The 143,646-nt window shown below is 45.6% G+C and overlaps 3 protein-coding genes and 1 long non-coding RNA gene across 5 annotated transcripts; 3 read left to right on the forward strand and 1 right to left on the reverse strand.

The window, feature by feature from the left end:
* Window positions 1–13,343: 13,343 nt before the first annotated feature.
* Window positions 13,344–14,714, reverse strand: LOC129160764 (uncharacterized). The gene is made up of 2 exons (XR_008561253.1): window positions 14,564–14,714; window positions 13,344–14,121 (listed from the first exon to the last, which is right to left on the reverse strand). It is a non-coding gene; the product is annotated as an uncharacterized lncRNA (long non-coding RNA).
* Window positions 14,030–17,692, forward strand: uqcc3 (ubiquinol-cytochrome c reductase complex assembly factor 3). Its single transcript, XM_054737785.2, has 2 exons — window positions 14,030–14,164; window positions 17,266–17,692. The coding sequence occupies exons 1-2, from the start codon at window positions 14,048–14,050 to the stop codon at window positions 17,386–17,388; spliced, it is 240 nt and encodes a 79-aa protein (XP_054593760.1). The 5' UTR covers window positions 14,030–14,047; the 3' UTR covers window positions 17,389–17,692.
* A 2,642-nt stretch (window positions 17,693–20,334) lies between these two features.
* LOC129160761 (uncharacterized) lies at window positions 20,335–25,728 on the forward strand. The gene is made up of 4 exons (XM_054737777.2): window positions 20,335–23,113; window positions 23,494–24,327; window positions 24,414–24,620; window positions 24,733–25,728. The coding sequence occupies exons 1-3, from the start codon at window positions 23,006–23,008 to the stop codon at window positions 24,615–24,617; spliced, it is 1,146 nt and encodes a 381-aa protein (XP_054593752.1). The 5' UTR covers window positions 20,335–23,005; the 3' UTR covers window positions 24,618–24,620; window positions 24,733–25,728.
* A 6,268-nt stretch (window positions 25,729–31,996) lies between these two features.
* On the forward strand, window positions 31,997–71,730 carry LOC107374552 (SUB1 regulator of transcription). 2 transcript variants are annotated; one of them, XM_054737784.2, is made up of 5 exons: window positions 34,073–34,854; window positions 39,431–39,500; window positions 45,727–45,846; window positions 71,267–71,375; window positions 71,444–71,730. In XM_054737784.2, the coding sequence occupies exons 2-5, from the start codon at window positions 39,432–39,434 to the stop codon at window positions 71,521–71,523; spliced, it is 378 nt and encodes a 125-aa protein (XP_054593759.1). In that variant the 5' UTR covers window positions 34,073–34,854; window position 39,431; the 3' UTR covers window positions 71,524–71,730. The 2 variants fall into 2 exon arrangements, 1 of the variants encoding a protein (XP_054593759.1); XR_011517055.1 differs by lacking the exons at window positions 45,727–45,846; window positions 71,267–71,375; window positions 71,444–71,730 and having other exon boundaries at window positions 31,997–34,854; window positions 39,431–39,502.
* The last annotated feature ends 71,916 nt before the right edge of the window (window positions 71,731–143,646 follow it).

The raw sequence follows: 143,646 nt of genomic DNA on the forward strand, positions 1-143,646 counted from the left end.
AGCCTCAGACCAGGAGTTGCCATGTTCAGCTGTGTCACCGTACAGCTGCGCACCCGGCTCCCAGATTAAACCCGGTGTCAGTCACTCTGCGCTTGGGTTAAAAGCCACGCCACATCCAAACTCTCGCCCAGCTCGAGTCACCCCGTTACAGGATGACTGAGTCCACTGTTAACCCAGCGGAGTTTGATAACCTGCGAGCTCAGGTTAATCAGATGGAAGTCACGGTGGAACGCTTAGCTGCCAAGGTGGATTCCATCACCACTGTTGTTTTCCAACTTACTGCTGCGCAGCAGCAGCAGACCTCCAGAGACCGAGACCAGCCTGTTTTTAGCCTCCCTGAGAAATGGGACAGTACGCATGGCTCACCTGAAGGACTGTTAGCCACGTTAGCCATGACATTTGAATGCCAGCCACACCGCTATGCCACACCCCACTCCCGGGTGGCGATGCTGGTCTCCCTCCTCACCGGTCGAGCCCAGGAGTGGGCAGCAGCCATGTAAAACAAGAAGTCGGAAGTCTGCAACGATTATGATTTGTTCGTGAACGAACTCAGGAGGGTCTTCGTTCCCCCAGTGGCGAGACGTCCACGGAGACTCAACTCCTCCAGCTCCGGCAAGGAAACCAGACTGTAGCTCAGTACACGTTATGGTTCCGGACCAAAGCGGCCAAGCTGAGATGGAGAGACAACGCGCTAAAAGCAATCTACCTGGAGGGACTCTCCTCCCGCATCAGAGACGGGATGATCGGACGGGAGACCCCCGGGACCCTGGATGAGGCGGTCGACCTCGCTCTCCAAATGGACTTGCGCCTCTTTACGCGTCGACCCGCTGAGCCTGCATCAGCGGCAACCCACGATCGGCCCAGCTCAGCCAGCCCACTCACTGACGAGCCCATGCAGCTGGTACACCTAAACCCAGAAGAGAGGGAGAGGCGTTATAAGGAGGGGCTATGCACCTATTGCGGCACCGGGTCATCGGCTGGCGACCTCCACTCAGGTGCATTTGATCATCAGTGGATCCGTTTATTAGCCGTTGTTTGCTGTAAAAGCTGCTGGTCATGGTGTCAGTTTGGATCTGATGAGAAAGAAACATCGAGAAGAAATAGGAGATGTCCAGACTCAATCACCCGAGCAGCTGAACAGTTAATGGAGAAACTGTTCACATTTTAGATTACACGAATGATTTGAAGAAAAGTTATGAACAAATGTCACCAGGATTCATTTTTACGTAGCTGATAGAAGGCTGGTGACTGTGCAGGGGAGGCTCTAACAGTTTTGCCTGGGGGCAGGTTTAAGGCAGAGGGGGGAGACAGAAATACTTTTATTTCTTATTTTCATTTTAAATGTGTAGAACTTAAATCAGGGATGTCAAATTCATTTTCATTTTTGGCCACATAAAGATCATGAATGCTCTTAAAGGGCCGGTTACGCAGAAAGTATTGAAAAAAACTATTAATAGACTAGTAAAATAGTAATAAATATGTCTCTGCATTTTAGCAGTACTACTTAAAATGAAATCATTGTGAAAATCTTCTCCCAATGATGTGATTTACGACTATTCAAATAAACACTTATTTGATTTGACTATAAATTGGACATAAATAGAACGTTGGTTACGTATTGTAACCCCAGATTCTATGAGTCTAGTTTTAGCCCTTAAGCAAGCTGCTATTGGAAGGGTGATCTCAGCATCAGCCAATCATGAAGAGCTTAAATGTACGCCCGCCACGTTGGCACCCCTTGTGGGTTATATTAGTGGAACGACTCCACTGCTCGCCTCCGATGGCTCTTAGTCCTAACAGAACCAGTGGGGCCAGTGGCTTAAGGGCTGCGACTAGACTCATAGAATCTGGGGTTACAATACGTAACCAACGTTCTATTTCGTCTAGTCTTAGCCCTTAAGCTAGCTGCTATTGGAATAACACGCAGCTGGATGGGTTTACGCCACACTGGTTAGCTCAACCAATGGACACACCCAACAAGTCTCCTTTTAGTGAGGGACGCTCAGCCTCAGCCCAGGGCTTAAAAGGCTGAGGCAGCCAGAGATAAGAGTGAGGCCCCCACTAAAAAATATCATCCACAAGAGGATGAAATTCATTCAAGCAGGGCTGATGAGGTGCCATAATGCTTTCACTCAGCCTGCTGAGGTCCAAGCACTGAACGAGTGATGGAACCTGAAGACACATCTCGTAAATAATAACGAGTAAATGAACAGGGTGAAGCCCATGAAGCAGCCTGACAAATGACTTCCATTGACACACCACTGAGGAGCGCCATAGAAGAGGAAATCCCTCTGGCTGAGAGAGCTTCGAGTGTCTCAGGGGGATCCCGCCCTGATGATGTGTAAGCGAGTGAAATGGCGTCACGTAGCCAGAGTCAAAGGCGCTGGGCCAACAGCGCTTGCCCAAGGGAAGACTCCCTGTAGTGCACAAACAGGCTTTGTGAGCGGCGAATCCCTGAAGTGCGTGACACATATCATGCGAGCACGCGCACCGGGCAGAGAAGATGGGAAGTCGCCTCCTCATCAGAATTATGGGGAGGAGGAAAAAGTCCAGCCAATGAAATTGACCTGGATTTGAAGGAAGTATTAATGTTTTTGGGCACAAAGGCTGGGTTGGGGCATAAAACAGCAGACCCGCCATCTTCCCGGATCCTGAGGCATGCGGGAGCCACTGAGAGGGCGGTTAGGTCGCTCACTCTCTTGACTGATGCCAGTGCCAGCAGCAAGGCAGTTGTAAGTGACAGGAACTTGAGTGAGACCTGGTCCAAGGGTTCAAATGGGGCTTCAAATAAGCCGCGCAGAACCACCGTTAGATCCCACTGGTCTGTTTCTTCTGACACCTTTTAGAAAACGTTTTGTGAGGGGATGATTGAAAACAGACCTATCACCAAAAACCTGGTGACAGGATGAGATAGCTGCAGCATATGTTTTAATAGTGCTGAATGCGAGGCCCCTGTCCGTCCGTATCTGCAGAAATGATAGGACATCCGCCAGCTGGCAGGAGAGCGCTTGAACATTCCGCTCTGTGCACCATTTCTGGAAAGCAGCCCATTTAGCAGCATAAGAGTGATGGTAGAAGGCGCCCGCACACTCTGAAATGTGGTGACCACATCATGCGGCAGCCCAGAAACCCCTAAGTGTGACCGCTCAGCGGCCAGACCCACAGCCGATGGCCTATTTCTGGAGGATGTTTGATTATCCCATCCACCTGGGGAGGGGTGTCCTCCCTTCGTGGGAGCCTCCACGGGGAGCCGGACAGTAGCGCTTGCAACCATGAGGCGGACAGGCGTCTGGGAGCCACCAGAATTACCGAGAGCTGTTCTGACCGAATTTGGTCCAGGAGACGGGGAATCAGAGGGACTGGTGGAAACGCATAAAGGAGCGTTCGAGGCCAGGGCTGGTGTGAGAAGGCGTCCGCCCCGAGCGGGGGTTGGTCCCGGGGACTCAGGGAAAACCACAGGCGACACTGAGAATTTTCGCAAGCCATGAACAGATCCACAGACGGTTCCCCGAACCATATCCAGATCTGTGATATCAGTGCGGAATGCAGACACCAGTCGGAGTCGCGGGGACCCCTCTCGACAGGATGTCTGCCGCCACATTCAGGATCCCCGGAATGTAGGTGGCACAGCAGGTGGACATGTGCCCAACACAGTAAACCTGTGGCTACGCGCAATAGTGGGAGGGATCGAATTCCCCCTTGGCGATTTATGTAGGCTGCCGCCACCTGGCTGTCTGTGTGAAGTTCAACATGACGGCCATCGAGAAGGGCAGCGAAGTATCTGAACGCATTCCTCACTGTCATAAGCTCCAACACATTTATGTGCTCGTGCGTGTGGGAGGGCCAGCGATCTGCCGCCGTATGGGACAAGCACGTGCCCCCCCATCCCAACAGTGACACATCCGTAAACACAGATACATTTGACGTAGGACTTCCGATGGGGACCCCGTGTGAGAGGATGCAGGGATTCCCCCAGTGAGCGAGGTCGCCGCCCATTGAGGGGGGAACCCTCAACATACGTCTCTTCTGACGTATCGGGTGTACCCGGAGGCGGATGAACCAGCGTTGCAGGCGCCTCGAGTGCAACAACCCTAGCAGCACCGCCGAGTGGGCTGCAGCCATCATGCCCAGAAGTCTCATGACTAACAGGGCTCTCACGATCTTGCGGGGTTGCACGCGGGAGATCACTGTGGTGAGATCTGCCGCTCTCACCGGCGACAACCGTGCTCTCATTAGGGAGGCGTTCAGCTCCACCCCGAGAAACACAATCGACTGGGATGGAAGGATGGAGTTCTTCCCCCAGTTTATAGAAAACCTCAGGGTTGACAGATGCTCTGTTAATTTCCTGGTTTGCTCTGACGCCTCGTCCTCGGACCGGGCGCATCGGAGCAGATCGTCCCGGTAAAATAAAACCCTCGTTCCCGCCGTGCGCAGTGGCTAGAGCATGGTCTCCAGACATTTGGAGAAAGTGCACTGGGCTAGCGAGTAGCCGAAAGGGAGGCATTCGTGCGCGCATTCCGACAGCGGACGTGTGCTCGAGGTCACATGAAGATTGGGTTCGCGCCCTTACCGCCGTCGCTCATACCAGAGAACTGGGAGCGACCCATGGAAGCCCCGAAAATTCCCGCCAAGTCATCTGCCTCAGGCGGAGCCGGTTCAGTAACGGCTAGCCCCTTGCGGGCCGCAGCCGCGGAGATGATGGCGGGCAGCTCCTGGAGCAGTGCTCTAACTGCTGGCAGGAAGGAGCGAGAAGCCACTGGGGCAGAAGGACCCGCTGAGCGAGGCTCGTCGACCTCCGTGTTGTACAGGAAGGAAGAAGGGCTATGGCAGCCAGCCTCGTCGTGCTCCTCACGAGGCTCGTCGACCTCCGTGTTGTACAGGAGGGAAAAAGGGCTATGGCAGCCAGCCTTGTCGTGCTCCTCGCGAGGCTCGTCGACCTCCGTGTTGTACAGGAAGGAAGAAGGGCTATGGCAGCCAGCCTCGCGGTCGACCTCCGTGTTGTACAGGAGGGAAGAAGGGCTATGGCAGCCAGCCTTGTCGTGCTCCTCGCGAAGCTCGTCGACCTCCGTGTTGTACAGGAGGGAAGAAGGGCTATGGCAGCCAGCCTCGCGGTCGACCTCCGTGTTGTACAGGAGGGAAAAGGGCTATGGCAGCCAGCCTCGTCGTGCTCTTCGCGAGGCTCATCAACCTCCGTGTTGTACAGGAGGGAAGAAGGGCTATGGCAGCCAGCCTCGTCGTGCTCTTCGCGAGGCTCATCAACCTCCGTGCTGTACTGGAGGGAAAAAGGGCTATGGCAGCCAGCCTTGTGGTCGATCTCCGTGTTCTACAGGAGGGAAAAGGGCTATGGCAGCCAGCTTCGTCGTACTCCTCGCTGTTGATGACATCATCCAGTCGGTAGGAGTCAGCCGGCTCCTGGCCGACGTTGAAGAACTGTAACGCCTTGTCCAGCGAGTATGTGCCAGCCACCGGAATTTCCTCGTCGGTGGTGGGGGTGAAGTACTCGACCCGGCGGACCTTTTCAGCCACGGGCAGAGCGGTACAAAACGGGCACGAGGCCTGGGGGTCAAGGCCAGGTCAGCGTGGTGAGCCCCGAGACAGACCTTACACTTGGCGTGCAAGTCGCCGCTGGAGATGGAGCCCGTCTGGCAGGCCGGGCAGGTCCTGGCGTCGCTGGACATGGTCGGTGAGTAGATTTTTCTTGTATAATTGCTCTTAAAGGAAGCTCGTAAGCTTGGCGTGAAGAGAAAACGGAGGCGAACAGTGGGGTCGTTCCACTTATATAACCCACAAGGGGTGCCCACGTGGTGGGCGTACATTTAAGCTCTTCATGATTGGCTGATGCTGAGATCACCCTTCCAATAGCAGCTCGCTTAAAGGCTAGACTAGACGAAATAGAACTTCAAAGTTCTATTTATATTGTCCTCCATGAGATGCTGTTTGTAAAGTTACACAGTTAAAATGAACAATAATGTTTGTTATTTAGCCTGTCATATGAGAAATTAAAAGGGAATTAATATTTCAAAGTCATTGTTTATTCATTAAGAAATGTTTCAACTTCAAACTATTGGGAAAACATTTAACATTTATAAAAACATGTATACTTAGTTTGCAAGTGAAATATTTAGTTAAAAAGTGAAATATTTTGGTAAGAAGATACATATTTGGTTTGTAAACTAAATATTTAGTTAAATATTTCATTTGGATGCTAAATATATATTTAAGAAGGTAAATTTTTAGTTTGTAATCAAAGTATTTAGTTAAAAAGTTAAATATTTAGTTTGGATGTTAAATATTTAGTTAAGAAGGTAAGAATTTCATTTGTAAACAAAATATTTCATAATTAATTATTAATAATGAATTATTTTTCAGAACAAAATTTCAGAAATGTACAGTAGAATTAAATACAAATAATCATAAGTTAGTGTTTGTGGAGACTTTAATATAGATATTCTAAATGCACACAATCATACACAAAAAATTTATTAATTATGTGTTTTGTTAAAGATTCCATCCAACAATTACACACCCTAAAAGGATAGCTATAAATACTGCAACTCGTATTAACATATTAACAAATAGTTACAGAAGTAAATACTGTATATGATGTCAGCCTTTTCCCCACATTTTCTAGATACTGCATCAGTACGATCTCTAAAAAGACCTCAAAAGGTCAATTAAGTTATTTTATCTCACCTTTCTCTATCTCCTTTCTTTTTTAAACGTATTGTAAAAATATTTCCTAGTTGGTGTGGTAATAAAACAAATAATAAAAATTTCCATAAATGTCTTTTTTTAATATTAATATTCATTTTAGATTAATAGTTCTCTTTGTTTTAATGACAGGTCTCTACGAAGTGTTAGAGATTGTTGGGGTGTTACCTTCATCAAGTGGTCTTTTTTACTTTTTACCAAGTACTTTTTAGTAGAGCTGTGGCGACGCATTGATGACGTCCACGCCGGCTCGATTCTAAAAATTTGTTGACGTCAGATCCGGAAGTCGACGCACCGCGCCCACTTGTTGCATCCCCAGGAGTTTGTGAATAGAGGAGGAATCTGCCTGTTTTTCCTCTAGTTCACCCTCTTCTCCGCCTTCACTAACATCTCCACCAAATACCGAAGACCCGGAACAATGTCCGTCCGCTACGAGATTCCTTTCCTGTTTTGCCTGCCTTCGTCTCCCGGCAACGGACAACAACTTCCGTGGTCAGATGCGCTGCTTCGTCTCTACCGCAGATGTAGGACATCACCGGGAGCGTTTCTCCCTTCATAAAGGAGCTTCTTTCAGACATTAGGAGAGCTGTTTTGGTGGTAACAGTCTCTCCTCCGTGCTGGTCTGTTTGCTGCTGGGTGTTTTTGGTTTATTTAAACTTGGTAACCTGAACTTAACGTTGGTAAAGCTACTGTTAGCATTTTCGCTAACAGCTTCTTGCGTTGGGATAAGCTGTTACGTTTTGGTTTAGAGTTCATCTTTTTTGTGGTGCAGATCTCCCTTTTATTACATTTAGAGTGTTGTGGGTTTTTGGTTTAGTATAAAATATCACCTTGAGTTTGGTTTAACCACCCAGTTTAGAGTTTGGACCTTTGGAGATCCTTATTTTGGTCCAGAACCCAGTAATCTTTGCCCAGTGGGACATCCCTACTTATTTGTACTTTTGTTTTAATTCCCCACGGGCAGAATTAGTTTTATTATTCCCAACCTGTGGATGGAAAGATTTATGTTTTTTTGTAGTTGTAAATAAACCTGATCATCATTTTAACTTTTAAATCCCGTTATTGTCCCATCCTTTTTGCACACGAGCCAAACTCCCCAGGAAGAGTCGTAACACCACTCGCCTCACGCACATAAGTGACCAAAACAAAGCAGCATGGAGACACTCCGTCTCCAACCACCTCTCAGGCAGCAGCCTGCACTCCCAAGTTCTACACGTCACCAGAACATAACCAACCAACACAATAAAAGCAGTGTTATACAAAATGGAAGGCCTGTAGTGTTTATTCTCTTACAGTAACAACTTATCAATTTTTGGAGGAATTTATTTGAGATTTTTTGGTTTTTGTTAATTGTGCAATAGAAAAATAATCGCTAGATTAATCATCTAAATAGTCATTAGAATAGTCGACAATTCGATAAAATAATCGTCAGAATAATCGTTTAAAAAATAATCATTTACCCCCAGGCCTACGTTTTAGAATACCAGGATAGGAAGGATGGTGTAGGTTTACGTTTATTATATTGATACATAAATACTACCAATAAGAAAGTGTACGTTGGAGTGTGTCAGAAACAGCGTAAGGCTTAATGTCTTTTCAAAAAAAAAAAAACAGGTGATGGGCCGGTCTCCAGTCAAAATGCCCGGGCTGAATTTTTGTCCCAGTCCAGCCCTGATTATATGTATATTATATGATCCTTTTTTTCTATAAGTTTTGACACTAAGCTCTGGACAAGAGTCACAAATGTACCCACAGCAAACCCACTGTTTTTAAAAACACTAAAACGTGTCCTGTATCAGAGCTACATGTGTGACGTTTGCAGGGAAAAACTACACATCAAAACCGGGTCAGAATTCAAGGAGTTATGGTTGATTAACATGCTGACACTTCAATGCCTCTGACGCTCGATCGATCCGAAACGGCAGCGCGGGCTCTGTCTGCCACACAGTGTGGCAGCAGCGTTGACGTGCACTCTGGTGTGGTTATCTGAGTAGAGGTAAATATGTCTTTGTGAGAAAGCTAACATTAGCTTTTCAAAAGCCACGTTAGCTAAATGGAGAGTTATCCACCAACAATAGATTTACAATGAATAGGAAGGACATTCAAAGGGTGAAAAAACAATCTTAGGAGTCATATTCAAAGTCTCATAAATTATATTAAAGGTAAATAAGGAATGTAATGTTGGTGATTTTGATATTTTTATAAAAACGAGGCAGACAATGTTTTTTTTATTCAAATGTTTCTACTGATTCGCCTTTTTTGTTTATCTTATTTCCTTTTTGAATTAATTAAATTTTTAAAAATGTAATAGTGATGGTGGTGGGTGGCGCAGAAGTGGATATGTGCGTGTGCGTGTGCTTCTGAGAGACAGACAGAATGACAGAGATCATTTCCTTCATTTTATGGTAATTAATTAACAAGATTGGTGCATTAACATCAAGTGTATGTTAATTACAACTAGCAATAATTACTGTGCGTGTGTGTATGTGTGATTATGTGTTTATACAGCCATGAATGTTAGGTGTCGCTGGTGTCATGTTTGTGCTACGGAGAACTTGGAGAACATCATCCCAGATCATCTTGAGGTTAGGATTATGTCAGAGAGCACGGCTCCAGTATTAAATGGTTTTGGCTGAGGCATCGACGCAGGTACTCAACGGTCTTTGTTGTGCTGATAGGTTAAGCCTCTGCCAGTTACTTTGTTGTATTAAAGTTCAAATAAAGTGTACTGTAAGTTAGCCTTTAGAAAAACTGAGTGATATACTAACATTATGTTTAATTCATTAGAAAAGCGACTTCTGCCTGAGGGATACTGCCATTTCCTTTGCTCATACACACCACTGGAGAGGGGTTTGAGACTGTTTTAAAGCTGCAACTTGCCACCAGAGGAGGCAGAGACATGGTTGGTGGACTTCTAACAGTCCTCAAGAGTGACCTTAAGACTGGCAAAACATGAGAGAAGACTTTAAATCTGTCCTTCAGAAGTGAAATTGGACCTGTCAAACTTCTCATCACCATTCGAAAAGTACTGCACCGAATTGTAAAATTCAAAAAGGGTGGGCGGCAGAAGGCTTTGATGGTCATGTGTGGAGTATTGTGTGCCTAAAACAAATGTTCTAGAAGAAATGATGAGAACTTTTCAGCTGTCTTTTGGCCACAGGTGCTTCTTTTTAACGGGGTTTAAATAGATGAAAGCTGGCACAGTCCTCCTTCTGGGGATTGTAGCACAAAAAATGTAATACCAACAGCAAAACCGAAGACAGCACTTCGAAGCGGACAAAATTACCTAACGAATTTGAGAATATCCTTATTGTACTATAAAAGATGTGGTCGGTGGAAATTTTTGTTTCAATATTTCATATATCATGCATTTAACAGAACTCAGCTGCTCAGATGTCATTTCAGACCTCTGACACGTCTCATCGCCATTCAGAAACTGCTGCACCTATTGGAAAATTTCAAAAGCGTGAGCGGCAGAAGGCTTTGATGGTCATCTGTGTGAATTTTTATGTGCATACCATGAATTGTCTAGAACAGGGGTGTCCAATCCTCAGTGGCGGTTCTACATGGAATTACTCTCCGGGCGAGGCCCCCTTTGAGCCCCCCCCCCCCCACCACCACCACCACCACCACCACCACCACCACCCCACCTGCACGAACACATGCCTGTTTTCTACAAACAGGCATGTTTTATTAGAACGACTAGTCATCAATAATGTCATCATATGAAATCTGCTCCCCTACTGAGTGATTGATACTAATCAAAGCCAGGTGAGTGAGCCGCCCCTGAAACATAGGTGACCTCAGGTATGACTTGATCAAGTTTTGAAAAGCTCCTCTCAGCTTGAGCCACAGTGACTGGCAGAGCAGTCCAAAAGTTGGGGTAGATCTCCAATAGATCTTTATCATGATCCATAATATTTTAGAATTGCCCCTGAAATTGTAATTTAAACTGACATAAAAAACTGTAGACTACCAAAAATGCCAACTTTTACAGAACAAATCATGTAAAAAATAATCAGTGCAGCCATCTGCAATAAATAAACAGGATAGTTAGTGGTGACTGGGGAGTTTTCTTCTGCTTGTAGAGTTGTTTTATTTATTATTATGTGAACATGATCAACATGTGTTTGTTGTTGTTCAGGCAGGCCACAGGCTGCAGCGAGCATTTAACAAATCCTAGTTTGAATCAGTAAAAAACGATTCAAGGACTTTTTTTGAACCATTTGAATATTCGTTTCAATATTTCAGCCCCATTAGCTCTGTTAGCAATTAGCTGACCGAATGTAACCATTAAAATCCCAGTTAACTGGTTCAAAACATTGAAAACATGCATCATGAGAGCTACATACCTTTATCTTTCTCCTCTTTTTTTCTTTTTATTCCTGAATGGGGCACCTGGTGGTTTTAGCCTTTTTATGTTCATCTCTTCTGTTTGGCTCTTGACTCAATAAGTTTCCTTTAGTCAGGACTAAACAATTCGACCTTAATGGGGGGGGGGGGGGGGGTGACCACAAAATCGTTTTGTTTTTCCTTTTTTTATTTGGCCATTTCACACAATTCAGAAAAACCTGAAAGAGTGATAGGCCTGTGTTTATGATATTATGAATGAAATGTGCGTTAAATGGAAGAACATCAAGGTGTGATTGACTTTAGCCATGTTAATACAGTTGATTCAGCCCCTACCCGCTCATTTCATTTGGGAAAGACCCAGAGGTGAATTCCCCCGCCGCACCTCTCCCCTTCCTCTTCATCATACACACACGGTGCACCTGAACCCTCTCAGTCAGCAGGAGCGCCTGCAGCTGCAGGGGGCGCCAACTTGCTGTTTCCAATCCAGACACTGTCATATGACAGATAATAGAAAACCTCGTTGCGGCGCAGATTTCTTTCTTTTTTATTTTTTTACTCAGCGCTTCTGTGCCCCTTTTGTGTCATGAAAAAATGCCGCCCCGGGCAACTGCCCTGTCTGCCCATGCCTAAAACCGCTACTGCCAATCCTGGTCCTGGAGGGCCGGTATCCAGCAGGTTTTGTGGTTTTTCTACTCCAACAGACTTGATTCAGTGGTTGAAACACCTGTGCAGCAGCTCATCAGGCTCTGCAGAAGCCTGTTAAGTGGCTGCTGATTGAAATCAGGTGTGATGAAACAGAGTTCAAACTAAAACATGCAGGACACCAGCCCTCCAGGACCAGGATTGGACACCCCTGGTCCAGAAGCTATGACGAGAACATTTTAGCTGTCTGAAGCTGATCGGAGGAGAAAATCTCTGTTCCTTTAACATGGGTTTCAATGAGACAGAATCAGGGTCTCTCCTCTTTCTGAGGCTTGTAGAGAAAGAATCGTAACACTTAAGGACAAAATGAAACCCATTCTGAAAAGCTGACAAAAATTCCTACTTTTTGAGATATGATTTGTTTCGGTACTTCAAACGGTCTGGGTGTTGGAAAGAGTTGTTCACAGAAGATGTGATGGTCAAACAAAAGTTGCGGAATTTTCAGTTTAGAGTGGTGGGAAACATTTTTGTTATTTAAAGAGCAAGTCACCCCCAAATATACTTTTTTTTTGCTGATAAACTAAATAAACGAGTGTCTAATCGTGCTGCAGACACGTGTCGTCAATAATTTGGCACTTCAGTGCATCTTAGTTAAAATTTAAATATTCTGCCTAAAACTGGCAGTGTTGTGCCCTTGTCAGGAAAAAACTCTGCACTGTATTTTAATTTAAATCTGCCACCGCTATTGGCTAAGAGGTATGCTATGATGTAAACTGGTACATTATGATGTCACAATTCTGTCGTGAGCCTGTGTGTGTGTGTATTTGTTAGCAGCTCCGCCTTCTCGGTCTGCCAGGCAACAGCATGTGTTGCATTTTTCAAACATGAAGTGGGAGTGGAGTTAGACTCTGGTAGGGGTTGACTTGCTCTTTAAATATCCTCAAACAAACGAACCGTACGACCACATTTGGAGTACATTCATGATTTATAGCTTAAAACGAAGGTATATCCATTAGCTGCAAGTCAGCGTGCGTCTCATTTCAATCAGACCAATGGTTTTCTCAGGACAATGCCAGAAACGGAGCAAAAGAGGGTCATTGCTCCTATCTCTGCCCATTAAATTTTTTGTGATTTTTTCTGAAAACCTCAAGCCGTACCTCAACTTCTACCTGTGATTTTAGAAAAACTGTAATATATATGTAAAATATTTTTTAACCAGTAATAGCTGAAAGTCTTGTGAGTTTGTTGAAACTTGAATGAAGTCTCTCGGTTAAAGTTAACCTATAAGAGTAAGAGTTCAAAAAAGTGATAGAATTTAGCTGAAAATTGAGCAATCCCATTAATTTCAATGGGACCAAAAATTGCGGAAAAAGCTCAATATCTCAAAAAGTATAAAAAATTTTAATACCAAAAGTCATTGCCGGCATAAGCTGAACGAGCTGAACGTTTTGATACCAGAATTGTGTAAATAGTTGAAGAATTGTGGAAGTAGTTAAATGCCAGAAAAACGTGCGGAAGCAGAATAATAAACTATAAAGAGAAACAGCATTCAAACAATTCATCCAAAACTGATTATGATTTAGACCTATTTTTCAGCAGTTTTCATTATTCTATAAGAGACAGACCTGCTGCACACGGTAAAATAGGGCAGTTTTATTATATTTCATAAGTTTCTCCTATGTACTCTGCTGTAATAAGATAACCTCAATGCTTTAGAGCCATAGACATAAAGTAAGTCCCACAGTGTGATAAATGCAACAAGATTTATAAGTTCACTTCTTACATTTTTCAGTTTTTTCATCAAAGACAAAAAAAAACTTTAGCAAAACAGGAAAGAATGGCGCTAAGTTCTTATTTTCTTTTAAAAAAATAAATAAATAAATTCCTCAAACCAGCTGTTCTGTTGGTGGTAAGAGGACAGTGCACTTAGCAAGAGATGACGTTTACTGCTAAATGAAATAGCCAATCGTAGTAGAGCCCACCTAGCCAATCAGAGGCAAGAAAGGCGGGACCTTCCTTGAACATCTTACAATTCCAAAATACGCCCCCTGTTCGCTGCAATGACAATACAATAAAACTCCTGGCTTCCTATTCTTCATTTTCAGCACGGCAAACACATACTGACCACCTAACGTCATACTTACACGTGTTTAGGTTGTAAATAAACCCTCACATACGCAAAGCACACACAAAGGACTCCTTATGTCATCAGTTCCATAGGGACGCATTTAGGTGTAACACCGGAGCGGCGTTCTAAGCTATAAGAGCAAATTCGTTTGAGTTGTGTGTTGCTCCTCGGACCAGAACCGGAGACACCTCCAGGATCTCCTATTTGCTCGGGATGAGCGGGATGCGGACTGTCCTGACCTCCACCGCGGTGGTAACCTGTGTGGGCATCGGCTTCGGGATGTGGTCCTTGATGTCCCCCGGTGAAGAGAGGAAGAGAGAGCTGTTAAAGGTGATTCACCACAGACACGAACCTCTACTTGCAACTGGACTGTATGTAGTAACCAAACCCAGACTTTCTAAATCACTTCCGCATCGTGGGTGCCCGGAAAAACCAAAAATGAATGCAAGTCAGCGGGGCTAAAAACGCTATTTTCTAATCCGCTTTGCCTTAGACCCTGGATCACACACATGTTGTACTGCAACTTAAATGGAAACTAATGATGGGTGTTTCAGCCACGCCAGTCACGTACTTTGAGATTTATCAGCTTGTAAACATTCGTAATTAGCATGACTACAAACTAGAAATCGGCACGTCAAATATATGACGTCACCACATAATCTCCTCTCCCAAAGTTGTTTTTAATTGAGAAAAGGAAAACAACGGAATTTTAATAAAATTCAGAAGTACCGTTCACCGCGGTGAAGTTAGCTTGAAGTTGGACGTTGGATATTTTACAGATATTGGTTTACACGGTCAGCGATAAGTCCTCATGCTGTGCACTGCGGCACAGACAGCGGTAACCCGAGTTCTGGCGACTCGCTAATGGGAACGGTGGTTCGCTTAGGGACTATCAACTAATTTGTAGTCCTTTGTAAACGAGTACAAAAAAATTAAAAACTTCCAGAATAATTTCCTAAATGACTCAAAATTACTTCTGACTTGTGTTACTGAACTACATATACAAGACACAACAGTACTAACACATTTCACACAATCTGATCTTTTTTATTAGGATTTTATTCCAAAATTATGGGATTTTTTTTCAATAGCTCTTAGGTAAATTAGTCAAATATCCTAAATCATTTCACAATGTTGTTACTAAACTAGGTCAATGAGACACAGCAGTTTGAAACACCTTTCATACAATCCAATCTGTTTCGTTCAAATTTTTATCAAAAATTAAGTTTTTTTTGATGGAGCCATGGAATACACCTCATCAACACACATTAACACTATATTGGAGCAGGTGGAGGGAGACTAGGGGTCTTAGCCAGTGTTGGGAGTAACGCGGTACAAAAGTAATTAATTACTGTAACGCATTGCTTTTTGCCGTAATGTGGTAATGTAAGGCATTACAGGGAAAGAAAATGGTAATATTTACTCGGTACAACTGTCAGTAACGCGGTAATTAAACCGCATTTTTAAACCCAGAATCAAGATGTGGGTTTCCTAAAAATTCAAATTGCGGGAAGCCTGAAAAAAGATCCAGTATCCACATATATGACGTCATTTATGGACTCAGCTTAGCGGGCATTCTATGAGCAGAGAGGACGCAGCGGTAACGGCTCAAATACTCCAGCTGCGTCCTGCGCACGGCCGCTGTTATATTCACAAAATCGCTCCACCAAAACAAAGTCATTCGTTTGCGATCGTTTATATCCGCCCATATTCTCTGGTACTTCATGTACTTTTCAGCTGAGTTCATAATCTGTGCGCCGGTGATTTCAACTCATTGCTGCTGGAGCGCAGCGCGAAGCTTTTTTTTAAATTTTTTTGCATTCGGTAGATCCCTTTGGCTGATTAGTTAGAAAGTAGGAAATCTAGAAAACAGTTTTTCTGGAAGACGGAGAAAACATGCAGCATGCAGGAAGGTTAGAGAGAGAAAGGGCCGGAAATTATTCACATAAAATCAAGAAAACAAATCAAAGTGCTTGAAAAGAAAAAAGTAGGTAGATTTATCCCCAACACACATGTTTACCAGTGAAAAGCAATAACATATAAGCATTTAATATTTATACATGTGATAGAAACAGATCACCCCAGAAGTCAGTCCCACATCCAGGGCCGTATCAAGGCATTTGGGGACCAAGGATAATATAGGCTTGGAGCCCCCACCACCTCACTCCCTGCTCAGGTAATCTAAGATGGCAGCGTGCTGAGAGTACAGATTGTTGTTGCTTTTATTTAATAAACAATCATTTTAAAGCACTGTTATTATATCTGACTGTTTTTAACAGCAACCCTAGCTCAGACACCACATCACCTTCCACATATATGTCATGAGCTCACTGAGCGTCACATGACCAGATTCATACTGATGTTGTTCTGATGAAAGTTACTTCAAGTAATGCAAAAGTAGTGTAATGCCATACATTTTAAAATCAGTAATATTGTAATGTAAGTAATTACTTTAAATTGAGGGTAACAAGTAATAAATAATGCATTACAGTTTTGAAGTAACTTGCCCAGCACTGGTCTTAGCACACCTCTGTTGTTGCTTGGCTTCCTGGGGCTGCAGGCTAGGAGGGAGATCTGGCCGTCTGGTTGGGGTCTGGGGTGGTGGGTTGCTGTGCTCAGTGTTGGGCGGGGGAGCCTGCTCATCAGCACCCCAGTAGAAAGGGTCAAACTCTGGTAACCGGTGATGGTTGTACCCCATGTGCAGCAGTACCAGGACCAGAGTGAATAGGGTGTGTATGGGGAGCATGAGTGGGTGTCCGGCGTGCATTTTTGTAAATCTTGGGTTGTGTGTGCATGTGTGAGCATGAGGGAGGGAGTGTGTGACTGTGTTTGTGTATGACTGTATATGTCAGGTGGGGCCTTTGACTCCTCCCCTCTCCTGGAACTTCTCTTGATGATATAGATCTTCGTCCCCCCTCCTCCTGCCACACCTGGTGTGGAGTGTGGTGCCTTGGTCTGCCTGAGTGTTCGTGGGTCCCGGGTCGCTGGGTCCCGGGCTCGGCCGGCTAGGGGGTGGGAGTCTGCGGGCGGGCCTGTGGGCTTGCCGCTGATATCTCCCGGGACTCTGCCGGCTGCTGGTTGTGGCCCCCCGGGGCGATCCTCTGCGCCTCTCGAGGGGGGCAGGGGCCTTCCTGGTTGCAGTCTCCTTGGGGTTCCTGTGTTCTGGGGCAGCGCCTGCAACTATCTCCAGCAGCCATCAGGAGAGAGTTGGGGTATGCCCGGCAGAATAATCAATTACAGCAACACACTGGTACACATAACACTGGTTTTGTAGTGACACCACCACAGTGATTATTGAGTTTTAGACATGGTAACCGGAGCAGAGCCAACCCCTCTGTGTGTTTGTGCATTTTTGTTTCTAAACTAAACAAATATTTTATTGTTGAAATTAAAACGGTAACTAATAACTGGTCTGATTCACTGCCCATCAGAACCTTCCAGAATCAAACCCAATGAGGATGGAGGAGTCTATGAAGAAGACGGCCATGTTGATGCAAGTTCTCAAGGAAGCGGCTGAAACCAGTGAGAACCTGGCGAGAGGACCAGGAAAATAGAAGTGAACTGAGCCCACAGAATCTCTTGAGCGTGCACACACACACACACACACACACACACACACACACACACACACACACACACACACACACACACACACGCACACACACACACACAGACTCACACACACATACACACACACACACACACACACACACACACACACACACACACACACACACACACACACACACACACACACACACACACACACACACACACACACACACACACACACACACACCACCTGCCTACATGCAGCTCTAATTTAGAAATGTTGTTCAATTAAAGACCCTGAGTTTATTAGTGTGTTTACCAGTTTGTTTTTTTCCATCTACCTGTTCTCAAATGTAGGGCTGCAACAACGAATCGATAAATTCGATGAAAATCGATTACTAAAAGCATTGGCAACGAATTGCGTCATCGATTCGTTGTGTCGCACAACTCTTCCAAAAGCGCCCCCCCTTCCCGCCCGCCGTTGCGCGCAGACAGATCAGCGCGAGGCAGAGCCGGCAGTTGTTTGGAAGAGGAACATGGCAGAAGCAGCGAGAGTCAAAAAAGTAAAAGCTTTTTAAGTTTGGGAGCATTTTCAGTTAAATCAGGCGAAGACATGCGTTACCTGCAACGTTTAGGTCAGACTTAGCATGGCACGGGATGATGCAGCGTCTTAAACGCAAGCATGTCGGGATCATCAGCGAGGAAGGAGAGAACTCTGTGTCCGGGTAAATTAAAAACGTTTCAAAAGTGATTCATCCAAGTCCCGGATTATTACACAGGCTAGACATGCCCTGAGCTCGTAAAAAAAAAGAGTCTAAAGTCGTGAGCGCGACGCTTATTAGATGAGCGGGGGGGGGGACTCGCGCTGCTGCAAACCGGATCCGCCCAAGGCCGGATTAACTGGGCAATTGCCCAGGGCCCACGAACTCTAAAGGGCCCAGGGCACGAGCAAAATACTGTATCTATAATTTCCCGCTTTATGAGGACTAGGGTGACCGTACGTTCCGTTTTCCCCGGACGTGTCCACTTTTCACTCTCTGTCCGGGCGTCCGGACTGCGGGTTCTTGTATTGATGAAAATGTCCGGCTTTTCATCCAGGAGCAGGGATCGAATTATGGGGGAGCTGTATATCCTACACATCCAGGGGAGTCGGAAAAAAGTTTTCTATATTATATCATTTTTGGACTCTTGAGCAGAGAGCAGCACAGCACATTGCTGCGCAGCGATCCAGGCAGCTGCTTCCAGCGCACGGTCCATTCTCAAAGTGGCGCAACCAAAAAACTATAATTAGCACACGATCGTTCATGTCTGCACATGTGCTCTACTTTCTGTCTTATTTGTGCCTGAAGCGCTCTGCTACTGCCGAGCTCATCACCTGTGCTGCGGTGATTTCACCTCACGCAGCATCGAAAACGCGCTCTGCGCTTTGCGGTCAGGAGATCCCTTAGATCTGCTCAGAAGTAACTGATGAGGTGAAAAAGTAAGAATCCAGGCAACAGACTTTCTGGACAATTAAGAGGAGATGCAGGAAGATGAGAGACAGACAGGACAGGAAAATAGTTCAATAAAAACAAGAAAACAAAACAAAGTGTTGAAAAGTAAAATGTAGGTAGATTTATCTCCACTACACGTTTTTACCTATAAAACAATAAGTTACACACATGTAATATTTATACATCTGATACAATTCAGATCACCTTCAAAACTCTGTCACACAGCCAGGGCCGTTTCAAGACATTTTGGGGGCCAAGGCAAAATGCCCCACCCCCACCCCCCACCCAATAACTGGGCTCCCCAGAAGCCTCTGTGTAATTCATGCCCTCTCCAGTAGTGTTAGTTATACAGTGTTTATAAAAGCCCCTCAGACTTTACTGACATGTTCTAATATTATCAGATGAAAAACTAAATTATCAGACATGCTGTCTCATCTGCTGCTTTTCTAAACTTGCAGAAAGTAACAAAACCATTTGAAAGCCACTATTTGTGGATTCTCTGAAAGTTTCCATGGAGTGTGTGACAACTTATTTTTTCAGTCATTTTTGGAAATAGTGATCAATTTTGATTAATTCACAGCCTATGTTTAATTACATTTAAAAATTGGTTGTTTGACATCCCCAGTTATAATAAATGTCTACAGATGAGATCAAACAAAACAGATGAGAATTGCTCTTTAAGCTGTTTAACTTGGACGAAGCATTTTAGGTCACAGATAGATGTAGCTTAGGGTCTCTGTCTATACACCTTATAAGACAATTTAGGTGATGGCATGTTGTTTTTCTGCTATTGAACTGTTTTCTAATAATGTTGTGTTAAATAAAGTGAAGGAAGGAGAGAAATAACGTTTCCCTAGCAGTTTTTAAAAATTTCCCCATGTAATCCGATTAATCGATTAATCGTGTCGAGACCCCATCCGATTAATCGATTATCCAAATAATCGTTTGTTGCAGCCCTACTCAAATGTCACATGTCTAACGAGGAAAAGTTGTTCTTTTTGTCATGTTTCTCTAAGAGGCTGCAGAGACGTCATTATTTATGAAATATATGTTATATATGTGTTATATATGTTATTTTCCTGAGCCATTACTTCAGCCAAGATATATGACTGCATGGATTTGATGAAACCATGCAGTCCTATATGTGTAACACACACACACACACACACACACACACACACACACACACACACACACACCATGACTAATTTAACTACATTGAACTGCTTTTGTAATAATTTAATCTCTTTTTCTGGAGTAAAATAAAGAAACAAGCTAAATCATCACATATCTGCGGCATCAAGAAGCATCTTCTGAGTTCAAACACAGGGATGGAGCACAATGTTTACACCTGAACAGTATCAGGATTAACTGACAGAGGCCTGCAGGTCTTCTGTTTTATGAGCAGAGCGCTGAGAATCCGCTTGTTATGAGCGCTAAACGTTATTTTGCTGCTGTCGTGCGGAGCGGTAGGGAAACACATTTCAAACACGGAACCGAGTCCGGCTACCGAACCGAGCAGAATTCTGATGACGTCACACCGGTGCGCGAAGGTGCGGGTTCCAACCCACAAGAGAGGAGGGAGAGAGGAGGTAAACAGCGAGTTGAGGAACTGAACTGATGTCTTTGAGCAAAAATGTACCCCCCCACCCCCACCACGGTTTAGACGCGGCACTCATGCAGGTGTCTCTTTCCGTTCCGACGCTGCTTCACGTAATATTTGTAATTTATTAAGCCTATAATTTGTTTTTACTCAGTAACAGATATGATTTAAAATGTAGCGAATTACAATTCTTTTTAAAATACTTACTCAAGTAAAAGTAAAAGTACAGCTTTTAAAAACGACTTAAAAAGTATAAATATACAAAAAATCTACTCAATTACAGTTACGTAAGTAAATGTAATTTGTTACTTTCCACCTCTGGTAATGACTAAACATAATGTTGGTAAAATGCTTTATTAAAATGCTATTATACATGTTGTACAAGTTTGGTGTTCATTTTTCACAGTTAACACTTTTCATCTACTGTGATGAACCATACAGTTTAATTGAAGTTTTCTTTGTAATTAGTTGCTATAGAAGCCAGATAAACTGGGTTATAGATACATGTACTGTCTTCACATACAAATATAAAGTAATGATTGTAAAATGTATTCTACTGAACATAATAGATCATCATTCAAAGCATAAACAGCTGCATGTTTTCTTCAAGGTTAGCTGGAGCAGAATTCTGGCTTTCAATAAACACTTTAAAATGGATATTACAACTCGAGTTTAGGGTTCATGTAGGACTTAAAGTGATTAAATATGCTTATATTAGAGCAGTGTGTTGCATTACTACATCAGATTTACTGCTATAGTATATTATAGTAATGTATGTGGTCTAAATGTGTTCTACAGTGTGTTAGGACTGTCACCGGGGCGACGGTGGCACAGGAGTTAAGAGCTTGCCCCGTAATCGGAAGGTTGCAGGTTTGAGCCCCGCTCAGTCTGTCGCTGCCGTTGTGTCCTTGGACAAGACAGTTAACCCACATTGCCTGCTGGTGGTGGTCGGAGGGACCGGTGGCGCCAGTGCTCGGCAGCCTCGCCTCTGTCAGTGCGCCCCAGGGCAGCTGTGGCTAGATTGTAGCTCATCCCCTTCAGTGTGTGAATGTGTGTGTGACTGGGTGAATGACTGATTGTGTTGTAAAGTGCCTTGGGGGGTTCCAGGACTCTAGAAGGCGCTATATCAAATACAGGCCATTTAGCATTTATATATTCCTGTAATGTAGAACAGTCACGGGTGTTTGTCTTCCTACAACTGCTCGGGGAAAAAAATGGGTTACTATGTGAAGGAATTAGGACATAATATATAATATAATATATACTATTATTCAATAATTACCAAAAATCGCCAGGGGAAATGTAACGATATTCAGTTTTTGTGATTTGTCCCACCAAACGCCGTTCAAACTGACTTAAGGTGCTGGGATGTTTGGGACTGTTGGGACCTCCATGAACCACGGGACCGCGAGTCGGTGAGTTCAAAGCGTGTCGTAACTCTCTCTTTTTATAGCTCTGGGTTTGTTCAGGAGGTTTGTTTTCCTTTTTGCTCAAAGGCCTTTTGCTTTTATTTGAGATCAATTCAGTTTATTTACATAACACCAAATCACAAGAGTCGTCTCAAGGCACACAAAGGCTTCACAAAGTAAACATTCCAATAGAGTTCAGTTCATTAAAGCTTCTTTCCGGAGTATTTCTCTTATCCAATATCACCATCTAGTGGCAGAGAAGCGTATCACACACAACCGCTGTTGCTCTGTTTAAGGTGGCAACTTCACGTTTCTGTTTATAAATGCGCTTCTGTAGCCGACAAACAGCTAAAACACGCTGTTTTACAATTATTCTCATGTCATGTTGTTTTCATGTATTTATATTTTAGAGACTTTCTTGTCCGTGAAAAGTTTATCAACTGCATCAGCCGAGGTATTCCTTAAAGGAGACATAACATGAAAAACCCACTTTTTTATCCATTAACACAGCGTGTTTCACATTTTAAGTGTCTAAGTGAGCAAAAAGGCTTATATTATTCACTGGAGTTGCTATTTAGATATTTAATAATTAAGTTTTGGGCATATTTGTCCACCCGTTCAGTTTTTCAAATTATCAATTACATCAGTAATTTATTTCGTCAGGATAACTACCAAATATGGTAATGGCCCTCGGCTAAACACAGAGCCAATCCGCCATTTTTTCTTCTCGCTAAGATTTTTTGTAGTCCTATTGGAAAAATGCAGAATGTCTGGTTATTTTAGCCACACACAGCTCAAAACTGTTCCTCGTTTTAAGGAAGGGTGGTGTGGCAGTATTTAAACCCAGGAGCTGATGACACTACTGCTAAAAAAACACAGAAGAAAAAGTAGTGTGTGTGTGTGGTGGGCTGTGTCCGAATCCAGGGGTAGGATGCTTGTGAGTACGGATCCTCGCCGGTCTAGCAAGGCCGGGTCCTTGCTAGACCGCTAAAACCGGAAGTCAGCGGCTCTGAATTCGGACAGTACTAGCCTCGTTTTTATTCCTGCCCCCAGGTCCAGTTGCTTAGCTACCGTGACGGCGGCAAACAGGCTAACAAGCTAGTCAGAGGTGAAAATGGATCCACAGCAGTATTCCCTTTTATTTTTGGTTTTTGAGGAGCTGCGACTGCTTAGTAAACGTCACCGGCCTTTGTATTTAAGGCTGAGAAGCAGCCATATCCAGGTAAAATTATTTTTTGTTTAGTGAACCAGCTTTCAGGCATTACATGTTAACTTTAGTGCTAGTTTCATTTATATTTTAAGCAACAGAAAGACATGTGGCTGAATATACACATTAGTATAGAGTAGACTAACATGCATATAGTTAATTTAACCTATATTCATCTAAAATAATTAATGGAATGACATTTTAGAAGTTTGTATTTGATCATAATGTTTGGTTCTGTGCATAAATGTCATAGTAAAAGTAGCATTACAATGTGTTTAATGTGTATTGTCCTTTTCAACTTATGCCTAATAATGCCTAGCTCTCTTCTAAAAATCTCAAGCATTTATACAGTTTTTTTTTTATTGTTTTATTGTTCTCTACTTTTCTTTTAACAGAACAGACCCCTGTACTGTAGGATTAACATGAGTGTGCCAGTCCTGGACCGGTTTTTTAACCAGGAAGATCCCAGGCCAGATTTTCGTCTGAGCAGGGAGTCTTTTGTGGTGTTGCTAAATCTCCTGAACCAAGATCGGCGACATGGTTGGGGTGCCACAATCGAGACCCTGGTGTTTCTGTTCTGGTTGGCAAGTGGAACATCCTACAGGGTGGTCTCAAGAGTATTTGGGATGCCTCGCTCAACTGTCCACAACATCGTCCATCGAGTCACGGAGGATGTGGTCGCAGTCCTCCACCAGGTCATTCACCTCCCCAAAACCCCAGAGGAGATGGAGGTTGTGTCTCGTGGGTTTGCTGGGCTGGCTCGACACAGAGCTTTCATGAAAGCAGCAGGTGCGATCGACGGCTGTCACATTCGGATCAAGGCTCAGAGCGGTCCTGATGGTCAGTGCTACAGAAACAGGAAACTGTTCCCATCTATCATCCTGCAGGCAGTTTGTGACCATCAGGGCCGCTTTATCGACACCTATGTGGGCTGGCCTGGGTCGGTCCACGACTCCAGGGTCCTCCGGCACAGCCCACTGTACAGGCAGTCAGCCTATCCTCCTCCAGGGCACTTCATCCTCGCGGATGGAGGGTACCCATGCCTCCAACATCCACTCCCCCTCATCACCCCCTACAAACGGGTGGTTCAAGGTGTGGGAGCCCAGCGCTTCAACAGCCATCATTCCAGGGCACGCTGCATCATCGAGCGTGCTTTTGGAATGATGAAGACCAGGTTCAGGACCATCTTCCTGAAAGCGCTGGAGGTCCACCACACCTTTGTACCTCATGTAAGTTAACACAAAGTGGAAATAAACTTTGGGTGTAATCTTTGTTTGGGAATGAAATATAAATTAAATTTTGATCTCTATTACAGGTCATCACAGCATGCACCATCCTGCACAACATCTGCCTCAGTGCTGGTGACATTGTGGTGCAGGACGATGAACTGGAGGATGATGCTCCAGAAGATGAGGGGGAGGCTGGTTTGGAGGCAATCAGTGGTGCCCTCTGGCGGGACCAACTTTCTGCTGAGGTGTCTGCTCTGGAGGAAGTACCACCAGATCACAATTACTGTTAACAGGCAAGTAATTTACGTAGGAATCTCTAGTTTAAACATCATTTAGTCCTGTTATCTGCTAGAGTTACAAGTATTATACTCATGATCTCCTTTTTTGCATATATCTGAATGTTAGTGATGTGACAGCCGTCGATTGAGCCAGCCCAGCAAACCCTTTTGATGGACGATGCAGTGGTCAGTGAGATGATGCATCCAGAAGCACCCTCTGCAGACCACTCTGTCTGATGTTCCACTTGCCAACCAGAAACGTTCAGCCACGGATCCCGGTTCCTGCACTCCATCCACCTCGATGATCCATGTTCAGTAGATTTAGCAACACCACCAAAGACTCCCTGCTTTCCAAGTTTACTGTATATATTTTACTTTTATCTTTACCTTTATTCCTTACAGTGTTCCCCTAACATTTATTTACTATGTTGTTACTTGTTAAAAACTGAATAATAAAACTGTTAATGATCAAAAAAGAGTTATCAATTAATAGAAATTTTATTACATTTAAACAAATAACAAAAACATTCAAACACATATATAGAACCTGAACCAGAAGAAACTAAAAGAAAAAAACTCCATTTCTCTGCCATCCTTTCCATCAATGCTAAAAATCTGTCCATCCTTCTTCCTCTCCTCTCCTCCGCTTCCCTCTGTTGTCTCATGTCCTCCCTGATCAGGTCAAGGAGCTCATCAGCCCTTCTCCTTTCTCCCTGATGAGGAGTCCGGCTTCCTTCCACCACTCTCCCTGTCCTCTGTCTCACCCACTGCTGCACTTGGCCCTGGAGTGTCCTCGGGAATGGAAGCAATAAGGACAGGAGGCATAGTGGAAGGCCTCTGTCCCAACACCTCGTCCATGGGGACAAACCAGGGCCAGGATTCAGCAGTGGGCTTTCCGCTGACTCCCTCTCCTGACCCTGGATGCTTGCAGTCCTATAGACAAAGGGAATTAGAATTACAAGGCTTTATTGTCATTTAACAACAGAGAACACTGTGGGCATAATGAAATTACAGATGCTCCTTAAAGGTACTGGTTCTGGATGAGAATAGAGAGGAATAGAAGAACAAAGTCAGATTATAAATCATAGTTGATAAAACATGGAATAAACAATATTTTAATTTATCAACATGGGAGATGAAAATTGTGTTCTGTGTTTTTTTTCTGCCTAAAATGAAATTAAAAACATTATATCAGTAATGTGGTTTCTTAAAAATTAACTTAAATAAACATTAAACTTAGTTTTCGTTATTTTTGGCGTTCGTTACATGATTACATAAGATGCAAGCTCTTTTACGGTGAGTTTGTTCCTATTAGACATTCAAGCAAGTTTACGGTGGGGTGTTAACCTTAAAACAAATGATGAGAAGCTTTATTCGCTAAATAAACACACACACACGGGAATTATGACGGGACCACCATACAAGCTCGTTCTCGCTGATTTCTGCTTAAAATGTACTTATACAAACGACAAATGTCTATAAACAGAACCGCGTTCAGCTTAGTTTTCTACCGCTATTTTCTTTTAAAAAGCCTGCTGGGATCAAGCTAGTTTACGGTGGTTTTTTCCTATTAAACATTCAAGCTGGTTTTCGGTGGGGCATGTTTTAGCCTTAAATTACATTAAAAAAAAATTTGCGGTATTAGATCTTATATAAAAAACAAACCAAAAGTGCCCAAACACGTATTTTATTTTTTTTACCGCTATTTTTTTAACTAACTTACATTTTAAGCTGTACTGCTGTCCCGCTCCGTCCGCCGTTGTTGCGAGTGTCGAGTCCAGCGGCCGGCGCGCAAAGCATGCTGGGATACCCTTGCTCCTGTGAGGATCCATCAGACCCATCCTCGAAATGTGGGTGGAGCGAGGACGCGTTTGAGGACGCGAGAATGAGGATTCTTGGAATTCGGACAGTACTCGTCGCTGCGCTTTGACGTCATCGACCTCAAAATGCGCACTTACAAGCATCCTACCCCTGGATTCGGACACAGCCTTTGTGTGTGTGTGTGTGTGTGTGTGTGTGTGTGTGTGTGTGTGTGTGTGTGTGTGTGTGTGTGTGTGTGTGTGTGTGTGCGCGCGCGCGCGCGCGGTTCGTTCGTGTCTCCAGGCTAGTGGCTAAGTACTGAGGGCTTCATCTATCTAAAAGGAGTCATTTCCATCTGAATGTGGCAGCGACGAGTTAGCAGCCATGAAACCGCTTGATGAACTACTCTCCCCACATGTTTTAAAAATGCTAATATGCTATGCTAAATCTGCTATGCTAAATAATGATTTCTCTATAGAACTACAAAGTCCGGCTGGGGGAGGAGAGTAAAGGTCTGCACTATGGAGGGGGGCGGAGTTTACAGCTCCTCCTCCAGTTTAAAGAGACAGTACCTGAAAACGGCTCGTTCTCAAGACTCTCCTCAGCACAGGGGTAGATGAGGGTCTGTAGAGCAACAATAATGAGGAAATCAGACCAAAGAACTGCAGTTCCACTGTATTTAGACCCCAACTGAAGGATTTAGATGTAAAAAGGAATAACTTAAAAGCATGTTATGTCTCCTTTAAATGTGAAGCGTCTAAGTGGTAGTCTATCGCTATTGGTTAGTTCTGGTCGGCACTCAGTTTGCTATTGCACGGAGCTTTGCTGGGCAGGGGGTGTGGTTAGCAAATAAAAGACGTATTGCTTATATTATATCACAGTACATGATAAGATAATCACTTTTACAGATTTCTGACAAATCATACATAATTTCTGAAAGAGGAAAACTCCGGAAAGCAGCTTTAAGCCAATCCGTAAAAAGTTTTCTATATAAGGAACCCAGCAGGTTGCATCAAGTCACTGACTGGTGTTAGAGTACGCACAGCTTCACGCAATCTCCGCTTTATAAATCATGAACTACTTAGAAATGTGCTCGGGTGTTTCTAGATCACATCCTGCCCTGAACACGTCCACTTTCTGCCATAAATGTTCAATGCAAAATGCCTTGTGGATATCATGCATAAGCTGTACATAAGCCGACTCGTTGCAGCGCTCCACCGTTAACAATGGCGACTGCAGATCAAGGAAGCGCAATTTCACCGAAGCAGAAATTGAGGTACTTGTGGGTGAGGTGGAAAAATGAAAGGAAGTGCTTTTACAAAACAAATAAGAGAAAATGCCCGGAGCGGCACAGCGTTGCTGAAGCCGTCAATGCTGTGAGTTCTTCTGAGAGATCTGTGTTGGATATAAAAAAATGGTCCGATCTGAAGGTGGAGGCAAAAAAAGGATGGCTTGCCACCGCCAGAGTGTGTCTGCCATTGACGGAAGCCCTGGCACCTCTGATCCCCCACCGCTTGCCATTAGGATCTCAGCAGTACTCAGACCGGCAAGCGTGCGTGGCATCGTGCCGGAGAAGGAGGGAGACACTGACCATGCATAAGAGACTGGTAATGTTAAAGCCTTTTGTTAATTTAGATCAAATGTGTCTGTCAATAAAATATAAAACAAAACCAAATCTCGTTTCCCCCAGTGACTCTGGATGTAGCGTCCAACGAGGCATCCCATGTGGCGAACGAAGACGAGGCTGCAGGGTCGGCCTGTCTCACAGGGCGCATGGCGCACCTGGAAGTGGCCGGGTGCTAACTGACGCTGTCCTGTAGGCACACAGGGACATGATTAATGCGGTGAATGAAGCGCGAGAAGAACTGCACAGAATGTGTGATGTCCTGACTGAAATTTCAGGAACACTTAAAGAATTGGCAAGAAAATAAAAGATGAAAATCATGCCTTCTGTGTTGGTCCTATAGATGACGTGTGACAGGTTGGAGAGACAAGGGCCCGAGCGGATCCGATCCCCAAACTCCCAGCCAGTGTTGGGAGTAACGCCGATTAAGTATAACGGCGTTTCTAACGGCGTTCTTTTATAGGTAACGAAATAATCTAATTAATTACTTTTCCCGCCGTTGCAACGCCGTTACCGTTACAGGGAACGGAAGGTTGTGCGTTACTATGTGCTTGTCCAACGTTGAGCAGCAGCGTGAGGCTTTCTGACCGCCACACTTCAGCTGCAGCCGGGGAGAGAGAGGTGTCGGTAACGCACTTACAAACACGATGATGATTGGCCGGGTGGGCGGAGACCCTCACTGTCTCAGTCGCTGCATGCTGTAGACACAACGGGAATAACTCCATTTAAAATAACCACGTTAATAAAAAATATTTCTTTCTGTAACGAGCAAACTAATTAATTACGTCTTCTTTTATCAAAACGTCGTTCCTGTTACTAGGAAATGCGTGAGTTAAGCAGCGCGGTGTGTTGAAGCCGTCATCATCAGCTGATCAGGAGCTAAAGAGGCAGATGTTTAAGAGCATCACGGCCCGTGAAGAACGAGGAAGACGTGATGAATATCTACGGCTGCAGACCCCCCGCAGATTTGTTGCTGCAGCAGCGAATCTGCGAGTCTGCAGCCGTGCCCTTAGCGTGACAGCGGGACATCCCGAAGGTCCGCTCACCTGTTCACCGCTCAGACGTCCTGATCTTCTGCCTTCCTAGATCATCCAGCTGTAACCTGTTTCTGATCATGTCTTTAGTCCCGCTGTAACACTGATGCATCAGTCTCAGACGTCATGGAGCTCAGGTGTTATCAGAACTACCTGTGTGTGTTCACCACCCAGCTTCAGCTCTTCTGTGGTTGGGTCTGACCCACGTTAGTACATTTAAGTCCTCCATCAGGCTTGTGCCTCTTCTAGTGTCATTTTAAAGGATATTTATTTATTTATTTATTTAACCATTACTAGATTACCAGCAACAGAAATGCTAAAAACACACAATTATGTGAAGCTGGAAAAATTAGAATGCTGTGCAAAATTACATTTATTTCTGTAATTTAACTAGACCGAGAGACCATTTAAAGGCTCGGGAACCTTTACAGGTGTTTCTATTTGCAATTTTAAATTTTAGCTGATTGGGTTTTTGTTCGAACATGGTGTTCGTTATGGCCAAACTGCGGCTTGCACAGAAGTCCAATAACAAAACACCGCTCGAGTTCAGATTAGGTGGGCCGTTCCTCCCAATCACACCCCTCCAGGTCAAGCTGTCATTGCCCACGTGAGCATTGAAGTCCCCCAGCAGGACAATGGAGTCCCCTGATGGAGCACTATCTAGCACTCGTCCCAGGGACTCCAAAAAGGGTGGGTACTCTGAACTGATATTTGGCCCATAAGCACAAACAACAGTCAGGACCCGTTCCCCGACCCGAAGGCGCAAGGAAGCTACCCTCTTGTCCCCCGGGGTAAACCCCAACACACAGGCAGAGAGTCTCGGAGCTAACAAAAAGCCAACCCCAGCCCTCCGCCTCTCACCCGGAGCAACTCCAGCAAAGTAGAGTGTCCAACCCCTCTCCAGGTCTCGGGTTCCAGAGCCAATGCAATGTGTCGAGGTGAGTCCGACTATATCTAGCCGGTACCGCTCAACCTCTGCCACAAGCTCCGGCTCCTTCCCCGCCAGCGAGGTGACGTTCCATGTCCCAAAAACTAGTTTTCTTGTCCGGGGATTGGACCGCCAAGGCTCCCGCCTTGGTCTGCCACCCGATTCGCATTGCACCGGACCCTTCATGTTCCTCCTGCGGGTGGTGGGTCCACAGTTGGATGCCCACCGGTACACTTGGTACCAGGGCAGCCTAGGTCACAGGTCGATGATAGATTTTGTAGTCGTATCATCTGACCTGCGGCCGTATGTTTTGGACACCCGAGTGAAGAGAGGGGCGGAGCTGTCAACTGATCACCACCTGGTGGTGAGTTGGATCAGATGGCAAGGGAACATGCCGCGTAGACCTGGCAGACCCAAACGCATAGTGAGGGTCTGCTGGGAACGCCTGGCAGAAGAACCTGTCAAGACGGTCTTCAACTCCCACCTCCGGCAGAGCTTTGACCTTGTCCCGAGAGCAGTGGGGGACATTGAGTCCGAGTGGGCCTTGTTCCACTCTGCGATTGTCGAGGCGGCTGTTGCTAGCTGTGGCCGTAAGGTGGCCGGTGCCAGTCGTGGTGGCAACCCCCGTACCCGCTGGTGGACACCAGAGGTTCGGGGAGCCGTCAGGCTGAAGAAGGAGGCCTACAGGGCGTGGCTGGTCTGTGGGTCTCCGGAGGCAGCAGACAGGTACCGGATAGCCAAGCGGGGTGCAGCAGTGGCAGTTGCCAAGGCAAAATCTCGGGCGTGGGAGGAGTTTGGTGAGGCCATGGAGAAAGACTATCGATCGGCTCCAAAGAGGTTCTGGCAAACTGTCCGGCGCCTCAGGAGAGGAAGGCAGCAACTCGCTCACACTGTTTACAGTGGGGATGGGGAGCTGCTGACGTCAACTGAGACTATAGTCGGACGGTGGAAGGAATACTTTGAGGAGCTCCTCAATCCCACCAATGCGCATTCCGAGGAGGAACCAGAGCTGGGAGGCCTGGGGATGGACTGTCCGATCTCGGGGGCAGAAGTTGCTGAGGTAGTCAAACAACTACACAGCGGCGGAGCCTCGGGGGCGGATGAGGTTCGTCCTGGGTATCTCAAGGCTATGGATGTTGTAGGGCTGTCATGGTTGACACGTCTCTACAACATTGCGTGGTCATCGGGGGCAGTTCCTAGGGAGTGGCAGACCGGGGTGGTGGTCCCCATCTTTAAGAAGGGTGACCTGAGGGTGTGTTCCAACTATAGGGGGATCACACTCCTCAGCCTCCCTGGAAAGGTCTACGCCAAGGTACTGGAGAGGAGGGTCCGATCGATAGTTGAATCTCAGATAGAGGAGGAGCAATGTGGTTTTCGTCCTGGCCGTGGAACTGTGGACCAGCTCTATACCCTTGCAAGGGTGATGGAGGGGGCATGGGAGTTTGCCCAACCAATCCACATGTGTTTTGTGGATTTGGAGAAGGCTTATGACCGTGTCCCCAGGGGCACCCTGTGGGGGACGCTCCAGGAGTATGGGGTGGGTGGCTTTCTGTTAAGGGCCATTCAGTCCCTTTACCAGAGGAGCGTGAGTTTGGTCCGCATAGCCGGTAGTAAGTCGGACCTGTTCCCAGTGAGGGTTGGACTCCGCCAGGGCTGCCCTTTGTCACCGGTTCTGTTCATCACTTTTATGGACAGAATTTCTAGACGCAGCCGTGGTGTGGAGTGTGTCGAGTTTGGTGGCAGGAGAATCTCGTCTCTGCTTTTTGCGGATGATGTGGTCCTCCTAGCTTCATCCAGCTCTGACCTTCAGCTCTTGCTGGGTAGGTTCGCGGCCGAATGTGAAGCGGCTGGGATGAGGATCAGCACCTCCAAATCTGAGACCATGGTTCTCGACCGGAAAAGGGTGGCTTGCCACCTCCGGGTCGGGGGAGAGGTCCTACCTCAAGTGGAGGAGTTTAAGTATCTCGGGGTCTTGTTCACGAGTGAGGGTAGGAGGGATCGGGAGATCGACAGGCGGATTGGTTCGGCGTCTGCAGTGATGCGGACGCTGAGCCGATCTGTCGTGGGGAAGAGGGAGCTGAGCCAGAAAGCCAGGCTCTCGATTTACCGGTCGATCTACGTCCCAATCCTCACCTATGGTCATGAGCTTTGGGTAATGACCGAAAGAACGAGATCGCGGATACAAGCGGCCGAAATGAGTTTCCTCCGTAGGGTGGCCGGGCTCAGCCTTAGAGATAGGGTGAGGAGCTCGGACATTCGGGAGGGACTCGGAGTAGAACCGCTGCTCCTCCGGATCGAAAGGAGCCAGTTGAGGTGGTTTGGGCATCTGGTCAGGATGCCTCCTGGACGCCTCCCCGGGGAGGTGTTTCGGGCATGTCCTGCCGGCAGAAGGCCCCCGGGTCGACCCAGGACACGTTGGAGAGGTTACATCTCCAATCTGGTCCGGGAACGCCTTGGGGTCCTGCCGGAGGAGCTGGTGGACAAGGCCGGGGAGAGGACGGCCTGGAGCTCCCTAGTTGGGATGCTGCCCCCGCGACCCGGACCCGGATAAGCGGAGGAAGACGAGACGAGAGACGGGTTTTTGTTAAATATCACACAGTGACCTTTTAATAGTCTAGATTAGTGTAATGTTCCTATTAGTAGTTGCTCCTGTTAAGTGCTTATTTATTGAAATTATTCAGGTTTATATAAAACATTTGGACATACATTTTATTATGTTCAGTCATTAGTCATTTCTATTTTACTATTGTAGTAATTCTTGCATTCTTTAATGAAAAAAGTAACTAAGTAGTTACTTTTGTTGGTAATTAGTTACTTTTATGATCATGTAACTCAGTTAGTAACTGAGTTACTTTTGTGACAAAGTAATCTGTAACTATAACTAATTACTTTTTTAAAGTAACGTTCCCAACACTGGTCCCAGGTGAGAGTTTCGCGCTCAAACCAGTCAGCCAAAGGGACAACCCCTTTGACCAAGTAGCCAGGGTGCATGATCAATCGGGTCACAGTGATAGGACGCTCACACTGTCACAGACGCATGACGTTCTGTCTCATTCTTTATTCCGTGCTTCAGGCTGTGTTTGTTAAGCCTGATTTATGCTTCTCCGTCTGCGTCAGTGCGGAGACACTCAACGCCATTATCCGTCCATGCGCAGGGCTCCGGCAGGCACGCAAGTACGTACGGAGTCGAGCCCACTTTTTTAAACATCCATCGAACGAGAAGGATTACGCAAGCTTGTGATTGGTCAGGATGCCGCTGTTGTTTACAGCGCCGCCATTGCAAAGAGAGCCGAGGATAACTAGTGGCAGACACGGAGCAGCTTGAAGAACACCTCACGAAAAAACTCTAAAAATATGAACGTTTCATTCTCCCGTGACTGGAGGAGTGAAAAGATGTGCAGCAAGCGTTTTATTTGTGGACGGAAATGACAGGAAACGTGGGTTTAGAGGTGGGGAGCGCATGAAGAGGTGGAGGAGGATGAGAGACAAATATGTCCGTGTTAAAAAGTCTCTTATATACACAAAAAACACAAGATAAACACACGATCTTGGACCGATACATGACAGGATACCACAGAACAGCGCTACGCCCTCTACTGTTCTGGCGGGGAATTGCTTTGCAACACTCTCCAGGAGACGGAGAAGCATGAGAGCAAAACGCTTCCGTCAATCCGTGCGTGTCTGTCCCTTGTGGAGCTGACGGAGAAGCATGAACCAGGCTTTAGGGGGTCTTGTTCTGTGTGAATTTGAAGTGGTACGAGTGATAATGCTGCAAGATTTCATAACTGTATCCTTCTCAGCAGCAGCACTGCAGGTGCTCTCCATGTCCAAAATGTGCGTAAGCCAGGTAAGCCAAGTTGCACACATTTTCTGCTACGTTTTCCCAGTAAGTAAAGTTGCTTACGCAGTTTTCCAACCCTGTTTTGTGTGTAAACAAGCTTTATAAATGAGGCCCCTGGTCATTAGTTTATGATAAATCAAGTTAGTTGTGTCATTTAACTTGATTTTTAATCGATTGTCTGCAAATATTTCAATTGACCATGGTGTCTTTTTTTGTCAGACTTCTAAAAACCAAAAATATTACCATGCTGGCGAACTACTGTAACCTTTAATGGGACAATTTCTTCCACCACTGTTTGTTGGAACATCTTGCTGTCTGTTTAGGTTTGAGAGGGGAGGGCTTGGTGAAGGAATGTGTCTGGGTCGGTGTTTTTGATTGCTCGCATTATTTATACTTGTTGAACATCCATTGTTTTTGTGAACATTGTTGAACATTTTAATACATTTATATTATAGAATTGATTTGACATCTCCATTCCTGGGTTAGCTGGTCTGAATATGGATCTCACAGCAGGTAGGACATCTGGACCCAGTATGTTTGAAACTGATTTTTCCTCTCATGGAGTGAAGAGTCAAACCAACCTAGAACACACAGGTAAGCCTGAGGAAGACTCACAAGGTGTTGAAACTTTCATTTCCGTTTTCTGCACCTATTAAAAATTGTGCTCTGCTCTCCTGCTTCTCATTCTGAATGTCATAAAGCTGCAGAGCACCCACCTGAGTGGAAGCTACACAGAAGGTTTTATTTTCTGCATTTTCTCCAAACTGGAACACATGTTGATCTTTAGAGAAGGGAACATGATTTAAAGGAAATCACGTCACACATTGGGCTAAGGTCTAAGGGAAAGTGTTTTTACTATTCGCAAAGAAACAACTTAAGAGTGATAAAACCAGTAAGTTACCGTCGCGCACACCCCGTTCCAGTGCGCGGCAGCACTGCACCCAAACCTCTCCCTACTCGGTGGACGAAGAAGCGGACTTCCGTTACCTGTTTGAAGCCGCGCTGCAGCAGCATCTCATCACGTAAGCGTTCATTTGAAAAGGAAATGTATATTGCAGGAATCTGTACGTTTATCACGAGTAGATGTGGTTTGTATTATTTAGAGTATATGTCTCTGCGACCTTACAGTTAAACGAGCGTTATTGCGGCTGATCTTATAGTTTAGCGCAGTCGTTTAACGGTGCTACAGCTAACGCTAGCCGCGGTGGCCAATTTTTTCTGATCTCAAACTAGTTTAATGTCATTATTTATCCGGTTCACCCAGCTTTTATGTCATTTTGTTTTCAATCCGTCCGTGGTGAGACGTGTCCTGTAGGTGAGAGACACCGCTGCCGTCTGGAGGCGTTAAACACGTCTCCTTAAATGCTGTATTTCAATCTATTTTCCAGAGTTGTCCCTCCCTGAGAGAAATAGGTGGTATTTACAAACTGGTAGCGTTGCTGGGTTGACGTTAACTACAACGAGCCAACATGAGGAGGTGAACGCAGTGGTTGTAGCTAGCAGCAGTTAGCCGGGCAGCGTTGGCTCCACGGAAAAGGCTTTACCGTCCTTTCCTCATCCAGACTACACAGCTGTGAATCCATATCGAGCACAACTGAGGCAGCATGGATCCTGTTGGGATCTCGTGACTAACGTTTCCCAGCAGAACGTGATTCCATTCGTGTATGAAGCTGGATAGAGCTGCATGTGCTTGCAGCTGCGCTCTGGTTGTTTCATCCGTAAAGTGTAATAAAGTCCTAGTTTAACATGTTGCCAGCAGCTGTTGAGTTATTCCTATTAAGTGATATGGTGAACCTACAGAACAAGGTAGGCTAAAGCCTGATTCATACTTCTCCCGTATGCGTTGGTGCAGGGACACGCCACGCCATTTTGCGTCGGCCCTTGGGCCGTCTTAAGCCTGATTCATGCTTCTCCGTCAGCTCCAACAGAGACCGACACGCACAGACGGAGATGTTTTGTCCTCATACTTCTCCGTGTCCTGTTGCAAAGCAATTCCCCGGCAGGACAACAGAGGGCGTAGAGCTGTTCTGTGGTATCCTGTCATGCATCGGCCCAAGATCGTGTGTTTAGATTTGTGTTTTTTGTGTATATAAGAGACTTTTTAACACGGACATATTTGTCTCTCATCCTCCTCCACCTCTTCATGCGCTCGCCACCTCTAAACTCACGTTTCCTGTCATTTCCGTCCACAAATAAAACGCTTGCAGCGCATCTTTTCACTCCTCCAGTCACGGGGGAATTAAACGTTCATACTTTTAGTTTTTTTGCGAAGTATTCTTCAAGTTTCTCCGTGTCTGCCGCTAGTTATCCTCGGCTCTCTTTATGTTTTTGAGGGCGCTAAGGCGGCGGTGTAGATGACAGCGGTGCCCTGACCAATCACAAGCTTGCGTTCTCAGTCTCGACGGACGGATGTTTAGAAAAGAGAGCTCAACTCAGTCTGTTCTTGCGAGCCTGCTGGAGAGCCCTCGCAAGGACAGATAATGGCGTCACGCGTCTCTGCACTGACGCAGAAGCATGACTCAAGCCTGAGTCGTGCTTCTACGTCTGCGTCAGCGCGGAGACGCGCAACGTCCTTGCGAGCCTGCTGGAGAGCTCCGCAAGGACGGACGGAGTCAAGATTTCGTAATTCATGCATCAGAGGCTTAACTCATTCGCTGCCAGCCGTTTCCTGATTGGTAAAGCCAGGGCTTTTCCTGCGTTCAAACTTGCGTGGCGGCCGCCTCCAGCTAATTTTGTGCCGCCCCAGCCCGACTTCACTCTGCTCCCAGCTATAAGGATGTTATTTTAACTGCAGTTGCAACGTTGCGCCACTACAGGGGCGCTGTATCAGCAGCGGTGCACCGAAAAGCACTAAAACCGCTGCAGAAAAAGAAGATAAATTGCTTTACACGCTAGTTGGTACATATCTATGGTTGGTGCTATTGTAGGGTGACCATACATCCTCTTTCCCCCAGACATGTCCACATTCCATTCTCTGTCTGGGGGAGTTTCGTACATGGATCAAAATGTCCCAGTTTTTCATCCAGGAGCAGGGGTCGAGTTATGGGGCGCTAGATATCATTCAGGGAAAGATCCCGTTTCTGCCTATATTACAATATTTATGGACTCTCAGCGTAGCGGGATTCTGTTGAGTGGAGAGGACGCAGAGTGCTGATCGTTGGTGCGTCCGGTGCACAATATATTCTCAAAGTGACCCAACAAAACATTATTAACACATGATCATTCATATCTGTTTAAAGAGCAAGTCACCCTCAAATCAACTTTTTTTGTTGATAAACTATATAAATGAGTGTCTAATTAATCTGTAGACACGTTCAGTCAATAATTTGGCACTTTAGTTAATCTTAGTTAAAATTTAAATAATCTGCCTAAAACTGTCATCGATGCCCCGTCGTCAGGCAAAAACTCAGCACTGCATTTGAATTTAAATCTGCCATCGCTATTGGCTAAGAGGTACACTATGATGTTAGATTGTACATTATGATGTCACAATGTCGTGAGTGTGTGTATTTGTTAGTGGCTCCGCCCTCTCGGTCTGCTAGTAGGGCTGAAACTAACGATTATTTTCATAATCGATTAATCATTCGATTATTTTGATTAATCGGTTTGTTATTGTTTAGCTATGTAACCTATACAAGTGATGAATACATTTCAGTTAAGAAAAAGAAAAACATAAGAGAATTGTGCAGTTGACTGCAATCTTATTTTATTGCACATGAACACAGTCAGCGGTGTAAAATGAGCTAAACAGTGCAAAATATCAGTGCAGAATAATTTTTGGCATCAAAATATAAGAGGTAAATTCCATAAAAAAGAATGTAGAATCTAGAATAGAGTTTGTAAGTGGTATGCATTGCTGGGGGGTGAGTGTCTTGTTCCCCATGTAGTTGTCCATCGTTGCTTGTTTTTTTCTGCATAAGAAACACAAATAGACTGAATTAAGTACACATATAAAATAAAGCAGCACACACACTACAACACTAAATCAATATTATATTATTTGAATTAATTAACAATATACTGTGATCATTTATTTTGATAAAAATGCGTTGTGAGGCGTTTTACAGTGTTAGATAGTAAAACAGCCTTTTAATAGTAAAAAAAGGACTTTTTCTGAATTTCTCCTGTATTTAAAAATTAAAAGCGTACAACTATGCCGCGTTATATTCACCTGGACACAGCTCGTTTGTATATTTTTCACCGCGGAGTTGTCCTTTTTTGAATGAGGAACATAGTTATGGGTTTGTGCCGTTTTTCTCTTAACGAGAACATTCTTATTAATAGACGTGCTAAATTTGGCAAGCGCATGATACACAACACAGAGATTCACGATTGCATCTAGTCAATCAGAAGTAGAACACCGTTGACTGATGCAGCAAAAAAACATGTTTAACATTCACTATAATGAACTCAGCTCCCAAATTTGATCTGCGTTAGCTTGTTTATTTTCTGTTCCTTACCGGACTTTCCTCTGCTGCATCAGCCCCCACATGTTTTCGTCAAATGTTCACTTAGGGACGTCGTGCTTCCGTGCCATGCTAGATGGTTTTTGCATATTTTGCAGGTCACCCGTCTTTTCATGGCATCTAGAGTGAAGTGCTCCCATACTCGTGAGGTTTTTGTCCGGGGTTTCTCTTCAGATTTGTCGCTTCTATTTTTCTTCCGTATTTCTTCTTGTTCCGCCATCTCTCACAGCAAGATGAGCGTCAGTAACGTGATACGTCATGAAAACCGAGGGCACTTATTGGCTCGTTTCTTCTTCTGCGGCTCCACTGGTAGATCAGTGGCTCATTACTGCCACACACTGGCGGCAAATTTAACAGATTGTAACCGATATCAGATTGTGGTAAAAAATAGACTTTGTGCGGTACCAGTGTTGTGGTGGTCAATACGTGAGTGTGTGATGAGTGGAGGACCTAATAAAGTGTGACCAGACCAATAGCTGGATAGTCCAGCAGTTTCTCTGACGTGTGTTATTGGTGGAGGTTTTTAGACAAATGCAAGAGAATCACTTAATTCTTTTTCAATCTCCACAATATATTTATAGCTATACTCTGTTAGAACATCAATAAGAGGCATGAAAAAAGTGTTTTGAGCTAATTTGTTTTCCAAATTTGCCATTCCAGCTCTGATGCAGATTTACACTCAACACTTTAAATAATTTACTTTAATATTTTACAAGAACTTATTTAAATGGCTGAGTGCTTTTGTTAAGTAGGAATTCACTCTTATGTGTTTGAACCTGATAAATCTTAAGTTTTAAGGTCCAGGTAGCCGCATACTTTCCTTCAGCAGTATGACAAGAATTGGCGCCCCACACCTCTACCCTGGTGTGGCAGCATGGCGTTGCAGATGTTGTCACAGTTAAACTGGCAGGTTGACACAAAGTAAAACTGATTGTGCTGACATCTATCAAGCCCAAACAGGTCAAATATTACCATTTGCCCTTAAAATCCCACCTGCTAAAGAACTTTTACAGTTGGGCGTGTCTAAAATAAACCGGCTCTTCAACATGGAGCTGGAAGTTCTGTGTCTAAAGGCTTTAAGAGTGAGTCGGTTCTGGTGGACCTGTCTGACCTTTGATCCTCTTGTCAGCAGAATGCCCAAATCAAAGGAAGTGCTGTCCTCCACATCTGGAAGTGACTCTGACAGTGAAGTAGAGACAAAGGTTTGTGCCTCTAACTTTTGACTTGTGTGTTTATTCTGTGTACTTGTCACACACACACACACACACACACACACACACACACACACACACACACACACACACACACACACACACACACACACACACACACACACACACAGGTAGAAGAACTTTATACTATTTAAGTTGTAGTCCACTGCTCTATAGGGCTGTCGCGGTAACCGCAAAAATGAAATATCGCGATATGAAGAAGCCCACCGCGCTGCATCATGCGCCACCGCGATTACTGAACTTGGTTCAACTCAATGATGCATGTTGAGAAGGATGGCTGCACTGGTATCAAAACGAAACGTTACTTCGCTCCTTTGGGAGCACTTTGGTTTTCAGTACGTCAGCTGCTGCGCAGCCAGAGTCCTTGGCCGAGACAGAGCTGCCACCAGCGGCAAAAATAAATAAATAATAAACGCTCGGAGACCTGCTGAAGTCCCGGTCAAGCACTGCTTCTGCAACCGTCCCGAAGAGAGTTTGAGCCGAGCTGGAGCTCACTCGCTACCTGCAGGAGGAATGCATCCACCCTAAAGAACCCCCCTGACATGGTGGAGCAACAACCGGGAGAGATTCCCTTTGCTCGCCAGTCGCACGCAAGTACGTGTGCGTTAGTGCAACGAGCGCACCATCCGAGAGGGTTTTCAGTGTTGCTGCAAATGTTGCCGCCCCTCTCAGATCCTCTCTCAAACCGTATATGGTTAACATGCTGGTTTTCCTTGTGGGTAACAAGGACGTGACCGAGCTATAAATCACCGTCATTCGTGTGTGTGAAAGTGAAATGATAGTGTGCCCGCCCCCCGGCGCGCGCACGCACCCGGCACATGTAATTTTTCATGCTTGATTTTAAACAACTAAACAAAATGGGGACTTGTTTCTTATTTGTTAGATGCTGCAGCCAAATTTGCATTTAAAAGTTTAACCTCCTGAATTTAGTTGTTTTTAAGTTCAGTCGGACTCCGACTGTCGGAGAAACAAGCGTTCCTGCGATCTGTGTGGTTACTGCCCTTTGATCTGCATTCAGTAAAGTGTTATTAAAGAAGGCACGGCAATTTTTAACCTTTTTTAAATGTGTAAACATTATGTTTAGATAGTACTGCAATAAAAAAGGGCTGCAATAATATCGCACACCGCAATATTAAGCCACCCTGAATCACCGCAGGGGGAATTCCTCAACCGTGACAGCCCTACTGCTCTATTTATAAAAAGAACACAATTGGCTGACGGATACTCGACAGCTAGTCGTCCTGGGATCCAAATAAAACATTTAAAACACTTACATTACACACACTATATTACAAAATCTTTGTCAAATAATAAAACAAAACAATAAAATAAATTTTATAAACAAAACAAACAGCAAATAAGACAGCACGCTTATATTATGACTAGGCGATAAATCGATTTAATTAATTAATTCAAATTTTTTGTTGCGGGCCATTTAAAATACAAGTACATAGAATTTTTATATAATGGCACCTTTAACTCTCTCTCCCTCTCTCTATCTCCCTCTCACACATACCTTAATCAACATTGTTTTGTTTAACTGTGTGGTAAAAATGCCAACAACGTTAGGAAAAAATCAGTTTGATCAAATTAAAATAAAATGGTTCTAATATTTCATATTTCCTAGTTCCTGCTGCATGAGTTCAGGTGTATTAATTCATGCACTTGAATATTAATGTTCTGATTTTACTGAAAAACTTGTTCTGTAATACTTCCTTTACTATTGTGATCAAAAATATTTAATCTCAATTTTCAAATAAACAATATACATAGCAACTTCTGATCAATCCATATCAATTTCAGATTTAAAATAATGTATTGATGTAAACCACACCCACTAATTTCCAAATAATAAGGTGCATTCATCTGTGTATCTCCTTTGATCCACGTTAGTGATATTTTCAGTACCAGAACGATGAAGCAAAGAAACAGATTCCTGAGTTTATGTTAGTAATTTTATTTATTAGGTGCATCTGACCTGTTCTATTTTTCTCTGAAATGAGATCAGACCAGTGCTTCTATGGGTTGTCTCCAATCTGCACTAGAAACATGTACTTTATTATAATGTTCACTGTAATGCATCTTGATGTTCTTAACAAATAAATTACATCAAAGGTATTGGTCAATAATGCCAAATATGTAAATTTGTGTTTCAGTCATTTTTATACTGGTCTAAAAATACTTTATTAAGTCTGCTAAGCAGGGGTGTAGAACATGTTTAATAGGGCCAGCCCAGTAATGATCTTGGACCAAAATAAAGGGGGCAGAAAGTCAAATAAAGGGGGGCAGAAGGAGACGTTTTTCCAAACGCCAAGAAAAATTAAATTCCAACCCCCCTGCAAAGTGTGTCACTGAGAGTTTAAAACAGAAATTATTCTTGTGCAAATATTGCTGTATTCACCTTTAATACTAGTTATTAAAATGCAGCAGTTGCTGGATTGGTGTAGTTCAAAGTGGAGCATGAAATAAAACAATATTAACATAAAGGTGAGACGTGTCATAATTTAACCACAGGCCACAATTGACAATGTGATAAACTCTATGCGAAGAAGATGTGTTGCACTGCATGAAGCAAATGGCGGTCACACCAGATACTGACCGGTTCTGAGTCCCCCGACCCCCAATAAAGCAAAAAAACTGCACATTCCAGGGTGGCCTTTTATTGTGGGCAGTATAAGGTACACCTGTGGACTACTCATGATGTCAGATCAGCATCTTGATGTGGCACACCTGTGAAGTGGGATGGATTATCTCAGCAAAGCACAGGTGCTCACTATCACACATTTAGAATGATTTGTGAACAATGTTTGAGAGAAATGGTGATATTGTGTATCTGTAATGAATTTTAGATCTTTAAGCCCATCTCATGAAAAATCAGAGCAGAAACAAAGGTGTTGCGTTTATATTTTTGTTGAGTGTACATGAGCAGAGTTTTCTAGTAAAAAGTGGCCTTTCTCAGTAAAGCTTCTAAAAAGGCTATTTTTTTCTAAATCTGAACCTCTGATGTAACCAAAGGGATAGAAGCTCGGCGCTGCCTCAGCTCAGTGTGGAGAGTGGGTAGTTTTAGGGTAGAGCGGTCATGTTATCCAGTCAGTGTGTGTGCTTACTAGTGTTGGATTGTGTTCACGATGATAAACTATAGTTTGTGAAGGCTGTACCAACTCCAGCCTGTCTGGGCATCGAGTCCACTGGTTTCTAGATAGTAGAAACGCCTCTATCGCCATGCATTTGCCTGTGCAGCTGAAACGACAGACTTCTGTTGCCCACATCGAGCGGTACCTGGACAGGGAGGTCCGCGCCGGGCTCCGGAGACCCGTGGTGGGGATTAAAAAATGAAATGTGGATTTCTGGAGCTCAGATCACCATCAGAAACGGCCACCAGCTGGTTTCCAGGTCAGAACTGGATCAAAACCGCCGCCTGGGCCACCAGGAGAGAATGTGCGGCCTTTAAAAATATCAGCTCTACTGGCTCGCTGGTGTCTGGATCGGATCCAGCTCACAGAAGCCTGCATGAGCTCCAGAACTGGATCACAGGCGTCTCTCTCCCTCTCTCTAAGTGCTAAACTACGTTATGTGAACGGATATTAACGAGTACGAGACAGCTGACAGACACTCATTAGTAATCATATTATATTAACTGGCCAATACTATTTTAATTGTCTGGTACATGATAATAATCTGTACAATATTGTGATGTTAGCACATGAGTTTAAGCTAGCATGGTTAACTCACCTGCTCCTCTCCTGCTGCTTCTCCACAATCTCTGCTTTGGCCGATGGTTTCTCCCTCTGGTTTATCTCTGCTCTCAGGGGCGTGCAGCAAACTCATAACTTTATGGTTCTGGTCCATCAGAAGTAGAATCTAAACATTTAAAGTTTCCTCTGTGTCAGAGCCGGCATTCGAGTCCAAATCAGTCATGGTGAAAAGGCTCGCTGAAACATAAATGTCCCATTTTGTTCATTACAGCGCAAGAAAAATATTGTGATGAAACACATTTAGATAGTTAGCAGCTGTGCACTTAGAGGTGCACTAACCCTAACCCTACATCAGGAGCAAGATACTGCATCAGCCTGATGATGAAATATAAAATCAACATTGTTTAACTGAACAATCACACGATAATAAATCATAGTGCATTTAGTGGCAACGACATGTGTTGAACGTGCCCAAGCCCATACTTTTGAGAGCACCATGTGAGCACCTGTGTGTGTACACGCGCTTGTTTATGAAAGGCTTCTCTATAAAAGCTTCCACTAGAGAGTGTGAGGGACCACAGATCTGCCCCCCAAAGATGTGTAGGAGACGGGGGGAGCTCCAAGTCCCAGAGATCCAGGCGCTGCCCCAGAACACAGGAACCCCAAGGAGACTGCAACCAGAAAGCCCCCCCCCCCCCTTGAGAGGCACAGAGGATCGTCCCGGGGGGCCACAACCAGCAGCCGGCAGAGTCCCGGGAGATATCAGCGGCAAGCCCACAGGCCCGCCCGCAACCTCCCACCCCCTAGCCGGCCGAGCCCGGGACCCGGGACCCAGCTACCCGGGACCCAGGGGCGACCACCCCTGCCGGGGACCCAGCAGAGCCCAGGAACCCAGACCCCACCAGGCCGCCACCGGGATTGACCAGGCAGATGCCAAAAATCGTAAACCCCCTGACCCGGGAGCCACGAACACTCAGGCAGACCAAGGCACCACACTCCACACCAGGTGTGGCAGGGGGAGGGGAGACGAAGATCTATATCATCAAAAGAAGTCCCAGGAGAAGAGAGGAGTCAAAGGCCCCACCTGACATATAGTCATACACAAACACAGTCACACATTCCCTCCCTCATACTCACACATGCACATACAACCGAAGACTTACAAAAATGCAGGCCGGACACCCACTCATGCTCCCCATACACACCCTATTCACTCTGGTCCCGGTACTGCTGCACATGGGGTACAACCATCACCGGTTACCAGAGTTTGACCCTTTCTGCTGGGGTGCTGATGAGCAGGCTCCCCCGCCCAACGCTGAGCACAGCAACCCACCACCCCAGACCCCAACCAGACAGCCAGATCTCCCTCCTAGCCTCCAGCCCCAGGAAGCCAAGCAATAACAGGTGTGCTAAGACCCCTAGTCTCCCTCCGCCTGCTCCAATATAGTGTTGTGTGTTGATGAGGTGTATTCCATGGCTGTGGTGTGCGGGCATTGCCTGGCCTATGCTAGCTGATGCCACCGCACCACTTGCACGCACAGCCCTTGGCAAGTGCAGTTTAAAATTGGAAGTGGGCACCAGCACTCGGGATGAGGCTGAGAAATAGTTGAGTCATCAGCAAACCTCGTCAGTTTAGCCTTCGTTAGTACATACGGCATATCATTAGAAAAAATCGAAAATAGCAGAGGCCCTAGGCAGCTTCCTTGAGGAACACCACATTGCAGGGGCTCACTATTAGATAGTGCACCATTAAAATAAACTCTTTGAAATCTCCTTGACAAATAGCATTTAAACCATTTAATAGCAGAGGAGGTAAAACCATAACTAATTAGTTTGGAAATCAAAATTCCATGGTTGATCACGTCAAAGGCAGCAGTGAAATCTAATCGTATTGAACCCACTAGCATGAAGTTGTCAATTGATGTTAACCAGCTGTCTACCATTTGAGTCAATGCAGTGCAGGTGCAGTGCTCTGAAGCTTGTGGTTAAATATCTGTAATCCAAGCCTTACCTGTTGTTGGGAGCTCTTTGAGCAACCTCTGTTAGCAGAAGGAGACCCGATAAATGTGCTAACAGCTAGTCACAATGAGACTGAATTCCAAGTAAATTACAGCAGTCTTGAAACAACTTTGGGTTTTTGGGTTACTGGTTTAATGGCAGAAAGCTTGAATGCTTAAGGGGCAGCTCCGGAGTTCAGCAATGAGTTGATAATTTGCAGGATAAGTGGAGTGAAGCACGGAAGACATGATTTTATTAATGATGATGGCAAAGGGTCCAAGGGGCAGGTGAAGAGATTGATTTAGGAGAAGTGTTTATTAAATTTAAAGGCTGTCATCAGGGATAGGGTAGAGATTTATTTTTGGACAGGCATAGATGGAATCTAATTGTCTGAGGTGACTGAAACACGTTCCACCACATAACTACAGAAACAGGACTGTTATTGACTCATGTCTTGTAAACAAATTACTTTAGTTGACGTGTGACCTGTAATTTCTCTACAGGCAAAGAGAAAAAAGTCAACGACACCCGAGAAACCAGCCAAGAAAGCCAAGAGTGGAGAGAGTTCAAAGCCGAGCAGCTCGGCCAAGAGCAGCGGGAACGGCAGCGACAACATGTTCCAGGTGAGGAGCGTAGTATGTTGCTTTGATCAGAACACGCTTACCCCCAAGGTTCCAAAGGCAGTACCACATTTTTAAACCATTCTTGGTAGCAAATATTGGGACCATAGGGTCAAGGAACACCCCGCTTTTCTTGCCTCTTGATTGGCTAAATGGGCTCTTCTACAATTGACCATTTAATTTAGCAGCAAACAGTCTTCCCTCTCTAGGTACAGACTGTCCTCCTGCCACAAACAGAACAGCTATTTTGGGGAGTTTAGTAAAGAAAATGCATTAGATTAGTGCTTAGTTCCTAGGGCTGTAGCGAAGCCACGATGACGTCGACGGCTCAATTCTAAAAATTCGTCGCCGTCAGATCCGGTAGTCGACGCACCACGCCCACATGTTGCATCCCCAGGAGTTTGTAAATGGAGGAGGAATCTGCCTGTTTTTCCTCTAGTGCCCCCTCCTCTCCGCCTTCACTAACATCTCTACCGAAGACCCGGAACAATGTCCGTCCGCTACTAGATTCCTTTCCTGTTTTGCCCGCCTTCGTCTCCCGGCAACGGGCAACAACTTCCGGGGTCAGATGCGCTGCTCCGTCTCTACCGCAGATGTAGGACATCACCGGGAGCGTTTCTCCCTTCATAAAGGAGCTTCTTTCAGACATTAGGAGAGCTGTTTTGGTGGTAGCAGTCTCTCCTCCGTGCTGGTCTGTTTGCTGCTGGGTGTTTTTGGTTTATTTAAACTTGGTAACTTGAACTTAACGTTGGTAAAGCTACTGTTAGCATTTTCGCTAACAGCTTCTTGCGTTTGGATAAGCTGTTACGTTTTGGTTTAGAGTTCATCCTTTTTGTGGTGCAGATCTCCCTTTTATTACATTTAGAGTGTTGTGGGTTTTTGGTTTAGTGTAAAATATCACCTGAGTTTGGTTTAACCACCCAGTTTAGAGTTTGGACCTTTGGAGATCCTTATTTTGGTCCAGAACCCAGTAATCTCTGCCCAGTGGGACATCCCTACTTATTAGTACTTTTGTTTTAATTCCCCACAGGCAGAATTAGTTTTATTATTCCCAACCTGTGGATGGAAAGATTTATGATTTTTTGTTATTGTTGTAAATAAACCTGATCATCATTTTAACTTTTAAATCCCGTTATTGTCCCTTCCTTTTTGCACACGATCCAAACTCCCCAGGAAGAGTCGTAACACCACTCGCCTCACGCTCATAAGTGACCAAAACAAAGCAGCATGGAGACACTCCGTCTCCAACCACCTCTCAGGCAGCAGCCTGCACTCCCAAGTTCTACACGTCACCAGAACATAACCAACCAACACAATAAAAGCAGTGTTATACAAAATGGAAGGCCTGTAGTGTTTATTCTCTTACAGTAACAATTTATCAATTTCTTTGAGGAATTTATTAGATTTTTTTTTGTTTTTTTATTAACTGCAATAGAAGAATAATCATTAGATTAATTGTAGGGCTGCAGCTATCGAATATTTTTGTAATCGAGTACTCTATTGAATCTTTTATCGATTATTCGAGTACTCTAATAAATGACCCTTTTGTGTTTGTGAACCATTATATCAAATAGCATGTTATAAAATATGAAATACCTCTTAAAAAGAGCAAGCAATTGCCAGTTATTCTTCAAGTTTTATTCAAAATTAGTTTTCAAAACTTCAGCACTTCAACTTTACTTCACAGTAAACAAATGTCTGTGCAAAAAATAAGCATACAACCTGGGCCGATTTTCCCCTCGTGCGAGAATCTGCAAACCCGGCAAGCCAGGCAAAAACTAGGAGGATAACTATTGAAGTAGCGCTGCGAGCGTCTGCGGCCCAAACAGAACCAGAACCGCTCACGGAGCATGCGCAAACAGCTCGCCAGCTGTTTCCCTATTAACACACGTCCGTTTTAATTTCTACATTTTTTTTCTCACACAATAACAAGGACTGTCGAGAAAGCATGTTTGCCGTGGTTTTGTCAAATTATACTGATCACAAAACATTTATTTACTTTCTTTCGTTTTCCTCCGCCACTCATAAATACCCGTCCTCCTGCAGCAATCCCGAGGGACAACAAATATCAATAACACAATAAAAAGTCCGACGTGTTGCTAGCAGACGCACAGTGTGAGCTGAAACTGAGTGCTACAAACGAGAAAGTTGCACAGTGTCCGCAGAATATACAGAAATACAGGCAAAAATGCATTATCTTGTAGAGGCTCCGAGTCCGCTTGCAGAAGTGACATTTACAGGTGCTGCAGCATGGAGGATGTGGTGTTGTGGTAGGCTAAATCCATTTTACAGTATTTATACTGGAGTACGTTTTCCGCCTTACGACGTGAAAAATGGTCCCACGCCTTTGACATTTTGTGTCTTTTTCGCACTCCACCGGGGTCCACGTTGTCCGCCATGGCTTAAGAGAAAGTTAAGTTACATTCGCTACTCGCGTGTGCATTCAGTCCAGTGGGCATGTGCGTCACTTATTTCAGTCCGGGTGAAACATGACCCCGGGCGATTGCAAGCCACAAATTAATTAAATGTGAATTAAACAAAGCCTCGAGTCAGAGAATTTGACTCGAGGCTTTTTTGTACTCGAATTATTCGAGGTACTCGAGGAATCGTTACAGCCCTAATTAATTGTCTAAATATTCATTAGAATAGTCGACTATTCGATAAAATAATCATCAGAATAATCATTTTAAATAATCATTTACCCCCAGCCCTATTAGTTCCCCTTTTCCCATCTGATATTTATAGTTAAAAATATTATTTAATTTTTGACCTACATTTCTGTAACAATTAAAGTTTGTATTAATAACACTCATCTTAGTCATAGTAACACATAAATATATGCAGTAAAATATAATACATTTCATTAACATGCATTTGTGTTGGAAACGGTAATATTTAATTTCTGCTGCCAACAATGTAATGGTGGCATGTCTACGGGTTGGCAATAATCCAGCTCAAATTATGTTCAAAGATGGAAGCGTTTGTGAATTATATACTACAACAGCTTGCTGTACTTCCTGCTTCTGTGTGCAGCGGTTCTGATCCATAGTAGGATGCAGAGTAAACAGGATGGTGGGGACTTTTCATCCACTTGTAGAGTTTAGTGTTTCTTAGTTTTACAATCATCATCTATTTTTCTGTGCGCCACTTGATCGTGACACTGCTACCCATTAGCTTTAGCATTAGCCAATCTGCGTGAAGCTGCACTTTTGATCCAAAACTTTGGACCGGTTCTGCCTTTGTGCCTTTGTTGGTTCCTTTATTTTCCTCCACTGCATCCAGATGACCACACTGCGCACCAGTAAAAAGCATTTTTCTTACACGTAACTTATTTTTGTTGAATAAAGTTCTGGGGAAAATAGAAATTCAAAGATGTTGCACCAGTGCTACGTTTAAAAATAGACAGACACGCACAAACAGTTTTTTTGTCGCACTTTACAGCCCTGCTCCGATATGGAAGAGCCTGGGGGAAAATCAGGACGTCAATAGCGCCAACCATAGATATGTACCAACTAGCGAGAAAAGAAATTTTTGATCTTTGTCTGCAGCGGTTTTAGTACTTTTCGGTGCACCGCTGCTGATACAGCGCCCTGGTAGTGGCGCAACACTGCAACTGCAGTTAAAATAACATCCATATAGTTGGAGGCAGAGTGAAATCTGGCTGAGGCGGCACAAAATTAGCTGGAGGCGGCCGCCACGCAAATTTGAATGCAGGAAAACCCTGACAACACCACATCCTCGATGCTGCAGCACCTTACCAGGAAACATCCACATGTAAATGTCACTTCTGCAAGCAGAGTCGGAGGTCCGCTATATATTCTACGGACACTGTGCAACTTTTTCGTTTGTAGCACTCAGTTTCAGCTCACACTGTGCGTTTGGTAGCAACACGTCGAACCTAAAAATGTGTTAAAAATAGCAGCTTTTACACAACCCATCTTACTTTTTATTGTGTTGTTATTATGTTTAGGTATTTAGCAGACACTTTTGTCCAAAGCGACTTACAAGTCCTCCTTTGCTGGAGTTGCTCCGGGTGAGAGTCGGAGGGCTGGGGTTGGCTTTTTGTTAGCCCCAAGACTCTCTGCCTGTGTGTTGGGGTTTACCCCGGGGGACGACAGGGTAACTTTCCTGCGCCTTTGGGTCGGGGAATGGTTCCTGACTGTTGTTTGTGCTTATGGGCCAAATATCAGTTCAGAGGACCCACCCTTTTTTGGAGTCCCTGGGACGAGTGCTAGTTGGTGCTCCATCAGGGGACTCCATTGTCCTGCTGGTGGACTTCAATGCCCACGTGGGCAATGACAGCTTGACCTGGAGGGGTGTGATTGGGAGGAACGGCCGCCTGACCTGAACTCGAGTGGAGTTCACTGTTTCGTTATTGGACTTCAATGCAAGCCGCAGTTTGGCCATAATGAACACCATGTTCGAACATAAGGATGCCCATCGGCACACTTGGTACCAGGGCAGCCTAGGTTGCAGGTCGATGATAGACTATGTAGTCGTATCATCTGGCCTGCGGCCGTATGTTTTGGACACCCGAGTGAAGAGAGGAGCGGAGCTGTCAACTGATCACCACCTGGTGGTGAGTTGGATCAGATGGCAGGGGAAGATGCCGCGTAGACCTGGCAGACCCAAACGCATATTGAGGGTCTGCTGGGAACGCCTGGCAGAAGAACCTGTTAAGACGGTCTTCAACTCCCACCTCCGGCAGCGCTTTGACCGTGTCCCGAGAGCAGTGGGGGACATTGAGTCCGAGTGGGCCTTGTTCCACTCTGCGATTGTTGAGGCGGCTGTTGCTAGCTGTGGTCGCATGGTGGCCGGTGCCAGTCGTGGTGGCAACCCCCGTACCCGCTGGTGGACACCAGAGGTTCGGGGAGCCGTCAGGCTGAATAAGGAGGCCTACAGGGCGTGGCTGGTCTGTGGGTCTCCGGAGGCAGCAGACAGGTACCAGATAGCCAAGCGGGGTGCAGCAGTGGCAGTTGCCGAGGCAAAATCTCGGTCGTGGGAGGAGTTTGAGGCCATGGAGAAAGACTATTGATCGGCTCCAAAAAAGTTCTGGCAAGCTGTCCGGCGCCTCAGGAGAGGAAGGCAGCAACTCGCTCACACTGTTTACAGTGGGGATGGGGAGCCGCTGACGTCAACTGGGGCTATAGTCGGGCGATGGAAGGAATACTTTGAGGAGCTCCTCAATCCCACCTATGCGCATTCTGAGGAGGAACCAGAGCCGGGGGACCTGGGGATAGACTGTCTAATCTTGGGGGCAGAAGTTGCTGAGGTAGTCAACTACACAGCGGCGGAGCCCCGAGGGCGGATGAGGTTCGTTCTGGGTATCTCAAGGCTATGGATGTTGTAGGGCTGTCATGGATGACACGCCTCTGCAACATTGCGTGGTCATCGGGGGCAGTTCCTGTGGAGTGGCAGACCGGGGTGGTGGTCCCCATCTTTAAGAAGGGTGACCTGAGGGTGTGTTCCAACTATAGGGGATCACACTCCTCAGCCTCCCTGGAAAGGTTTACTCCAAGGTACTGGAGAGGAGGGTCCGATTGATAGTTGAATCTCAGATTGAGGAGGAGCAATGTGGTTTTCGTCCTGGCTGTGGAACTGTGGACCAGCTCTATACCCTTGCAAGGGTGATGGACGGGGAATGGGTGTTTGCCCAACCAATCCACATGTGTTTTGTGGATTTGGAGAAGGCTTATGACCGTGTTCCCAGGGGCACCCTGTGGGGGACGCTCCAGGAGTATGGGGTGGGTGGCTTTCTGTTACGGGCCATTTAGTCCCTTTACCAGAGGCGCGTGAGTTTGGTCCACATAGCCAGTAGTAAGTCTGGCCTGTTCCCGGTGAGGGTTGGACTCCGCCAGGGCTGCACTTTGTCTCCGGTTCTGTTCATTACCTTTATGGACAGAATTTCTAGGCGCAGCCGTGGTGTGATGTGTGTCGAGGTTGGTGGCAGGAGAATCTCATCTCTGCATTTTGCGGATGATGAGGTCCTCCTAGCTTCATCCTGCTCTGACCTTCAGCTCATGCTGGGTAGGTTCGCGGCCGAGTGTGAAGCGGCTGGGATGAGGAACAGCACCTCCAAATCTGAGACCAGTGTTCTCGACTGGACAAGGTTGGCTTGCCAACTCCGGGTCGGAGGAGAGGTCCTACCTCAAGTGGAGGAGTTCGGGGTCTTGTTCACGAGTGAGGGTAGGAGGGTCGGGAGATCGACAGGCGGATTGGTTCAGCATCTGCAGTGATGCGGACACTGAGCCGATCTGTCGTGGTTAAGAGGCAGCTGAGCCAGAAAGCCAGGCTCTCAATTTACCGGTCGAACTACATCCCAATCCTCACCTATGGTCATGAGCTTTGGGTAATGACCGAAAGAACGAGATTGCGGATACAAGCGTCCGAAATGAGTTTCCTCCGTAGGGTGGCCGGGCTCAGCCTTAGAGATAGGGTGAGGAGCTCGGACATTCGGGAGGGACTCGGAGTAGAACCGCTGCTCCTTCGGATCGAAAGGAGCCAGTTGAGGTGGTTTGGGCATCTGGTCACAGGGGTGGACCTTTAAAGCGCCCGAGCGCCAATGGCGCTAAATTTTCTCGTCGGGCGGTAAATACTTGACGACTTACCGCCCGGGTGGCGCCCAAGCCTTATTTGTCATTTACACACCGGCTTTCACCTACATCATGGCCCCGCCCTGTAGGAAGCTGCCGTTTTCGTTTCGCGCGCGTGAACCTGCGCGCCTCTAGCCACGTACTGCACTTGTATGATTCATGCACGTACTGCACGATTCTAGTTATTGTCACGTGAACTATAAGTTCACTATTAAAGACGAAGTGGAACCACGCTAGAAACACACAAGCACGCAGGAAGATGGCGCCACCACAGGGATTGGATTTCTTGATGAAATCTCCGGCAAAACGCTTTAAAACTGGTGAGGTGAAGCGAGACAGTTCGAAACGGTATGAAGCAGAGAAGCGTGTGCGTAGGTGGAATGATTCTTGGCGGTTTAAAGAAGACGGGAGGCGCGGAGAATGGCCGTATTTGAGTTGAGTAGCGGCTCGCCTGGAAAACAGACGAGAGCAGACGGAAGCAGCAGGGGGAGTGGTTGAAAGCCGGCGTTTAACGCCGGGGACACACCGGCTGCGGAAGCGCCCAAAGCGAATCGCTCACGAAGTCCGGCCGCTGCTCGCCGCTCCTCAGTTCAGATCAGACGCGCCCCGGCTCAGCTGTAGTTTTTGTTTTAACTACTTGGTGTCCTCCATTTCCTCAGCTCTTTTCCTCTGTGTGTGTGTGTGTGTGTGTGTGTGTGTGTGTGTGTGTGTGTGTGTGTGTGTGTGTGTGTGTGTGTGTGTGTGAGAGAGAGAGAGAAATGGTGTGAACCAGTTGTTTCTGCCAGTTGAATCTCTTGGACTTCCCTACATGTGTAGCTCGGGGGTGACGATGGATGAAGATATCGCGTTAGCATTCACACTTGTTCAATTTTCAATTTTAATTCTGGTGCCTGTTAGCAGCTGCAACACATCCTCACGTGCTTGTGGATATCATATGTCGTATATGAAGACATGACTGTAATAATAAGTAAAGGTTATCAGCTGTTCAGTGTGCTCATAGGAAACGTGACAAAAGAAAACAAAACACATTTCTCCTTATGGCCTATATTGTTGTTATCATCAACGTAAAGTGATTTACAGAATACATGTGACCAACTAACATTTCATGTTCTACCACCGGATGTTTGGATCAAAATATGAACCAATCAGATCTTCGATCAGGTGAGAGCCAGGCGTTTCCCGTCATCCTCTAGGTTTTGCAGCCAAGGGAGAGCAACTGTAGCGCCTTGCTCCAAAATCTGCGGCCGCCTTGATCTCACGAGGTTATCGTTGCCTACGTATGCATGACGTCAGAGCAAGTCGGCGTCAATTCGGACACAAATCTAACCGGCATGCACTGCTCGCCGATCACCGCTGGTCTAATCTGCGCAGAACTGGCTCATCTCGAACACAGCCGATGGCTCGAGTACAGCAAAGCGGCATTGGTGATGTACTGCGTTGTATGCCGGAAGTATGAGACGACAAAATCGTGTTTTGTTGAGGGAACAAACAAATTCAAACTTGAATACGTTATTATGTTTGTGAATGTGTACAAAATAAAGGTTTATTACATTTAAAACGGTTCAGTTGTTATTTTGACTCGTTTTGGCAGCTGACCAGCGGGGCCGGAAGATTCTTGGCGGGGCCGGTAAATGTTCAGAGTTACCGGCCCGGCTGGCCGGTTGGTTTTGAAGTTAATGTCCACCCCTGGGTCAGGATTAGGGCTGCAACTAACGATTATTTTCATAATCGATTAATCTGTTGATTATTTTTTCGATTAATCGATTAATCGGTTTGTTATTGTTTAGCTATTTAACCTATACAAGTGATGAATACATTTCAGTTAAGAAAAAGAAAAACATAAGAGAATTGTGCAGTTGACTGCAATCTATTTTATTGCACATGACCACAGTCAGCAGTGTAAAATGAGCTAAAAAGTGCAAAATATCAGTCCAGAATAATTTTTGGGCATCAAAATATAAGAGGTAAATTCCATAAAAAATAATGTAGAATCTGGAATAGAGTTTGTAAGTGGTATGCATTGCTGGGGGGTGAGTGTCTTGTTCCCCATGTAGTTGTCCATCGTTGCTTGTTTTTTTCTGCATAAGAAACACAAATAAACTGAATTAAGTACACATATAAAATAAAGCAGCACACACACTACAACACTAAATCAATATTACATTATTTGAATTAATTAACAATATACAGTGATCATTTATTTTGACAAAAATGTGTTGTGAGGCGTTTTACAGCATTAGATAGTAAAACAGCCTTTTAATATTTAAAAAAAGGACTTTCTGAATTTCTCCTGTATTTAAAAATTGAAAGCGTACAACTATGCCGCGTTATATTCACCTGGACACAGCTCGTCTGTATATTTTTCTCCGCGGAGTTGTCCTTTTTTGAATGAGGAACACAGTTATGGGTTTGTGCCGTTTTTCTCTTAACGAGAACATTCTTATAAACAGACGTGCTAAATTTGGCAAGCGCATGATTTACAACACGGAGGAGATTCACGATTGCATCTAGTCAATCAGAAGTAGAACACCGTAAACTGACGCGGCAAAAAAAAAACATGTTTAACATCCACTATAACGAACTCAGCTAACACTAAGTCCCAAATGTGATCTGCGTTAGCTTGTTTATTTTCTGTTACTTACCGGACTTTCCTCTGCTGCATCAGCCCCCACATGTTTTCATCTCAAATGTTCACTTAGGGATGTCGTGCTTCCGTGCCATGCTAGATGGTTTTTGCATATTTTGTAGGTCACCGGTCTTTTCAAGGCATCTAGTGAAGTGCTCCCATACTCGTGAGGTTTTTGTCCGGGGTTTCTCTTGTTTTGTCGCTTCTATTTTTCTTCCGTATTTGTTGTTGATCCGCCATCTCTCACAGCAAGATGCGCGTCAGTAACGTGATACGTCATGAAAACCGAGGGCACTTATTGGCTAATTTCTTCTTCTACGGCTCCACTGGTAGATCAGTGGCTCATTACTGCCACACACTGGCGGCAAATTTAACAGATTGTAACCGATGTCAGATTGTGGTAAAAAATAGACTTTATGCGGTAAAATATGATTATTAAACAACTAATCGATGACTAAAAAAGTTGTTAACTATTTTAATAATCGATTATAATCGATTAAATCGATTAGTTGTTTCAGCTCTAGTCAGGATGCCTCCTGGACGCCTCCACGGGTAGGTGTTTCGGGCATGTCCTGCCGGCAGGAGGCCCCTGAGTCGACCCAGGACACGTTGGAGAGGTTACATCTCCAATCTGGTCTGGGAACGCCTTGGGGTCCTGCCAAAGGAGCTGGTGGAGAAGGCCGGGGAGAGGACAGTCTGGAGCTCCCTAGTTGGGATGCTGCCCCTTCGACCCGGATAAGCGGAGGAAGACGGAAGACGACAACGACGAAGACTTACAAGTGATGATCGGCATGTTGCCCTTGAGGCTAACAACAACAATAACAACTTGACATCAATAATGGAGAGGAGGGAACAAAGGAGTGGACGGTAGAGGGGGGGACGGGTGCAGGGAGGGTGCTAATTTAGAAGATGCTCTCTGAAGAGCAGGGTCTTCAGGAGTTTCCTGAAAATTGAAAAAGAAGCCGCAGTTCTGTTAGTGCTTGGAAGGTCATTCCACATTTGTTTAACGATGCATGAGAAGAGTCCGGAATGTCCTGAGCGTGGTGTAGGCACTGCTGGCCGACGATCCTGTCATGACCGGAGCAGCCGGACCGAGACCTAAGCCTTTGCAAGAGGATTCAGGTAGATGGGCACCGTACCATCTCTGACTTTGTATGCTAGTGTTAGCAATTTGTATTTGATGCGTGCTGCTAGCGCTAGCCAGTGTAGCTCAATGAACAGAGGGGTGACATGTGCTCTTTTATGGCTGATTGAAGACCAGATGCGCTGCTGCGTTCTGGACCATTTGAAGAGGTCTCAGTACAGCGTGGAAGACCAGTTATAAGTAGGGATGCACCGATCAGGTTTTTTGCTGCCCATCACCGATACTGATCACGTGGATTGGCCAGAAATTTTCTACAGCATTATAATGAGTGCTACAAACTACATAATCTGGGAATAAAGGAAATGTAACCTAATCTGTATTAGGGTTGTCACGGTGTGAAAATTTAACCTTTCGGTGTATTTTTTTTTTAAACATGCTACATTTTCACACAGTTAAATAAACCCTGTATGTCAGGAAATATTGTCCTCAGTTTGTGTCTAAATTTTGCCTAAAATGTAATTATGTTGTTTATTTGTTTACATTTTTTCCCTTTAGTCCTTAAAATACCAATATTTGCCCATAACCTCTTATTTTATGTCTGTTTGATGTCATCATTTTAAAAATATTAGATCAGATGATACTCAGTACTCAAGTAGCCGTCTAATCAGATACTTTTTTACCCTTACTTGAGTAATAAACCCTGTATCAGGAAAATATTGTCCTCGGTTTGTGTCCTTCCAGTGAGCTTTGCAGATGTGGGAAAATGTCATCAGGCAGTAATCATTGTTAAATTCATAATTATTCTCGGAGAGAGACCAACTCTTATCTGCCGCTGGGAGCCCCATAATGCATAGCGACATTTCAACATGGCGGTGTCCGCGACACGGTTTATATGCAGGTAGCGGTGCTGCGGCTGCTTTATGTAGCGACTCGTTGCATTCTCCCTCAACCCAAATCCTCGGATCACGCATTTTAGCTAAAACGCTAACGTTAGCTTGCGTTGACTGTAGAGTTGTGGGTGATGGTCACGCAGATGTGTCATGAGATTTGAAGCATTGCTGCCTTTCACAGACACTTTTTCTGCACGTGCTGCAAACAGGATAGCCGTCTTCTATCAGCTGTCCCTTGGCATTCTTCAAATATCCAAAAGATGCCCGTACTTCCGACTTTGTCTTCTTTGAGGGATAAAAAATGTCCTTCTGAGCGCTGCCGTCTCCTCCTTTGGCCATTATGTCAGCTTTAGCTTCAAGAAAGTTTTGGTTGTAAAAACTTCAGCAGATGATATGGTGGCTGGTAAGGGTCACCGCCCCTACACCGCAGCCACGGTAAACCCCCCGAGATAATATAGTTTTTTTTTTAAATCAAGACGGTTATTATTATTGTCAACTTTTTTACCGGGGTTTACCGCTACACCGGTTAACGTGACAACCCTACCTGATCGGTCTGCTTTGATCTATTTTGAAAACTCCGATCAAAACGGATAGGGGCGCTATCGGCCGATTGGGATCAAATGCCGATCCATCGGTGCATCCCTAGTTATAATTATTGCATTAATCGAGGCGGGAGATGACAGTAGATTGCACCAGGAGCTGGGTGGCATGTTGTGTTAGGTATGGTCTGATCTTTCGTATGTTGTACAGCGCAAAGCGGCATGAACGAGCAACAGAGGCAACATGATCTTTAAAGGTCAGGGGTTCATCAATCACAACACCCAGATTTCGAACTGCCTTTGAAGGAGCCAGAGATAGGAAGTCATTTTGAATTGAGATATTGTGCTGTATGGATGGTTTTGCTGGGATGACAAGTAATTCAGCGTTAGAGAGGTTGAGTTGGAGATGGTGGGATTTCATCCATTTTGATATGTCAGAGAGACAGTTTGATATTTGTGCAGAGACAGTGTGGTTGTCCGGTGGAAATGACAGATAGAGCTGGGTGTCATCTGCATAGCAGTGGTAGGAGAAGCCATGTGATCGAATGATCTCACCCAGTGAGGTGGTGTATATGGCAAAGAGAAGAGGTCCTAGTACTGAGCCCTGGGGGACTCCTGTGGCAAGATGGTGCACGGTAGAGGATTGTTCAAGCCAAGATACACTGAATGATCGTCCTGGGAGGTACGATTCAAACCAGGCATGTGCTTTCTCTGTGATACCCATGTTAGACAGTGTGGACAAAAGGAAGCCATGGTTGACAGTGTCAAATGCAGCCGATAAGTCGAGGAGGATAAGCACTGAGGATTTGGCAGTCGCTCTAGCTTCTTTTAAGGATTCCATCGCTGCTAACAGAGCAGTTTCAGTGGAGTGGCCCTTTTTGAACCCAGATTGGTAAGGGTCAAGCAGACAGTTTTGTGAGACGTATTCTGTGATCTGCTTGAAAGCCACCCTTTCGATGACGTCTGTTGTCCCTCGGGATTGCTGCAGGAGGATACGGGTATTTATGAGTGGTTGAGGAAAACGAAAGAAAGTAAATAAATGTTTTGTGATCAGTATAATTTGACATAACCATGTCAAACATGCTTTCCCGACGATCCTTGTTGTGTGAGAAAAAAAAGTGTAGAAGTTAAAACGGACTTGTGTTAATAGGGAAATAAGTGGCGAGCCATGTTTGCGCATGCGCCGTGAGCAGTGCTGGTTCTGTTTGGGCCGCAGCTGCTCGCAGCGCTACTTCAACAGTTATCCTCCTCGTTGCCAGGCTAGCAGATTCTCGCACGAGGAGAAAATCGGCTCAGGTTGTATGCTTATTTTTTGCACAGACATTTGTTTACTGTGAAGTAAAGTTGAAGTGCTGAAGTTTTGAAAACTAGTTTTGAATAAAACTTGAAGAATAACTGGCAATTGCTTGCTCTTTTTAAGAGGTATTTCATATTTTATAACATGCTATTTGATATAATGGTTCACAAACACAAAAGGGTCATTTGTTAGAGTACTCGAATAATCGATAAAAGATTCAATAGAGTACTCGATTCCAAAAATATTCTATAGCTGCAGCCCTAGTATGTATCTGATCTTTTTTGGAAAAGATGAATTAAGGAGCATATGCCGCACAACTTCAACTGTGCCAGAAATGGTCAAGGATCAGACGCAACTTTGTTCCTGGAGACGTGGTTCTCATAGTGGATGACTCAGGACCTCGTGGTTCCTGGGTCATAGGCAGAGTCGCAGAAGCAGTGAAGGATAGGGACTTGTACGTCAAGTCTGGATTAAGACCAACCAGCCACCTATGTAGACCCATTACGAAGTTATGCCTTCTTCAGGGGTCTTCTGATTTGTGAAGATGACACCTTTGACCCATCACGACATTATGACATGTCTCACCTTTATGTTAATATTGTTTTATTTGATGCACTCCACTTTGAACTGCACCAATCCAGCGACTGCTGCAGTGTAATAACTAGTATTAAAGGTGAGTACACCAATATTTGCACAGTAATAATTTCTATTTTAAACTCTCAGTGACACACTTTGCAGGGTGGATTTGGCATTTAATTTTTCTTGGCGTCTGGAAAAACATCTTCTTTTGCCCCCTTTATTTGACTTTCTGCCCCCTTTATTTTGGTCCAAGATCATTACCGGGCTGGCCTTATTAAAAACCTTCTACACCCCTGCTTAGCAGACTTAATGAAGTATTTTTAAGCCAGTATAAAAATGACTGAAACACAAATTTACATATTTGGCATTATTGACCAATATTTTTGATTTGATTTATTTGTTAAGAACATCTAGATGCATTACAGTGAACATTATAATAAGCTGGGCGGACACTGTGCGACTTTTTCACTCGTAACACAGCTTCAGCTCAAACTGTACGACTTCAGCGCAGGGTAGATCTCACGAGTCATGTGCTCACTGTACGTCTGGTAGCAACACGTCGGACCTAAAAATATGCTAAAAATAGCAGTTTTTACACAACACATCAGACTTTTGTCTTGTTTTGCCTGTTGTCCTTCGGGAGTGCTGCAGGAGGACACACAGGGATTTATGGGGGTTGGATGAGGAAACGACATAAAGAAAGTAAATCTGTGTTTTGTGATCAGTTTAATTTGACATGAACACGACAAACACACTTTCTTGACGATCTTTGTGAGTAAAAAAATGTGTAGAAATAAAAACGAATGTGTGTTATTGGGGAAATAGCGGGTGAGCGGAGTTGATGCAGGATTGCGAATGCGCCGTGAGCGGTTCTGGTACTTTTTGGGTCGCAGCTGCTCGCTGCGCCGCTTCAACCCTCATGAGGAACGAGATAAATATTAAACACTCCAGAAGTCCGTGCGAGCTCACGATTGCTGATCGGTAGCTGGTCACGTGGTGTTAATCGCCTCTCGTAACCCCCCGTACACTACACGACGCTCAGCGCAAAACTCGCCCCGATCTTGTGGATTCTCGCACGAGTGGAAAATCTGCTCAAAAAAGTGAAAAAGTCGCACAGTGCACGCCCGGCTTACTGTCTGTGTGTGTGCGTTGATGCCTGGGCCGAGCTGACTGAGCTCCCGGCTGCAGTTTTGTGTGTAGGGAGGGGCGGGCGCTCTATCTGACTGGCCAATCACAGAGTGTGAAGACAGTCAGTTACCCAATGAGGATTTCATTCAGCACGATTACAGATATTTTCGAGTTATACACTCGTTTCTTGCTCGTATTCGTCAAAAATGCTTTATCCATACGCTCATAGCTGTAACCACCCTGCCCTGCCTCCTCCTCCTTGCTACCTGCCGGCTGTGATCACAAGCAACAACACAGTAGTTCCCGCTGCTTCTTTGGGAAACGGCGCAAAAAAAAAAAACATCACTTGGGATGTTGTAGGCGTGGCGGTGGGATTTCAGCCGTGGCGGGCCGCCACGGCTACGCCTATGTAAGGGAAACCCTGCAAGAGTGGTTTTAGAGTTTTGCAATCTGGATTAGGAAAACTAAGAATAATATTTTCAAAAGAACTGTAGCTATTAATTGGTAAGTGATTGATTATTAAGTTTGAATGAAAAATGGTTGAAACTCCTCCTCGCCCTGTACTTGAAGCAATATGATTTAAATAATTACTAGGAGTCTACTCGTTTAAACTAACATAGTCCTCTTGCTGCAGCCAGGATTCTGTGAGAGAGAGAGCAAAGAAATCTGATTATCACAAATCAAGTCATTAACTAACAGTCTTTGAAAAAACAGACCTAATGTTCAATAAAACACAATTAATTTTTCTAGTTTTTTGCTCAGTTGAATTTGTTCTAATATTTATGAGATTTCCATGATTTGCTTTATTAAGCCTGATATTTAATCTGTGTGGTTTTGGCCGTGGGCAGGACACTGTCTCTATGGGGTAGTGGGTGGGTAACAGTACAGAAGCTGCAGAGGGGTGGGTTAAACTACGACTCTGCTTCCTGGTCTGGACCCTGGGTTGTCATGGAGGACTAATAAAACTGGCCATGTTCCTAGAAAGAAGAGCTGCTCCATCCAAAGAGGGATGGATGCCGTCTCTCCGCATCAGACCAGGTTTTCCTCAAAAAGTTTTCCAATTATCAATGTAGCCCACGTTGTTTTCAGGACACCACCTAGACAGCCAGCGGTTGAAGGACAGCATGCGGCTAAACATGTCGTCACTGGTCCGATCAGGCAGGGGGGCAGAGAAAATTACGGAGTCCGACATTGTTTTGGCAAACTTACACACCGAAGCAACATTAATTTTAGTGACTTCCGATTGGCGTAACCGGGTGTCGTTACCGCCAGCGTGAATAATAATCTTACTGTATTTACGCTTATCCTTAGCCAGCAGTTTCAGATAAGATTTAATGTCGCCCGCTCTGGCCCCAGGTAAACATTTAACTATGGTTGCTGGAGTCTCTAATGCCACGTTTCTGACTATGGAGCTGCCAATGATCAGAGTCCGCTAGTCAGTGGGCCTGTACAGTACAGTACTAGGGGTGTAATGATACATAATTCTCACGAGACGATACAAGATTTTAACAACAGTTTAAAAGAAAATTTTAAAGATCTAACTTATGCAGGAAATAATTTATTGTGAACTTAGAAACTTTTCCACAAACTTGACTGATCAATTTTTCAGATGTGCATAGGTTTCTAGCTAGGGCTGCAACAAACGATTATTTGGATAATCGATTAATCGGATGGGGTCTCGACACGATTAATCAATTAATCGGATTACATAGGGACATTTTTAAAAACTGCTAGGGAAACGTTATTTTTCTCCTTCCCTCACTTTATTAAACACAACATTATTAGAAAACAGTTCAATAGCAGAAAAACAACATGCCATCACCTAAATTGTCTTATCAGGTGTATAGACAGAGACCCTAAGCTACACCTATCTGTGACCTAAAATGCTTAGTCCAAGTTAAACAGCTTAAAGAGCAAGTCAACCCCTACCAGAGTCTAATTCCACTCCCACTTCATGTTTGAAAAATGCAACACATGCTGTTGCCTGGCAGACCGAGAGGGCGGAGCCGCTAACAAATACACACACACTCAGGCTCACGACAGCATTGTGACATCATAATGTACCAGTTTACATCATAGCATACTTCTTAGCCAATAGCGGTGGCAGATTTAAATTAAAATACAGTGCAGAGTTTTTACCTGACAATGGCACAACACTGCCAGTTTTAGGCAGAATATTTAAATTTTAACTAAGATGCACTGAAGTGCCAAATTATTGACGACACGTGTCTGCAGCACGATTAGACACTCGTTTATTTAGTTTATCAGCAAAAAAAAGTTTATTTGGGGGTGACTTGCTCTTTAAGGGCAATTCTCATCTGTTTTGTTTGATCTCATCTGTAGACATTTATTATAATTGGGGATGTCAAACAACTAATTTTTAAATGTAATTAAACATAGGCTGTGAATTAATCAAAATTAATCACTATTTCCAAAAATGACTGAAAAATACCAAATAAAACAAAAGTAAATGAATGCCATCCTCCTTGTGATGATGCCCTGGGCAACTGCCATAAAGTCACATCAAGAAATGCTGCTGATCATTCCAATGATCCCAAATAGACTCGCATTAGGCCACATGAAAGCAACTGAACCCAAAAATATATTAACCAGTATATAACTGCACTCTCACACAACACGCCTGCAGCAACAGTTAGGACTCCTCCCTCCCTTTTAAAAGCGTTTTCGCTTCTGAGGACATTGTGGTTGTGAAGCCACATGCTAGTCTGGCCCCGGTGTGATCAACCAGTTTCTGCGGGAATGTGACGGCGGAACCGGTTCGCAGCTGTGCGAGGCCCCCCCCCCGCCTATCTAATAGCGTCGCGCTTACAATTTTATAGACTTTTTTCACGAGCTTAGGGCATGTCTAGCCTGTGTAATAATCCGGGGCTTGGGTGAATCACTTTTGAAAAGTTTTTAACTTACCCAGACACCGAGCTCTCTCCCTCCTCGCTGATGATTCTGACATGCTTGCGTTTAAGACGCTGCATCATCACGGTAGTATCCCCGTGCCATGCTGAGTCTGACCTACAAACGTTGGATGTCTTCACCTGATTTAACTGAAAATGCTCCCAAACTTTAGAAGTTTTTACTTTTTTGGGGTCTCGCTGCTTCTGCCATGTTCCTCTTACAAACACCTGCCGGCTCTCCACCGGTCTGCGCGCAACGGCGGGCGGGAGGGGAGGGGGCTTTTGGAAGAGTTGCGCAACACAACAAATCGATGACGCAATTCGTTGCCAACGCTTTTAGTAATCGATTTTCATCGAATTTATCGATTCGTTGTTGCAGCCCTATTTCTAGCTTCTCGAACAATGAGAATCAAACCAAACTTTCCAAAAACTGAACATAAATAAAACTTTAAGTAAAATATTATCTTTATCTTTTTTCTTTATTTTTAAATTTTTTTGCTTATTCTATTATTCTATGCTGTACCTTCAAACAAGTGAAAACAAAATATTTCACACACTAAGTGTTAAAGCTGGACACTTAATGTGTCAACATATTTCCTCAGAGGTTTAGTCACAGGTAACAGCTGGATTCCTCAGCTTATTTAATGGTCATATTCTTTTTCAAGAAAATAAGCATGTGAACATTTTCTGGCAGTAACTTGAGACCTTTGGGCACTAACTATGTCCCCTGCAGTTGAAACAACACGCTCACTTTGGACGGAAGTAGCTGGGATGGAAAGATATGCTTTGGCAAGTGAAGACAGCAAAGGATGTTGAATGCAGTTGTCTTTCCACCACTTCAGAGGGCAGCTACTTGGTGGAATAGATGCCTCTCCTCTGTAATGTGTAAGCTCCTTCTTGATCTGCTCTGGTCCATTGTTCTGGTCTGGTTCAGGAGAGAAAGAATCCCCCAGCAGATCCTCAGGAGCAGTCTTCTTGGATGCTGGCTCTGTCACTTCCAGCCCAGGTTCAGGAGCCTGTTATTCTTTTTGTGGGGGACGCAGAGCTCCACCAGCTGCCTCTCCTTCCCTCTTATCATCATTTGTGGCCTTTAAACAGCAGAAATATTGACACACTGTCATAGATTTTATCAATATGTTCATCAATAACCCATTACCTATAGCGAAGAGAGGAGACAATGAGCAGACAGGTCAAACAGTTATAACTGTGGCAAGATGCCGAAGCAAAATGCCCCGAACATCTGTTCACAGACTTTATTTATAGAAAGGAAGAAAAGAAAGGAGGAGTGAGGTCATTGTGTGAGAGAGGGAGTCAGTTTGTGTATGAATACAAGAGAGTGTGTGTGTGTGTGTGTGTGTGTGTGTGTGTGTGTGTGTGTGTGTGTGTGTGTGTGTGTGTGTGTGTGTGTGTGTGTGTGTGAGGATGCAGAGAGGCATAGAGCAGTACATATTACATCCAGTTGGTTGAGTCCATGATCAAGAATTAATAAACATACATTTTTCCATAACATACCCTCTTGTTTATCCTAATAGGATAACCAAACAAAAGGATGCAACAAAACAAAACCAAATAAGGAAAAATAAAAAGAAGTAAAATAATAAGGATTTTCATCCACTTCCATAACTTGTCGCCACTAACTATGAAAGCTACATCAATAACAAAAATCAAATAATAGAAGAGGAGTAAAACAGGAAAGGTAACCATCTCAGTAGTCATAAGGGCTAACAGGTTACAAATCAATTACATCAAAACAAAAGCAAAACAAAAATGATAAGCATCAAAACAAGGAAAATTAAAGCTGCAAGCAGCGTCATTTGGCCCTCGCAACGAAGCTGCTCGCCCTCCGTTCGCATCCCCTCCACTCTCCAAACCCATCGCCCTGCAACCGGTGGCGCACGAGCGCCCATGCGCACCAGACACCCCAATGTGCATTTAACTGCGATCACTGTGAGCTGTCACCTCAATCTGACTCAGCCTTTCCTCCTAGCCTGCCAACCGTCCCAACTAAAAATGTTTTACAATAGCAAAATATTCCAGCTTGGAAAGAGAATCTGTAACGTCATTTGAACAAAATGGCTGACTTAGTGTGGGATATGGACCATGGCTCCATGAGACTTCTTTGTAGGCCCAAGCACACTACATAAGTGTGCAAAATTTCACAATCCTCAAAGCATGACTTGGGGCTACGATATTTAATGGTCGTAGGGGGTGCCATTTTAGAAAAAAAGGCCACGCCCACCAGCTTATGACATTGATTTATATTGGGGGTCAGACTAAGATCTCTCACCAGAAATCTTTTGGTGATCTCGTGGGAAATGAGGAAATGAGAAGCAAACTTATTTCCATGGCGTGATGGGAAATTTCGCCATGCTCCCAGGGCCCTTCCCTTTTTTGAAACCTGCCAGTACTGGAGACCAAGTGACCTCAACTTGTCTGCTGCTATTTGCCAGAGAGTGCTGGTGATTGGGTAAAAGGAATCTAATAGGGAGCTGTGAAAAAAAGAGTGGCGTGGTGACAGGTCAAAGTTTGAGGCTTAGCCACGCCCACAACTTTATACTTATTTAAAATCTGATGGTTTTTTCCCCTATGTCTGAAGAGTATGTAGCAGAAGTTTGAAGGCAATCAGTGAAAAGGGCGACGGGGCATCATTCTCCAAACAACGTGTGTGAAAACCACTCAATCGAGTACTTGGACCAAAATGGCCGACCTCCTGTTCGTTTTTGCGCTTGGCTCCAAGAGACGCTTTTGTAGGTCCTAAGACACTACATTAGTGTACCAAATTTCGTAATCCTCAGTCAAAGTATGGCTTGGGGCTGACAGTTTTAATGGTCCTAGGGGGTGCTATTTCAGAAAATAGGCCACGCCCACCGCATTTTCACAAGAATTTTTTAGGGGGCCAGACTAGAATCCCCCACCAGAAGTTTAGTGGCGATATCTTTAGAAATGACGAAATGGGAGGCAAACGTACAGTGGGGCAAAAAAGTATTTAGTCAGCCACCGATTGTGCAAGTTCTCCCACTTAAAATGATGACAGAGGTCAGTAATTTACATCATAGGTACACTTCAACTGTGAGAGACAGAATGTGAAAAAAAAATCCATGAATTCACATGGCAGGATTTTTAAAGAATTTATTTGTAAATCAGGGTGGAAAATAAGTATTTGGTCAATGACAAAAATTCAACTCAATACTTTGTAACATAACCTTTGTTGGCAATAACAGAGGTCAAACAATTACTATAGGTCTTTACCAGGTTTGCACACACAGTAGCTGGTATTTTGGCCCATTCCTCCATGCAGATCTTCTCGAGAGCAGTGATGTTTTGGGGCTGTCGCCGAGCAACACGGACTTTCAACTCCCTCCACAGATTTTCTATGGGGTTGAGGTCTGGAGACTGGCTAGGCCACTGCAGGACTTTCAAATGCTTCTTACGGAGCCACTCCTTTGTTGTCCGGGCAGTGTGTTTGGGATCATTGTCGTGTTGGAAGACCCAGCCACATTTCATCTTCAAAGCTTTCACTGATGGAAGGATGTTTTGGCTCAGAATCTCACGATACATGGCCCCATTCATTCTGTCCTTAACACGGATCAGTCGTCCTGTCCCCTTAGCAGAAAAACAGCCCCAAAGCATGATGTTCCCACCCCCATGCTTCACAGTAGGTATGGTGTTCTTGGGATGCAACTCAGTATTCTTCTTCCTCCAAACACGATGAGTTGAGTTTATACCAAAAAGTTCTACTTTGGTTTCATCTGACCACATGACATTCTCCCAATCCTCTGCTGTATCATCCATGTGCTCTCTGGCAAGCTTCAGACGGGCCTGGACATGCACTGGCTTCAGCAGTGGAACACGTCTGGCACTGCAGGATTTGATTCCCTGCCGTTGTAGTGTGTTACTGATGGTGACCTTTGTTACTGTGGTCCCAGCTCTCTGCAGGTCATTCACCAGGTCCCCCCGTGTGGTTGTGGGATTCTTGCTCACCGTTCTCATGATCATTTTGACCCCACGGGATGTGATCTTGCGTGGAGCCCCAGATCGAGGGAGATTATCAGTGGTCTTGTATGTCTTCCATTTTCTGATAATTGCTCCCATGGTTGATTTTTTTTCACACCAAGCTGCTTGCCTAATGTAGATTCACTCTTCCCAGTCTGGTGCAGGTCTACAATTCTTTTCCTGGTGTCCTTCGAAAGCTCTTTGGTCTTGGCCATAGTGGAGTTTGGAGTCTGACTGTTTGAGGCTGTGGACAGGTGTCTTTTATACAGATAATGAGTTCAAACAGGTGCCATTAATACAGGTAACGAGTGGAGGACAGAAAGGCTTCTTAAAGAAGACGTTACAGGTCTGTGAGAGCCAGAGATTTTCCTTGTTTGAAGTGACCAAATACTTATTTTCCACCCTGATTTACAAATGAATTCTTTAAAAATCCTGCCATGTGAATTCATGGATTTTTTTTCACATTCTGTCTCTCACAGTTGAAGTGTACCTATGATGTAAATTACTGACCTCTGTCATCATTTTAAGTGGGAGAACTTGCTCAATCGGTGGCTGACTAAATACTTTTTTGCCCCACTGTATGGCCAAGGAGTTACGCCTGACTTTGCCGCACCATCACAGCCGCGCTGTCTTTCGAAAGCTCCCGTAAAGTGAGGCCAAGCAACCCCAACTTGTCTTCAGTTACCTGCTACAAGTTTGTGGTGATTATTCGAATGCACGAATTTTGGAAATTTTCCCAGTAAAACTTAAGTCCTGAGGGAGCGGGCTTGTGTGACATCATCAATCGACCATTCAATTGTCTTCGGGGGGCGATGACGAATGTCCTTAGAATTTTTTTTAACTGTAATTCTTTCACTTATGAAATTATAGCAATTTCAAATTTTTTGGCGAGTGCTCGAACTTTGAGGCCAGTACTTACGAAAAGTCTATCTTATTTTGTCATTTGAAACGTCCATCGCTTCTGTTCGATCGCACACTATTTTTGAGATGATCGTGCGAAAAATGACCAAACTATTCAACCAAATATAGACCCTAGAGATGACCAAAACGGGGTCAAAATCGCTACTTTAGTCCAAAATGGCCGACTTCCTGTGTGATATTGACAATGGGTGCAAGAGACTTTTCTGTGCGTATTGTTGAGTTCTGCAAGTGTACCAAATTTCATCACTCTACTATAAAATAAGGTCAAAGTGGAGGGGAATTTTTTATTTTCCAGGGGGCGCTGTCGAAACACTTTTTTAGCAACCTTCACATCGCCAATAAAATACATAAATTTCACGCACTTTCTATAGTGGGCCAGAATTTGGATATGCTTTGACCCTCAACAGGCCATTCAAAGACACGGAAGAAAAAAATAAATAAATAATTAAAGCTCCAATCAGTGTCGTTCGGCCCTCACAGTGAAGCTGCTCGCCCTCCGTCCACACCCCCTCCGCTCCATCCCCGACGCTCTCCAGACCCATCGCCCTGCAACCGGTGGTGCACGAGCGCCCATGCGCGCTAGACACCCCGACGTGCATTTAAATGTGATCACTGTGAGCTGTCACCTCAATCTGACTCAGCCTTTCCTCCTAGCCTGCCGATCATCCCCACTAAAAATGTTTTACAATAGCAAAATATTCCAACTTCGAAAGAGAATCTGAAACGTAATTGGAGCTAAATGGCCGACTTCCTGTGTGATATGGAGCATGGCTCCATGAGACTTCTTTGTAGGCCCAGGCACACTACATAAGTGTGCAAATTTTCATAATCCTCAGTCAAAGCATGGCTTGGGGCTGACAGTTTTAATTGTCCTAGGGGGCGCTATTTCAGAAAATAGGCCACGCCCACAAACTTCAGCTTTCCATTTCTTTTGGGGGTCAGACTAGGATCACTCATCAGAAATTTTATGGCAATATCACGATTAATGAAGAAATGAGAGGCAAACGTATTTACATGGCGTGATGGCGAATTTTGCCATGCTCCCAAAGCCCCGCCTTTATACGAAATCTGCCAGTACTGGAGACCAAGTGACCTCAACTCATCTGCTGCTATTTGCCAGAGATTTCTGGTGATTGGGTTAAAGGAGTCCAATAGGGAGCTGTGAAAAATGAGTGGCCTGGCGACCAGTCAAAGTTTGAGGCTTGGCCACGCCCACACCTTTATACTTATTTAAAATCCGACGAATGAATTTTTCACCCTATGTCTTAAGAGTATATAGCAGAAGTTTGAAGGCAATCGGTGAAAAGGGCAACGGGGCATCATTCTCCAAACAATGTGTGCAAAAACCACTAAATCGAGTACTTGGACCAAAATGGCCGACCTCCTGTGCGACCTTGCGCTTGGCTCCTAGACTTTTTTTTGTAGGTCCTGAGACACTACATTAGTGTACCAAATTTTGTGATCCTCAAAGTATGGCTTGGGGCTGACAGTTTTAATGGTCCTAGGGGGCGCTATTTCAGAAAATAGGCCACACCCACAAACTTAAGTTCCCAATTTCTAATCGGGGTTAGACTAGGATTACTTACCAAAAATTTCGTGTTGATGTCACGATAACTGAAGAAATGAGAGGCAGACGTATTTCCGTGGTGTGATGGCAAATTTTGCCATGCTCCCAAGGCCCAGCCTTTATGCGATATCTGCCAGTACTGGAGACCAAGTGACCTCAAGTTGTCTACTGCTATTTGCCAGAGATCCCTGGTGAATGGGTAAAATGAGTCCAATGACCCCAGGACCCAGGGGCGACCACGCCTGCCGGGGACCCAACAGAGCCCAGGGACTCAGATCCCAACAGGCAGCCACCGGGATCAATCAGGCAGACGCCAAAAATCTTACATCCCCTGACCCGGGAGCCGCAAACACTCAGGCAGACCAAGGCACCACACTCAACACCAAATGTGGCAGGGGGAGGGTAGGCGAAGATGTGTAGCAGCACAAGAAGTCCCTGGAGAGGGGAGGAGTCCAAGACCCCACCTCACACATTCCCTCCCTCATGCTCACACAAACAACCTAAGACTTAAAAAAATGAATGCTGGACAACCACTCACACTCCCCATGCACACCCTATTCACTCTGGTCCCAGTACTTCTGCACAAGGGGTACAACCATCACCAGTTCCCAGAGTTCGCCCCTTTCTGCTGGGGTGATGATGAGCAGGCTCCCCCGTTCAACGCTGATCAATGCATCCCACTACACCAGACCCCAACCAGACAGCTCGTTTTCTCTTTCTAAACAACTGAATTGGAACTCTCCACACAACCAGCTGGTGGTGGTCGGAGAGACCAGTGACGCCTGTGCTTGACTCTCGCCTCAGTCACTGTGCCTCCGGTCAGCTGTGGCGACATCATAGCTCATCACCACCAGAGTGTGAATGTATTTACACTGTAGTGTCAGTCCTATGGCTCTGAAAGGCTCTATACAAGTGTGGATCATTTATCATCGGCATTGTTCAAGTAGAGCTAACCATTTTTTTTTTTCGATCCCTACTTTCCTGCTGTTTGCGTTGTATTGAGCTGATCACACACCCACACACCTATAGACTGATTGGCTGGCTGAAGTTACGCCATTCTTATGGTGCTAATGGAGGACACCACGGGTGTCTCTGTACCTTTTTAGTCAATATGTCCACACCCAGGTCTGCATTCCTAAAAAGATTGAGTAAACACCAACTGGCTGGGGTGGGCTGTCCAGTGAAAATGCACCTTAACAAGCTGCTCAGCTGGTGTTTGATGTTCATCAGCAGAAGCTCCTGTTTAGGAGCAACAGTTTAACAGGTGAGGTGTTAACAGTGACTTTGCTTCCTGCAGATCGGTAAGATGAGGTACGTCAGCGTTAGAGACTTCAAGGGTAAAGTCCTGATTGACATCAGAGAGTACTGGATGAACCCGGATGGAGAGATGAAGCCGGGCAAGAAAGGTGAGCTCCTAAAATCTCTGAACTGTTTGGGAAGAAGATGCTGCTAACCAGCTGTTTTCTCCCCTCAGGAATCTCCTTGAACCCAGAACAATGGAACCAGCTGAAGGACCAGATTGCTGAAATCGATGACGCAGTTAAAAGAATATAAACATCCCTCTGAGTGAAGAGCTACTTGGATGTGTTTGTTAGTTTTGTAAAAACCCTTGGGTGTTCTTTTCTTTTGTGATTTTTGTAGTTTGCTGATTTAGTTTGTGTGTAGAAGTAGTTTCTGACCCGTTTTATTCGGTGGTTGGTGAGAACACCTGGTGTATGTAGTGAAGTTTTAGTATTGGATAATAAAACCATGCACAAGCTCTTTGGTGTTTCCTGTTTTCACTGTTTCATTCTGACGCTCTCCAGCTTAAATCATTATAGTGAGCTGAGGCTGGAGCTCCAGCATCGCTCAGGATGATGGCTGCATCATCATGGTAACAGAATTGGCTCAAACCTGCTCATGAGTTAAAAGCATCAATCATCATTGATCATCTTCAGGTTCTGTAAGAGCATTGGGCTGAGACTGGTATAAACTCAGAACCAATCAGAGCACAGCGCTGATCAGTGGCTTTATTCTGGGACACATTAAAGCTACTTCGAACACCAGAAAAGTTCAGCTGTTTATGGGTCAGAACCATCGACATTAATATATAGACAATGGGTTTCCATAGATGCCTATAACAAGTTTTTGTGCAGAAATGGGAGGTGGCCACCACCAGGGGCGTAGCACCAAATTCTGGGCCCTAGGTACAAGTCTTCTAGGTGGGCCCCCATGCTCAATTACTTAATATCTCTCTTACACATTTTTTGTCATGCTATAAGACAAGATAATAAATATGATCTTAGTTTAACCTCTATTTTGAGCAATTACAAATGCCAGCATAATAAAAGTGAAATGCCCAGACTTCACATATAATTATTTTTATTTGCCAACAATGTGTTCAAACAAAACTCCTGGAATTTATTTTCCAGTAAATGCCCACTGACGGGTCTTCATGTTAGCAAAATCACTTATGAGATCTTTAAAGTCCAATCCTTTGGCTAATTGGCTTTCAATAGAAAGAAGAGCTAGGCTGTTCAGTCTATCCTGGGACATTGTTGATCTCAAATAATTTTTCACCAGTTTCAGTTTGCTAAAAGCCCGTTCACCCCCAGCAACAGTCACAGGTAGTGTGCAAAATATCCTCAGTCCAATACAAACTTCTCCAAAAATGCTCTGTAATTGCATCCTGTAGATGGAATTAAGCAGCTCAAGAGGAGACCGAATGTGTGGAAATGTGGCACCATATATTGTTCTCAGGTGTAGCATCTCATTCTTAAATTCAGCTGTGAGATCCTTGTAATATTTTCTCATCAGTGCCTGGCATGATATCTTCATCTGCTCTTCAGTCATGTCTGTCATGGTTCATGATGTTAAGCTTTGCTACTACTGATATATATTGATATATTAAATACATATGACATGAAATAAACCAGGTTCTCTCTGTGAATGTAATGTACTCTAAATTTTATAATCCCTGCATTATCAACCAAATTATAAGATTGTCCGTTTTCAAGATCAAATATAAAGAAATTTAAAATAGGCTTAAAATATCTAACCAAGTCAATAACAATCCTCTAACACCAGTGTCATCATGCTATATGAAAAACAGTGGCAGCTTCTCATTCCTGAGATTACCACGAATCCATCGATACCAAGTTTGTCCTGGTCCATGACTGGGAAGGAGCTGAAATATCCACACAGTGAACCTGTTTTTACTGCAAGGTCCGCCAATTAATTGGCGGCCGCCCGCGATAATAATTCTGATTAATATATATATTAATTAATTAGTGTTATCACTGATAACACTAATTAATTTATATTTGATCTTGATGGTGAAACTAAAGGTGTTTAACACTGAACACCTAACATGAATGCAGCTTCTGAGAGCTAGCTAATATCAGCTAAAACTGTGTTCTGCTGCTGCTGCTCACCATCCTTCTACTTGCTTCTGTTCAATTAACTTTTCCTCCTTCTCCTTCTTTTCTTTTCTGGAAGCCAGATTTCCCTTTCTTGGGAAAAGACATGACTGACTCTCCTGCCTCCAGCTCTGGCTGTCGGCATCTGCGATGTCTCATAGCTGTACATGCGGCTGTGCAGCCCCTGGCCGCTGGTGTGGACTAAACCACTTTGCACATTTTTAAGGGGTGATAGATGCCTCAGAGATTATTCAGTTATTATTTTTAAGGCAAAATTCTGTTTCTTAGCCTCTTTATCCAGGTAAAGGGAAGTTTATTAAGACATTAAGTAAGTTGGGGGAAAAAAAAACAACAACAATAAAACATTTTTATTCAAAGCTGTCTCAGGGCCCCTCCCTGCAGTGGGCCCTGGGTAAACGGTACCCTTCCCCCCCCCCAGTCCGACGCCCCTGTCCTGTTGGGTAATAACAGATCCAAACATTGTAATACATCATGGCGATAGGATCATTCTTTGGACTGGTTAGAGCCATGGTAAAGATAACCCGTTTACATTACAGATAAAGTCTGCACAGGCCTTTACTTAGAAGTGGAGTCGATACCACACCACAAACTATGCTGTTTCCCTTCTCACCTCTTTTACTCTCCCATTCCCTCTCCTACACTTAGGAGGAGGAATTGGGGGAGCCGGGTTAAGCCTAGTCCAGCTCAGTTGTGGTTGACCGTGATACCATGGCACCACCTCTGTTACCTGGTCTCTACTAATTCTCTCCCCTCTTTTCTTTTTGTTTCTTTTCTTCTATTCTTTTTCTTGTTTTTCTTTATTCTGTTCTTTCTTCTTTCTCTACTCTACTCTGTTACTCTTCATCAATACGACCCAACAACTGGAGGGGAGTTCTTGAGTGACATGCGGCAGCCCGTGCATTGCCAGTGAATCCCTAATCCAAACTGTTTTGGTCAAAGCACTGATTCAGGGGGATTTCACTGAGTTACATCTACTCTATCTACTCTACCTAACCCTACCCTAACTATGGGTTGGGGAAATTGGTCACTCAAAGTAGGTACCATTCGACTCCAAATGCTCTGAAACGTGCTCCTATGAGGTTTCTGGGAGTAGGATTTGGGCTCTGGTACTTAGGAATTTTTTTTTTTTTTTTGAAAATTCCATACATTTGGGTTAGGGAAAACGGTCACTCAAAGTAGGTACCATTCGACTCCAAATGGTCTGAAACGTGCTCATTTGAGGTTTCTGGGAGAAGGGTTTGGCCTCTGACACAGGAAATTTTCACTTTACAAAATCCCATTCATTTCTATGGGAAAACTTTAGTGGACTCTTCAGTCCTGCCCCAGTGGTCCTAGTACTAGCCAAAGTTACTGCAACCATTGGTTACAGTATCTCTGACTAGTACTAGGACCACTGGGGCAATAAAGCCCCCACGCCACGTCAAGGCACAGTCCTAGTGTGGGGGTATTTTTTTGGGTTTTTTTTTTTTTTTTTTTTTTTGTCTTTTTTGAAATTTTTATTATCTAACTACTCAAAACTGATACAAAAATGAACTAAAGAACTATGTACTGTAACGTGAGGAAATATGGGTTTTCTGTGCCAAAGGTCATTTGACTCGGCTGGGTCAAGTGCTGCGTCGCTGAGAACTTTCACCCACAGATTGAGACCTTTGCAGACATGAAGTCTGCAAGAGTCTGCTGGAAACCATAACATCTGAACACCTGCAGCGCCAGAAGATGTGTTCCCATGGAAGTAGTCATAACATAACAAGTCTTAAACTTCCTTTCTTGATTTTAATGTTAAACAATAATCATTATCATTTTGCTCATTATAAATGTGTTTTAATCAAATGAATGATTATTATGCTTTGGGTAATCATAATAACTAATGAATCACTGCTTAATTAAATAATGTTCTGAGGATGTTTTAGTGGTGACCTTCACACATTCACACACTCACACACACACACCTGCTCTCACAGTAAACTCCAAAACACATTTGCTGATGCACATGTTTTGCTTTGAGAAGAGAAAGGCTTTTGGTAAGTTTCAGGCTGATGATTCAGTTCGAGTTGGTCAACGAGAGAGAGACAGGACGTGTGAACAACCGCAGGACGTGTGAACAACTGCTAACGGGAGAACGGAGCCCACCGGCTCCTGTCCCCCCCCCCCCCCCCCCTCTCACGCTATTCCTGCCAAGACAGACAGGAATAGCTGAATTACAATCGCTAATGCAGACTCACCCAGAGTCTTTATCATCAACGTGTACAAGGGGGCATCTCTGGACCGGACCGGTGGACACCTTCGTCTTCTCTGCCAGCCGAGGTGACCTGGATGAAACATCGTCCGTTGACGTTCCGGATCTGAACGAGGGTCCTCGTAGGGTGAGGCAGAACACGATAGATAGCGTTGATGCATCTTTTCCAACAAAACCTAAGTGTATTCAAACCATCACTTTTCACTCAGACACCTGTTTCTTCCTGAAGCAAAATCAGACGCACACACGCATTCATCTCACCTCATTTTCAATCCTCACTACACTTTGCACACACGCATCCATAATCACATCACATCACTCTCAATCTTCAGCACCTCCAAAACAAGGTCTATTTGAGCAAGCATATCAACTGTTAAAGATTGTCCCACAAAGTTGCCAATGTTGATTGTCATTTCCATGTTTGTCATTTCAAAAATCATTAGTTTAATTTGAAGAATTAAATCTTTTAACTTTCAACTTGTCTCTTCATTGAACTGAAACACAGACCCACGGATATTATCGACAGTTTATAGATGAAAACAACCTTTGAGTCTTCTTAAAACTATACAATTTGGTTATTAATTTAATAAAATTAATATCACAAATTAATATGTAGAATGGTTCCTCTTTCATAAAAGAGCATAAACCATAACGCTACAGTACAATCAACATTTCTATCAAACATGATAACATCTATGCTAACATTACATTTCAAACACAATCACAGCTTTTTTTGTATGTTTAATATTTTTCTTTTATTTTTTATTATTTTTTTTATCAACCTACACTAAAGTGATGACAAAATGAACAGAAGAAGATCACAACAATGTTAACATTAGTTTTTTTAAGTATTTTTGTTCCTGTCCATGGTTGTTCAAGTCCTTGAACAACTTTATTTGTTGTATTTGATCAAGTTTCTCCTCCTCCTGAATGCTTCTTTCGATCTCATGAGTAACCCTGCACTCTGACAAGCCCTGATGTATTGCCTGTAGTCCTGCTCAAAGGTTCCTGTGGTTGATATTAGGCTTGTCTCCTGAGAAGTCCAACCACTTCTTGTGGAATCAGGGAGGGTCTCACTGCTCACCCTTGCAGGTTTTGGACCTTCTTCTGTGTCTTCCTGCAGTTGTACATCCCCTTCCATTATGGGTGGCTTGCTTGGTTGCTCCTCCTCCTGACCAGCAGTTGATGGTCCTGCCTCATCCAGCTTCCTTTTGGGGGCCTTCTTTTTCTCCGGGACCTTGGTTGGTATGTCAAGTGCCAACTTGTAGACAATACAGTCTCTGTGTAAGATCCGAAGGCTGAAGGTTGACCGGATCTTAAGGTCGAGCAGTCTCTTCTGACTCACTGGCAGGGTTCTGTGGAGTTGGACCATTTTTGTGAAATCGATGAAGGCACCCTCCATCATCATGCCAACAGCTGAAAGGTAGACCAAAAGGTCCATCTTTCTGTCGGGTCTCCTTTCAAGTTCAGGCGGGAACCTCTGGAGTACCATGGGGAGCCACGGAATGCCCCATTCCTGGTACCTTTCCACATGTCCCTGACCTGTCAGATCTCTGTCCAACAACTTCTGCAGGATCTGTTGAGACAGCACATTTGTTTTGGTAGCAGAAGACACAGGAGCACCCTCAGGCCTGACTTCGATGTACTCATCCACGATCCATATGACCCTTTTCCCCCCACGGAAGTCCCGATAGTGGATTGAGGGGAAGAACTTCAGTTCAAGGCTTTCCATGCCCAGAGTCAGCAGATGAGTAAGGTCTTTTCTCTTTCCCTGGAGCAGCTCCTGCACCCTGCGCATGACCATGGGGAAACGGAAGAAGGTGATGTGGTCCACGATTTTTTTTGGCCAAGGCAGAGTACTCCAGGGAATCCTTCACTTTCAGATTCTCCACTTCACCCTTGAGCTTTGCCCATGCCACATCTTGCCCCTGCCCACAGATGTCTTTGAGCAACACCTTCACAACTTCCATTCCCAGGACCGAGTCGTTTGCCTCCCACGCTGACGACAACTGGAACAGCTTGTGTACCCTGCCTTGGTACGTCTCGTTTGTGTTCCAGATGCGCGGTGGCGGAGGAGCAACGCCTTCACTGGCAGAGGACCAAGGGGCGAGGGCGAGGAAGCCACGTTCCTTGGTCCGACTGTCAACGTGGGTCGATGAGGTGCCCAGACTAACACTGTACGGAATGGAGACACTTGCGCTTGGTTGGCCATGGAAAAACTCTTCCAGGGCTATTTCATGCTGGTAGGCCCCTCCAGGTATTGTCATAGCCCCCGCAGAGACGTGCCTCCAAGTACAGTGAGTTGAGCATTCTGCACAGGTGCTGAGTGACAGCTGTCACCACAGTGTGTAACCCTTCCTGGTTGATGGATTTAAATGGGACCAGCATTGCCTCGTTTTTAACAGATCCATCAATCGTGGCACATTGAAGTACCTGTGTGCATGCATTATCATGGGAATGTCCCCGCCTTCCAGGAAAAGGACAGCCTCAATCCTAGCTGCCAGCTGAATGTCCGTTTTGAAGGCTAGATCGCTGTAATGACCTATGTAGTCGTTAGCTCTCTTCAGCAATGCCTTGTTATACTCCTTGTGAAGAGCACCGCACGTGACAATGGCACTGCTCACAGGGTGCCAATAGAATGGCAAGATGCGCCGGTGCGGTCCATCACAATGGAGCTGAACAAAGTTGAGGCTGGGCATTGCATCAAGATTTTCAGCCTGAAAGATGCTCCAGATGGGTCTGGTCACATCAATCCACTTGTGGTCCAGGTTTGATTGGAAATTTGCAGACTCCCTGATTGACCAGTTGGTAAACATGCTTCCATTTGTTCCAGTTACTCGATTGATCCCATGACGTGACCACATGAGATCAACCGACTGGTCCTTCGAAGTAATGGAGCATGCCACATGGAAGGAGGCAGAAACAATGTGGTCTGGATCACTGATGTGCCTGCCAAACCACACTGGATGGGGATTTTTATGTCCAACTTGTGAGATGAACTTCATCCATTTGTAGCCAGGGCGTGGAGGTACATCGGTGATGGAGTCATCAAGAATGTCCAAAATGAAACTTTGATCTGTTGCACAGACCAAAAATTTCTTTATGGCAGGGAGGTTAGTTTTCTGAATGGACGGTCTGGCCCTATCCTCCCTGGGCAGTGCCTTCAGCTTCTCAGTGAACTTGTCACCAATAGCCTTTAAGGCTTGGAACATGGCAACCTTGTTGGTTTCTGGCAGAAAAAAGTGAGGCATGTCATCACTGTCTGGGATGAGGACAAGCCACATCTGCCAACCCTCATCAACATAGCCCAACATTACTCCAAGACTCCTGGTCCAATGGACTTGGTCCCTTGAGGAGAAACGATGCGGTCTGATGTGCTTTTTATGAATCTCCACTGGTGCTGCGGCTCCAGTCCACTCAAAAACAAGTGATGTATCGGAGTGGAAATGACGGAGAACTTCGTCAACTCCACGACGCCTCCGTCGAAGTCAAAGTTCAACTCCAGGTCCTCCGGGGTAGGGTGGGTGGTAGGGAAAATGGGGACGAGGAGGTCTTCCTCTCTGAGGAAGGCCTCTGGATCACGCCCCAGCCTTGAAAAAGGCTCTTGTATGGAAGAGGAATTCTCCTCTTCTACTCTGATAAAATCAGTAGCTTCCATGAGTGCAAATGCTATGTAAAGATGTAGATCTGTAGTAACCGGTTGCAACGATGTGTTCGCCTCACCTCTCTGACACCAACTGACTGAGTTACATGAGTTTTCCTCTTTTATATTGTTTTAAATGAATTTAAATATATTTTCATTTAATTTTTAAAAATAACAAAAACTTCAATTGGCATTATCACTTGATAGGAAGGTCGTGGAAACAAAGGGACAACACCTACTCCCCCAAAGTCGATGGTGGGCTTTCCAACGGTGGCATCCATTTTGTTCTACGCACTTCCGTTGCTGAGATACGCCCATTTTTATTACATTGCCTGTATCTCCAGAACGGAAGGTCGGAGAGACTCGCGGACACTTCCTGCGTGTTCAGAAGGGTCGAATTATGTCAGGAGGAGCTTGGTTTCGAGCAGCTGCGACCTTCCGTTCTGGAGATATCCGCGTTCAAAGTTTTAGAACATTGATCCTTCATTATCTCTTTAACAAAACATGGTGGAAACAAACGGACAATGCCTACTCCCCCTAATTCAATGTCTGGCTTTCCAACGGTGGAATCCATTTTGTTCTACGTCATTCCGTTGCTGAGATACACCCATTTTATATTAATTGTCTATATCTCTTGAACTAAACATCGTAGAGACTCGGGGTTTGCACCGTTGGATTGGGCATGGTCGACAATGGGAGGGGGAGGTGTTGTCCGTTTGTTTCTATGACAATTGGTTAATGAGATAAAGAAGGACCAATTTCGCCAAACTTTGACCTTCTATATCTCCAGAACGGAAGGTCGTAGAGACTCCAAACCAACTTTGACCTGCCCTATTTCAACCCTTCCGAATCCAATGGTGGTTATCCGCGAGTTTCTACGACCTTCTGTTCCTGAGATACAGAAAATACACTGTAAAATTGACATTATCTCACCACAGGTAGTGCGTAGAACAATGGGGTTGCCACCGTTGCAAAGCCATCGACTTTGGGGGGGTAGGTGTTATCAGTTTTTTTGTACGACCTTCCTATCAAGAGATAATCTCACTTGAAATGTTGTATTTTTCATAAAATTACATTAATTTATATTTAAATGCATTTAAAGGGACACAAACTGCCATAGAATGCTCAGTCTGTCTCTGACAGACCTAGGGAGCACATCCTCTTGTCCGAATCCACTCAGAGGATCATCACAAGGCAACGGACTCTTACACTTAACCTATCACTTACCCTATCACTTACTCTTACCCTAACCCTTACACATACAATTTCATTAACACTTACCCAAACACTTACGATGACCCTAACCCTTAGTGTTGGGGTGGTCACCTGTATCTCGGGAACGGAAAGTCGTAGACTCTTGGCGGTGGTACCGTTGAGTCGGCCAGGGTCGAGAATGGGGGGTAGGCAGAGTCTGGAGCCTGAAGGAGCAACCGGAAGTGCCCGCCCCACTTCCGGTTTGGGGCTAGGAAGGTGCAAAGTACCTCATGTCACGTGTCTATGAACTCGGCATGGCCACAAATGGGGGGGTAGGCGGAGTTTCGAGACCACGCCCACTTCCCCCTGGCCACGCCCACTACTTTGGACACTTAAACAGTGGAAATGCTAAGTGTAGGGGACTTAAAGGGGGCGTGTCTTGGGGGGGCGGTGCCAATCGACTGGGCGGGGTTGATAATGGGGGGGTAGGCGGAGTCTCCAGGCCACGCCCCCCTTCCACTGGAAGTTGGCCTAGCTCCAGCTAGGAAGGTCGTAGAGACTCGGGGGTGGTACCGTTGGATCGGGCGTGGCCACAAATGGGGGGGGGGGGGGTAGCCGCGTTCCCTAAGCTACGCCCACTTCACCCTAGCGGTGAGAGATGTTTGATTGTTTTTACCCATGATGCATTGTGGGCAAACTCTGGGCAACTTTACCACAGCCTCCAGCCGAGCCCCCTGAAGCCCTATGCAGTGGAATGGGGTCTCCAGCTGGTCCTCAAAAAGTTTGCCCAGAGATAACAAAGTGGTACTTACCCCCTATTCCCTAACCCTAACCCTACTCTAAACCTAAAGTCCGTGGTTCTAATGCGTGATTGCATTGGTCCCTATCTGTATGTTCACTAGTCCCCTACCCACCTTACACCTAAAATTTAACCCTCACCCTAAAACCCCCAACTCTAACCCTAAAGTCTGTGGGTCTAATGCGTGATTGCATTGGTCTCTATCTGTATGTTCACTAGTCCCCTACCCACCTTACACCTAAAATTTAACCCTCACCCTAAACCCCCAACTCTAACCCTAAAGTCCGTGGGTCTAATGTGTGATTGCATTGGTCTCTATCTGTATGTTCACTAGTCCCCTACCCACCTTACGCCCAACATTTAACCCTCACCCTAAAATCCCACCTCTAACCCTAAGAAATGGACGAGAAAAATGCGGGCTCGAAATTGGCTGCATGTATGGATGACGTGAAGGGCTGGCTGGCATCCAACTTCTTAAAACTGAATGAAAAGAAGTCTGAGTTTATTGTTTTTGACCCCCACAACCACCATGGCTCTCACCCTGTTTGTGACCTTTTAACCCTAAACCCCAAACAGTGTGTGACGAGTCTCGGGGTCAAGCTGGATGCTGGACTCACAATGGCCCCACAGATAAACTCTGTAGTGAGGTCTTGTTTTTATCAGCTTCGCCGCCTTACTCACCTCAGACGAATCCTGAAACGGAGGCATTTGGAGTCAGTCATCCATGCCTTTATTACCTCTCGCCTGGACTATGCAAACGCCCCTCCTCATTGGTGTTCCGGACTCTGCCCTGAATCGGCTGCAGGTTGTTCAGAACGCTGCTGCCAGGTTCTTGACGGGTACACACCGACGTAGCCACATTACCCCTGTCCTGGCACATCTTCACTGGCTCCCTGTCATTTTCAGAGTGCAGTTTAAGTTACTGACTTTTGTTTTTAAAGCACTCAGTGACCTGGCACCTTCCTACCTCTCTGCCCTTCTCACTTCATATGTGCCCACCCGCTCGTTGAGGTCGGCTGACCTTTTGCTGTTGCACACGCCGCGGATGAGGCTCAAATCGCGGGGTGAACGAGCATTTGTCAATGCTGCCCCAAAGCTATGGAACTCATTGCCCACTGGAGTTCGGCAGGCTCCATCTCTGGCGGTTTTTAAATCTCGTTTAAAGACCCACTTTTACACTTTGGCTTTTAGACAGTGACTCGTTTTAGTGTTTTATTGTGTCATTGTTTTAATGTGTTCTTATTATTCATGTTTTCTCTGCTTTTAATTGAGATTTTTATCCTTTGTTTTAGCTCCTTGTAATGGGTTAGGGTTAGGTTTGGGGTAGGGTGAAAAAAGTTTTGCTGCCGAAGGCAGCAAAACTTTTTGTGCACAGACACTCCCGCATGTGGTCAGCTGGTCACGATTTTATCTTTCATTCAGACCCCCTGGGGTATAGGTTCCTAATCTGTGTGTCCATTTTCTTTCAGCTCTTCTACGTTGTGCCATGGACCAGTTGGGGTTGGATTCCAAAATCAAAGCTGTAAGAGCTTCCCAACCATGATGGATAAAGTGTCCGACTAGAAGAGTTTGTATTTGTTTCTTTTTGGTGATATTGTACCGGTGTTGGGTGAAGGGGGTGAGTAGGGTGTTGGATGTTTCACCCACATAACATGTGTTACACACCTTGCATGAAATAAGGTATACACAATTTTTGTCTTTTACATCACCCACCTGCGTGAGTGAATAGACAGTTCTGTCCGACTTATTTTGAACCCAGCGTTGTTGTTTGAAGAATTCTGTTTGACCTTTGACCTTTTGTTTTTTCAGGGGTTTAACTTTGGCCTTAACCAAAAGGTCTCTTAGATTGGGGTTTCTTTTATAAGCCGCAATAATCCTATAACCTGGTAGTAAAGAAGTTTCCGATTGGAATTTAGAAAAATTGTTTTTAGTTTTGTAGATTATTTTACCCGCTGAAGTGGAATATGTCATCACCAATGGTAACATGGGTGATGTGTTGGGAGGTTTGGACTCTAGAAAGGAGTTTTTACATTGTCTTAGAAATGATCTGGAGTAACCCCTATTGGTAAGAGCAGAGAATAGTGTTCTAGTGGCTTCCTTAAAGTCCTCATTTCTAGTGCAGATTCTATGAAATCTGAGCAACTGAGATTTGATGAGGCCTGCATATGTATGTTTGGGATGATAACTGGACTTAAATACTAAGGCATGTGTATCTGTGGGTTTAAAATAAACCTTAAGATCTAACCTGTGTGTGATTGCAAAAGATGGCCCTTTAAATGTTGTGTCCAGAAAATCCACAGAGATAATATTGCTACTGGCCTTGAGTGTAATAGATGGGTTATGTGAGTTAAGGGTCTGGAGGAACAATTGGAAGTCCTCTTGTGAGTAGGTCCAAACCCCCCACACATCATCCAAATACCTAAAATAATGGAGAGGTTTTTTGGGGCATCGGTGAAGTGCCTCAGCCTCCCATTGAGCCATAAAAATGTTGGCATATGCTGGTGCAAACTTTTGCCCATGGCTGTGCCTTTAATTTGCAAGAAAAAATTCCCATTGAATTCAAAATCATTCCGCCTTAGATTTATGTCTAACAATTGAATTATTTCTTTATCCGGTCTCCTAGCGTTGGGGTATTTAAGTCATATGTTTTTGACGGCAGTAATGCCTTCTGTAATATCAATATTGGTATAAAGGCTGTCGACATCCATGGTGAAGAGAATGCAATTTTCGGGGAGGGCAATCTTTTTAAATTTTTCCACAAAATCATAAGTGTCTTTGACGTAGCTCGGGTGTAATATGGACAAGGGTGTTAAATAATAGTCCAGAAATTCTGCAGTCTGGTAAGTTTCAGAACTGCAATCCGATACGATGGGTCGCCCAGGAGGAATCTCCCGTGGTTTGCTCCATTTCTGTGGTTCCTTATGAATTTTAGGTAATAGGTAAAACCTTCTGATTCTGGGTTTTGAAGAGCCTAATAAATAGTTCCTCTGCTTTGCATCAATGAATTTCTTTTGATGTAGATTATGAACTATTTTGGCCACCATAGGAATGGTATCAGGTGCTATGGGTTTGTCCAATTTCCTATAATAATTGGTATCTAATAATTGTCTATTGCCCTCCCACAGATATTGCTCTCTGTCCATTATGACAATCGAACAGCCTTTATCAGCTGGTTTTATAACAATGTTGTTGTTCTGGGCTAATTGTGTCAGTGTCACGAACTCCTCCAGCTGACTGCATTCCATTCATTCCTGCCACTAACGTGGCGACTGACGTCATCACGCCGACACTACTTAAGGAAGTGCCGGCGTTTCATTCATTGCTCAGTCATCGTTCTCACCAGACTTTGCATCGAGTCTCCAGGCTTACCAGCCCTCTAAACCCTCAAGCTACACCTACAGGAAATAACCACGCCGGTTATCTCCGTCTCTCCGCGTCTGGGCAACAGAACTCTCAGTCACGCAGATCTGCCAACGAACCTGACAGGATGACTGAGCCCAAAGTTGACCCAGCGGAGTTCGCGCATCTGCGTGCCGAAGTGGCTCAACAGCGCGCAACCTTGGATCAGCATACGGCAGAAATGAACCAGCTCCGTGCCATAGCTGATCGCCAAGCAACTAAGATCGAGTCACTCACCGAGCTAGTACTCCAGCTGACCACCGCTCTGCAACGTCAGACCGCAGCTGTTCCTGACAGGATGGAACCACGCCTCAGCCTTCCAGAGAAGTGGGACGGAACCAGGGGATCCCCGGAGGGCATGTTGGCGACCCTGGCCATGACTTTCGAGTGCCAACCGGCACGTTACCCCACATCCTGCTCTCGTGTCGCCCTGCTGACCTCACTGCTGACAGGTCGAGCCGGTGAATGGGCGGCGGCTCTTTACAATCAGAAATCTCCTGCCTGCAATGACTATGAGACTTTTGTAAAGGAGATGAAAAAGACTTTTGTGCACCCCAGCAGCGAGGTCTCGGACGAGACGCGGCTGCTTCAGCTTCGCCAGGGCTCCCAGACGGCGGCTCAGTACACCTCTCGCTTCCGTACGACAGCAGCTCGGTTGAGGTGGGATGACGCCGCCCTAAAGGCCGTTTACCTGGAGGGACTGTCACCGAGAATCCGGGAGGGCATGATCGGGCACGAGGTCCCAACCTCCCTGGACCTGGCAGTGGATCTGGCTCTCCAACTGGACCGCTGCATCCTGAACTGGCCGAGCACCATGTCAGCCCCCGTACACACCAGGACATCACCCCGCCGGCCGGCTCACCAACTGACGGAGGAGCCGATGCAGCTGGGACATCTTCCCCCTGAGGAACGGGCACGGCGCTACCAGGAGGGAAGATGCGCTTACTGTGGGGATTTGGGTCACCACCGTGGCACGTGCCCAAAACGACCGGGAAAAGGTCCCTCCGGGTCGGAGTAGGAGCTGTCCCACCCGGAGTCTCCACCTTTCCGGCTCCACACCGAACCACTCTCCCGGTCTCCCTCCACCTGGACCAAGGCCCGACCAGACTGGAGGCACTTTTAGACACTGGGGCTGCGGAGTGTTTTATCGATCACGGACTGGTTACTCGGCTCAAGATACCCCTCACCGCCCTCGACCGACCCATTCCCGTGACCTCTGTGGACGGCCGGCCCATCATGCCGTACCCTCTCACCCACCGAACTCAGGGTCTCCACATGACTATTGACCAACACCGGGAGACCCTCATCTTCCTGGTCATCCAGGCTCCAGCCACGCCACTCATCCTGGGTCATTCCTGGTTCTGCCGCCATGAGCCTCACATCTCCTGGTCCACCAGTAAAGTCCTGGCCTGGGGCACGGGTTGCCATAACCACCGGGACTCCCCTGCACCTCGGACCAGAGCAGCCACTCCAACAGACGTAGACCTGACGCTCATCCATCCTCAATACCACGACCTCGCTCAGGTCTTTGCTAAAGAACCTACTACCAGGTTACCTCCTCACCGACCCTACGACCTGGAGATCAGGCTCCAGCCCGGCACCACCCCCCCTCGGGGTCGCCTGTTCTCCCTCTCTCCGGCAGAAACCCGGGCTATGGACAATTATATAACTGATGCCCTGCAGAAGGGATTCATCCGACCCTCAACATCCCCCGGGGCCGCGGGGTTTTTCTTTGTTAAGAAGAAGGAGGGGGATCTCCGGCCCTGCATAGACTATCGAGGGTTAAATAAAATAACGATCAGGGACCGTCACCCTCTCCCTCTCATGGGCACCGCTCTGGACGCCATCACACAAGCCGCAGTGTTCACTAAACTGGATCTGCGCAGCGCCTATAACCTCATCCGTATTAAGGAAGGTGAGGAGTGGAAGACCGCTTTTATCACGCCCACTGGCCACTATGAATATTTGGTGATGCCTTTTGGCCTCTGCAACAGCCCCGCCGTCTTCCAGCGGTTCATTACAGATGTGCTGAGAGACATGTTGGGCCGCTGGGTCTTTGTCTATCTAGATGACATCCTCATCTACTCCCGCACGGCCGAAGAGCACATCCGTCATGTTCGAGCGGTTCTGTCCCGCCTCCTGGACCATGGACTTTACTGCAAACTGGAGAAGTGTGCGTTTCACCAGGAGTCCACTTCCTTCCTGGGTTTTACCATCTCCTCCCAGGGCCTGAAGATGGACCCCCAGAAGGTTCAGGCCGTAGCTCAGTGGCCTCTACCCACGACCCTGAAGCAGCTGCAAAGCTTCCTGGGTTTCTCGAACTTTTACCGGAGGTTTATACGCAACTTCAGCTCCCTCGCAGCACCACTGACCTCACTCACCAAAACCACCAATCAGCCTCGCCCGTTTCGCCTTACTCCAGTGGCTGTCCGTGCTTTCCATGAGCTGGTCGGACGTTTCACTAAGGAACCCATCCTCCTCCACCCGGACCAGACCCGGCCCTTCGTCGTGGAGGTGGATGCCTCAGATGTGGGAGCGGGGGCCGTTCTCTCGCAACGGGGTCCAGACTCTAAGCTCCACCCATGTGCCTACTTCTCCCGGAAGTTTTCCCCCACACAGCAGAACTACGGGGTTGGCGACAGAGAGCTGCTGGCAATAAAATGGGCGCTGGAGGAATGGAGGCAGTGGCTCCTGGGGACCACCGATCCCTTTCTGATCTGGACCGACCACCAGAATCTCATTCATCTACAGACTGCCCGCCAACTCAACCCACGTCAGGCTCGGTGGGCCCTCTTTTTCGAGCCGTACCACTTCCATATCGCCTACCGGCCCGGCTCCAAGAACCTCAAGGCGGACGCTCTCTCTCGGCGTTTCACACCAGATGCCGCCCCCCCGGAGCCTCGGACCATTCTGCCGACTCAACGCTTCCTGGCCTCCCTCCAATGGCCGTTGGAGCAGTCCATACAGGCGGCACTTCCTGGCGATCCAGCGCCGCCGGAGACCCCACCGAACCGTCTCTACGTTCCCGCCTCCTGCCGGCAAGAGGCGCTCACGTGGGGGCATTGTTCGCGGCTCGCGGGACATCAAGGACAAGCCTGTACCCTCCAGTTCCTCCGTCGGGCTCTCTGGTGGCCGTCCATGAGGAAGGACGTCCGCGAGTTTACAGCTGCATGTGATGTGTGTGCTCGCTCTAAGTCCTCCAACCGACCCGGCGCTGGAGAGTTGCAGCCTCTCCCTGTGCCCAAACGGCCGTGGTCACACATCGGGCTGGACTTTGTCACGGGACTGCCGGTGGTCGACCACCTGGACACTATAATGACTATCACGGACCGTTTCTCCAAGGCCGTGCACTTAGTGGCCCTGGCCGGCCTCCCCACTGCCAAGAGGACGGCCGAACTGCTCCTGGAACAGGTGGTGCGGCTCCATGGTTTCCCTCAGGACGTGGTTTCCGACCGAGGACCCCAGTTCGTCTCACGCTTCTGGAAGGCGTTCTGTCGCCTGGTCGGTGCTTCCACCAGTCTGTCCTCTGGATACCACCCGCAGACAAACGGTCAGACAGAGAGAGCTAACCAGCAGCTTGGACGCTACCTGCGCTGCTTCGCTTCGTCCCAGCCGACCACCTGGCCCCGCTTCCTCCTGTGGGCGGAACTGTCACACAACCTCCAGACCTCCTCTGCCACGAGTCTGTCTCCCTTCGAGACCTGTTACGGTTATCAGCCTCCTCTGTTTGATCATCAGGTGCCCGAGGTGGAGGTCCCTGCTGCCCAGACGCTGGTCTGCCGCTGTCGGCTCGCCTGGATCCGGGCCCGTGCGGCCATCACCCGGGCCAACACGGAGTATGCCCGTCAGCATCGCCGCCGCCACCGGCCTGGCCCCGTCTTCCGGTCTGGTGACCAGGTGTGGCTCTCCTCCGCTAACCTGAGGATGCCGGCTGGCTCCCGGAAGCTCACTCCTCGCTTCCTGGGTCCGTTCCCTGTCCTCAAGGTCATCAATCCAGTCACCTGCCGTCTACGCCTCCCGGCTACTCTCCGGATCCACCCGGTCTTTCACGTCTCCCAGCTTAAGCCGGTGATCTCCTCTCCTCTCCACCCTCCACCGGTCCGGGTGCCTCCGCCCCGCGGTGTTGAGGCGGATCGCACCTACACGGCCCGCAGGATACTGGACGCCCGCCGCCGGGGACGAGGTTGGCAGTACCTCGTGGACTGGGAGGGGTACGGGCCTGAGGAACGCTCTTGGGAGCCCACAAGCTCGTTTGTCGATCCTGCCCTGCTAACAGACTTCTGGGCCCGCTGTCCTGGGACTTCGGGTGCCGTCCCTAGAGGGGGGGGTCCTGTCACGAACTCCTCCAGCTGACTGCATTCCATTCATTCCTGCCACTAACGTGGCGACTGACGTCATCACGCCGACACTACTTAAGGAAGTGCCGGCGTTTCATTCATTGCTCAGTCATCGTTCTCACCAGACTTTGCATCGAGTCTCCAGGCTTACCAGCCCTCTAAACCCTCAAGCTACACCTACAGGAAATAACCACGCCGGTTATCTCCGTCTCTCCGCGTCTGGGCAACAGAACTCTCAGTCACGCAGATCTGCCAACGAACCTGACAGTCAGAGCCTCAGTTTCTGTCTCACTCAAATTGGGTCTGGGTTGAATAAGATGAAAAACATGATCAAAATAACTGAGGTCCCTGTCTATTAGAGTTTTGACCTCTGGCGGGAGAGAGCCAGCTGGAGGAGTCCATTGTGACTGTGGAGTGAATGGTTTTTTCTGTGTACTCCTTGTGCTGTGCTCCTGATCTGCAAAATGGATTGCCAGCTGCATCCTTCTATGATAAATCTGCAAATCGTATCTGATTTGATTTCTGATATCTCGAGGTTTAGTTCTGACCTGTGATGGGATAAAGGTCAGACCTCTGTTCAAAAGTGATGTTTGTGCCCCAGAAAGAACAAAGTGTTTGGACAAATTGCAAATATTACTATTTACAATACTTCCATGCCCATCCTGCTGAGGCAGGCTCACTGGGCCATTTAATTTAACCACATGCCCCAGTGGCTGAGAATGCGCGCTGCTGTAAAGCGGGTCCAATGGATTCTATCTTTCCGGACCTTAAACCTGGATTGTTCCAGAGGTGGAATACAGCAGCTAAGTGTGGAGATGTAGTCATTTAAATCTGACAGTGTCTTTTGTTCCTTGAGTGGTAATGCGGAGGAGAAGTTGAGTATTGGTATGTAAACCTGAGCATTCGGGCATGTTGACCTGGCAGCTCTGAGGGCTGTTGCTACCTGTAGGATCAGAGCCTTTGGGTCTATCTGACACCTGTTGTTTATCCCAAAGGAAAGAATCATGCTCTCTACATTTTCTGAAATTGCAGTATTCAAAAACAAACCGGTCACATGACTCCATTTTGCTCCTGGAAATGCCTCTACCTGCAGATCCTCCATTACAGCCCCGGTAAATCTGTCAACATTAGAGTCCCCCAAAATGACATATTTTTTTTTCAGGGTCAATGTCCAGTCTCGTACTTTCTCGCGAGTGTGTGCGTGTCTGGTTACAGTATTTACCTGGGTGGGGGGTGAAGCCGTCGCACCCGATGGTGTATCACGTGATCGTAGGCCATATGGGAAGGAAAGTCGTCTTTGTGTACTTCTTTCCATGGCCCTGCGCAAGCCCGCGGATTTCAAAGCAGGCCGTGTTGGTGGTGAGATCACCCGCTGTTGTGGGCGGGTCTCAGCTACTGTTGTAGATGGAGGAAGAGGATCTTGGGTCTGCGCGTCATCCAAATCCTCTATTTCTATGACCTCCTGCAAATCGTTCACAGAAGCAAGCTGCTGGTGTGAATGATGTACCTGTGCCAGCACTTGGATCGGTGCTGGCATCTTCTGGATCTTGTTGTCCTGTTGAGTAGTCGCCTCTCTCCGTATGCGCTGTGGTTGTGGTTCTGGTCCCGGTCCTGGCGTCGGAGCCGTGTGTGGAGGGGACCAACTTGTTGTCATCGGTTCCGTCATCGTTGCTATGGAAACGCCGGTCTGCGAAAGTGGAGGTGAAGGGGGAGGAGTCGTCCGAGCAGGGTTGAATGGAGGTGCCTCTGTCGCTGTGGATATCTCCCTGGTGTCTGTGGCTCGAGTGGATCGCCCCAGCGGCGGAGGAGACCCAGTAGGTGGGTCTTGAACCGGATCGGGTTCAAGAGTAACTCTGGCTGTCATGCCGCTGTTGTTGCAGGAGAGTAGATTAGATCTTACCTCCTGAAAAGTTTGTGAATGGAATCTTTTCCCTAGATTCCTCCTTGTCCACTTGGCTGCGATCTCCAGAGGGGCCAGAAGATCACCCCCATAAGCTTTCAGAATATCTTTTTCTGTGTCCATCTCATCTTGGTAGTGTTGTTTCAGGATGAGAACCGTATTATAAGCCCACGACCTAGCGTTGCCATCGATCAGAGTCAGAGTTTTGTTAGTGGGAGAAGCTGGTTTAATAACCGTAGCCAGGTGAGCCGTAATACGTTGTATGGCTGGCGGGTTTCTGTCCGCGTCCGACACGTTCTTAAGGTGGTGTGCGGCTTTCAGCAGTCTATGAAGAACTCTGACTTTTGCTACAAAGTCCGGATCATCTGATCGTTGTGGATCCTGTTGTTTATTACCGTATTGTTGTCGGTATCTGCCCTGGTTCTTCTCCCATCTTCTGGTGTCTCTAGGTGCTCTGGGCTGAAATGGGCGGTCATCATAATCGCGTCCGTAGTAACGGTTTGGTTGCCAGGGCCCAGCGGGTCTGGACCTGACCGCCGCCGCATAGGAGTCATGTCTACGCGGGCCGCGCTGCGACTCAGAACGCCATTGTGGCCGCTGGGGGTACTGCGAGTTGTCCCGGAACCTCTGGCGGCGGGGCTGCTGGACAAACCTTTGTTTACCCCTCCGGTAACGGACCTGCGTCCAGTCCCCATCCTGGTAGTCGTCCGTCGGGTAGTTATAATACTCCTCATCCATGGTGACGATAAAAAAGAAAAGAAGATTCGGTGGTAGTCCTATGAGACACTCACTTGCTAACTTTGCAGCTAACTGAGTAAAAAAATGAAAAGAAGTTTGTTCAAGAAATAATGTCCAATGGTGCTTTATTAACAAAAGTTAAGATATATACAAAAAAAGAACTATGTACAAAATAGTAAGCTCCCAAAATGCAACGTTTCGACCCAAGCTGGGTCTTCTTCAGGCTATGAGCTTACTGCATAAACACTACCTGTCAAGGTGAATGTCAGGTCCAAATAACAATATGAGAGCTGGTGCAAGTGTCTAATTGATCCTTAAACATGTCAAGCGCCATTGGTCCAGCAATATATTTCTGTATCTCCGTTTGTGATGCACGGACCTAATATGGGTTTTGTGGGAGTCGCCTGCAATTAAGTGTCCCGGCTCACTCTCTCTCCCATGGACAGAGGGGCGCTAAACCTAATAACCACCGTAATTACAACCATAATATATTTACAAACACATATAAACTTGTTATCCATGTAATCACAAATCAAATACACCACAATATAAATGTTAAAGTTCTCAAGAATCACCTAAGGGTCCCAAAGAGTGACTGCAATGTTTCAAATGTCACTGAACCGTTTTCCTATGTAATATGTGGTCTCGTGCTGCCATCTTGTGGACAAAAATGGGAAGTGTTCAGACTTCTACATACAAGCACAGTAAACAACCACAATTACCTTTTAGTCTCTCCCCAATAAAAGTCAGGCCCTTGGCCTGCAAAATAAAGTTACAAGTAAATTAAAAATAAATTAAAAAATACATAAAAATCACATAAGGGTCTCAAAGAGTGACTGCAATGTTTCAAATGTCACTGAACCGTTTTCCTATGTAATATGTGGTCTCGTGCTGCCATCTTGTGGACAAAACTGGGAAGTGTTCAGACTTCTACATACAAGCACAGTAAACAACCACAATTACCTTTTAGTCTCTCCCCAATAAAAGTCTGCAAAATAAGGTTACAAGTAAATTAAAAAATACATAAAACATCATCCTGTTGACACATTAAATGATGGAAACCATTCCAAAAAGGATATTGTGTAAACAGGCAAAAGAAAGGGGGGTTGCATACCCCTAACTAAGATTGAAATTCCCCTAGTCAAATCTAGATTTTTATTAATGTTTGGGCTTAAAGAGAACTTTGTGTTAAGTTTGCCATATAATTCTCCTGGTTAGGGTTAGGATTTTTGGTTTGGGTTGGGACTTAAAAAGAAATTAAGTTGAGTGTAACATTCTTTCTCCTTGTTAAGGTTAGGATTTAGTTTGGGTTGGGACGTAAAAGGAAATTTAAGTTGAGTGTAACATAATTCTCCTTGTTAGGGTTAGAATTGGGAGTAGGTTGGGTCCCGTTGTGAACTAAAGTTGAGTTTGGCATGTTTCTGCTAAATAGATTTAGGGCAGTGTGAGGTGGGGTGTTTAAATCCAGGTAAGTGGTGTTTGAAAATGAACTTAATCTGTAAATAAATTTGTCAAAATGTCTTCCTGAAAGATCGATCACAGCCAATGTGTCCTGTATTCATAGCCTACGGCGACTGGGGCTTTGTGCACAGACTCTCCTGCACTTAGTCCACCGGTGCAGATCTATCCCTCATTCAAACCTGTGGGAACAAGTGTGTCCAATCTGTAGATCCAGAGCCGTTCAGCTCTTTTCTGTTGTTTTGTGGACCAGTTTGGATCTGACTGTAGGATCGTGGCTGTGAGGGCTTGCCAGCCATGTTCAATAAAGTGTTTGACTACTGGTCGCTGTGTGTTATGGCTTTTTGTAATGTTGTGTCTGTGTTGTGTGAAGCGTGTTAAAATGCTATTTCCTGTTTCTCCCACATATCTCATTTTACAGATTTTGCACTGAATTAAATACACACAGTTTTTGGTTTTAGGGTTACCTGCTTGTGTGATGGGATAAACGGTTTTGTAAAACCTGTTTTGTATCCAGCGCAGTTGGTTAAAAAAATCACTTTGACCTTTGACCTTAGGTTGTTGTAGGGGTCTCAGCTTGGCCTGAACCAGAAAATCTTTCAGGTTTTGGTTCCGTCTGTAGGCCGCAATTACCCTGTGATTTTGCAGTAAGTTAGTCTCTGATTGGAATTTAGAAAAGTTTTGTTTGATTTTATGAATTAGTTTTCCTGCCGAGGGAGAATAAGTGGTGACCAAAGGCAATAATGTTGATGTGTCCTTGGGTCTGGACTCCAGGAAGGAAGCTTTACATGTTTTCAGAAATGCTCTAGAATATCCTCTTAAGGATAGTGCTGAAAACAGCATCCGAGTGGCTTCCTTGAAGTCGCTTTCCTGAGTGCAGATTCTGTGGAAGCGAAGTAGCTGGGATTTAATAAGACCCGCATATGTGTGCTTTGGATGGTAACTGGTTTTAAAAAGCAATGCGTGTGTGTCCGTGGGTTTAAAATAAACCTTTATGTCAAGTTTGTGTGTGGAGCTGAAATTTGGGCCTTTAAAGGTTGTGGTGTCTAAAAAATCGACTGATTTAGCATTGGTGGACGATTTCAGCTTTATGGATGGGTTATGTGTGTTTAGCGTGTTTAGAAATAGTTGAAAGTCTTCCTCCGAGTGAGTCCAGACCCCCCAGATGTCATCTAGATATCTGTAATAATAAAGTGGTTTCTTTACACATTTGTTTAATGCCTCCGTCTCCCATTGCGCCATGAAGATATTTGCATACGCTGGAGCAAACTTCTTCCCCATCGCTGTTCCCTTAATTTGCAGATAGAATTGGCCATCAAATTCAAAATCATTCCTTCTCAGATTAATTTGTAATAGCTGGAGTAGCTCCTTGTCTGGCCTTCTGCTGTTGGGGTGTTTAAGGAGAATTTGTTTGACTGCATTAATGCCTTCGGTTATGTCAATATTTGTATATAAGCTGTCTATATCCATGGTGAACAGAATGGAGTTGTCTGGCAGGATGATTTGTTTGATCTTGTTTATAAAGTCATACGTGTCCTTGATGTAACTGTCATGTGTTATTAATAGGGGATTTAAATAGTGATCGATGAATTCTGCTGTTTGATATGTTTCACTGTTGCAGTCAGACACGATGGGTCTACCCGGTGGGATCTCATGGGGTTTACTCCATTTTGCTGGTTCCTTGTGGATCTTCGGTAACAGATAGAACCTTCTGGCTCTTGGTTCCGAAGAGCCTTTAAGATATCTGCGCTGTTTTGCATTAATAAACCTTTTCTCATACAAAGAGTCAATGATTTTAGTCACCATGGGGATGGTCTCTGGATAAATGGGTTTGTCTAGTTTATTGTAATAGGTGGTGTCCAGCAGTTGTCTTTTACCTTCCCAGAGATATTGTGCCCTGACCATGATGACAATAGAGCTCCCCTTATCAGCCGGCTTGATAATAATGTTCTTGTTGCCTGTTAATTCCTTGAGTGCTTTGGTTTCGTTAATACTCAAGTTAGGTTTGGACTTGTTCATGTAAAATGTTTTGTTGAAATAACCAAGATCCTCCTCAATAAGTGAGTTAACTTCTGGCGGCAAAGTGCCAGCAGGGGGCGCCCATTCTGATTCTGGCATGAAAGGTTTTGGTTTACCTGTTTTAGCTGTACCATCTTCCTTAAAATGAACAGCTAATTTGATTCTCCTATGGTATTTTTGTAAATCGTGTCTGATCTGCAGCATTGTGTCATTGTTTTTAGCTTTGCTGTGAGAGGGGATGAAGGTTAAACCCCTGTTTAACAAAGAACGCTGTGCGTCAGACAGTACAAAAGATCTGGACAAATTACAAACATTGTTATTAACAATGCTTCTATGCCCTTCCTGTCCTGGTAGGCTATCAGGGCTGCCTATTTTAACCAGGCAGACCAGAGGTCCCACATCCTGGCAGCCGTGAATCTGGTCCAATGGACCTTGTCTGGTTTAACCCTGAAAAAGGCAGCGTCCTGGGCAGGGATACCATACCATACCAAACCAATTTTATTTATATAGCACATTTAAACACGGCATGAGAGCCGACCAAAGTGCTGAACAAAACACACAATAAAAACAATCAAAAATAAAAACTAAATCCATTAAAATCAAGTAATCCAACCCTAAAAGGAAAGGTAGAAAGGGAATAAGTTAGACAGAATTAAAAGCCAGAGAATAAAAGTGAGTTTTTAAACGAGACTTAAAAAGGGAAAGAGAGGAAGAGAGTCTGATCGGGAGGGGCAAGTGGTTCCAGAGCTTCGGTGCACAAACTGAAAAGGCGCGCTCCCCGCGGGACTTACAGCGAGAGCTAGGGACATGTAGGAGGTGTTGGTCAGCTGATCGGAGGGATCTTGTAGGGACATATGGGTGAATGAGCTCAGACAAGTAGCCAGGTGCTAAGTTATTTAGGGATTTAAACACAAAAACCAGGATCTTAAACTCTATCCGGAGATGGATGGGGAGCCAATGGAGATGAACCTGTTGAGCTGAGAGATGTGAATATTGAGATGTGTGAGCATGGCTTGCTCCCTGTGTGATAAGGAGGGAGAAAAGTTCACCACAGGAACAAAGATCTCAGCATTAGGACATTTAAGTTTGGCTACTTTAATGGCAGTTTGCATTTCCTTAACCAAAGCCCTTTTGTCCTTCTGTGTTCTGTTGTTGATACCAAATGAGAGGACCAGTCTCTCTACCTGCTCCATTTGTCCAGATTTGAGGAACAGGCTGGTCACATGTCTCCACTTGGCTCCCGGAAAACTGTCCACCTGGATGTTGTTGCTACAGTCCCCTGTCACAGGTAGGTGTGCAACATTCGAGTCCTCCAGAACCACATATTTTTTTCTCAGGTTAAGTGACCAGTCTCGTGATTTTTTACCAGTGTTTGTGTGTCTGGTTGTGGCATTTACCTGAGATGAAGGTGATTCATCAGGCCCGGTGGGGGTGGTGGCGGTGGCTGCGGTGAGCGGTGGGTGAGTCGTTTGCTGGAAGGAAAGTTGCCTCTGTGTGCTCTTTTCCATCCGGCGACGGAGGACGACAGGCGTAGGTTCCAGCAGTGGTGGAGCAGAAGCAGCAGGTAGTGGGTGTGAGCGCATCATTGCTTCATAAGCAAGGAATTCGTCTATGATGGTCTGTTCCTCTGCTGTCACGCCGCGGGGTCGAGGCGGAGACTCCATCACGACTGAAGGGGAGGATCCTGTTGTCCTCTGCGCGTACGTTTCCTCCTGGCTGGATGATTTCCGCTGCCTTTGGGGAAGAGCCGGCGTCTGTGGAGTGCTGCGTGCCTGGGGTGATGGTGTGGGTGGTGCTGCTACAGCTGGAAAGAGGGGACGGCTGCTGTGTCGTTCCTCGTTGGATGCTGCAGGTGACCAGTCCCCTCTGGATGGTTCCGTCATCGTTGCCACTGTTGTCCTGTGGGGTGGTGGTGGTGGTGGTGAAGGTGGGGGGGCCGGAAGAGGAGATTGTGATCTCACGGAGCCCCTGGGAGCGTAGGGAGAGGATGCATAAACGGAAAGTTCATCCTCACTCTGCCCCCTGTGTTGTTGGGAGTGCGGAGGGGGCGTGGTCTGCGTGGAGGACTCAAGAACAGATGTACGTTCATCAGGTTCACCATTTTCCGATGAGGGAGTTGCTGGTTCTTGTGAGTCCTTTTTCTCATCCGACATCAGGAAGACCTGCACCTCTTCCACCGATTCTGGTCTGAAACGTCTCCCCAAGTTCCTTCTGGCCCATTTAGTGGCTATTTCTAATGGAGCCAGTAGGTTTCCCCCAAGATCTTGCAAAGTGCGTTTTTCTGACTCCATCTGATCTTGGTAGTGTTGTCTAAGGATCAACATGGTGGTGTAGGCCCACGATCTCGCATTACCATCTATTAATGTGGAAGTTCTGGTAGATGGAGCCGCGGGTTTGATGATCGTGGCCAAGTACGCGGTTATGTTTTGAATGCCGGGTGGGTTATTGTCCTTATCCGACACATTTTTTAAGTGATGTGCTGCTTTAAGAAGTCTGTGCATGGTTCTGACCTTTATTGTGAAGTCTGGGTCATCAGATCTTTGTGGCGCCTCTGACCGGTTTCGGGTCTGTGCGCCCTGCTGCGCGTACTGTCCCTGTGGGGGTCGCCGAGCGCGTTTCTTTTGTCGGTTCCAACCCTGGGGCCCTTGGTTCTGGTACCGCTTATTGAAGCCCCCTACTGCGGCTCCTGGAGGGTTGGAATGGACGCTGGGGGTAAGAGGGACCGTACCTGGCGGCTGACGCGTAAGACTTGCGTCTCTGGGGGTACCGCTGGGGGTACCGCTGGGGGTACTGCGACTGCCAGCTGCGGTCCTGTTGATAGCGAGGCCGTCGTTGCTGGGGAGAGTGGCGTCGTTGGAAACGTCCTCTATTCTGCTGGTTCCGCTGAACGTCCCGTCGTCTTCCCCCTCGCTAGCGAACCTGTGTCCAGCCCGACTCCTCCTCCATCTCATCCGGTGGGAAATAGTCCCACGTCATTCCGGAGATGTCCGGTAGTTAAAAAACAGGTGCTAAACTAACTAACTGTGTAGCTAACTATCTAAAAGAACAAGTGGAATTAAATGAAAGAACCGAAAAAATGCGGCTTAAAATGTTGGCAACTGGCCATTTATTGAACAAACGTGAAAAAGTTAACTGGAACAAAGAAACAAAATATTTACAAAAAACAAGCTCAACGCTACGTTTCGACTCCTCAATGAGTCTTCATCAGGCTAAGAGCTTGTAAAAGCGCATAGAACCTTCTCTTGTCGTCGAAGCTCGGTCCAGAATGGCTGTCCCGTTCTGTTTCTGACCGGTTTCATCTAGCGCATACCAGTTAACAAGCATCAATTGGCTCTATTAGCACCTGTACTTGTGTCCAATCAAATTGGACCATTCCAGAGCGCCGCTGGAGTGGTAGGACCATATTTAGAGTTCCGGTCCATACTCCCCCTAGTGTCCAAGAGAGCGCCTGGCACTTTTCACTAACCAGATTACATTTACAACATGTTATTACCGTAAAAAATAGATAAATACAGACACAACGTACATAACACTTTGCATTCATGTGTTATATGAAAACAAACCTTCTGTGGGGCATGATTTAAAAGAAATTCAAATTCCAAGACATGAGATTCCCCACACTGGCTTTACTCTATCTGACTGACTCCTTTCCCTGCTACATTTCTGATACACTCTTGCCCTCTAGTGGGCAAAACTGTGAACTACATGAGTCATCTGTAGCTGATTAGAAAATTAAGTTTAGGTGTGTCCTTTTAATCTGAACAATCCAACATCTGTGTGGGACTTGAGACCTGTCAACCAGGGGTGAAGGTTTGCTGGCTGGAAGAGGCAATTGATGGTAAGATTCAAAGGAATTTGTGTCAGATATTCCGGTTTTTAGTGTCCAATATTGGTTAAGGTTAGGACAATCTACTCCACTGTTTAGGGTTGGAATAGGGATTGGGGTTAGGTTAAATAATCCAATTTACTCCAAGTTTAGGGTTAGAACAGGGGTTGGGGTTAGGTTAATTAATCTAATCTACTCCACTATTTTAGGGTTAGAATAAGGATGGGGTTAGGATTAGATTAAAGAATCAATTTGTATTCTGAGTCTTACAAATACTGCCCTCCTCCATGTCCAGCAGACTCCCCCTGTTGGCAGAACTGGATGGGTGAGTGACCAACAGATAAAGTCAGGGAAGAGGTAAGTCATGTACAGAAGAACACTTGTTTCATTTCTACTCATTTTTTCATTTTCCAAAGAACTGTTGTGGAAATATTGCATCAGAGTATTAAATGGGAGGGCAGTGCCCCTCCAGAGGTCATCAGGAGGAACAAATCTGCAGCAGACAGGTTGCTGGAGGCCACTGGCCGGTTAGGAGTTGAAGAAAAGAAGTGCACAGACTCTCCTGCACTTAGTCCACCGGTGCAGATCTATCCCTCATTCAAACCTGTGGGAACAAGTGTGTCCAATCTGTAGATCCAGAGCCGTTCAGCTCTTTTCCGTTGTTTTGTGGACCAGTTTGGATCTGACTGTAGGATCGTGGCTGTGAGGGCTTGCCAGCCATGTTCAATAAAGTGTTTGACTACTGGTCGCTGTGTGTTATGGCTTTTTGTGATGTTGTGTCTGTGTTGTGTGAAGCGTGTTAAAATGCTATTTCCTGTTTCTCCCACATATCTCATTTTACAGATTTTGCACTGAATTAAATACACACAGTTTTTGGTTTTAGGGTTACCTGCTTGTGTGATGGGATAAACGGTTTTGTTAAACCTGTTTTGTATCCAGCGCAGTTGGTTAAAAAAATCACTTTGACCTTTGACCTTAGGTTGTTGTAGGGGTCTCAGCTTGGCCTGAACCAGAAAATCTTTCAGGTTTTTGTTCCGTCTGTAGGCCGCAATTACCCTGTGATTTTGCAGTAAGTTAGTCTCTGATTGGAATTTAGAAAAGTTTTGTTTGATTTTATGAATTAGTTTTCCTGCCGAGGGAGAATAAGTGGTGACCAGGGTTAGGGTTAGGGTTAGGGGAAAACTGTAATAAAAAGAGGCCACCGCCGAAGGCGGTGGTCTCTTTGAGGCTCTGTCCATTCTGGGCACCACGGATCTGATAGTCCACCCCCCATAAGTTCTTCCTTGGGGTTCACAGGTGGTACAAGACACACACTTATTTGATTTTTCAGAGTGGTACAGTCTGACGAACCCGCCCTCTGGTTTGTGGTTTAGGGTCAGGATTCCGGTGAGCCAGGGTTAGTTGATGGGGTAGGGGGTGTAGTGGGGGTTGGATTGGGAACATCAGTTCCCACTGGTTAGGGTCAGGGCCAGGGGATGGGAAAGGTGGTAGAGAAAATAGTGGCTTCAGACCCCCACTAATTAGGGTAAGAGCCAGGGGTTGGGAGAGGGGGCAGAGAAAATGAGGGAGGAAGGTGATGGCTTCAAACCCCCACTAATTAGGGTAAGAGCCAGGGGTTGGGAGAGGGGGCAGAGAAAGGTGATGGCTTCAGACCCCCACTAATTAGGGTAAGAGCCAGGGGTTGGGAGAGGGGGCAGAGAAAGGTGATGGCTTCAGACCCCCACTAATTAGGGTAAGAGCCAGGGGTCGGGAGGAGGATGGGGGGCTCAGGCCAGGAGTGATTAAACTGAGGTCGGGTGTAGGAGACAGTGTTAGGAGCTTGAAACAGCCCGAGGCTTAGCCTCACTAAGCCCTCCCGGGTGTGCTGTGTCCAGTCTCATTATCCAGAGTTTCTCTGCCCACTTCCGCTGCTGGGAAGTCCAGTCGGAGTTCGACTCCAGGACTGTGGCTGTAACAGATTGCCAACCATGTATAAGAAAGTGCTGGACCAAATGGGTGTTTGTCCCCTTCCTCCTCAGGATGTTGTATCTGTGTTGTGTGAATCTGACCAGGAGTGTGTTTTTGGTCTCTCCCACGTACATTTTTTGACACGTTTTGCATGTTATGAGATACACACAGTTAGAGGTGCGGGCGGTGCCTTTAGTCCGGGTTAAGTAAACTGTGTCTGAGAAAACGTTGTAAATCCACTGTTTGTGCTTAAAAAATTGCCCCAAATCCTTAGATTTAGTTCTGATTGTAGGTCTCAATTTAGCTTTAACTAGATAGTCTTTTAGATTTTTATTCCTCCTGTAGGCAGCCAGCACCTCATGGTCTGTGAGTATCTTAGTTGTCTGGACAAGAGTCTGAAAATTCTCTTTGACCCCTCTGATGTAGCCCAACATGTGTGGTGAATATGGCATAACAAGGGGTAATTGTGATGTAACCTTGATTGGTTTATCTTCCAAAAAGGTTCTGTTCACCTTTCTTAAAAAGGTGCGACAGTACCCTCTAGTGGATAAGGTGGAAAACAGGATTTTCTTTGCCTCCTGGAAATCACTCTGTTGTGTGCAGATTCTGTGGAACCTCAGTAGTTGTGACTTAATTATCCCAGCAAATGTGTGCTTGGGATGAAAGCTCGTTTTGTGGAGCAAAGCATGGGTGTCAGTGGGTTTAAAGAAGACTTTAACGTCCAGTGTGTGGGAGGAGCTGAAATCCTTCCCTTTAAATGTTGTTGTGTCCAAGAAATCCACTGATTCAGAGCTTGTTGTGGCCTTCAGTTTGATTGACTGACTGTGGCTGTTCAGAGTTGTCAGAAAATGTTCAAACTCCTGTCCCCCATGTGGCCAAACCCCCCAGACATCATCCAGAAATCTGTAATATGCTGATGGTTTCTTGTCACATTTTGTCATTGCAGTTGTTTCCCACTCTGCCATGAAAATATTGGCATAGGCTGGGGCAAATTTCTTTCCCATTGCTGTGCCCTTAATCTGTAAAAAGAATTCCCCATTGAATTCAAAGTCATTTCTCCTGAGATTAATCTCAAGTAGCTGTAAAAGCTCTTGATCTGGGCGTCTGCTATCTGGGTATTTGAGAAAAATTCTCTTAATTGCATCTAAACCCTCCTGAATATCAATATTTGTATATAGACTCTCCACATCCTTTGTGAACAGAGTGGCTCCTTCTGGTATTTCCAAGTTTTTAATCTTGGCCACAAAATCATATGTGTCTTTGATGTATGATTCATGTTTCATGGATAAGGGATTGAGGTAAAAGTCCAAGAACTCGGCTGTGTAGTAAGTTTCACTGTCACAATCTGATACAATCGGCCTCCCTGCAGGGATCTCATATGGTGTTGCCCATTTAACTGGATCTTTATGAATCTTGGGCAGCATATAAAATAATCTTTCCCTCGGTTGGGAGGAGCCCAGCAGGTAGGTATGTTGCTTTGTATCAATAAACCCCTTTTCCCTTAATCTATTGACAATTTGTCTTACCATAGGTCTGGTTTCTGGATAGATTGGTTTAGTGAGTTTAGAGTAATAAACTTCATCCCTTAATTGCCTGTACCCTTCTTTTAAATATTGGCTTTTGTCCAAGATTACTATGGCGCTCCCTTTGTCTGCTGGTTTTATGACTATTTCTGAATTATCCGCTAGTTCTTTGATCGCTCTTCTTTCCTCCAAACTAAGGTTACTGGTGGGTGGAGGCCTATATGCTCTCTTTTTAATTCTGTCAGAATCAGAGCTAATTAGGTTTGCTGTTTCGGGCGGAAGTAGTCCCATCGCTGGTGTCCAATCAAATTTATTAGTAAATGGTTTTTTTGAACCTTTTAAACTGGGTTTGTTCTTATAGTATAGGGCTAATTTGACCCTTCTGTGGTAGTTTTGTAGTTCATATTTGCACTGAAACCAGATGTTCTTATTGAAATTTTGAGTTGGGATGAAGTTTATTCCTTTACTCAGCAGGGAGAGCTGTGCATCCGTTAAAACAAACCTTTTTGCTAGGTTAACAACTCCTTTATTAACCCCTCCCTTAAATGGGCTTATGGGGAGCTCTAGTTAAAGTATTGTAACCAACTGTGAAGGATTCTGTCAGCCGTAGGTGTAGACCAATGGATCTTATCCTTCACCCCATCCGTGACCACCTCTATTTCCCCAGCAGGAATATAATGACTCAGGGTAGAAATTTTGTCATTCAAACCTCTTAGAACCTCTTTTTCATTCTCAGACAAATCTGGTGAGAAATTCACCTGTGGCACCATGATCCGGGCCTCCGGGAATTTGGCGTGTGCTGTTGCCAGCGCTTGATCCACCTGGTCAAACAACCCCTTATTCTTCTTGCTTGGACACCTGTCATTAATACCAAACGAGAGAATTATATTTTGTACTCTGGTCTCTTTTGTGGCGTTCTGAAGGATGTCATTCACGTGTTGCCATCCTGCTCCAGGGAAGCTGTCAATTTGCAGTCCCTGGACGGGGATGGCATTTATTCTGTTGAGATTGGAGTCCCCCATGATGAGGTTCTGTTCTGCCACATGCAGAGACCAGATCTTCTTATTCTTGGCCGTGTGTGCTGTGGGTACACATGTGGATGGTTTCCCTGGATGATCGGGCCGGTCTGCAGCCGGGTCTCTGGTCTCCGAGTTACTCGTCTGCTTCTCTTCCTGGTTTCTCCTCTGGGTCTCGGTGTGCTCGATCTCCTCTCTTCTCGGCCTGTCCAACGAAGTCTCCTCCGGTAGCTGCCAATGGTCTTCTTTTGTTGACTTTTGGGTCAGACGTGGCCGGGCTCCCCCCTCGATTCTGGGTGGAAGAGCTGCTGCCCCCATCTCCGATGGGCCCTGTGGGAGCTTCCTGTCCATCTCTATGGCCCTGGTGAGCGAGGTCAGAGGGGAGTGTGGAGAAGGATACAGATCTTGGATGGTAGATGCCTCCCTCCAGCAGCCTTCAGGCGGTTTCTCCTCAACTTTGGGCTGCTGTATTGTCTGGGTGGCGTGTTCTTTTGTGCGGCGGTCGAAGGCCGCTTCCTCCTCCCTTTGTGGACCCCTACCCCGTTGGGCCCGTTCCGATGGCAAACACCAGTTTGAGCAGCCCTGGGTCGGTGTAGATGGCCGAACCGGGCTCTTTTGGTGGTTCTGGTCTGGTTGAGGGGTGGTGGCCCGTCTCCCCTCACCTTCTGTGGTTGGTGAGCTAGGCGTGGGCCTGCCCCGGTCTGCTGGTTCGTCCAGTCTGGCCACCATGAAGGCTTCTGCTTGTTCCAATGTGTTCCTGGTAAGCCTTCTACCCAGGTTCTTCCTAGCCCATTTCACGGCCACCTGAAATGGTGCTAGCCACTCTGGTTCTGGGTAACCCAACAGTATTTCCATCTCAGACTCCATAGTGTCCATATAGTGGTCTTTTAGGATCAATATAGTGGTATGAGCCCAGTTTTTGGCGTTCCCCGTGATCAAATTTGTGGTTCTAGCTGTGGGACCCGCAGGCTTAATGGAAATCATTAAATTGTTCATTGTCCTCTTCAGTGAGAGCGGATATTCATCACCTGTGATTTTACTTAGATGATGAATTGCTTTGATGGCGTTATGGATGTTGTGAACTTTATTTACAAAGTCCGGATCAGAGGATAATTCTGTATTATTTTGGGATCTGGAGCTCTGGTGTTTATTTCTAACCCACGGCCCACTGTTGTTTCTGCCCCAAAATGGCCGCCTCTGATCACCCGCGTGGTGGGTTCTATGGTTACCCTCCCAAGATGGCGCCTCTCCGTCCTTTCTTCTCTCTCTTCCACGTGCTCTCTCATAATGTGAGGCCGGTCGGTGGGTCCGGCGTTGTCCTCCCGAGGGAATCTCTCGGTTCTCCGTCCGGCCCTCTCTCGTGACGGAGGCACATGAGCGCCGTCTGGGGTACTCTGGTCCATCCGCCCACCTACCTCGGCCGGCCGCCTCCGGCGTCCGTCTTCGGCGCTTCCCCCGTTCCGCCGGTCCTCTGCGGCGGTTTCTCTGACGGCGGCCGTAGTGGATCGTGGTCCAACCTCCCACGTCCTCATCCTCATCATAAACATGTGGAGGCATGCTGTGCCTCTGAAAAACCTTTAAATCCCTTAGTTCCGTGTAAAACACTTTTTTTTAAAAAGAAGGAAAAATTGTTTTGTCATTTGGGCAAAAACGGCCCCTTTAATAAACAAACAAAATTCCTTATAAACAGAAATACGACAAAACTCAATACGTTTCGGTCATCATAGACCTTCATCAGTTAAGTTGTCGTGGCGTGTTTCTTGTGCGTCTTCAGCTGGTTAGCTTTTAAATCCGGTAAGATGCGCGGTTCTGCACCTCCACAGCCAATCAGAGAGCTCTTTCACCTTGTTGTCTAGCTCCCCATTGGTTCCTCCCGGTGTTGCATTCAGGCGCACAGGTGAAGTGTGTATTTACACGGAACATACATTTAAGTTGTCCAAAAGTCCTTAGATTTTTTTTTTAATACGCTTTATTGACAACGCACAAAATACAATTACAAAAAAATAAACACAATGTCAGGGGGTTTCTATGGGAAAACAGAACAGTCAAACAAAGAATCACATGATATTGAACAGGGAACATAAGCTTACGGTTTTGGCAGCTTTCAAATTTTGAGAATGTTGTATGGTTTTTATATATTGTCTGGTTTCATTCAAAAAGCATTGAAAGGAAGGTTTTGCACTAGAAAATTTCGACTTATGTATATGAAATTTAGCTAATAATATCAATAAATTAATCAAATAAAATTCCTTTGCCCTGTGCTTGGGGTACTGAAAGAGACCAAATAATATTTCCTCATAACAAAGAGAGAACTCAGAAAAGATTAAGGAAACAACAAAAATCCTAAATTCTTGCCAGAAAAGATTTGTGTATGAGCATGACCAAAATAAATGAGAAATATCTTCCTCCACACAGTTACAAAATGTACAGTTAACATCAATGTCCTTTTTATAACGTATAAGAAAAGATCTGGTTGGGTAAAAACGATGAATAATTTTAAAAGATATTTCCTTTACTTTGTTATTTAATAGAAATTTTGATGGTAAGGTCCAAATCTTCTCCCATTCCAGGTTCTGGTATAAGTTATTCCAGTAGGCGACAACCGTTGGGGCACAAGTTCTGTCTTTTTGAAACAGAATTCGTATTTCACGGTTGTTTTTCCTCTTTGTAGCGGGGAAACACACCTGACCAACATAAGTAACAGTAGGATCCAGTGGTAAAGGGGTCAAATCATTAACAACATGATCTCTAAACAACATTAAGACCCCAGCAGGGATAGCATCAAACACTATGGCATACTCCTTTGGTGGAACAGGAAGACCATATGTATTCATAAATTCTGAGTAAGAGAGTAAACCTCCAACAGGATTTATAAGTTGTGCAACACTGTGAATCCCATTATCAAACCAGTTACTTAAAAACACAGACTTATGTTTGTATAAAATGTCTCTATTGTTCCAAATATAGTATCTATGTGGAGAAAAGTTGTGTTTATAGATCAATGACCAGGAAAGAAGCATTTGTTTATGAAAGTTGGATAGTATTAAAGGGATTTTATCGATATTGTAATTACAAAGTAAAAGGAAGTTAAGACCACCAATATTTGAAAAAATATAATTGGGAATAAAGTTCCAAATTGAGGTTGGGTTCCTGAAAAATTGTTTAATCCAGTTAATTTTAAACACATTATTTAAAGAGGAGAAATCCAGAAAGTTTACTCCACCATGTTGGTATGAGTTGGATAAAACTGATCTTTTAATGTAATGAATTCTATTCTTCCATATGAAGTTATAAAGAATTCTGTCAATATCTGCCAGGGTTTCTTTATTTACATCAAGAGACAAAGCAGCATAAGTTAGACGGGATAAGCCCTCTGCTTTTGTCAGTAAAACTCTCCCTTTAATAGATAAATCCCGCTGCAGCCAAGCATTTAGCTTACGTTGTGTTTTGTCCAAAATTTGAGTGAAATTAAGGGAGCACCTGGTGGATTGATTTTTATTAATGATGATACCAAGGTAATTGACGGACTCTTTCACTGGGATGCCAGCGATAGCTAGACTGCTACAATTTCTAAGGGCAAGCAGTTCACATTTGCCAATGTTTAGGTGGAGTCCTGAAGCTAAAGAAAAGGCATTAATTGTGTTAATAGCCATTTGCACCTGTGAAGCATTTTTTAAAAAGAGAGTGGTATCATCAGCAAGTTGACTAATGAATATTTCTTTATCCGCAATTGTTATACCTTTCAGAGGACTGCGTTTAATATAATCAGAAAGGAGTTGGGCACAGATGAGAAATAAGTATGGGGAGATGGGGCAGCCCTGCCTGATACCGCGGTTCAAGTTAAACCTAGGTGACGTACCTGCTTGTAGTTTGATGGAACAATTTGCATTTTTGTACATTGTTTTAATTGCATTCTGAAAATAAGAACCAAGGCCAAATTTGTCCAAAGCCTGAAAAATAAAACCATGCTCAGTCGTATCAAACACTTTGCAAAAATCTACGAATAAGATAAAGCTATCATCCTCACACAAATCTGCATAATCAATTAGGTCAAGGACAAGTCTAATGTTATTGGATATGTGTCTGTTGGCCATAAAGCCAGACTGAGTTTCATCAATAATATCATTCAAAACAGCTTTCAGTCTTTTGGCAAAAATCTGAGCTAGGATCTTATAATCATTATTAAGGAGGCAAATTGGCCTCCAATTATCAATATAAGTGGGATCTTTCTTTGGCTTCGGGATTAGGGTTAACAGACCTTGTGATAAGGTGGGGGGAAGAGATTGATTTATAAGACTTTCAATGTAAACATTAAGAAGAAATGGAGCCAGTTGATCTGCAAAAGTAATGTAAAATTCAGAGGTTAAGCCATCGGTTCCTGGGGATTTATTAAGTTTAAGACGCCGAATAGCATGTAGCACTTCACTAATAGATATCGGCCTATCACAGAAACTCATCTGATCTTCTTTTACTGTACGCACATCAGGGATTTGATCCATAAAGTTCAGAGCAGCACTCTCATCAAACTCTGATTTGTATAAATCTTTATAAAAATTGGAGCAATAGGTGGAGACTTTTCGGGGGTCATCAGTTATAATACCATCAATATTAAGTCTCCGAACAGAACTGACTTTAGAGCGAGATTTCTCTAATTTAAAAAAATAGGATGAGTGTTGTTCACCTTCTTCTAACCATCTTCTCCTTGATCTCACAAAGGCTCCCTCTGCTTTCAGTTTATAAATATCATTTAACTTACTCTGTTGCAAAGCTAATTCAGTTTTATCTTCTTCAGATAGGTTCTCTGGTGGGATCTGAGTGAGAGCAGATATCCTAGTAATTACATTGATTTCTTCCTTTTTCCTTTGTTTTGCTGCAGACGAGCCATACTCTCTCAAATATTTAGCGGCTTCAAATTTAAAGAGTTCCCAATTTTGACAGTAGAGATGACTGATTTGGGCTTTATCCCAGAAATTTTTGATTAATGACAAAATATCTTCAATCACTTTTTCATGTTTTAGAAGGGAATTATTAAGTTTCCAGTAGCAGTTCCTACAAGTTTGGGCAGCATTAGCATTGAAAAAGACCTGAAGTGATACCGCTTTGTGATCCGTGAGTGGAGTTGGCATTATACTGGTTATAACAATATTCCTATTTAAGCAATCAGAGATTAACCAAAAGTCAATACGGGATTTCGAAGAGTTGGATTTGTTACTCCATGTAAATAGTCTGGCTTTAGGGTTTTTTACTCTCCAAATGTCTATTAAATGAAATTTTTGCATAAATGTATTTAAACAACAGGACAGAGAGTTATTTGAGCTAGGTGGCCATCTGTCCAGTGAAGGATCTGGAGCAGTGTTAAAATCACCTCCAACTAATAACAAGAGATTAGGGTATTTGGATAACCAGAACAAAATGCGTGTTTCAAGGGCATCCAATAAGAAGTCATTACCAGACTTAGAATTATAACCATACACGTTGGCAAGAAGAAGAAATGTACCATCAATGTTGATAATCATTAACACAAAGTGTCCTTCTGAGTCCATTTCAGAGTGCATAACGTTTCCATTAAATTTGTTCTTCAGAGTAATAACTCCTGCCGATCTTTCTGAACCATGTGAAAACCACAGGTCCTTGCCCCACTGTGTTTTCCAAAAAGCAGTATCCTTACTAACAGAATGTGATTCTTGAAAAAAAACAAAGTCAGTATTTTGTTGATTCGCAAACAAAAATAAAGCTTTTCGCTTAACAGTGTCTCTTAAACCCCTGACATTGAGAGAACAAAGTGATATAGACAGTGCGGCTTTAACACAAAATAATGAACAGTTTACTTCCCTTAGTTAACATGAAACTGGTATTAGCTTTTAACCTGAACCTCAAACGTACAAATAACTCCTTTGACATCTGTAAACTTATACCTCAAGGAGGGCAAGAAACCTCCATCAACGCAGCTGCAGCTTGATCCTCAGGCGAAGTGAGCGTTGGGTGCACCTCTTTCCCTTCAATGAACACACGGACCCCGGCAAAGTGAGCTCTTTTTCCTTCTTTCCTTGCAGCATCAATAAGAGGCCAAAGCTTCTCTCGAGTCTCTCTGTCGGCAGAGGACAGATCTTCAGAGAACCTCATGTAATTTTCTTTCAGAAAGGAGCAGTTTTTAGCTTTCCTCCAGATCAGGTCACGAGCTGATCTTGTCACAAAACGAATGATGACCAGCCTTGGTTTCTTCTGAGCTTCGATGTATCGGCCCAGGCGATGAACTACGTCAATGCTGTTTTTGAATCCTGCATGTGTTTCCCCGGCAACAGTGCAGCAGATGTCAAGTACTTTTCTGGTGATATCTTCTTGCTTTTGCTCAGGGACACCTGAGAGCCTGAGATTCCATCTCCGATGGTATCTTTCAACTTCGTTGACTTTCAGTTCTACTTGACACATTCTGCTGCTGTTTTTTTCACATGTAGCTTTAACTGTTTTGGTGACATTCTTCAAAGATTCTACTTCCAAGAACATGAAATCAATAGACTTCTTCATGGCCTCGATGTTAACAGTATTCTTGCTGATCATAGCCTCCAGATTATCTGAGCGCTCATTAATTAAAGCAGCAATGTTGTTTTGCACATCAGCAAGAGTTATATCACCTTTGTGTTTTTTACCATCTGGTCTGGCTGGAGTATCGGGGTCCGAGTCCGGCAGTGGCTTCAGTTCAGGACTTTTGCTGCGGTTGTAGTCATGGTCGGCAGTCACGGCATTCTTGGGGCTGGTATTTGAGCTAGCTACACCTGTGCTTCTCTCCATTTCCTTGGTTGCTCCTTTGGTTAGACTTTTAGATTTCATGGAAGTTTCTTTTTCCTTCCTTTTGCTACCCTGAGTTGTTGTAAACATTGCTGAGGTAACAGAGCTTCCCGCTGTTAGCTAAGCTAACACTTTGCAAAAAGGCTCGGGTCGCTAAAAAGTTCTTTGAAGTATGGTTCAGGAAGCTGTCACTTAGACGTGTCACAAACGTGTACTGAATAAGTAGTCAGTAGGATAACTCACTTGTGATTCAGATAAAAAACGAAGGCTGAAAGGGAAGTAAAACTGCAAAATCGTGTTTAGCCACGGAGCGGAGCGTCTACCTCGGTCGCCATCTTGGCCCTCCACACCCCCAAAAGTCCTTAGATACATCAGTTTAAAATTAATACATCGTGTCAACAGTTGCTAGGAGTTGTAACTAGCGAATCCATATTGTCAAATCATCCCAGATTTAAATCAATTTAAAAAAAAAACAGTCACGTTCCGGTATTTCCGGTCCCACAGGAAGTACATGCATGTTCATCTTTTCAGCTTGACATGATTAAACATACCTTCAAAATAAAACCACATTCCGGCATTTCCGGTCAAACAGGAAGTCTGTTCATGTTCATCTTTCTGGATTGACTATGATAAACAGACCTTAAAAAATAAAACTACGTTCCGGCATTTCCGGTCCAACAGGAAATACATCCTGTTCATCCTTTCAACTTGACTATGTACATTCGTTTATTCTCCTCTTTTCTCTTGTTGTTTAGTCCATAATTTATTAGTTTTTGTTAACCCTGTTTTGTTCATGAGTTTCCCTTCACCTAGATAAGATCTTCTTGTTTTTAAAAAAAACTTTTATAAATGTTATGAATTGTCTAGGAGTATTCTTTTTCTTTAATTTAGAAACTTTAATAATAAAGTAGTTTATTTGGTTAATGTCAGTTAACTCCTTGTTTCGGATGCATCCTGGTCTCCCCACTTAAGTTACTCACTCATAACCATCTAATTCCAGTTCAAAACAGTGTTCCACCTTGCATTCCATCTGGCCCTAGTTTCATCCTATTGGGGAGGCTTTCCATCAGCCGGGTCACCACAGAGGCACGCGCAGGTTAGGGGAAAACTGTAATAAAAAGAGGCCACCGCCGAAGGCGGTGGTCTCTTTGAGGCTCTGTCCATTCTGAGCACCACGGATCTGATAGTCCACCCCCCATAAGTTCTTCCTTGGGGTTCACAGGTGGTACAAGACACACACTTATTTGATTTTTCAGAGTGGTACAGTCTGACGAACCCGCCCTCTGGTTTGTGGTTTAGGGTCAGGATTCCGGTGAGCCAGGGTTAGTTGATGGGGTAGGGGGTGTAGGGGGGGGTTGGATTGGGAACATCAGTTCCCACTGGTTAGGGTCAGGGCCAGGGGATGGGAAAGGTGGTAGAGAAAATAGTGGCTTCAGACCCCCACTAATTAGGGTAAGAGCCAGGGGTTGGGAGAGGGGGCAGAGAAAATGAGGGAGGAAGGTGATGGCTTCAAACCCCCACTAATTAGGGTAAGAGCCAGGGGTTGGGAGAGGGGGCAGAGAAAGGTGATGGCTTCAGACCCCCACTAATTAGGGTAAGAGCCAGGGGTTGGGAGAGGGGGCAGAGAAAGGTGATGGCTTCAGACCCCCACTAATTAGGGTAAGAGCCAGGGGTTGGGAGAGGGGGCAGAGAAAGGTGATGGCTTCAGACCCCCACTAATTAGGGTAAGAGCCAGGGGTCGGGAGGAGGATGGGGGGCTCAGGCCAGGAGTGATTAAACTGAGGTTGGGTGTAGGAGACAGTGTTAGGAGCTTGAAACAGCCCGAGGCTTAGCCTCATTAAGCCCTCCCGGGTGTGCTGTGTCCAGTCTCATTATCCAGAGTCTCTCTGCCCACTTCCGCTGCTGGGAAGTCCAGTCGGAGTTCGACTCCAGGACTGTGGCTGTAACAGATTGCCAACCATGTATAAGAAAGTGCTGGACCAAATGGGTGTTTGTCCCCTTCCTCCTCAGGATGTTGTATCTGTGTTGTGTGAATCTGACCAGGAGTGTATTTTTGGTCTCTCCCACGTACATTTTTTGACACGTTTTGCATGTTATGAGATACACACAGTTAGAGGTGCGGGCGGTGCCTTTAGTCCGGGTTAAGTAAACTGTGTCTGAGAAAACGTTGTAAATCCACTGTTTGTGCTTAAAAAATTGCCCCAAATCCTTAGATTTAGTTCTGATTGTAGGTCTCAATTTAGCTTTAACTAGATAGTCTTTTAGATTTTTATTCCTCCTGTAGGCAGCCAGCACCTCATGGTCTGTGAGCATCTTAGTTGTCTGGACAAGAGTCTGAAAATTCTCTTTGACCCCTCTGATGTAGCCCAACATGTGTGGTGAATATGGCATAACAAGGGGTAATTGTGATGTAACCTTGATTGGTTTATCTTCCAAAAAGGTTCTGTTCACCTTTCTTAAAAAGGTGCGACAGTACCCTCTAGTGGATAAGGTGGAAAACAGGATTTTCTTTGCCTCCTGGAAATCACTCTGTTGTGTGCAGATTCTGTGGAACCTCAGTAGTTGTGACTTAATTATCCCAGCAAATGTGTGCTTGGGATGAAAGCTCGTTTTGTGGAGCAAAGCATGGGTGTCAGTGGGTTTAAAGAAGACTTTAACGTCCAGTGTGTGGGAGGAGCTGAAATCCTTCCCTTTAAATGTTGTTGTGTCCAAGAAATCCACTGATTCAGAGCTTGTTGTGGCCTTCAGTTTGATTGACTGATTGTGGCTGTTCAGAGTTGTCAGAAAATGTTCAAACTCCTGTCCCCCATGTGGCCAAACCCCCCAGACATCATCCAGAAATCTGTAATATGCTGATGGTTTCTTGTCACATTTTGTCATTGCAGTTGTTTCCCACTCTGCCATGAAAATATTGGCATAGGCTGGGGCAAATTTCTTTCCCATTGCTGTGCCCTTAATCTGTAAAAAGAATTCCCCATTGAATTCAAAGTCATTTCTCCTGAGATTAATCTCAAGTAGCTGTAAAAGCTCTTGATCTGGGCGTCTGCTATCTGGGTATTTGAGAAAAATTCTCTTAATTGCATCTAAACCCTCCTGAATATCAATATTTGTATATAGACTCTCCACATCCATTGTGAACAGAGTGGCTCCTTCTGGTATTTCCAAGTTTTTAATCTTGGCCACAAAATCATATGTGTCTTTGATGTATGATTCATGTTTCATGGATAAGGGATTGAGGTAAAAGTCCAAGAACTCGGCTGTGTAGTAAGTTTCACTGTCACAATCTGATACAATCGGCCTCCCTGCAGGGATCTCATATGGTGTTGCCCATTTAACTGGATCTTTATGAATCTTGGGCAGCATATAAAATAATCTTTCCCTCGGTTGGGAGGAGCCCAGCAGGTAGGTATGTTGCTTTGTATCAATAAACCCCTTTTCCCTTAATCTATTGACAATTTGTCTTACCATAGGTCTGGTTTCTGGATAGATTGGTTTAGTGAGTTTAGAGTAATAAACTTCATCCCTTAATTGCCTGTACCCTTCTTTTAAATATTGGCTTTTGTCCAAGATTACTATGGCGCTCCCTTTGTCTGCTGGTTTTATGACTATTTCTGAATTATCCGCTAGTTCTTTGATCGCTCTTCTTTCCTCCAAACTAAGGTTACTGGTGGGTGGAGGCCTATATGCTCTCTTTTTAATTCTGTCAGAATCAGAGCTAATTAGGTTTGCTGTTTCGGGCGGAAGTAGTCCCATCGCTGGTGTCCAATCAGATTTATTAGTAAATGGGTTTTTTGAACCTTTTAAACTGGGTTTGTTCTTATAGTATAGGGCTAATTTGACCCTTCTGTGGTAGTTTTGTAGTTCATATTTGCACTGAAACCAGATGTTCTTATTGAAATTTTGAGTTGGGATGAAGTTTATTCCTTTACTCAGCAGGGAGAGCTGTGCATCCGTTAAAACAAACCTTTTTGCTAGGTTAACAACTCCTTTATTAACCCCTCCCTTAAATGGGCTTATGGGGAGTTCTAGTTTAAGTATTGTAACCAACTGTGAAGGATTCTGTCAGCTGTAGGTGTAGACCAATGGATCTTATCCTTCACCCCATCCGTGACCACCTCTATTTCCCCAGCAGGAATATAATGACTCAGGGTAGAAATTTTGTCATTCAAACCTCTTAGAACCTCTTTTTCATTCTCAGACAAATCTGGTGAGAAATTCACCTGTGGCACCATGATCCGGGCCTCCGGGAATTTGGCGTGTGCTGTTGCCAGCGCTTGATCCACCTGGTCAAACAACCCCTTATTCTTCTTGCTTGGACACCTGTCATTAATACCAAACGAGAGAATTATATTTTGTACTCTGGTCTCTTTTGTGGCGTTCTGAAGGATGTCATTCACGTGTTGCCATCCTGCTCCAGGGAAGCTGTCAATTTGCAGTCCCTGGACGGGGATGGCATTTATTCTGTTGAGATTGGAGTCCCCCATGATGAGGTTCTGTTCTGCCACATGCAGAGACCAGATCTTCTTATTCTTGGCCGTGTGTGCTGTGGGTACACATGTGGATGGTTTCCCTGGATGATCGGGCCGGTCTGCAGCCAGGTCTCTGGTCTCCGAGTTACTCGTCTGCTTCTCTTCCTGGTTTCTCCTCTGGGTCTCGGTGTGCTCGATCTCCTCTCTTCTCGGCCTGTCCAACGAAGTCTCCTCCGGTAGCTGCCAATGGTCTTCTTTTGTTGACTTTTGGGTCGGACGTGGCCGGGCTCCCCCCTCGATTCTGGGTGGAAGAGCTGCTGCCCCCATCTCCGATGGGCCCTGTGGGAGCTTCCTGTCCATCTCTATGGCCCTGGTGAGCGAGGTCAGAGGGGAGTGTGGAGAAGGATACAGATCTTGGATGGTAGATGCCTCCCTCCAGCAGCCTTCAGGCGGTTTCTCCTCAACTTTGGGCTGCTGTATTGTCTGGGTGGCGTGTTCTTTTGTGCGGCGGTCGAAGGCCGCTTCCTCCTCCCTTTGTGGACCCCTACCCCGTTGGGCCCGTTCCGATGGCAAACACCAGTTTGAGCAGCCCTGGGTCGGTGTAGATGGCCGAACCGGGCTCTTTTGGTGGTTCTGGTCTGGTTGAGGGGTGGTGGCCCGTCTCCCCTCACCTTCTGTGGTTGGTGAGCTAGGCGTGGGCCTGCCCCGGTCTGCTGGTTCGTCCAGTCTGGCCACCATGAAGGCTTCTGCTTGTTCCAATGTGTTCCTGGTAAGCCTTCTACCCAGGTTCTTCCTAGCCCATTTCACGGCCACCTGAAATGGTGCTAGCCACTCTGGTTCTGGGTAACCCATCAGTATTTCCATCTCAGACTCCATAGTGTCCATATAGTGGTCTTTTAGGATCAATATAGTGGTATGAGCCCAGTTTTTGGCGTTCCCCGTGATCAAATTTGTGGTTCTAGCTGTGGGACCCGCAGGCTTAATGGAAATCATTAAATTGTTCATTGTCCTCTTCAGTGAGAGCGGATATTCATCACCTGTGATTTTACTTAGATGATGAATTGCTTTGATGGCGTTATGGATGTTGTGAACTTTATTTACAAAGTCCGGATCAGAGGATAATTATGTATTATTTTGGGATCTGGAGCTCTGGTGTTTATTTCTAACCCACGGCCCACTGTTGTTTCTGCCCCAAAATGGCCGCCTCTGATCACCCGCGTGGTGGGTTCTATGGTTACCCTCCCAAGATGGCGCCTCTCCGTCCTTTCTTCTCTCTCTTCCACGTGCTCTCTCATAATGTGAGGCCGGTCGGTGGGTCCGGCGTTGTCCTCCCGAGGGAATCTCTCGGTTCTCCGTCCGGCCCTCTCTCGTGACGGAGGCATATGAGCGCCGTCTGGGGTACTCTGGTCCATCCGCCCACCTACCTCGGCCGGCCGCCTCCGGCGTCCGTCTTCGGCGCTTCCCCCGTTCCGCCGGTCCTCTGCGGCGGTTTCTCTGACGGCGGCCGTAGTGGATCGTGGTCCAACCTCCCACGTCCTCATCCTCATCATAAACATGTGGAGGCATGCTGTGCCTCTGAAAAACCTTTAAATCCCTTAGTTCCGTGTAAAACACTTTTTTTTAAAAAGAAGGAAAAATTGTTTTGTCATTTGGGCAAAAACGGCCCCTTTAATAGACAAACAAAATTCCTTATAAACAGAAATACGACAAAACTCAATACGTTTCGGTCATCATAGACCTTCATCAGTTAAGTTGTCGTGGCGTGTTTCTTGTGCGTCTTCAGCTGGTTAGCTTTTAAATCCGGTAAGATGCGCGGTTCTGCACCTCCACAGCCAATCAGAGAGCTCTTTCACCTTGTTGTCTAGCTCCCCATTGGTTCCTCCCGGTGTTGCATTCAGGCGCACAGGTGAAGTGTGTATTTACACGGAACATACATTTAAGTTGTCCAAAAGTCCTTAGATTTTTTTTTTTTAATACGCTTTATTGACAACGCACAAAATACAATTACAAAAAAATAAACACAATGTCAGGGGGTTTCTATGGGAAAACAGAACAGTCAAACAAAGAATCACATGATATTGAACAGGGAACATAAGCTTATGGTTTTGGCAGCTTTCAAATTTTGAGAATGTTGTATGGTTTTTATATATTGTCTGGTTTCATTCAAAAAGCATTGAAAGGAAGGTTTTGCACTAGAAAATTTCGACTTATGTACATGAAATTTAGCTAATAATATCAATAAATTAATCAAATAAAATTCCTTTGCCCTGTGCTTGGGGTACTGAAAGAGACCAAATAATATTTCCTCATAACAAAGAGAGAACTCAGAAAAGATTAAGGAAACAACAAAAATCCTAAATTCTTGCCAGAAAAGATTTGTGTATGAGCATGACCAAAATAAATGAGAAATATCTTCCTCCACACAGTTACAAAATGTACAGTTAACATCAATGTCCTTTTTATAACGTATAAGAAAAGATCTGGTTGGGTAAAAACGATGAATAATTTTAAAAGATATTTCCTTTACTTTGTTATTTAATAGAAATTTTGATGGTAAGGTCCAAATCTTCTCCCATTCCAGGTTCTGGTATAAGTTATTCCAGTAGGCGACAACCGTTGGGGCACAAGTTCTGTCTTTTTGAAACAGAATTCGTATTTCACGGTTGTTTTTCCTCTTTGTAGCGGGGAAACACACCTGACCAACATAAGTAACAGTAGGATCCAGTGGTAAAGGGGTCAAATCATTAACAACATGATCTCTAAACAACATTAAGACCCCAGCAGGGATAGCATCAAACACTATGGCATACTCCTTTGGTGGAACAGGAAGACCATATGTATTCATAAATTCTGAGTAAGAGAGTAAACCTCCAACAGGATTTATAAGTTGTGCAACACTGTGAATCCCATTATCAAACCAGTTACTTAAAAACACAGACTTATGTTTGTATAAAATGTCTCTATTGTTCCAAATATAGTATCTATGTGGAGTAAAGTTGTGTTTATAGATCAATGACCAGGAAAGAAGCATTTGTTTATGAAAGTTGGATAGTATTAAAGGGATTTTATCGATATTGTAATTACAAAGTAAAAGGAAGTTAAGACCACCAATATTTGAAAAAATATAATTGGGAATAAAGTTCCAAATTGAGGTTGGGTTCCTGAAAAATTGTTTAATCCAGTTAATTTTAAACACATTATTTAAAGAGGAGAAATCCAGAAAGTTTACTCCACCATGTTGGTATGAGTTGGATAAAACTGATCTTTTAATGTAATGAATTCTATTCTTCCATATGAAGTTATAAAGAATTCTGTCAATATCTGCCAGGGTTTCTTTATTTACATCAAGAGACAAAGCAGCATAAGTTAGACGGGATAAGCCCTCTGCTTTTGTCAGTAAAACTCTCCCTTTAATAGATAAATCCCGCTGCAGCCAAGCATTTGGCTTACGTTGTGTTTTGTCCAAAATTTGAGTGAAATTAAGGGAGCACCTGGTGGATTGATTTTTATTAATGATGATACCAAGGTAATTGACGGACTCTTTCACTGGGATGCCAGCGATAGCTAGACTGCTACAATTTCTAAGGGCAAGCAGTTCACATTTGCCAATGTTTAGGTGGAGTCCTGAAGCTAAAGAAAAGGCATTAATTGTGTTAATAGCCATTTGCACCTGTGAAGCATTTTTTAAAAAGAGAGTGGTATCATCAGCAAGTTGACTAATGAATATTTCTTTATCCGCAATTGTTATACCTTTCAGAGGACTGCGTTTAATATAATCAGAAAGGAGTTGGGCACAGATGAGAAATAAGTATGGGGAGATGGGGCAGCCCTGCCTGATACCGCGGTTCAAGTTAAACCTAGGTGACGTACCTGCTTGTAGTTTGATGGAACAATTTGCATTTTTGTACATTGTTTTAATTGCATTCTGAAAATAAGAACCAAGGCCAAATTTGTCCAAAGCCTGAAAAATAAAACCATGCTCAATCGTATCAAACACTTTGCAAAAATCTACGAATAAGATAAAGCTATCATCCTCACACAAATCTGCATAATCAATTAGGTCAAGGACAAGTCTAATGTTATTGGATATGTGTCTGTTGGCCATAAAGCCAGACTGAGTTTCATCAATAATATCATTCAAAACAGCTTTCAGTCTTTTGGCAAAAATCTGAGCTAGGATCTTATAATCATTATTAAGGAGGCAAAATCGCCTCCAATTATCAATATAAGTGGGATCTTTCTTTGGCTTCGGGATTAGGGTTAACAGACCTTGTGATAAGGTGGGGGGAAGAGATTGATTTATAAGACTTTCAATGTAAACATTAAGAAGAAATGGAGCCAGTTGATCTGCAAAAGTAATGTAAAATTCAGAGGTTAAGCCATCGGTTCCTGGGGATTTATTAAGTTTAAGACGTCGAATAGCATGTAGCACTTCACTAATAGATATCGGCCTATCACAGAAACTCATCTGATCTTCTTTTACTGTACGCACATCAGGGATTTGATCCATAAAGTTCACAGCAGCACTCTCATCAAACTCTGATTTGTATAAATCTTTATAAAAATTGGAGCAATAGGTGGAGACTTTTCGGGGGTCATCAGTTATAATACCATCAATATTAAGTCTCCGAACAGAACTGACTTTAGAGCGAGATTTCTCTAATTTAAAAAAATAGGATGAGTGTTGTTCACCTTCTTCTAACCATCTTCTCCTTGATCTCACAAAGGCTCCCTCTGCTTTCAGTTTATAAATATTTAACTTACTCTGTTGCAAAGCTAATTCAGTTTTATCTTCTTCAGATAGGTTCTCTGGTGGGATCTGAGTGAGAGCAGATATCCTAGTAATTACATTGATTTCTTCCTTTTTCCTTTGTTTTGCTGCAGACGAGCCATACTCTCTCAAATATTTAGCGGCTTCAAATTTAAAGAGTTCCCAATTTTGACAGTAGAGATGACTGATTTGGGCTTTATCCCAGAAATTTTTGATTAATGACAAAATATCTTCAATCACTTTTTCATGTTTTAGAAGGGAATTATTAAGTTTCCAGTAGCAGTTCCTACAAGTTTGGGCAGCATTAGCATTGAAAAAGACCTGAAGTGATACCGCTTTGTGATCCGTGAGTGGAGTTGGCATTATACTGGTTATAACAATATTCCTATTTAAGCAATCAGAGATTAACCAAAAGTCAATACGGGATTTCGAAGAGTTGGATTTGTTACTCCATGTAAATAGTCTGGCTTTAGGGTTTTTTACTCTCCAAATGTCTATTAAATGAAATTTTTGCATAAATGTATTTAAACAACAGGACAGAGAGTTATTTGAGCTAGCTGGCCATCTGTCCAGTGAAGGATCTGGAGCAGTGTTAAAATCACCTCCAACTAATAACAAGAGATTAGGGTATTTGGATAACCAGAACAAAATGCGTGTTTCAAGGGCATCCAATAAGAAGTCATTACCAGACTTAGAATTATAACCATACACGTTGGCAAGAAGAAGAAATGTACCATCAATGTTGATAATCATTAACACAAAGTGTCCTTCTGAGTCCATTTCAGAGTGCATAACGTTTCCATTAAATTTGTTCTTCAGAGTAATAACTCCTGCCGATCTTTCTGAACCATGTGAAAACCACAGGTCCTTGCCCCACTGTGTTTTCCAAAAAGCAGTATCCTTACTAACAGAATGTGATTCTTGAAAAAAAACAAAGTCAGTATTTTGTTGATTCGCAAACAAAAATAAAGCTTTTCGCTTAACAGTGTCTCTTAAACCCCTGACATTGAGAGAACAAAGTGATATAGACAGTGCGGCTTTAACACAAAATAATGAACAGTTTACTTCCCTTAGTTAACATGAAACTGGTATTAGCTTTTAACCTGAACCTCAAACGTACAAATAACTCCTTTGACATCTGTAAACTTATACCTCAAGGAGGGCAAGAAACCTCCATCAACGCAGCTGCAGCTTGATCCTCAGGCGAAGTGAGCGTTGGGTGCACCTCTTTCCCTTCAATGAACACACGGACCCCGGCAAAGTGAGCTCTTTTTCCTTCTTTCCTTGCAGCATCAATAAGAGGCCAAAGCTTCTCTCGAGTCTCTCTGTCGGCAGAGGACAGATCTTCAGAGAACCTCATGTAATTTTCTTTCAGAAAGGAGCAGTTTTTAGCTTTCCTCCAGATCAGGTCACGAGCTGATCTTGTCACAAAACGAATGATGACCAGCCTTGGTTTCTTCTGAGCTTCGATGTATCGGCCCAGGCGATGAACTACGTCAATGCTGTTTTTGAATCCTGCATGTGTTTCCCCGGCAACAGTGCAGCAGATGTCAAGTACTTTTCTGGTGATATCTTCTTGCTTTTGCTCAGGGACACCTGAGAGCCTGAGATTCCATCTCCGATGGTATCTTTCAACTTCGTTGACTTTCAGTTCTACTTGACACATTCTGCTGCTGTTTTTTTCACATGTAGCTTTAACTGTTTTGGTGACATTCTTCAAAGATTCTACTTCCAAGAACATGAAATCAATAGACTTCTTCATGGCCTCGATGTTAACAGTATTCTTGCTGATCATAGCCTCCAGATTATCTGAGCGCTCATTAATTAAAGCAGCAATGTTGTTTTGCACATCAGCAAGAGTTATATCACCTTTGTGTTTTTTACCATCTGGTCTGGCTGGAGTATCGGGGTCCGAGTCCGGCAGTGGCTTCAGTTCAGGACTTTAGCTGCGGTTGTAGTCATGGTCGGCAGTCACGGCATTCTTGGGGCTGGTATTTGAGCTAGCTACACCTGTGCTTCTCTCCATTTCCTTGGTTGCTCCTTTGGTTAGACTTTTAGATTTCATGGAAGTTTCTTTTTCCTTCCTTTTGCTACCCTGAGTTGTTGTAAACATTGCTGAGGTAACAGAGCTTCCCGCTGTTAGCTAAGCTAACACTTTGCAAAAAGGCTCGGGTCGCTAAAAAGTTCTTTGAAGTATGGTTCAGGAAGCTGTCACTTAGACGTGTCACAAACGTGTACTGAATAAGTAGTCAGTAGGATAACTCACTTGTGATTCAGATAAAAAACGAAGGCTGAAAGGGAAGTAAAACTGCAAAATCGTGCTTAGCCACGGAGCGGAGCGTCTACCTCGGTCGCCATCTTGGCCCTCCACACCCCCAAAAGTCCTTGGATACATCAGTTTAAAATTAATACATCGTGTCAACAGTTGCTAGGAGTTGTAACTAGCGAATCCATATTGTCAAATCATCCCAGATTTAAATCAATTTTTAAAAAAAACAGTCACGTTCCGGTATTTCCGGTCCCACAGGAAGTACATGCATGTTCATCTTTTCAGCTTGACATGATTAAACATACCTTCAAAATAAAACCACATTCCGGCATTTCCGGTCAAACAGGAAGTCTGTTCATGTTCATCTTTCTGGATTGACTATGATAAACAGACCTTAAAAAATAAAACTACGTTCCGGCATTTCCGGTCCAACAGGAAATACATCCTGTTCATCCTTTCAACTTGACTATGTACATTCGTTTATTCTCCTCTTTTCTCTTGTTGTTTAGTCCATAATTTATTAGTTTTTGTTAACCCTGTTTTGTTCATGAGTTTCCCTTCACCTAGATAAGATCTTCTTGTTTTTAAAAAAAACTTTTATAAATGTTATGAATTGTCTAGGAGTATTCTTTTTCTTTAATTTAGAAACTTTAATAATAAAGTAGTTTATTTGGTTAATGTCAGTTAACTCCTTGTTTCGGATGCATCCTGGTCTCCCCACTTAAGTTACTCACTCATAACCATCTAATTCCAGTTCAAAACAGTGTTCCACCTTGCATTCCATCTGGCCCTAGTTTCATCCTATTGGGGAGGCTTTCCATCAGCCGGGTCACCACAGAGGCACGCGCAGGTTAGGGGAAAACTGTAATAAAAAGAGGCCACCGCCGAAGGCGGTGGTCTCTTTGAGGCTCTGTCCATTCTGGGCACCACGGATCTGATAGTCCACCCCCCATAAGTTCTTCCTTGGGGTTCACAGGTGGTACAAGACACACACTTATTTGATTTTTCAGAGTGGTACAGTCTGACGAACCCGCCCTCTGGTTTGTGGTTTAGGGTCAGGATTCCGGTGAGCCAGGGTTAGTTGATGGGGTAGGGGGTGTAGGGGGGGTTGGATTGGGAACATCAGTTCCCACTGGTTAGGGTCAGGGCCAGGGGATGGGAAAGGTGGTAGAGAAAATAGTGGCTTCAGACCCCCACTAATTAGGGTAAGAGCCAGGGGTTGGGAGAGGGGGCAGAGAAAGGTGATGGCTTCAGACCCCCACTAATTAGGGTAAGAGCCAGGGGTTGGGAGAGGGGGCAGAGAAAGGTGATGGCTTCAGACCCCCACTAATTAGGGTAAGAGCCAGGGGTCGGGAGGAGGATGGGGGGCTCAGGCCAGGAGTGATTAAACTGAGGTCGGGTGTAGGAGACAGTGTTAGGAGCTTGAAACAGCCCGAGGCTTAGCCTCATTAAGCCCTCCCGGGTGTGCTGTGTCCAGTCTCATTATCCAGAGTCTCTCTGCCCACTTCCGCTGCTGGGAAGTCCAGTCGGAGTTCGACTCCAGGACTGTGGCTGTAACAGATTGCCAACCATGTATAAGAAAGTGCTGGACCAAATGGGTGTTTGTCCCCTTCCTCCTCAGGATGTTGTATCTGTGTTGTGTGAATCTGACCAGGAGTGTATTCTTGGTCTCTCCCACGTACATTTTTTGACACGTTTTGCATGTTATGAGATACACACAGTTAGAGGTGCGGGCGGTGCCTTTAGTCCGGGTTAAGTAAACTGTGTCTGAGAAAACGTTGTAAATCCACTGTTTGTGCTTAAAAAATTGCCCCAAATCCTTAGATTTAGTTCTGATTGTAGGTCTCAATTTAGCTTTAACTAGATAGTCTTTTAGATTTTTATTCCTCCTGTAGGCAGCCAGCACCTCATGGTCTGTGAGTATCTTAGTTGTCTGGACAAGAGTCTGAAAATTCTCTTTGACCCCTCTGATGTAGCCCAACATGTGTGGTGAATATGGCATAACAAGGGGTAATTGTGATGTAACCTTGATTGGTTTATCTTCCAAAAAGGTTCTGTTCACCTTTCTTAAAAAGGTGCGACAGTACCCTCTAGTGGATAAGGTGGAAAACAGGATTTTCTTTGCCTCCTGGAAATCACTCTGTTGTGTGCAGATTCTGTGGAACCTCAGTAGTTGTGACTTAATTATCCCAGCAAATGTGTGCTTGGGATGAAAGCTCGTTTTGTGGAGCAAAGCATGGGTGTCAGTGGGTTTAAAGAAGACTTTAACGTCCAGTGTGTGGGAGGAGCTGAAATCCTTCCCTTTAAATGTTGTTGTGTCCAAGAAATCCACTGATTCAGAGCTTGTTGTGGCCTTCAGTTTGATTGACTGATTGTGGCTGTTCAGAGTTGTCAGAAAATGTTCAAACTCCTGTCCCCCATGTGGCCAAACCCCCCAGACATCATCCAGAAATCTGTAATATGCTGATGGTTTCTTGTCACATTTTGTCATTGCAGTTGTTTCCCACTCTGCCATGAAAATATTGGCATAGGCTGGGGCAAATTTCTTTCCCATTGCTGTGCCCTTAATCTGTAAAAAGAATTCCCCATTGAATTCAAAGTCATTTCTCCTGAGATTAATCTCAAGTAGCTGTAAAAGCTCTTGATCTGGGCGTCTGCTATCTGGGTATTTGAGAAAAATTCTCTTAATTGCATCTAAACCCTCCTGAATATCAATATTTGTATATAGACTCTCCACATCCATTGTGAACAGAGTGGCTCCTTCTGGTATTTCCAAGTTTTTAATCTTGGCCACAAAATCATATGTGTCTTTGATGTATGATTCATGTTTCATGGATAAGGGATTGAGGTAAAAGTCCAAGAACTCGGCTGTGTAGTAAGTTTCACTGTCACAATCTGATACAATCGGCCTCCCTGCAGGGATCTCATATGGTGTTGCCCATTTAACTGGATCTTTATGAATCTTGGGCAGCATATAAAATAATCTTTCCCTCGGTTGGGAGGAGCCCAGCAGGTAGGTATGTTGCTTTGTATCAATAAACCCCTTTTCCCTTAATCTATTGACAATTTGTCTTACCATAGGTCTGGTTTCTGGATAGATTGGTTTAGTGAGTTTAGAGTAATAAACTTCATCCCTTAATTGCCTGTACCCTTCTTTTAAATATTGGCTTTTGTCCAAGATTACTATGGCGCTCCCTTTGTCTGCTGGTTTTATGACTATTTCTGAATTATCCGCTAGTTCTTTGATCGCTCTTCTTTCCTCCAAACTAAGGTTACTGGTGGGTGGAGGCCTATATGCTCTCTTTTTAATTCTGTCAGAATCAGAGCTAATTAGGTTTGCTGTTTCGGGCGGAAGTAGTCCCATCGCTGGTGTCCAATCAGATTTATTAGTAAATGGTTTTTTTGAACCTTTTAAACTGGGTTTGTTCTTATAGTATAGGGCTAATTTGACCCTTCTGTGGTAGTTTTGTAGTTCATATTTGCACTGAAACCAGATGTTCTTATTGAAATTTTGAGTTGGGATGAAGTTTATTCCTTTACTCAGCAGGGAGAGCTGTGCATCCGTTAAAACAAACCTTTTTGCTAGGTTAACAACTCCTTTATTAACCCCTCCCTTAAATGGGCTTATGGGGAGTTCTAGTTTAAGTATTGTAACCAACTGTGAAGGATTCTGTCAGCTGTAGGTGTAGACCAATGGATCTTATCCTTCACCCCATCCGTGACCACCTCTATTTCCCCAGCAGGAATATAATGACTCAGGGTAGAAATTTTGTCATTCAAACCTCTTAGAACCTCTTTTTCATTCTCAGACAAATCTGGTGAGAAATTCACCTGTGGCACCATGATCCGGGCCTCCGGGAATTTGGCGTGTGCTGTTGCCAGCGCTTGATCCACCTGGTCAAACAACCCCTTATTCTTCTTGCTTGGACACCTGTCATTAATACCAAACGAGAGAATTATATTTTGTACTCTGGTCTCTTTTGTGGCGTTCTGAAGGATGTCATTCACGTGTTGCCATCCTGCTCCAGGGAAGCTGTCAATTTGCAGTCCCTGGACGGGGATGGCATTTATTCTGTTGAGATTGGAGTCCCCCATGATGAGGTTAGGGTTAGGGTTAGGGTTAGGGTTAGGGTTAGGTATAAGGGGTAAGTACCACTTTGTTTTCGCTGGGCAAACTTTTTGAGGACCAGCTAGAGACACCATTCCACTTCACAGGGCTTCAGGGGGCCCGGCTGGAGGCTGTGGTAAAGTTGCCCAAATTTTGCCCGCAATGCATCATGGGTAAAAACAATCAAACGTCTCTCACCGCTAGGGGGAAGTGGGCGTAGCTTAGGGACCGCGGCTACCCCCCCATTTGCAGCCACGCCGGGTTAGGGTTAGGGTTAGGGTTAGGGTTAGGGTTAGGGTTAGGATATGGGGTTTTGACGACCGTCGCCTGCCTCTTCGAAGGCGAATAACTTTTGATAGGAAGGTGCTAGAGACTTGAAACCAAGTCCTACCCCCCCAGGCAACGGGTCTGGCTTTCGATTGGTGCCATCCGTTTGGCTGTACGACCTTCCGGTCCGGAGATACGCCCACTTTTTGACTTCCGGTTGCCTGTATCTCCGCAACGGAAGGTCGTAGAAACTCGGGAAGACCACCGTTGGATTCAGAAGGGTCGAATTATGGCAGACGGAGCTTGGTTGCGAGTCTCTACGACCTTCCGTTCCGGAGATATCCGCCGTTGAAGTCGTCCCATTGAAACGAATGGGAGGCGGGTGACTGAAAAATTTCTAAGTGTCAGGGGCCAAATTCTTCCCCCAGAAACCTCAAATGAGCACGTTTCAGAGCATTTGGAGTCAGGTGTTCCTGTGTGCCCTTCAGGCATAGGATAGGGTTAATATCCTTTAGGGTCAGAGTTATGATAAGGCGCTTGTTTGTTGTCCCAGATGGTAGGGTTTGGGTTTATGTTTAGGGTTAGGATTAAGTTTTAGGGTTAGGGCTAAGTTCTAGGGTTAGGGCTAAGTTCTAGGGTTAGGGCTAAGTTCTAGGGTTAGGGCTAAGTTCTAGGGTTAGGGCTAAGTTTTAGGGTTAGGGCTAAGTTCTAGGGTTAGGGCTAAGTTCTAGGGTTAGGGCTAAGTTCTAGGGTTAGGGCTAAGTTTTAGGGTTAGGGCTAAGTTTTAGGGTTAGGGCTAAGTTTTAGGGTTAGGGCTAAGTTTTAGGGTTAGGGCTAAGTTTTAGGGTTAGGACTAAGTTTTAGGGTTAGGACTAAGTTTTAGGGTTAGGACTAAGTTTTAGGGTTAGGGCTAAGTTTTAGGGTTAGGGCTAAGTTTTAGGGTTAGGATTTAAGTTTTAGGGTTATGATTGTGTTTAGGGTTAGTGGGTAGGGTTAGTTATGGTAAGATTAGAGTTAATTTTAGGCTTAGAGCTATTCTGGTCTATGGTTATGTTTAGAGTAAGTATGAGGGGTGGGGTAAATTTGGGTTAGGGTTAGGGTTAGGGTTAGGGTTAGGTATAAGGGGTAAGTACCACTTGATGATCGCGGTTCTTTCTGGCTCTGAACCACTCAGAGCCACCATTCAACTTTTGCCGCGCTCAGGGGGACCGGCCGGAGGCGGGGGTACCAAAGAACCCAAGATTGCCGCAAAGCATCATGGGTAAAAACAATCAAACATCTCTCACGGCCAGGGAAGTTGGATCTTAGCTTAGCCACTGCGGCTACCCCCCCATTTGTGGCCACGCCCGATCCAACGGTACCACCCCCGAGTCTCTACGACCTTCCTAGCCGGAGCTAGGTCAACTTCTGGTAGAAGGGGGGCGTGGCCTGGAGACTCCGCCTACCCCCCATTATCGACCCCGCCCAGTCGATTGGCACCGCCCCCAAGACACGCCCCCTTTAACTCCCCCACACTTAGCGTTTTCACTGTGTAAAAGTCATAAGTAGTGGGCGTGGCCAGGTGGAAGGGGGCGTGGTCTCGAAACTCCGCCTACCCCCCCATTTGTGGCCATGCCGAGTTCATAGACACGTGACACGAGGCACTTGGGACCTTCCTAGCCCAAAACCGGAAGTGGGGCGGGCACTTCCGGTTGCTCCTACAGGTTCCAGACTCCGCCTACCCCCCCATTCTCGACCCTGGCCGACTCAACGGTACCACCGCCAAGTGTCTACGACTTTCGGTTCCCGAGATACAGGAGACAAGCCCAACACAAAGGGTATGGGTCAGCGTAAGTATTTGTGTAAGTGTTAGTGCAGTGTATGTGTGAGTGTTAGGGTAAGAGTAAGTGATAGTGTAGGTGATAGTGTAAGTGTAAGAGTCCGTTACCTTGTGACGATCCTCTGCGTGGAGCCGGACAAGGGGGTGTGCTCCCGAGGTCTGTCAGAGACAGACTGAGCGTTCTAGGGCAGTTTGTGTCCCTTTAAATGCATTTAAATGTAATTTAATGTAATTTAATTTAATTTTCAAAATTTCAAATGACTTTATCTCTTGATAGGAAGGGTTAGGGTTAGGGTCAGGGTCAGGGTCAGGGTTAGGGTTAGGGTTAGGGTTAGGGTTAGGATATGGGGTTTTGACGACCGTCGCCTGCCTCTTCGAAGGCGAATAACTTTTGATAGGAAGGTGCTAGAGACTTGAAACCAAGTCCTACCCCCCCAGGCAACGGGTCTGGCTTGCGATTGGTGCCATCCGTTTGGCTCTACGACCTTCCGGTCCGGAGATACGCCCACTTTTTGACTTCCGGTTGCCTGTATCTCCGGAACGGAAGGTCGTAGAAACTCGCGGAGACCACCGTTGGATTCAGAAGGGTCGAATTATGGCAGACGGAGCTTGGTTGCGAGTCTCTACGACCTTCCGTTCCGGAGATATCCGCCGTTGAAGTTGTCCCATTGAAACGAATGGGAGGCGGGTGAGTGAAAAATTTCTAAGTGTCAGGGGCCAAATCCTTCCCCCAGAAACCTCACATGAGCACGTTTCAGACCATTTGGAGTCCAATGGTACCTACTTTGAGTGACCAGTTTTCCCAACCCATACTTAGGATAAGTGTAAGTGAGAGGGTAAGTGATAGTGAAATTGTATGTGTGAGTGTTAAGGTAAGAGTAAGTGATAGGGTAGGTGATAGGGTTAGGGTTAGGGTTAGGGTTAGGGTTAGGTGGAGTAGATGGAGTAGATAAATCTCAGTGAGTTCCCCCTGAATTGGTAAATTAACCAAAACAGTTTGAATGGGGAGTCACTGGCAATGCACGGGCCGTCGCATGTCACTCTGGAACCCCTCCCCAATCGTTGGTTCGTATCCATAAAGAGTAAAACAGCAGAGTAGGGAAAAATTAAAGGATCGAATAAAGGAACACTAAGAAGTAGCAAAAATTAGAATAAATAAAGAAGAATAAAGAAAAAAACTAGGTTGGAACAAAAACCGGTTCGGAACAGGTACCAGATATGGAGTCATGGTGTAATGTCGCCCACATCCGAGCCAGAATCGGCTGACCATGGTCCTCCCAAGTTCAAGTCCAAAGTGTAGTAGAGAGGGAAGGGGAAAGGCCAAGAGATAAGAACAGAATAGAGAATACAGAAAAAATCCTTAAGGTAAGGGCGGGGTGAAGGGTGAGGGTTAGATTCTAGGTTTACAATGAGTAGGAGACTAGTAGCATACAGCTAAAGACTAATGGGTTAGGGTTAGGGTTAGGGTTAGGGGGTAAGTACCACTTTGTTTTCGCTGGGCAAACTTTTTGAGGACCAGCTAGAGACACCATTCCACTTCACAGGGCTTCAGGGGGCCCGGCTGGAGGCTGTGGTAAAGTTGCCCAAATTTTGCCCGCAATGCATCATGGGTAAAAACAATCAAACGTCTCTCACCGCTAGGGGGAAGTGGGCGTAGCTTAGGGACCGCGGCTACCCCCCCATTTGCGGCCACGCCGAATCCAACGGTACCACCCACAAGTCTCTACGACCTTCCTAGCCGGAGATATGATTGGTTGAAGTCGCCCCATTGAAACGAATGGGAGGCGGGTGACTGAAAAATGGGTTAGGGTTAGGGTTAGGGTTAGGGTTAGGGTTAGGTATAAGGGGTAAGTACCACTTGATGATCGCGGTTCTTTCTGGCTCTGAACCACTCAGAGCCACCATTCAACTTTTGCCGCGCTCAGGGGGACCGGCCGGAGGCGGGGGTACCAAAGAACCCAAGATTGCCGCAAAGCATCATGGGTAAAAACAATCAAACATCTCTCACGGCCAGGGAAGTTGGATCTTAGCTTAGCCACTGCGGCTACCCCCCCATTTGTGGCCACGCCCGATCCAACGGTACCACCCCCGAGTCTCTACGACCTTCCTAGCCGGAGCTAGGTCAACTTCTGGTAGAAGGGGGGCGTGGCCTGGAGACTCCGCCTACCCCCCATTATCGACCCCGCCCAGTCGATTGGCACCGCCCCCAAGACACGCCCCCTTTAACTCCCCCACACTTAGCGTTTTCACTGTGTAAAAGTCATAAGTAGTGGGCGTGGCCAGGTGGAAGGGGGCGTGGTCTCGAAACTCCGCCTACCCCCCCATTTGTGGCCATGCCGAGTTCATAGACACGTGACACGAGGCACTTGGGACCTTCCTAGCCCAAAACCGGAAGTGGGGCGGGCACTTCCGGTTGCTCCTACAGGTTCCAGACTCCGCCTACCCCCCCATTCTCGACCCTGGCCGACTCAACGGTACCACCGCCAAGTGTCTACGACTTTCGGTTCCCGAGATACAGGAGACAAGCCCAACACAAAGGGTATGGGTCAGCGTAAGTATTTGTGTAAGTGTTAGTGCAGTGTATGTGTGAGTGTTAGGGTAAGAGTAAGTGATAGTGTAGGTGATAGTGTAAGTGTAAGAGTCCGTTACCTTGTGACGATCCTCTGCGTGGAGCCGGACAAGGGGGTGTGCTCCCGAGGTCTGTCAGAGACAGACTGAGCGTTCTAGGGCAGTTTGTGTCCCTTTAAATGCATTTAAATGTAATTTAATGTAATTTAATTTAATTTTCAAAATTTCAAATGACTTTATCTCTTGATAGGAAGGGTTAGGGTTAGGGTTAGGGTCAGGGTCAGGGTCAGGGTTAGGGTTAGGGTTAGGGTTAGGGTTAGGATATGGGGTTTTGACGACCGTCGCCTGCCTCTTCGAAGGCGAATAACTTTTGATAGGAAGGTGCTAGAGACTTGAAACCAAGTCCTACCCCCCCAGGCAACGGGTCTGGCTTGCGATTGGTGCCATCCGTTTGGCTCTACGACCTTCCGGTCCGGAGATACGCCCACTTTTTGACTTCCGGTTGCCTGTATCTCCGGAACGGAAGGTCGTAGAAACTCGCGGAGACCACCGTTGGATTCAGAAGGGTCGAATTATGGCAGACGGAGCTTGGTTGCGAGTCTCTACGACCTTCCGTTCCGGAGATATCCGCCGTTGAAGTTGTCCCATTGAAACGAATGGGAGGCGGGTGAGTGAAAAATTTCTAAGTGTCAGGGGCCAAATCCTTCCCCCAGAAACCTCACATGAGCACGTTTCAGACCATTTGGAGTCCAATGGTACCTACTTTGAGTGACCAGTTTTCCCAACCCATACTTAGGATAAGTGTAAGTGAGAGGGTAAGTGATAGTGAAATTGTATGTGTGAGTGTTAAGGTAAGAGTAAGTGATAGGGTAGGTGATAGGGTTAGGGTTAGGGTTAGGGTTAGGGTTAGGTGGAGTAGATGGAGTAGATAAATCTCAGTGAGTTCCCCCTGAATTGGTAAATTAACCAAAACAGTTTGAATGGGGAGTCACTGGCAATGCACGGGCCGTCGCATGTCACTCTGGAACCCCTCCCCAATCGTTGGTTCGTATCCATAAAGAGTAAAACAGCAGAGTAGGGTTAGGGTTAGGGTTAGGGTTAGGTATAAGGGGTAAGTACCACTTTGTTTTCGCTGGGCAAACTTTTTGAGGACCAGCTAGAGACACCATTCCACTTCACAGCGCTTCAGGGGGCCCGGCTGGAGGCTGTGGTAAAGTTGCCCAAATTTTGCCCGCAATGCATCATGGGTAAAAACAATCAAACGTCTCTCACCGCTAGGGGGAAGTGGGCGTAGCTTAGGGACCGCGGCTACCCCCCCATTTGCGGCCACGCCGAATCCAACGGTACCACCCACAAGTCTCTACGACCTTCCTAGCCGGAGATATGATTGGTTGAAGTCGCCCCATTGAAACGAATGGGAGGCGGGTGACTGAAAAATTTCTAAGTGTCAGGGGCCAAATCCTTCCCCCAGAAACCTCACATGAGCACGTTTCAGACCATTTGGAGTCCAATGGTACCTACTTTGAGTGACCACTTTTCCCAACCCATACTTAGGGTAAGTGTAAGTGATAGGGTAAGTGGGTTAGGGTTAGGGTTAGGGTTTGGGTTAGGGTTAGGTATAAGGGGTAAGTACCACTTTAAAATATGGGGGCAAACTTTTTGAGGACCAGCTAGAGACACCATTCCACTTCCCAGGGCTTCAGGGGGCCCGGCTGGAGGCTGTGGTAAAGTTGCCCAAAGTTTGCCCCCAATGCATCATGGGTAAAAACAATCAAACGTCTCTCACGGCCAGGGAAGTGGGGGCATAGCTCAGGGACCGCGGCTACCCCCCCATTTGTGGCCACGCCGAATCCAACGGTACCACCCACAAGTCTCTACGACCTTCCTAGCCGGAGATATGATTGGTTGAAGTCGCCCCATTGAAACGAATGGGAGGCGGGTGACTGAAAAATTTCTAAGTGTCAGGGGCCAAATCCTTCCCCCAGAAACCTCACATGAGCACGTTTCAGACCATTTGGAGTCCAATGGTACCTACTTTGAGTGACCACTTTTCCCAACCCATACTTAGGGTAAGTGTAAGTGATAGGGTAAGTGATAGTGCAATTGTATGTGTGAGTGTTAGGGTAAGAGTAAGTGATAAGTGAAAGTGTATTTGTATGTCTTAGGGTAAGAGTAAGTGATAGGGTAGGTGATAGTGTAAGTGTAAGAGTCCGTTACCTTGTGACGATCCTCTGCGTGGAGCCGGACAAGGGGGTGTGCTCCCGAGGTCTGTCAGAGACAGACTGAGCGTTCTAGGGCAGTTTGTGTCCCTTTAAATGCATTTAAATGAAATTTAATGTAATTTTATTAAAATTTCAAAATTTCAAGTGACTTTATCTCTTGATAGGAAGGTCGTAGGAAAAAACGGATGGCACCTACCCCCCCAAAGTCGATGTCTGGCTTTCCAACGGTGGAAACCCCGTCGTTCTACGCCCCACCTGAGGTGAGATAATGCCGTTTTTACAGTGTATTTTCTGTATCTCCGGAACGGAAGGTCGTAGAAACTCGGGGAGACCACCGTTGGATTCAGAAGGGTCGAATTAGGGCAGGCGGAAGGTGGTTTGGAGTCTCTACGACCTTCCGTTCTGGAGATATAAGAGGTCAAAGTTTGGCAAACTTGGTCCTTCTTTATCTCATCAACCGATCGTCACAGAAACGAGCGGACAAAACCTGTGCACTGCCTAGACCACGCCGGATCCAACGGTGAAAACACCGAGTCTCTATGACCTTTGGTTCCGGAGATATAGAAGGTCGAGTGTGGGACATTCGTCCTTCTTTATCTCATCAACCGATCGTCACAGAAACAAGCGGACAAAACCTGTGAACTGTCTAGAACACGCCGGATCCAACGGTGAAAACCCCGAGTCTCTACGACCTTCCGTTCCGGAGATATCCGCCGTTGAAGTCGTCCCATTGAAACGAATGGGAGGGTTAGGGTTAGGGTTAGGGTTAGGTGGAGTAGATGGAGTAGATGTATCTCAGTGACATCCCCCTGAATCGGTACCTTGACCAAAACAGTTTAGAGTAGAGAGTCACTGGCAATGCACGGGCCGGCGCGTGTCACTCAGAAACTCCCCTCCAATGTTGGTTTGTCTCAATGTAGAATAGAAAAACAGAATAGGAAAAGATTGAAAAGATAGAATAAAGAACAGATGAGGGTTAGGGTTAGGGTTAGGGTTAGGGTTAGGTATAAGGGGTAAGTACCACTTGATGATCGCGGTTCTTTCTGGCTCTCAACCACTCAGAGCCACCATTCAACTTTTGCCGCGCTCAGGGGGACCGGCCGGAGGCGGGGGTACCAAAGAACCCAAGATTGCCGCAAAGCATCATGGGTAAAAACAATCAAACATCTCTCACGGCCAGGGAAGTTGGATCTTAGCTTAGCCACTGCGGCTACCCCCCCATTTGTGGCCACGCCCGATCCAACGGTACCACCCCCGAGTCTCTACGACCTTCCTAGCCGGAGCTAGGTCAACTTCTGGTAGAAGGGGGGCGTGGCCTGGAGACTCCGCCTACCCCCCATTATCGACCCCGCCCAGTCGATTGGCACCGCCCCCAAGACACGCCCCCTTTAACTCCCCCACACTTAGCGTTTTCACTGTGTAAAAGTCATAAGTAGTGGGCGTGGCCAGGTGGAAGGGGGCGTGGTCTCGAAACTCCGCCTACCCCCCCATTTGTGGCCATGCCGAGTTCATAGACACGTGACACGAGGCACTTGGGACCTTCCTAGCCCAAAACCGGAAGTGGGGCGGGCACTTCCGGTTGCTCCTACAGGTTCCAGACTCCGCCTACCCCCCCATTCTCGACCCTGGCCGACTCAACGGTACCACCGCCAAGTGTCTACGACTTTCGGTTCCCGAGATACAGGAGACAAGCCCAACACAAAGGGTATGGGTCAGCGTAAGTATTTGTGTAAGTGTTAGTGCAGTGTATGTGTGAGTGTTAGGGTAAGAGTAAGTGATAGTGTAGGTGATAGTGTAAGTGTAAGAGTCCGTTACCTTGTGACGATCCTCTGCGTGGAGCCGGACAAGGGGGTGTGCTCCCGAGGTCTGTCAGAGACAGACTGAGCGTTCTAGGGCAGTTTGTGTCCCTTTAAATGCATTTAAAAGTAATTTAATGTAATTTAATTTAATTTTCAAAATTTCAAATGACTTTATCTCTTGATAGGAAGGGTTAGGGTTAGGGTTAGGGTCAGGGTCAGGGTCAGGGTTAGGGTTAGGGTTAGGGTTAGGGTTAGGATATGGGGTTTTGACGACCGTCGCCTGCCTCTTCGAAGGCGAATAACTTTTGATAGGAAGGTGCTAGAGACTTGAAACCAAGTCCTACCCCCCCAGGCAACGGGTCTGGCTTGCGATTGGTGCCATCCGTTTGGCTCTACGACCTTCCGGTCCGGAGATACGCCCACTTTTTGACTTCCGGTTGCCTGTAGGGTTAGGGTTAGGGTTAGGGTTAGGGTTAGGGTTTAGGGTTAGGGTTAGGGTTAGGGTTAGGGTTAGGTATAAGGGGTAAGTACCACTTTAAAATATGGGGGCAAACTTTTTGAGGACCAGCTAGAGACACCATTCCACTTCCCAGGGCTTCAGGGGGCCCGGCTGGAGGCTGTGGTAAAGTTGCCCAAAGTTTGCCCCAATGCATCATGGGTAAAAACAATCAAACGTCTCTCACGGCCAGGGAAGTGGGGGCATAGCTCAGGGACCGCGGCTACCCCCCCATTTGTGGCCACGCCGAATCCAACGGTACTACCCACAAGTCTCTACGACCTTCCTAGCCGGAGATATGATTGGTTGAAGTCGCCCCATTGAAACGAATGGGAGGCGGGTGACTGAAAAATTTCTAAGTGTCAGGGGCCAAATCCTTCCCCCAGAAACCTCACATGAGCACGTTTCAGACCATTTGGAGTCCAATGGTACCTACTTTGAGTGACCACTTTTCCCAACCCATACTTAGGGTAAGTGTAAGTGATAGGGTAAGTGATAGTGCAATTGTATGTGTGAGTGTTAGGGTAAGAGTAAGTGATAAGTGAAAGTGTATTTGTATGTCTTAGGGTAAGAGTAAGTGATAGGGTAGGTGATAGTGTAAGTGTAAGAGTCCGTTACCTTGTGACGATCCTCTGCGTGGAGCCGGACAAGGGGGTGTGCTCCCGAGGTCTGTCAGAGACAGACTGAGCGTTCTAGGGCAGTTTGTGTCCCTTTAAATGCATTTAAATGAAATTTAATGTAATTTTATTAAAATTTCAAAATTTCAAGTGACTTTATCTCTTGATAGGAAGGTCGTAGGAAAAAACGGATGGCACCTACCCCCCCAAAGTCGATGTCTGGCTTTCCAACGGTGGAAACCCCGTCGTTCTACGCCCCACCTGAGGTGAGATAATGCCGTTTTTACAGTGTATTTTCTGTATCTCCGGAACGGAAGGTCGTAGAAACTCGGGGAGACCACCGTTGGATTCAGAAGGGTCGAATTAGGGCAGGCGGAAGGTGGTTTGGAGTCTCTACGACCTTCCGTTCTGGAGATATAAGAGGTCAAAGTTTGGCAAACTTGGTCCTTCTTTATCTCATCAACCGATCGTCACAGAAACGAGCGGACAAAACCTGTGCACTGCCTAGACCACGCCGGATCCAACGGTGAAAACACCGAGTCTCTATGACCTTTGGTTCCGGAGATATAGAAGGTCGAGTGTGGGACATTCGTCCTTCTTTATCTCATCAACCGATCGTCACAGAAACAAGCGGACAAAACCTGTGAACTGTCTAGAACACGCCGGATCCAACGGTGAAAACCCCGAGTCTCTACGACCTTCCGTTCCGGAGATATCCGCCGTTGAAGTCGTCCCATTGAAACGAATGGGAGGGTTAGGGTTAGGGTTAGGGTTAGGTGGAGTAGATGGAGTAGATGTATCTCAGTGACATCCCCCTGAATCGGTACCTTGACCAAAACAGTTTAGAGTAGAGAGTCACTGGCAATGCACGGGCCGGCGCGTGTCACTCAGAAACTCCCCTCCAATGTTGGTTTGTCTCAATGTAGAATAGAAAAACAGAATAGGAAAAGATTGAAAAGATAGAATAAAGAACAGATGAGGGTTAGGGTTAGGGTTAGGGTTAGGGTTAGGTATAAGGGGTAAGTACCACTTGATGATCGCGGTTCTTTCTGGCTCTGAACCACTCAGAGCCACCATTCAACTTTTGCCGCGCTCAGGGGGACCGGCCGGAGGCGGGGGTACCAAAGAAGGTTAGGGTTAGGGTTAGGGTTAGGGTTAGGGTTGGGTTAGGGTTAGGGTTAGGGTTAGGGTTAGGGTTAGGTATAAGGGGTAAGTACCACTTTAAAATATGGGGGCAAACTTTTTGAGGACCAGCTAGAGACACCATTCCACTTCCCAGGGCTTCAGGGGGCCCGGCTGGAGGCTGTGGTAAAGTTGCCCAAAGTTTGCCCCCAATGCATCATGGGTAAAAACAATCAAACGTCTCTCACGGCCAGGGAAGTGGGGGCATAGCTCAGGGACCGCGGCTACCCCCCCATTTGTGGCCACGCCGAATCCAACGGTACCACCCACAAGTCTCTACGACCTTCCTAGCCGGAGATATGATTGGTTGAAGTCGCCCCATTGAAACGAATGGGAGGCGGGTGACTGAAAAATTTCTAAGTGTCAGGGCCCAAATCCTTCCCCCAGAAACCTCACATGAGCACGTTTCAGACCATTTGGAGTCCAATGGTACCTACTTTGAGTGACCGATTTTCCCAACCCATACTTAGGGTAAGTGTAAGTGATAGGGTAAGTGTTAGGGTTAGGGTTAGGGTTAGGGTTAGGGTTAGGGTTAGGTGGAGTAGATGGAGTAGATGTATCTCAGTGACATCCCCCTGAATCGGTACCTTGACCAAAACAGTTTAGAGTAGAGAGTCACTGGCAATGCACGGGCCGGCGCGTGTCACTCAGAAACTCCCCTCCAATGTTGGTTTGTCTCAATGTAGAATAGAAAAACAGAATAGGAAAAGATTGAAAAGATAGAATAAAGAACAGATGAGGGTTAGGGTTAGGGTTAGGGTTAGGGTTAGGTATAAGGGGTAAGTACCACTTGATGATCGCGGTTCTTTCTGGCTCTGAACCACTCAGAGCCACCATTCAACTTTTGCCGCGCTCAGGGGGACCGGCCGGAGGCGGGGGTACCAAAGAACCCAAGATTGCCGCAAAGCATCATGGGTAAAAACAATCAAACATCTCTCACGGCCAGGGAAGTTGGATCTTAGCTTAGCCACTGCGGCTACCCCCCCATTTGTGGCCACGCCCGATCCAACGGTACCACCCCCGAGTCTCTACGACCTTCCTAGCCGGAGCTAGGTCAACTTCTGGTAGAAGGGGGGCGTGGCCTGGAGACTCCGCCTACCCCCCATTATCGACCCCGCCCAGTCGATTGGCACCGCCCCCAAGACACGCCCCCTTTAACTCCCCCACACTTAGCGTTTTCACTGTGTAAAAGTCATAAGTAGTGGGCGTGGCCAGGTGGAAGGGGGCGTGGTCTCGAAACTCCGCCTACCCCCCCATTTGTGGCCATGCCGAGTTCATAGACACGTGACACGAGGCACTTGGGACCTTCCTAGCCCAAAACCGGAAGTGGGGCGGGCACTTCCGGTTGCTCCTACAGGTTCCAGACTCCGCCTACCCCCCCATTCTCGACCCTGGCCGACTCAACGGTACCACCGCCAAGTGTCTACGACTTTCGGTTCCCGAGATACAGGAGACAAGCCCAACACAAAGGGTATGGGTCAGCGTAAGTATTTGTGTAAGTGTTAGTGCAGTGTATGTGTGAGTGTTAGGGTAAGAGTAAGTGATAGTGTAGGTGATAGTGTAAGTGTAAGAGTCCGTTACCTTGTGACGATCCTCTGCGTGGAGCCGGACAAGGGGGTGTGCTCCCGAGGTCTGTCAGAGACAGACTGAGCGTTCTAGGGCAGTTTGTGTCCCTTTAAATGCATTTAAATGTAATTTAATGTAATTTAATTTAATTTTCAAAATTTCAAATGACTTTATCTCTTGATAGGAAGGGTTAGGGTTAGGGTTAGGGTCAGGGTCAGGGTCAGGGTTAGGGTTAGGGTTAGGGTTAGGGTTAGGATATGGGGTTTTGACGACCGTCGCCTGCCTCTTCGAAGGCGAATAACTTTTGATAGGAAGGTGCTAGAGACTTGAAACCAAGTCCTACCCCCCCAGGCAACGGGTCTGGCTTGCGATTGGTGCCATCCGTTTGGCTCTACGACCTTCTGGTCCGGAGATACGCCCACTTTTTGACTTCCGGTTGCCTGTAGGGTTAGGGTTAGGGTTAGGGTTAGGGTTAGGGTTAGGGTTTAGGGTTAGGGTTAGGGTTAGGGTTAGGGTTAGGGTTAGGTATAAGGGGTAAGTACCACTTTAAAATATGGGGGCAAACTTTTTGAGGACCAGCTAGAGACACCATTCCACTTCCCAGGGCTTCAGGGGGCCCGGCTGGAGGCTGTGGTAAAGTTGCCCAAAGTTTGCCCCCAATGCATCATGGGTAAAAACAATCAAACGTCTCTCACGGCCAGGGAAGTGGGGGCATAGCTCAGGGACCGCGGCTACCCCCCCATTTGTGGCCACGCCGAATCCAACGGTACCACCCACAAGTCTCTACGACCTTCCTAGCCGGAGATATGATTGGTTGAAGTCGCCCCATTGAAACGAATGGGAGGCGGGTGACTGAAAAATTTCTAAGTGTCAGGGGCCAAATCCTTCCCCCAGAAACCTCACATGAGCACGTTTCAGACCATTTGGAGTCCAATGGTACCTACTTTGAGTGACCACTTTTCCCAACCCATACTTAGGGTAAGTGTAAGTGATAGGGTAAGTGATAGTGCAATTGTATGTGTGAGTGTTAGGGTAAGAGTAAGTGATAAGTGAAAGTGTATTTGTATGTCTTAGGGTAAGAGTAAGTGATAGGGTAGGTGATAGTGTTAGGGTTAGGGTTAGGGTTAGGGTTAGGGTTAGGGTTAGGTATAAGGGGTAAGTACCACTTTAAAATATGGGGGCAAACTTTTTGAGGACCAGCTAGAGACACCATTCCACTTCCCAGGGCTTCAGGGGGCCCGGCTGGAGGCTGTGGTAAAGTTGCCCAAAGTTTGCCCCCAATGCATCATGGGTAAAAACAATCAAACGTCTCTCACGGCCAGGGAAGTGGGGGCATAGCTCAGGGACCGCGGCTACCCCCCCATTTGTGGCCACGCCGAATCCAACGGTACCACCCACAAGTCTCTACGACCTTCCTAGCCGGAGATATGATTGGTTGAAGTCGCCCCATTGAAACGAATGGGAGGCGGGTGACTGAAAAATTTCTAAGTGTCAGGGGCCAAATCCTTCCCCCAGAAACCTCACATGAGCACGTTTCAGACCATTTGGAGTCCAATGGTACCTACTTTGAGTGACCACTTTTCCCAACCCATACTTAGGGTAAGTGTAAGTGATAGGGTAAGTGATAGTGCAATTGTATGTGTGAGTGTTAGGGTAAGAGTAAGTGATAAGTGAAAGTGTATTTGTATGTCTTAGGGTAAGAGTAAGTGATAGGGTAGGTGATAGTGTAAGTGTAAGAGTCCGTTACCTTGTGACGATCCTCTGCGTGGAGCCGGACAAGGGGTTGTGCTCCCGAGGTCTGTCAGAGACAGACTGAGCGTTCTAGGGCAGTTTGTGTCCCTTTAAATGCATTTAAATGAAATTTAATGTAATTTTATTAAAATTTCAAAATTTCAAGTGACTTTATCTCTTGATAGGAAGGTCGTAGGAAAAAACGGATGGCACCTACCCCCCCAAAGTCGATGTCTGGCTTTCCAACGGTGGAAACCCCGTCGTTCTACGCCCCACCTGAGGTGAGATAATGCCGTTTTTACAGTGTATTTTCTGTATCTCCGGAACGGAAGGTCGTAGAAACTCGGGGAGACCACCGTTGGATTCAGAAGGGTCGAATTAGGGCAGGCGGAAGGTGGTTTGGAGTCTCTACGACCTTCCGTTCTGGAGATATAAGAGGTCAAAGTTTGGCAAACTTGGTCCTTCTTTATCTCATCAACCGATCGTCACAGAAACGAGCGGACAAAACCTGTGCACTGCCTAGACCACGCCGGATCCAACGGTGAAAACACCGAGTCTCTATGACCTTTGGTTCCGGAGATATAGAAGGTCGAGTGTGGGACATTCGTCCTTCTTTATCTCATCAACCGATCGTCACAGAAACAAGCGGACAAAACCTGTGAACTGTCTAGAACACGCCGGATCCAACGGTGAAAACCCCGAGTCTCTACGACCTTCCGTTCCGGAGATATCCGCCGTTGAAGTCGTCCCATTGAAACGAATGGGAGGGTTAGGGTTAGGGTTAGGGTTAGGTGGAGTAGATGGAGTAGATGTATCTCAGTGACATCCCCCTGAATCGGTACCTTGACCAAAACAGTTTAGAGTAGAGAGTCACTGGCAATGCACGGGCCGGCGCGTGTCACTCAGAAACTCCCCTCCAATGGTTAGGGTTAGGGTTAGGGTTAGGGTTAGGGTTAGGGTTTGGGTTAGGGTTAGGGTTAGGGTTAGGGTTAGGGTTAGGGTTAGGGTTAGGATATGGGGTTTTGACGACCGTCGGTACCCCCAAAATGAAACTTTGAAGGCCGATAACTCCGGATAGGAAGGTGCTAGAGACTTGAAACCAAGATCTACCCCCCCTACCAACGGGTCTGGCTTTCGATTGGTGCCATCCGTTTGGCTCTACGACCTTCCGGTCCGGAGATACGCCCACTTTTTGACTTCCGGTTGCCTGTATCTCCGGAACGGAAGGTCGTAGAAACTCGCGGAGACCACCGTTGGATTCAGAAGGTTCGAATTATGGCAGACGGAGCTTGGTTGCGAGTCTCTACGACCTTCCGTTCCGGAGATATCCGCCGTTGAAGTCGTCCCATTGAAACGAATGGGAGGCGGGTGACCGAAAAATTTCTAAGTGCCAGGGCCCAAATCCTTCCCCCAGAAACCTCATAGGAGCAGGGTTAGGGTTAGGGTTAGGGTTAGGGTTAGGGTTAGGGTTAGGGTTAGGGTTAGGGTTAGGGTTAGGGTTAGGGTTAGGGTTAGGGTTAGGGTTAGGGTTAGGGTTAGGGTTAGGGTTAGGGTTAGGGTTAGGGTTAGGGTTAGGGTTAGGGTTAGGGTTAGGGTTAGGGTTAGGGTTAGGGTTAGGGTTAGGGTTAGGGTTAGGGTTAGGGTTAGGGTTAGGGTTAGGGTTAGGGTTAGGGTTAGGGTTAGGGTTAGGGTTAGGGTTAGGGTTAGGGTTAGGGTTAGGGTTAGGGTTAGGGTTAGGGTTAGGGTTAGGGTTAGGGTTAGGGTTAGGGTTAGGGTTAGGGTTAGGGTTAGGGTTAGGGTTAGGGTTAGGGTTAGGGTTAGGGTTAGGGTTAGGGTTAGGGTTAGGGTTAGGGTTAGGGTTAGGGTTAGGGTTAGGGTTAGGGTTAGGGTTAGGGTTAGGGTTAGGGTTAGGGTTAGGGTTAGGGTTAGGGTTAGGGTTAGGGTTAGGGTTAGGGTTAGGGTTAGGGTTAGGGTTAGGGTTAGGGTTAGGGTTAGGGTTAGGGTTAGGGTTAGGGTTAGGGTTAGGGTTAGGGTTAGGGTTAGGGTTAGGGTTAGGGTTAGGGTTAGGGTTAGGGTTAGGGTTAGGGTTAGGGTTAGGGTTAGGGTTAGGGTTAGGGTTAGGGTTAGGGTTAGGGTTAGGGTTAGGGTTAGGGTTAGGGTTAGGGTTAGGGTTAGGGTTAGGGTTAGGGTTAGGGTTAGGGTTAGGGTTAGGGTTAGGGTTAGGGTTAGGGTTAGGGTTAGGGTTAGGGTTAGGGTTAGGGTTAGGGTTAGGGTTAGGGTTAGGGTTAGGGTTAGGGTTAGGGTTAGGGTTAGGGTTAGGGTTAGGGTTAGGGTTAGGGTTAGGGTTAGGGTTAGGGTTAGGGTTAGGGTTAGGGTTAGGGTTAGGGTTAGGGTTAGGGTTAGGGTTAGGGTTAGGGTTAGGGTTAGGGTTAGGGTTAGGGTTAGGGTTAGGGTTAGGGTTAGGGTTAGGGTTAGGGTTAGGGTTAGGGTTAGGGTTAGGGTTAGGGTTAGGGTTAGGGTTAGGGTTAGGGTTAGGGTTAGGGTTAGGGTTAGGGTTAGGGTTAGGGTTAGGGTTAGGGTTAGGGTTAGGGTTAGGGTTAGGGTTAGGGTTAGGGTTAGGGTTAGGGTTAGGGTTAGGGTTAGGGTTAGGGTTAGGGTTAGGGTTAGGGTTAGGGTTAGGGTTAGGGTTAGGGTTAGGGTTAGGGTTAGGGTTAGGGTTAGGGTTAGGGTTAGGGTTAGGGTTAGGGTTAGGGTTAGGGTTAGGGTTAGGGTTAGGGTTAGGGTTAGGGTTAGGGTTAGGGTTAGGGTTAGGGTTAGGGTTAGGGTTAGGGTTAGGGTTAGGGTTAGGGTTAGGGTTAGGGTTAGGGTTAGGGTTAGGGTTAGGGTTAGGGTTAGGGTTAGGGTTAGGGTTAGGGTTAGGGTTAGGGTTAGGGTTAGGGTTAGGGTTAGGGTTAGGGTTAGGGTTAGGGTTAGGGTTAGGGTTAGGGTTAGGGTTAGGGTTAGGGTTAGGGTTAGGGTTAGGGTTAGGGTTAGGGTTAGGGTTAGGGTTAGGGTTAGGGTTAGGGTTAGGGTTAGGGTTAGGGTTAGGGTTAGGGTTAGGGTTAGGGTTAGGGTTAGGGTTAGGGTTAGGGTTAGGGTTAGGGTTAGGGTTAGGGTTAGGGTTAGGGTTAGGGTTAGGGTTAGGGTTAGGGTTAGGGTTAGGGTTAGGGTTAGGGTTAGGGTTAGGGTTAGGGTTAGGGTTAGGGTTAGGGTTAGGGTTAGGGTTAGGGTTAGGGTTAGGGTTAGGGTTAGGGTTAGGGTTAGGGTTAGGGTTAGGGTTAGGGTTAGGGTTAGGGTTAGGGTTAGGGTTAGGGTTAGGGTTAGGGTTAGGGTTAGGGTTAGGGTTAGGGTTAGGGTTAGGGTTAGGGTTAGGGTTAGGGTTAGGGTTAGGGTTAGGGTTAGGGTTAGGGTTAGGGTTAGGGTTAGGGTTAGGGTTAGGGTTAGGGTTAGGGTTAGGGTTAGGGTTAGGGTTAGGGTTAGGGTTAGGGTTAGGGTTAGGGTTAGGGTTAGGGTT

Source organism: Nothobranchius furzeri, chromosome 17, assembly GCF_043380555.1.
Source record: "Nothobranchius furzeri strain GRZ-AD chromosome 17, NfurGRZ-RIMD1, whole genome shotgun sequence".
Classification (NCBI taxonomy): Eukaryota; Metazoa; Chordata; class Actinopteri; order Cyprinodontiformes; family Nothobranchiidae; genus Nothobranchius; species Nothobranchius furzeri.

Bases quoted from the DNA above. Each gene is read 5' to 3' on its own strand.
- uqcc3 (XM_054737785.2), top strand. From the start codon at position 14,048: ATGAGCGGGATGCGGACTGTCCTGACCTCCACCGCGGTGGTAACCTGT. The intron at 14,165-17,265 runs GTGATTCACCAC...ACTGCCCATCAG, and splicing joins GGAAGAGAGAGCTGTTAAAG to AACCTTCCAGAATCAAACCC.
- LOC129160761 (XM_054737777.2), top strand. From the start codon at position 23,006: ATGGATCCACAGCAGTATTCCCTTTTATTTTTGGTTTTTGAGGAGCTG. The intron at 23,114-23,493 runs GTAAAATTATTT...TTCTTTTAACAG, and splicing joins TGAGAAGCAGCCATATCCAG to AACAGACCCCTGTACTGTAG. The intron at 24,328-24,413 runs GTAAGTTAACAC...TCTCTATTACAG, and splicing joins ACCACACCTTTGTACCTCAT to GTCATCACAGCATGCACCAT.
- LOC107374552 (XM_054737784.2), top strand. From the start codon at position 39,432: ATGCCCAAATCAAAGGAAGTGCTGTCCTCCACATCTGGAAGTGACTCT. The intron at 45,847-71,266 runs GTGAGGAGCGTA...TGCTTCCTGCAG, and splicing joins GCAGCGACAACATGTTCCAG to ATCGGTAAGATGAGGTACGT. The intron at 71,376-71,443 runs GTGAGCTCCTAA...TTCTCCCCTCAG, and splicing joins GATGAAGCCGGGCAAGAAAG to GAATCTCCTTGAACCCAGAA.